A 128,208-nucleotide genomic window follows, 5' to 3' on the forward strand; every position below is an offset into this window, starting at 1 on the left:
GATTGTGTCCAGTGCCCTTGGCTATTACCAAAATCATATTTTCAAATCAAACCTCATTGAACTCAAGAAATTATTCATGTGTGCCAATCAATTAAATTCATTTTTTATCCATGAAGATACATGTCTAGATCAGAAATGGGTGAAGAGTTAATGTATAGTGTCAAAACTTCAACAAGCACCATAATGTGTTAAGGACATCTCCGGGAGTCATGGACCATCACACAAACTTGTCTAACTATTTTGTACCAATCTTTCTTTTCACTGTCTTGTTTCCTTTTATTCTTTGATTTGATGATAAACATGAAGACGGAATTTCTTTTTCCCATCCTCAATCTCTCATTGTTTCCTTTTCGCTGCAATTGAAAATCTGTGTATTAATTAATTTGATTTGATTATGGCTATGCTAATTAATCGGAATACGTGTATAATTATTAACAGTGAGAATTATCCCTTTGTTTACCACTTTCTCTCAATAAATCTTATGCGTGTGATTCAATCTTGAAATACTATGGCCCCTTTATACATAATTGTCCATTTGAATATTAATTATGTTGCTGAGATAATTACTATAAATATGCCACAATCTAACCTAATCATTGTAGCTCATTACTGGATTTGAGATATGAATTTGAAAACGCTTTGAAGTTTGTCTGCTTTGATGTCCCATGTAAGGTAGTTTCAAAAAAATATGATTTTGTACGTATACAGAGGAATTAAAAGGGGGGAAAAAGAAGATGAAACCTATCATTTCAGACCCAATATTGAATTGGATGCTGAGTTTCAAATTCTTTTGAGTAAAGTTAACCCTTCAGGGCTAATCGAAATGTAATATATGTATCACTTTTGTTAAAAGGTAACTGCTGGTATATTTGGGGGGTCAGGCATGATTATAACCATTTGTCAATTCATGCATGGACATGTACTCTCAAACCTGACATTGTTTTGAGCTGAAAATTTGTAAACAGGGGTCAAAGGTATCTCTGCTGCTGCTTACATTTTATACTAATTCAAGCAAACTTTCAGAACTGTCTCAAATTAATTAACAATTACTTTTTCTACCAAATTGTGGTGCCCACGAATTCTATATCTCACTAACAATAATTACAAGCAGTTTATACTGCAGCAGCCACTTACAACAGATAACACTAAAAAATAGCCCATTATAAATTATCTAAACAGTTATACCTCATTAAAATATCAAAGCATATACTGTGGGTCATTATTACTTTGTATCCTTCCTGTTAATTGATTTATTAATTTATTCATATTATTTTGAGTTCTCGAATAAGATATAAACAATTTCCTGTTTCAAACAGTACTGTGGATAACCAAGTTGATCAGATTAATCTTAGTGATAGAGATTAATCTTATTACATCTATTTTTTTATCAGCAAAGTGAAACATTTACATGAGACACTTGGAGTGCCTCGATCCGTGTACATAGATAGCATATGGTTACATAGAGCTTCTCATACCCAGTACATCACCCTCAAAAAACACCATACTCTTCAACTATATATGTATGTACAAAAAGATTCTATAAGCATACACATTCAATTTAGTTACCAAATCCATGAACACACACACCCTATCATACTACAAAGGAGAATCCCCTCAGCTACAGTCCATGCCTAGTGTTCCTTCACCAATTGTGTGTCATTTGACAGTCTTTGTTGTTTGCTATTTAAATGCAGACTACAGTTCGTTGTTTGCATAAAATTTCAAATTCTTATCAAAAACACCAAAAGCAACTACACCAGACTTTTGAGTCCATAATATATAAAGAAAAGTCCTAAAAATCAAGCAATATTTGGACTATGAGCACCAAGTCGCCGACTAATGAGTAAGCCATTTCTTATCGGCTCCCACTGGATTAGACAAAATCAAGAAAAGAGGGTCCAACACAAACCATTACCAAGTAACAATAATGCCTATTGTGAAAAATGATGATTGGTGTGATTGTATTATTGATGATTCCATACCCAATATAATTGCACAAGCATCTTTTTCCTATCTAGAGAAACATGTACGTATAGTACAAAGTAGAAATACAAATACAAGAGAAATGGGGGAGAAGAAAAGCACCTTCAAAGGGCCCACGCTATGTCCTCTCAAAAGACCACAAGACGTGATTTTCATCTTTCTCCACTGCACCAATACATTCTTTTACCTCATTCCTTCTCTCCCTCACTCACTCACCCTCTTATTTCTTCCGTAAACTCCATCTCCATCCATCTACAGCCATCACTATCTTTCCCTAGTAGCATACATAGTTTACCAATCAACCATGTCTACCCAAATTCAAAACGGTTCTTCTCACCATGGCTCCTCCTCCTCATCATCACAACACCCTCCTTCCAATCAGCAACCACTGAGCCGTTATGAGTCACAAAAACGGCGAGACTGGAACACCTTCGGGCAGTACCTGAAGAATCAGAGTCCCCCAGTGGCTCTCTCTCAGTGCAACTTCAACCATGTGCTGGATTTCCTTCGGTACCTTGATCAATTTGGGAAGACCAAGGTCCACTTGCACGGTTGCATCTTCTTCGGCCAACCTACTCCTCCTGCACCCTGTGCCTGCCCACTCAGACAGGCATGGGGCAGCCTCGATGCCCTCATCGGCCGCCTTCGTGCGGCCTATGAAGAGCATGGCGGCTCGCCGGAGACTAATCCCTTTGGAGGCGGATCTATTCGGGTGTACCTCCGTGAGGTGAAGGAGTGTCAAGCAAAGGCTAGAGGGATCCCATATAAGAAAAAGAAGAAGAAGAGGAACACAATTATTAAGGGGACTCAAAGGCCAAAAGATATTGAGCAACAACCTTCTTGAGCCGATATATCTATATATACATATATGGACGGTAAATTTTTCATATTATATATCATGCACATAATTGTTGCTTTATATATGTTTAATTTTGATTCATGAAACCCCTAACCCTTTGGAATACTTGAATTCAAACTAACTCGCGGCTTGTTCATATATTAGAGTAACATTTCATTAATATATATAACAGGTTATTATGGGGAAATTGGAAGCCTTTACAAAACAGGCTAAAAAACTTCAAGTGTGTGTAGATGCTATTTGTAGCTTACAAAACCCTAGAAGCAGAATAAAAACCCTAATATTCCATTGTCGATCGGAAAGGGCTTGGCTCAAGCATATTTTACTAGCTAAGACAGAAAGAGTAATGATTATACTAGAAAGAATAGTGTTTCTCTCCCCCTCCTCTCTTTCTTTCTCTCTCCTATCATTCAAAACACTGTTATTGCAGTTTCCTAATTAAATACTCTCAGGTGTTTGCTTTATGCTAAATTTAGCACTTTTGTGATTCTGGGAGATTTCTTGTGCTCCCCATGGATGTGTGAGCTTGATCTATATATCATACGTTGCATGTGATTACATACACAATCTGACGTAGTTAAAGACTAGAACAGATTTGAAGTCTGTCACCTGTTAATGAAATACATATACATATTTTGATTCTCCTTCAACAATTTGTACGTGCATATTTTGTGTGTGGTCCACAGAATTTTTTTTAACCTTCAATCCGTGGTTTAACAGCAAGAACTTAATTACTTTTCCACACATATTTAGTCAATGTTGGTCATTCTTTTATTAATGCTTATTTGTTTGTGCATGTGAAGAGACAAGTGGCCTTGGACATACCCTTTTTGTTTGTCTTGTGACTTTCTCTAGATTGTTATATACTTATTGTCTCTTATTAGTGGAAGCTGACTCCAGTACTTCATCGTAGTTATCTAATAATGTCTGTATTTCTTATCCTCGTGACATAATAGAGCTCAAAAAATGAAAAGAATTATTTTCTAAAGAAGAAAATAATGAGTTTAGAAAATAATGAGAGAGAAAGTGAAATGATACATTTGTTTTTATTAAATTAATAAAAGGGAAACAAAATAACTCGATAAAATCACTTAAACTTACCTGAGGTTTGTGGTGAGAAGCATTAATATTGAGTCTGGTGTTAATGTTCAAGCTTTAGTGCCTATATATGTGTAGATGGATATACCAACAAAGGCTTCAATAATTTGTCGGCCCTACCAGAAAAGTCTTTTTGTCCCTAAAATAACTCTAACAAAAGATCATGTTTGTCACAGGGAAGGTAAGTAATTATGGATTGTGTTAGAAAAAGAGAAAGTAATATTTCATTTTAGGACTCATTATCTAGAAACAAGAATTACATTTTATTATATATTAAAAGTATAGGATTAATGACTCTCCCTATATGTGTTAGTTTTTTTTTTCAAGATAAAGAAACAGACGTTCATTTACACATGGACATCGATTAATTGAGTCTAACCGAATTAATTATAAGATGAACTGATTAAAAGTTTATGAATGTAAATATTCAATGCCAAGTGCAAATGCTAGTTTTATTTGATGGAGAAGCAATAGAACTTAATACTTCCAATGAGAAAACGTTAAGAAATTAAGAGCAACGAATTATATCATTTGGGATACTTTTTGTGCTCTAACTTGTCTTTTTTTATCAATAATACTATCTTTGTGCTTCTAAAAGAAATTAATAGAGACAGGCCAGAAATAAAGACTTGAATAAGAAATCCAACAAAATGAGACAGAGGCAGATATCAAATAGTTGTGCAATAGTGTCTCTGAACCATGCTTTCTTACACGATATCACCAAGCTTTTGAATTCATTTTTCTCATACTCTCCCTTTTCATTTTTTTCTTTCAAATTTTACCATAATTTGTCTCTACATTTTTCCTCAATGGCTATGTGGCTTTCAAGAAGTAGTATATAAAGCCATAACTCAAGAAAACATATATAGCATATGGTAAGATATAATTTTTTTTTCTGATAAAAAAAGCTGTAAATTTATAGCTAGAAGATATTATAACAGAGAAGTTTAGAGTAAAAAATTTATAAATAAAAGAATGGAGCATTTGTGATAAAAAAAATTGTAGAATATGTACAAAGGGGATGTAATTACTACATGAAAATAGAGATCTAAATTTCCTAACAAAATCAAGTAACAAAAAATTATAAAGCTATCCTCATTAATAAGTTGCAATCCTCCAAAATAACTTTCCGGAAGATATCTTCTGTCTACAACAAAGACTTTGGCTGAGTCTTTCACTCTATGTCATGATTTCTGCCTTTTGGTAAATCTTGTGATTCAACAAAGACTTTATATTTTTTTTTATTGAACACTATTGTATGTACACAATTGCTCTAGTAGATATAGGTTGGAGAGGTTTTGATAGTTTGTATATCTATATGTATGAGGGTTGGATATCTCCAAATTACTTTATTTATTTATTTTTATAAAAAAATATTTTCCAAGTAAGGTTTGTCTCGACACCAAACATATTCTTTTTAGCTTAGTCCAACTCCAGCTTAGTCCAACAAGTATCCTTCTTCCATATGAATATCTAGAAAAGTGAAAAAAAAATACTAGTAGGTAGAAAAATGCTGCTTTTACCACCTTTAGATGTTAATGACATTATAAAAAAAAAATGTAATAAAACTTTTATCATTCTTGTACAAGTGTATAGATTCTATTTTAGAAACAGTTGGATTTAAAAAGCTGTAACTAATTTTTTTTATATTAATAAATATGAAATATTTTAGGAGTATTTTGTAGCATATAAATATTAAGATATTATTAATCAATTCTATAGTTGTTTCTTGGGTTTCTTTTATTATTGATTAAGATAGGATAGAGATTAGGAGGTCTTTTGGTTGATATGTAGATGAAAGACTCTTTGAAAAAATCTGTTTTGTTGTATAAGGGTTAGACCACCTCTGAAGTGGTCTCATTTAATTTCATTGCTATTTGCTGATAAAAAAAAATCAATTCTATGAGAAAACAAATCTAACCTGAGCAATTGGAAAGACAGGTCTTATGTATATAGGCTAACTAACCACCATACCATATGCTTCTAATCACTTTCTTACTTACATTTGGTGTGTCTGAATACATGGTTCATCCTTAAGATATTCCAAACTACCTTCATGTTTGTGTTTTGAGTTTCAGACTGATAATACTTATGTTAAAGTATATCATGCTTAAAAATTATTTCACAATAGACTAAATGCATGATTTTGGACATATATACACCAGTAAAAGTATTAGAAATTTATTTTTGATATTTTATTTGTGATCCGAGTCCAAAGTTTTAAATGTGCCATCTTAAAAATGTTCTCACTGCCCATTGTACCATTTCTAAAGAAAATTGTGTTTCTCTAATCAAATATAGTCCTCATCAATGCTACCTCTACATTATCTTCCATATCATATTACTTTGGTATTCAATTTGTGCATACATAACAGATCAAGATGTTGTTTCGATTGGTTAAGTTGGGTTGTTATTAATTATCCATTCATAAAATAAATGTTGAGCTAATTCTTCTTGATGCACACATAACCCATAAGTTGCAAGATATTTGCATTTCCTTCATATTTTAAATTATCTTTCGTGATCACAGAATTCAATCACACTCGCCATACAAAGTGTAAGGTACTTGAAAAACTACTTGTTAAACATTCGCCAACACATTAGTCGTTTATTGTAGCTACCTTCGTTCTGCTTATGGTCAAGCTCTTCGTGACCATGCTCATTAGATACAAGTTTGATGTTGCTCCACCATAATTTGTTCTTTAGTCCATACCAAGAATCAATAATCCAATGTCCTATAACCTCCATTCCACGGTTTAGTAGATACTGCTGCTAGTCCCTTAAGCATGTGATCATGGATTCAAATCCTAAAAGTATTTGCTGGGAAATGTTAACCCCTTAAATGGATCTTGGAACCTAGACATTCGTTCTTGGCTCTTGGTCGATGGATATTTCGATTTGCCGAATAAAGAAAACCTCCAATATTCACTTCACACTCTCTTTGTTATGTCTTCCGTAAACAACATTTCGTTGTTTCTAGGATGCAGAAAATAAACAATCATGTCAATGTGGTGCTATATCTTATGATCTCCCAGAGGGCGCCCATTTCTGACTTTGTTCCTTTATTTCTTCAAGTTTTTCTTCTGGAACTTGCATCTACTCACAGTTGCATTTCTTGGCCAAAAGATTCCTCGAGAGAAAAGTTAGATTATTTCAAGAATAAATAGAAGTGAGAATTGTTTTCGTTAGTGTTGACAATTTAGATCAATTTAAATGGATTAAATTAATTTAATAAAATTTAAATTTGGATTCAAATTAGATTAAATTTATATCCATTTAATTTGAATAAAATTGAGGTTATTATATATGATAATTTAAATTAAATTTTATTTAGATTAATTTAGTTGTTTTTACTAGATAATTAAGATATTTCTAAGATTAAATTATATTTATGAGAGAGTAATTATTATATAATAGCTACCAATTACATTACCGAGGTGGCTTTAGTTATATACCAGGTCAAACCCCTCTTTTTTGTAATACTGGCTATCTCATAAGTGATTAGTGGAACATTTTGAATGTAGGGGTAGACTAAATATTTTTTATATTTGGGTTGGACCTAAATATTTTTTATATTCGGTTGGACCATCCAAAATGCTTCATTTAGTTTAATTTTTTTTATAAAAAAGTTAATACAATGATTTAATTAGATATTAATGTTTAATAATTCTAATTGGATTTTTTTTTCTTTTATATATCACCTTTTCTCATTACTTAATTATTTTTTGATGTAAAACCTCTTTTTTCATATTTTTTGGCATCATTTGTCTATTTTTAAATGTGTTGTTACTAGCTAATTTTCTTTTTATTTCCTTTAATTTTTAGGAAAAAAAAATATTATGGATAAAACTCATTTTTAATAAAATCATCGATATTATTCCAGTCGAGATCGACCTAATTTTTTTATATATATTATATTCATCAGTGGGCTCACAGGATACCTAATGACCCTTATATACGAAATTTTTTTAAAGACTATACAATAGATTTTGGTTATTAAATTTGATGGAAAGACCAGGTAGGCAATCTATTAAAATGTTGGAGTCTCTATAAATAATTTTGGCACTTTTTGTATTCAACCTGATGTTTTTTCCTGATGTTTTTTTTCTGGATTACTAGGTGTTTTTTTTTAAGGACTGAACATCCTTAAAGTGTTTATTTTTTAATTTAATTTATTTTTTTAATATTTTTTTTAAGATATTGTTATATCACTAAAAAAATCATTAAATAGAATTTTTTTTAAAAATTATTATATTAACTAGATTAAATGTTATTTTAGAGAATAAAAAAATTATTGGTATTTAAAGTAGTTTTATGATAAATAGTTTCTAAATTGGTACCAACTTTAGATTATACTTTAATAGTTTGGTAACTAATTAGATACCAATTTAGAAATTATTTATCAATAATATAAATTATTTTAGATACCAATAATTTTTTAATCTAAAAAATTATCTAATTTAATCAATATAGTAGTTAATTATCTTTTATTTTTAAAATTAGTTTTTATTTAATAATTTTTTTAAGTATTGTGAAGGTGGATGGATACATTTAAAATAAAACTAAAATAATTTGGATAATTATGATTATGTATTGAATTTGAATATTTAGATTTTTATACATTCTAATTGTCGTCAAAATGTATGAGTAACATTGGATTTAGGGTTTGGAGAAAATATTACAATTTCAAAATACACAAAATTGTTAAATAAAAATCAATTTTAGAAAAAAAAATAATTAGTTATTATAGTGACTAAATTAGAAAGACAACTAAAAAAATTATTGGTTTCTAAATTAGTTTATAATATTAATAAATAGTTTTTAAATTGGTATCTAATTATCGATCAATATTTTAACTACCAATTATTTAGATTATAAATTTGATAACAAAAACTTTGATAGTTAATTAGATATTAATTTAGAAACTATTTATCAAGAAACTAATCTAGAAATCAATAATTTTTTTAGTTTTTAAAATGATGTCTAATTTAGTCATTATAACAACTAATTATTTTTAGTTTTTAAAATTAATTTTTATTTAATAATTTTCTTGTGATAGTGATTATCTATATGGATGTAACAACTCATATCTCATGTTATTTTATATTTTTTTTTATCATAAAAGATATTTATATACATTTATAAACAAAGTACTTGAAGTATAGTCGAACCTATATATAGACACTAAAGAGTTAGAGTCATACATTTCTTTTTCTTACGAGATTTCTCTTACTTTCTCATTAATGTCTTTGTCTATAGATCTAACATTTTATTCTCAAGATCATAATAAAAAAACGGGGCTAAGATACAAAACTCTAAAATCAAAATTAGTGTTCAAGAATTTCAATCCTTTATTATCATCTCAACATGTTTGATTTTCTATTTTAATCTTCTTTCAAGATTTTTCTCTTCCTTGTCTCATTATTGCCTCTCTCCACATCACAAAAGTAAAATTTTGTAGTACTCGAAACTAAGGTCTAGAAATCTAAAATCAATAAATAAAATCCACATCAAAATAAAGATCCAAAACTCTTAAAATAAATCCATGTTCTATGATTCAAGAATGTCAACCTTTTACTTATCTCAGTATGTGTTGTTAAAAATAGTAACCTCTACTTTGTTTGTGTGTGTCTGACCATGAATTCTGAAGCACCTTTTTGTCATTCTAGTATTGTCGGAATAGATTTTGGTATTATTAACATGAATTCTGACGCCACTTTCTTCTGTCAGAAATGGAGAATTTTCACATTTGTCTCATTACAATATTGAATATTATGTTTTGATTCGTAAGCCACAAAAATTCCATAGCGAAATTTTATTTTGGAACTTGGAACAGCAGTTAGCATTATGCATGCATGTTCATCAGCAGCCTTTGTGACCTTTCCAAGCTTCTTTTGTTAAAAAGTGGATTTTAAGTCTAATTTAACTCCATAAAACTGGTTCATAAGGTTAAGGTTTGCACCCACTGTAGGATCTCCAACACACCCCTCACGCTGAGAGTAACAGCAGCTCGTGCGTAGGATAACATATTATGGGTGGTGGCCTGATAAATCCAACAAATACTCGTTAGGATATGCTAAAAAATGACTATGATACCATGTTAAAAAATGGACTTTAAGTCTAACTCAATCCCATGAGGTTGAGGTTTGCAATCCATGTGATGTTAGAAAGGTTTGATGTTGATGGAACTTGAAACTTGAAACTCCAGTTAGAATTATGCATGAAAAAATTACTCATGCTTCGTGTGCATGAATCATGATACATCTCAGAGACTGTTGGAAATCGCTACGATTATCAGAAACATGTGGATAAAAATAATATTTAAAAATTTATTTTTATTGCTTTAACGATTTCACTTTGTTCTGAATATTGTTTGCATGCAGGGTCATACGAAGGAGTTAATTGGATAGAGCAGATTTGGAACTTTGAAAAGAACACGTCCTGAAAAGTAAGATCTCTGATGGTCCAAAAATTATTACAGAAAATCGCAGTGATATTAACAGAATAATCATTTTAGGTCCATTACTCTCAGTAATGTATGTTAGAGATGTACAACCTTGTAACTTTTCTAACATATGAGATCTCTTTTCCAAAATAGAAACAAAGACAATGGCTACCTTTCACAGTGTTGCTTTAGTTTTTCCTTATTCAGCAACTACGCAAATATTTAGGCATTATATTGAAATAGCTGGAATTTGAACATTAGGATTAGTAGTGTTACCATGTTGTCTCTTTATCGTACAATGAACTTTCTTGGATTTCAACTACTGAAAACGTGAAATGTAACCTTAACGTGAATTATTAAGACCATTTTTATTGGTATACCATTTTTTTTATAAAAATTAAAGTGAAAAAAAAATATAATAGAGATTTAAGTCCATATTAATAATATATGCTACTTTTTATAATAATAATGTAATGTACCAATATATTATACTGATGTGTATTAATTTTTATATCGATACTAATATTTATTAGTATGATACATCATATTAATGTTAGTGTAAACTTGCTTGCAATATTAATATTGACATTTTAATTTTGCTAGTAATAGCATGCCGACTAAGGCAACCCAATGCAAAATTATTTTGCAGGGGAAATGGATGCTTAATATCCTTTGTAATATTTTTTGGCTAATGACTCTTCTAGCAGTGCATGTGACATTTTCCAAATCTCAAGTTTTGAGATAAGTTTTGTTAAACCTGTTCAAATTGAAATTTCTTGCAAATTAATTACGTTTATAAATTTTTATTACTGAAATTTCTTATATGAAAGGAACTATCACTTGAAGTGTTATTTTTATTGGGATATCATGAGTATATATATTTTTTTCTATTTTACTCTTTTTATTATTATAGTTTTAAAATAATATTAAAAAATATAATAAATAAATTATATTTATTTTCAGTCATTCTTTTCAATAATTTAATACCTTCCTCAGCAGCAAAAATCATAAACTCGCATCTCGCCTTCAAATCATTAGACTTCACTTTCAAATTATTAGTGTTAATCATCGTATTTAAAGTATTATCCGGTTTTAAACCTGAAATTTCATCACAATTTTGTTCTTAAAGAGTATTTCGGTGAATTAAGTGAGAAAAAATATAAAAATTATTTTTAATCTCAATTTCTAAGTGATGTAAAATTATATTAAACATATGAAAAAAATTTCAAATTTTATGTGATTAAAGAAAATAAAGTTGAAAAAAACTATATAAACCAAGAGATAAATAAAGATTATATAAAATTAATAATTAAAGTGACCAACACTATGGCTTCAGGAACTACAAAGTCAAGAAAATAAATAAAATTCATTAATATCACAGAATCGCAAAAATTAACATATATATCATGTTATTTTGATAGGAAAATAAATATTATTCAAAGCAATAGAAAGATTATGCAATTTATATACAATATACAAAAAGGTAAAGTTATTAGACGCCCTTTAAATTAATCAAAACATTCAATCAGATTTGTACGGCAAACATATAGAAGAGTTAACTATTCCTACATTTTTGTATCAGGAATATAGAGAGGATGGTACCAAATCATTGGACATCAAAGCAAATTAGAAAAACAAAACTAAGAAATAAAAAAAAAAACTCAACCGAAAAACTAATTAGCAATTATGATCTCTTTTTGAAACTCTTCAACTCATTTTTCTCCATTTGTATGGAGAACTAAAGCCCTGATCTCTTCCCCTATATATTTCTCAAATAATCTTAGTGTCATTTGTGAGTAGTGTCACAAACCCTAAGAAATCTCCCAAACCATTTGCGTTGGTGAGTATGAAGCCTTAATAACTCCTAATGTTAGTTCTTCTAAATTAGGTCCCTATGCAAAGCAAATCTTTAAGTGGAAGCACATTGAAAAGCTCAAACTCGGTAGTGAGCAGTTCGAACAACTAGTACGTGATGGCGTTAAGGCTTCAATCGTGGAGCTCAAAATCGTCGTTGTGATTGTCCTAAACATGATATTTGTAAGTTCGTACATTATAAAATTGTAAGGCATTTGTTTACTTTCATTTTTGTGTTTAAATCGTTATTGGTTTAGGGTTTGAGATTTTGAATAATAATATCATTTGGTCTTGTAGTTCTATTTGTGATTCTGCCTTTATTGATAGTGAAGTTGATAACTTGTAAGTTTCGCTTTTCCTATATGATTATGTGAGTTCATAATTTGTAAAAAGAGGGTTATTAATTCTGATTTGTTGGCTATATGTAAATAATTGTGTTTCTTGTTTGTCATGTGTTTTGATATTGCTTTCTTCCATGATGCATATGTGCTATTTTTTTGTAAAATTTAGTTGTTCTGTGATACTTATCTCTGCTTTTGAAGAAGGGAGCTTTTGTGAAATTTTTCACTTAAAAAATACTTTTGATTGGAGGAGTTGTGAGAGTTGTAGAAAAGTGAGTCAAATCTTTTTTATGGTTGTTTGAAATGCTTCATTAATATTACTATTATGTTTATGTTTGATGCAAAGGATGTCACGTAAGTTTCCAAAGTTGATTTTGAATTGTGCAGTCTTAATTGCTTGAAATTCATTCATGTTACTATGTTTGATGTCAAGGGATTTGGGTCTATTTATGTTGATGTAAAGATATAGAAAATTGATTGTCTGGAATCAGAAAAACAGAGGAGAGATAAAAGAAGTGGATTTCTTTTGTGGATAGTATATGATTAATTCTATGCTTTTTTATATAAGGAAAAGACAAATACTATGAAGATTAGTTGTGATTATTTAGTTTGTAATCAATCCCTGGAACATACATATCATCTTTCGATTATCCATTAGTATGAAAGCACAACCTTGATCCATAGTGGATAGAGACTTGTGTTTATTTGCATTTACAGATAATTGAGAAGTTGAAAGTTGATCCGTGCATTGAGTTATCTATAATTAGTCTGTTGTTGTAAATATGTTTTTTATTATTCAAGTGATAGAAATATTGTAGAATGTTAGGCTTTCTTTGTCCAACATCCAATTTGGATGCACTTAGAAAAGTTGTGTGTTTTTTTATTTGATTCATGCAAATGGTTAATGTTAAATGTTGGTATCGATTTTCTTAGGCTTCTTTATGTGATTTTATGTTTGATAGATTCTTCATGTGAGAGTATTTTAGTTATATAGGGTCACTGAGTCTTTTATTTGATCTAATTTCTGTGTCTTTCAGGCACATTTAAGTTAACACTTTCGGTTCACAAAGGAATATCCTAATAAATCACCTATGTTGCGCTTTGTTTCTCAAATGTTTCATCCAAACAGTAAGTAGGAAACTAGAACTTGTTTTTCTTTTTTAGACAACCTGTATTAAACCCTGCAGTAACAATGGAATTGAAATGATAATCACTTGGACTATTTGTATATTCATCATCCAAGGGTTACTATCACAAAACTGAAAATCATACTTTAAATCTACCAATGGATTTGATTTTGTTAGACACAGGAGAAACATCTTTTGAACTTTGCTCGAGTTAACTTTTATCTTCCTGCCACCTATCTTAATACATTTATTTAGCACCTATATTCTTAAGTATAGGCAGTGTATACTTTTTAGCACCTAATCAAAATCTTGTTCAGAATTCACGACTTTTCTTTGCAAAACTTCATACATGAAAATCATTTTTGTGGTACACAACTTCTTTGACAAAAAAAAATTCATGAACTTAATTTTTTGGTTAATTGTATACATTAATCTCATGGCAATATTTCCCCATGATTTCTAAGACTTTCTGTTGACTCTACACCCTAGTCTAACTCAGTGGAGTCTTTACAAAAATCATGGGTTAAGATAGTGATTATGGTTGTTGTTTAGAATTAATTAGTTAGGGGCACTCGGTGGTAATATATTATATAGTTGAGTTTCAATAGCACTAACTGTCTAAACATATCAGGTCTTTATTATGCAACAATCATATTATTTAAATACTCAAAGTCAAAACAGAATTTTATTGAGTAAATCCGCGCAGAATTTTTAGTGCGAAATTGGAAAAGTGTTTTATTTTAACTCTATAAAAGCTCAATTGAGATTATTTTTTAATGGAACTATAAATCTTTCTACATGATAAATCCATCTAGACCTAGAATTTGTAAATAATACTTGCAATATAACTTAACAAAATAGAACAACTACGAAATTACAAAATAAAATTCAACAAATTAAGGCTTGGAGTCAATTTTTATTTCATATTAAAATTTCACATACTATGTTACATGTGCAATTGAACTACAATTTTCAATTCGGTTTCATAGTTAGTTGACATTAATCATTACTTAAGTTCTTTTAATTTGTATTATTTTCTAATTTAATATTGTAATTGCAATGAATTTGTTCCATTTCAATTTATATGATTTGCTAAATGAAATCAATTTGTTAATTTCATTCTCAGGTAATCATGTGTTAAATAGATGACTTTACTTTTATTTTTGTTTTTATGTTTTTGTAAAATGGTCTAACAGTAATATTATTAATTATTTGTAGTGTTGGTCTCTATAATCAATAATATTTAATATTTTGATATTTTGTTCCTCATGTGTCGTATAGGTTGATACTGCCACTTAATAAATATTTAATTTGTATTGTTATTGTATTCGCTAAGTCGATGTCACATGTCACATATTAAATAATATTAAATTATCAATATCACATCTTGTGATGATTTAGTTGACATTAATAATGTAAATTGGATGAAGCTGACACTAATAACATCAATTGTTGAACCGACGCATATATCATAACTTCTACTTCTAGATAGTTTATTTTTTAACTGATGCAAAACCAATTATAATTCATATTTAAGGATCAGCATATGAGAGAATTTTTTACTAACATTAACTACACACTTTTTTTTAATATTTGAGAAAAAAAAAAGTAGTGTAAAATTGCACTACTTCTATATTAATAAACAAAATGATAGTCATATGTAAATATCATTTATTCTTAATAAAAAAATGTTAAAATTGTATTTTAAAACACAATTTTTTTAAAAATCCTCACAACTTATCCGAATAATATTTTTAAAATTTATCCATATTAATAAATTTATGAAAAGTTACACCATTTACATGAAAAAATCTTCAAAATACCTAAAGTGTTACAACAATAGTTATAACTATGTTTCTCACTAAATAATAAGTCATCTTAGTTATATAAAGTTCATACTATGAATTGGTTTCAATTCTTACTTCATTTTTTCACTAATTATCTTGGACGTTAGTTAGAATTATTGTAACAAAAATTGCTGCTAACCTCCTAGAATATTCACTCAACCATAGTTTATGATCAACCTTTTTCTTTCTTTTATTTCACCCTCACTCAGAGCATAAAATCATTCCCCGAAGCTTTTCAAAGCACAAATCTATAAAATGTTAAAATATTATTAATTTATTTATTTTCATATATATATATATATATATATATATATATATGTATGTATGTATAAACCAAAGTGAAAGAGACCGAGAACTTTTAGGTTCCATCTTACTAATCATCAATACAAAAGTGTGAGGCGCCGCTTGCTTCTATGATTGCATTTTTTATATGTTTTCGGATTCCTTTCCTTCATTAGGAACCACAAAAAAGAGGAGGAATTTTTTTTTTCAACTTTTCATGTTTATTTTAATTATAAGAATCCACTCAATCTTAATTAGTAGTCCCCCTCATAGAAAAAGCTGCCAAATAGTTGAGAGATCTTTATTTGAAATATCTTGATCTTGATTTTTGTCCTTATTTGGATGGTGAATTGATATAAAACGTTATTATATGAAAAAATGAATGTTTTAGTAATTAAATTTTGCATGATAAGTTTAAGCAAATTTGAATTACGAAGAAAGAAACTTCATGCATGGTATAATATTCTTAGTTGTTGCTACATATTTGATATTACTTTATTAAAGTGTTTTAAAAATTGATTTTTTATTATTAGTGGCACGATGCTGCTAATTGTTTTATATATGAACATGTTCTATTTATTCATTACTCACAAAATATGCGACAAGATTAGAAATATGTTTTTACATTATGTATGATCAAAATGTTCCATGTTATTTCTTGTAGGGCAATTGTTATGTATTAATGATGTGCCTTAAGCTAAATTATAAAAACAAAACAAAAAACAGTACACATTCTTTCATTCCTTAGCTCAAAAATCATTTTAATTTTTAATTATAGCATTCTTCGTATAAGACTACAACTCTTTGTTGTTCTTCAAATATTTTTTTCTAAATTACATTCCTTTTTCTTGTATTTCATTTTCATTCTAAAATTTGTTATGCTTTTTTACATCACTATTCGAGAAAGACATTAATATTTCTTTCAATAAACTCTTCAATTAATAATGAATTTGAGTCTAAATCAAACATATTCATTGTGAGTGTTTATTTTTCTAATGTTCTTAATTTTATTTTACATTTTATATAAAAGTAATATATTAATTATTTTTATTTAATTTAACTTTTAGTCTCTCTAATTTGATACGCGACAAATTAATTTTGTCCTCGTTGAAGATCCTACATCAACTAGAGATAGAGATATAATATATAGGTGAGTACAAACTTTACATCATAAATTGATTTTAACAGGTTGAGAAACTTAAATTCCACTTCTTACTATGATGTCAGATTTTTTAAAGTCTATCATAACAAAGTTTGTTGGACTCATCACAGATTCCTTGCTATCGAGTCACTATCAGACCAATCATAAAAATATGCTAATACATTAATTTAGGAAAAATAATAACAAATGTTTTTTTTATTATTTTGATTAATGATGCCAAATGCGTCTATAATAAAAGATTAACATGTCATTTAAGTGTCATAATAATTAAGAAGACTAAAGTGAGAAGTTAAGTTTAGTGTTGGGTTGGAGGTGGAGAAGTGATTTATTCGAGTGTGGGGGTGGAATTATGAAGGAATGGTTGGTGGAGGGTTGAATTTTGGATGGGAAAACTTCCAAATACAAAATTGGCATGTTTTTGGCATGTTTACAAAATTTATTTGTTTCTATAATTAAGACCAAAAATAAATTTATATTTACCTATATTGTTTGAATCTCTCCAAATATTAACTAAGAATATATAAATTAATAAGACATATATATAAGTATATATAATATTAAAAATTAAATTAGGTATAAAAATGGTAATATGTATATTTGTCTTATATTTATTTTCTTATTCATTTTTATTTTAAATTATTAATTACTTTTTATTTGAAATTATATTTTAAAATTATTTAACTATAATTTTTTATTGTTATTTTATATTAAAAATACGAACATATGTTTTTTGTTTATATTTCTAATAATTTTTTTTTTTTTTACTTTTATGAAAATGTTATTTACTAAATATTTAAATATATGGAGACATATGAATCATTCTTGGATAAAGAGCATAAATTTTTTACTTTGAAAATATGTGTAATATTTTATTTGATGGTTCTTAGAAAAGAATCAGAATAAGAAAACTGAACCTTAAAAGAAAATATATCTGGATAAAGTGAGTATCTATTTATTTATAGATTGATAAATTCTATTTGCAAAATTTTTAGAATAGATTTGATAAAACTAATATGTTAGGTATTGAAAAATAGTTTATTTGATTAATTTATTTAATTTAATTAATATTAATTATTTAGTAGATATTTTGAAGGAATTTATAATAAAAGTGTAACTGTTACCTTATTTTATAACTTATAAATTATATTTTAATTATTATTTCTTATTTCTTATTTTTTTTATTGTTATTATATATTTTAATTTTATACACACAATTAATTTTTAGTATTTATTGGTTTCTTTTTTACATGTACTTCAAGTTAAATAATAGTTAACATTAATTAATATTTTATTTACACATTAAAAATTGTAAAAAAAATAATGTAAAAGTCATTTACATTAAGAAATAAATAAATAAATTTATATATAATAAATAATAAATAAATTTGATTAATGTTTATTAAATCATTTTATTTAAATAAAATGATTTATTAAAAAATTATATAAATTTTTGAAAAATAAATAGAAATATTTGAAAATTTTATAAAATTTAATTATTTTACATACTAGTGTATTTTTATTTACAAACATAAACTTTTTTATATAATAAAAATGTAGTTATATTTTTTATATTATTTTATATTTATCAGATAATTTATTAAATATTTTTAATTCAATTCGTTTATTTATCAACTTAAAAGTTATAAATTATGAAATTATCAAGTAAAAACTAACTTATATATAAATACTATATTACCTATCTTTTCTCGCCTCCATTTTCTTTCTCTCGGTCCCTCCCCATATATATTATATATACTAGCGGGCCTTTTTATTTGTATTTTTTATATTTTTATAAATGTGTGTATTTTTTATTAATATTATGTATTTTTTTTAACTGCGTTTTTTTTATTTTTATTATTAATGTGTATCTTTATTTATTATTATTAATTATTATTATTTATCTAATTTTTTTATTTATATTATTATTATGTATCTTAATTTTTCTTTTTATTATTATTATATACATATTTGTATTTACTAAAATAACTATAAATTTATTTAAACATTTTAATTTATCATAAATTTATGTATATGTATTTTTTAAATATCAAACTGTATATCTGCACTTTTTAATTTTATCATTAATATATGTATTTGTATTTATTAAAATGAACTATAAATTCATATTATAATATTTTAATTTATTGTAAACTTATGTGTATTTATATTTTTTAAATATTAACATGTGTATTCACATTTTTTTATTTTTATCATTATTGTATATCCATATTTTTTTTACTTTTATCACAACCATATGTGTATTTCTGTTTATTAAAAAGAATTATAATATATAAATTATAATTTATTTTTATCATTTTTTTAATTCTATTTCGAATTTGTTTTTTCCAAACGTATCTTTTTAATGAAATGAATGGTAATTTTAAAAAAATGAAGGTGTAAGAATTTACTTAATAATATAAGAAGAATGAATACAAGAGTATATTGTGAGTGATTTATTTTAGTTAATTAACAATCAAATTGATTATAGAAGAGTGGAGAAAGATAAAGGGATTAAGAAGGAGAGTGAGAAGTTTTGAATGAAGTTACATTTGGTTAGATAATAGAATTAAAATAATAAAAGTGAATATCAAAAATAGAAAAAGGTAGAAGTGTCCAAGATAACAATAAAATAATAAAATAATCAAAATAAATTAATAAAATAAAATATTGATAAGGATAAAATAGGAACAAGTTTATAATGAAAAATCTTGTTTATATATAGGTAGAGATAGTATGCAACTTAGAATTAATTTTAAAATATTATATTAGAAGATTACATTTTTGTATTTTTTATCTGTTAATTTTATTTCATCCATTATTTTAAAAGTTTCTATATTTAATAAAAAAAATATTTTTTGTCCATCTAAATTTTAAAGTAACACATTTTTCTCTTATACTTTTAATATAATTAAATGAAAAGAGAGAAAATGGTTATTGTAAGAAAAAATATATAATGACACACACACACATATATATATATATATATATATATATATATATATATTTTGAAATAAAAAAAAACTACAAAGGGTATAATAAATAACTCATTTAAAGTTACATTAAAAATAAAATAAAAGAAAATAATTTATTTGATTTAGGAGATAAAATCTTAAACTACAACGAATATATAAATATTCGACAAGCATAAGATTATACTTTTTAATACTTTGTTTCAATACTTTCTTACATTAGGTTGGAGAATTAATAATAAAATTTTAATTTATTTTTAGTATTTAGTTTCTAAATAAACAAAATGAGTTTGATGAAAAATTAAAAAAAATGATTATAAAATAATAATAGTTGTAGAGATAATTTATTTATTTTCATATAATTCACCATCCAAATGAACTTAAAACATAATCTAAGTCAAGTTGAAATATAACCCACAATCTAAATAAATTTGAAACATAATTCAAGATTCAAAACTTACAGGTAAAATATCAAAGTAAAATTCAAATAAAGTAGAAACTTATTTTAAATGAAGTTTAATTTTTAAAGTTCTAAATAATCTACATAATTAACATCTTGATCTCTAGACATTGGTCATGCTCATATTCTGATTGGTTGAACGATTCTTTATGCTTATTTTTCTTGTTAGTTGAGGGATTGTTATTACTCCTGCACTTGTTCACATGAAGAAGCAAAAGGAAAGGAAAGACGACATTAATTAATTGTCAACTAAGTTTCTCATTGTTTTTCCTATGATTATGGATTTATTCTTTTAACTGCAAAATGTCTTGAGAGGATATTTGTGAGACTATCACCAAATCTAAAATTATGAGAAATTTCTTTAATTTCATAGATTTGACTTTTCTTCTTGTCACTTGCATTAAGAAGTTAACCTTCAATTCTTATTATGTATTCTTCTACTAAATTTAAGAAATTATGTAATACAAGATACAATCTCCTCTAATATAGTATTTGAGAGATAAATTTCTACAAATTATAAAAATTTCAGTACTAAATAACTATTAAATGAATAAATCATACATGAAATTTACTAAACTATTAAATGTAGTATACATTTAGTACATTTATCTTTGGCCTTCGTCCTAATTACTATTTACCTCTGTAGAGTTTATAAGAAAAACATATTATACTTAAATATATGGATAATGTGAAATAGTTGTATAGTTTTTCCCTCTACCAAACAAAAATTGACTTCAAACTGAAAACAAATAACAATATAAGCATCCTCTTAAAAAAATATATAAAAATTGCAATTTTAAAGTCTTTTGTTATCTCACCTTCCTTCTTTTTTTTCCTTACCAAAAGAAAGATTCTTTTTAATGAGACCCTTTGCTTTTTCTCTTTCTCTTTCTATCCTTAATCAAATCACATTAAAAAGAAATACTTTTTCTCTCAAATTCTTTTTCTCATCAGAATAAAAAAAATGCTAATCAATGAGTCTCAACATGGTCACCAGTTATTTGTTCCCATGTCAATTCATTTCCATATAAGCAAAAGCACGATAACTGTCCCCATAAAAATCTGATATAAAATTTTAGTAATACACTCTCGGGTTAGGAAAACAGGAAAATGCTTAATTTTCACCCCTAAACTACTGATGACACTGACGTATCACAAGATGAACAGCAAAATTCTGTTAGTTCATAAAGGTTTAGTTGTCGAACACCGTTTTCCGATGAATAACAAAACAATTTAGCAACTTTATATATTAGTCTACACATAAACTTACTCTGCATAATTTTTGTAAAATAGATCTCTACTGGTTCCACTTGATGAATTTAGCCATATCACATTGCAATGGTTCATTCATTTAATAGACTTTACTCTATCAAGAAAATCAGAAGCAGAAACAACCTAGAATTGAGATTTGCTCAAGGCTCATTTCATCCAGACAATCCAATCCTAGAGGTCAAACTCTACTGTGCTAATCACCTTTGCAGGATGCCACTGCCACTAACCAAACCAGTTCCCAATCATTTCCATACCCAAAAGAACAAAATGCTTAAACTAAAGCCCTAGCCCCCTCATTATGCAACTTAGCATAACATTGCATTATTAGAATATAATGGGAAAGCAGTGTGGGGACTTTCAATTCCTTTTACCACAAATTTATCCCTTTGGACTTTTCTTGATCCAACCACACTTTTCCCTTTACTTCTTTCCCCCCCCTAACTAGTAGTGGGGTGAAGTACAACATGGCTTTGCACTGCATAACTGATGATGAATGAATCTGTCCTCCCCATTTGAGGGTCCAAAAGAATTTCTTCTTTTTTCCCACTTCAGAAAAAAAAAAAAAAAAAGCTATCAACATGAATTTAATTCTGTCATGACAACAACTTAAAACTGTATAGAAAGTGATTGCATTTGCAGCATCATGTCACTGTCTCTCCCTAAAGGGTGACTGACACCGACGAACTACTGTGTCATTTTCCCTTGTGAAACAATAAGAATAGTGGTAAATAAAATACTCCACTGCTACTAGCAAAAGCATAATATCTATCGTGTCGCAATCACCTTCCATTGTGATCCACTAAGAATTACAAATGACAGTGTAACACAGTGGAAGCAGGAATGTAGCTCTGGTCATTCTGTACCTCAATCATAGTTTATCTTTGTTCCCTGCACTAGATTCTAAATTCCAAGCTTCAACAATTAAAAGCAAAATAGTTGAAACCCATATAAAGTTCTACGCTTGCTTCACCTCTTTCCAGAAAATTACAAAATTATAACTCTGTTTCATCAATTATCTGCCCCCACCAACTGAAACACAACCATGAAAAACTCAAAATTATGCTGTCAAAACTAAGATTCTAAATTATAGTCGCAGTTACATGGTATCCTCAAATATTGCCAGAAAACTACAGATGAATACGGTCCACATAGGTGTAGAACCCTTTATATCGGAAATCTTGAAAACCTTGATGTTGTGACTCAAGTCATGGTCACAAATGATTTCTTAAAACCTTGTACAAAACATACCCAATTATGGTCTAAACTCTCCAACTCATTAACAAACCCCATAATAATATGGACAACCTATGTACACAACGGGCTTTGCAGAAGCAAAGTAACAGAAAAAAAAAAAAAGATGAAGAAGAAGAAAATTATATTTTTTTAAGAAATGGGGTTGGCAGCCTGTAATATGAGGATTATAACCATATAGACATGACAGACAAGAAGTGTTACAGATGAGAAGGTGACTCAGAAATGCTCTCCAAGTGAGGCCTCCACACTGCAACACGCCCTCTTCTTCTCTCTCTTTGCGTTGACACTTTCTCTGAGAGTATATCAGTCAAGTAGCGATCAGAGACAAGCAAGCTAGTCATCGTCAGGGACACGTTGGTGTTGTTCCTACTTCTCTCTCTCTGTTCCTTCTTCTTCCTCCTTCTCTGCTGGTTCTTCTCCAGCGGAGGAGGAGGAGAGGGAGGGAGTGGCATGAGGAAGTAAATCTTCCCACGTTGGAGCTCTGCATCGGGTGGCACCACCACGATCTTGTGGACAGCAGTGGCGTCGGCGGCTGCGGAGCATGGCTTCTTGAGAACGTGTTTGGGGTGTGCCTTCATGACATCCCTGGCCTTGATGGTGCCTGTGAATTCCTCAACTCGGCCATTGGAGTGCACTATGCGAATGACGTCGAGAGCCCCACATGGGAGGATGCAAGAGATGCAACACCTTATGCAGTTTATCATGGCTTTCTCCCTCCCTTTTTTAGCATTGATGTCTTCTCGAGCGAGGATAATGGACAAAGGTGGAGCTGATGTTAGAAACCGTAAATAATATACTGTGGGGATCAAAACTATTTCTCTATTTCAGAATTCAGATTATCTTTCCTCCTTTCTCATTTTACCACATCTTTAATAATTAGAGAAGGGGAATCAGTACTATACACTAATCAATGTATAGTTTACATATACACACACTCGTATATATGGTGAACTTATAATTGGATCATGCTCTCACACTACGATCTGATTATACTTTATCGTTAAATTTATCAGTGGAACTCAAGTTCATGTAATTTGTGTACATATATGTTTTTAGATAATAATACGGTTTAATACAATACCAAGTCGCGTAGAATTGAAAATATTCTAATCTAATAAATAAGAATGGTGTATGTATATTAAAGATTTCCTCCCTGTTTTTCAAATTTGTTAGTTTTTGTTTGGCTGTATTGAATTGGTGAGAGGAAATTCACGGGATGAATAATTGGATAACACCCTGTAGTTTGGCTTTTGACACATTATTTAGGGACCCTACCCTAATCCCTCTAGCTAACACTCTCTTCCTTTTATTGAGTTCAATAATATTAGGTCGGGGCTAAAAGACTGGGATACTAATGATATATTGAAGGATGGGAGTTCTTAGCAATAAAAAAAACTTAGGACCTTTTGAATGTGTGATGAAAGAAAAGACATATGTGTCTGAATAAAAGGTTGGCACATGTAGACTCTTGAATGAATATTATTAATTAATTATTTGAGAGTAAAGTTTGGTTGAGAAGGGTGGTGGAGTAGGGCCAGTGAATGAGAGAAAGAGAATGTGTTTTGTTTGGAGTGAAAAGAGGTATGAGAGCTGGGAAATGGGGTACAGCAGAGAGGAGATTTTGTAATAGGAGGAGTTTGATCGTTCAATATCCCCAAGCAAAACCATGTGGATTGTGGTTTTCATTGGAAAGTGAAGTGAAATGGCTTTTGGGTTTGTGAAGTGCTTTGACTATGGCCAATGTGTTTGTCTACTAGCCACAACTCCAAGAGCAACCCTTCCAGATGCATTATCCGTTTCCTTTTCTTTCTTTTCATACATGGAATTTCACCATTTTGCTCATCTTTCATACGTTATACATTGAATTAATGTCAAGTACATCCACTTTTTTATTCTGTCCATTAGTACCATTACCATATTCATATTGATGAGGTAATCATAGCAAGACATGAACATTATTAGCACAGTACAAAACTCACTTAGCGCCCCAACCTTCACTTGTAATTAATCACCACTTTCTTAGAGGTAATGGGAAAATAATTGGTGCAATTTAAAAAAAAAAATTGTCGATATGGATAGATTTTGAAAATTTTATTCACATGAACAAGTCGTCCTACCATGATATGAATGTTAAAAAATCCTACATAAATAACAGAGTTTGAATTTGTAAAAATGAGGTCATATACATAAATTCAGAATGAGAAGATGAGAGAAGAAGTTGTGTTTGGACCAATGACTATAATAATAATTGAGATTTTATATATATATATATATATATATATATTATTTTATTTTATTTCAAATGAAGTTAGAACGATTTCAATTGCTTTTATATTAAATTAAAGTCATGTACCAGTACACGTTTTCTGCGTGAAATTTGTACAACGTAATGTATTATTTATAAAGAAAGTGTTTGATATTTTAGTATAAATTATTTTACATGAAAATATTAATTGTGAAATTAAAAAATAATATTGTGTAATTGGGAAATAAATAAGAGTAGGTAATTTTAAGAAATTATAACAAAAAATATATATTAAAAATATTGAAATTAATAATTAAATGTAGGAAAATTGGAAAAAAAAATGAAGTTATAAATTTCACCGCAAAATGAAAAAAAGAGGAAAAATTAATAAAGAAAATTGTAATTAGATTACAATATGAATATTGTTACATTACATTAAGTAATTTATCTATTAGAGGAAGTGTCACAATGTGGTATTCTTGTTTGTCTTCTAAGCCTTCATGGAGGGTAATGGTTGAAATAGGTGAAGTTGGAGGTGGATCACCATTATTGTCTTTCTTATTATCATTGTCACCTTCATTATTGAGTCTTTATGAGGGCATTATGAGCCAATAACAATACACAGATGATGTCAAATTGTATGCAAATGGAGCGGTGAATGTCGAAGTTCCAAACAATATTGCCTACACCATATTGTTTCCAATTTTAACAATAGGTTCAAAAATCCAAAGTTGAAGATGTTCAAGCTCTTCAACTACTTTGTCTTCATGTCATTGTTATTTGTTCATTTTTGTCATTTACAGCTAACGACATTTGTTGCTTGTGTACCGTCTTCACAATATTTACTAAGCTTAAAAGGTCCAATTTCATCCAATTTAAAGTGATGATTATTGGTCTACTTACACATGATGCAATGACACAAATCAGAAAGACTAAATACTCATAATATCCATAAAAGAATGAATGAATCAATTCCAAATAAGACAAAAAAATGTTCTTTATTTGAGAGTGAAAGACATAATAGAAGTAATTGTTCATATAGACAAGATTGATAGTAAAATTTACTTCCAATTTTCATTATTAATTTTATTTTTATTTTGTACTATCGATTTATAGCTCCACTTTCTCCCACTATACACAAAATAATCAAATAAATATTAATATATAACTATATAAAACTAATATGCTAATTTTCATGTTATCCCTAATACAATCCTTATAATAATTTCTATATGATTAACCTATTTTACTTTGTTATATTTTTTATAAAATTACCTATTGGTCTTATTTTTTTAATAATTGTATATATAATATTTTTTATATTTCATAAATAATATTTTTATTCAAACAATTAATATTAACATATTAATATTTTCTATATAAAATGAATATTAACATAAATAATAAAATAATAGTATAAATGTGTACAATTTCAATTTAATAATGAAATAACAGTTGTGTCAGTATTATATGAATTTAGTTCAAATCATAATGTACTAAAGTTGTGCTTGAACAAATCTAGATTAATATTAATCAAATTTGTGTATGTGAAACACGATTTCTCCTTTTCCACTCGAATTGTGTCAAACTAACATGATTTCACTTTCACAAATTCAAACTTATATCGTGTATAAAATCGTGTCATACTAATACAACTTATCCATGTAATTGTGTCATTAAGGTACTACTTACTCATATGAGTAAATTTTTTAAAATATGTCTATTTTGATTTTTTTTTTTAAATTAGACCAATTCAATTAAAAATGGAGATAATAATTGTTAGGTAATTTTTACACATAAATTGTCACTATACTGACTTATATGGGATCCATGCAAAATTTAATGAGACAGCTGAAACGAAACCAAAACGGTAGTACTACCTACGTACCTCAGAAAGACACCTAATACTATCTATAGGGATCATGTTACATTCATCTCTTATATTATAAGCTATAAAAATTTGCACTTGAAATGTTATACTTCTTTTTTTGGACTCAACTAACTGAATGACAGATACACAGTGACAAACACGTTATTTTGTCATGAATGGCACCAAAATGTCATTGGAGGGTGTAGTTTTATTCCTTGTTATGTAGCAGTTGCTACAAAGTTCAAAGAAGCTTTAAGTAAAAAACTAAAATTCAAAAGTAAGATAATGACATGGAAGAAAGTGATTTGTCCTAATCTCTTAGGGAGGTAGAAAGTTTTGGGTGATTGAAATGATTTAGAATATTGTGTGTTGTGGAACTTTTAATTTAATAGGGAAGGTAGGTTGTGGGATTTGGGAAAAAGAAGAGATGCAGTTGAAAGTAGTATTTAATTAGAGGTTAATTTGAGTTATGTCACATCCATAATGTGGGTCCAGTATTTAATAGGTGGAGATGTATGTGTTAGTGGGAATCATGTGATGTGAATTTCCTCTGTTTGGATGCCAACTTAACTTCAACACTCACTTCACAAATTTACATCTCATTGCAAAGTTATATTCCCCACCCGCCACTCGCATTCTTTTTAATATATAAATAGGTTGCAATTTAGTTGGTGAACAAACAAAAATTATAATTTCATTTCTCAATGTGTAACAAAATCACATATTGCTTTATCATACAATTATATTTTCAACGATATATTCATCTTAAACTCAATATAAAATATTCAAAATCAATCTTTTTAGTTAATATATTATTTACTTTTCAAAAGAGACAATTTTGCAAGTAAAAATTGAAATTGATGACCTTGTCACCCTATATCCAAAACTTTTAACCTAGAGAATTTAAAAAAATAAAACCAGCTTCTCTTACCTGAATTTGAGCAGATGCTCCTTAAGAGCTCCAAACTATTAAAAGCTCAATGGTAGCCTAACCTGCACCACATAGTCTTGATAAAAAAATTTAATTATACCACTAGAACCTTGAGCTAACTGAGTCTATTTCTGAAGATAAAAGCATCACACACAAGCTTAAAATAAAGACAAACCTAACTATATCAAAACCAACTCAAAGGAAAAGGAGTCAAAATTGAACTTACTCTATCAGAGATTCTAATCGGACAGTTTTGTAGTCTTCGCTACCAGGAGTTTAATGACGTACTTCAATCGTCAAACTGATGAGCGAGGTTGTCAGAATCGTAGAGAAAAGGCAGAGGAAAAGAAAATGGAGTTTTTAGAAAGATAATGGTTCTTTTAAAATGAAACATGAATAACTGAATTTCTATTTATATGCTCTTTTAAATTTAATAGTAAAATATTCAGGTGTCATTTTAATTATATCACTTCTACTCTAAAACTATTTTTCTCGATCCTTACAATCTCTATCTCCATACCTTTGCACCTCCATATTAATTGTACAAAATGGATTTTAACCATTTTTAAATTTTTAAATAATTCTAAATAAACCATAATCTCACCTTCCTAAATCATTTTAGCTGCCCCCACATTTTCATCCATATCTATTTCAGTCGTATATTTTTCTTCCAACCACAACCCTTCTATTATTCTTTAATCACAGTATTTGAGAGAGCAGCTCCATCATTTGAGTGTATGTGAGATGTGGTTGACAAGAAGATTAATTATATTCAACAATTTCAATGTGAAGATAATTTTTTTTTAATTTTATACTTCATTTTTTTGTACCTGGCTAAGTTTCTCTTTTTCTAAATTTTGTGGCTTCCAAAATTTGAAAAAAATAACAAATAAAATCACAGTTAACACTACTAAAAACACTATAAAATTTATATCAACCATTAATTTTCACTATTAGTCACCATCAAACACTACAAACAACTACAATTACTTAAAAATGAAGAAGAATATACCACACTCTCTATCATATTCAAAAAAAATATTATTAAAATTAAAATAAATATTCAAGAAGATATTATTGAAATTAAAAACTATATATACAAGAGTAAGATATGAAGTTGCAGGAAAATTTTGATCGAAAACAAATATGAAGGTTCATGACCCCTCCAAGGATACAAGAAAAATGCATAAAATGGGCACGTTTTCCAATGTGTATGCTGGATTTCGTTTCAGTTTCCTGTAGATTTGGTCTGGGCTTTTTGGAGTTTGCTTTAAGGCTAATTCTTCCAACACCGCAAAGAAAATATATGTTTTACTTTTATTTTTCCAGATATTTATATCTATAATACGAATAAAACAATTTTAGATATATAAATTTAGAACTGAAATATGTTTTTTATATAAAAATCTGCAGCATAATAATATTTTCTAGAAGTCTTTTTTTATTCCTAAACGAAAATCTAGAAAAGTTAACAAGAATAATTTGGGATTTAAAAATAAATGATGGTTCATATCAAAATTGATCTCATGCAAAAAAAAAATAATTAACCTTGCTTTAATTAGATGTTCGTTTATGTTGATAAAATGAGATCAAGGAAAGATGTATACAAAATGACGTAGATGTCCGTTATAAAAAAATGTACGTGAATAAAAATATTTTGTGATTATTTTATTTTATTATTTTATTTAAGGATGTCAAGTGAGTCAACCTAGCTCTTCTAGATGACTCATCACAAATTAAATTAAAATTATGTCAATTCGATCTGACTTATTTTTTATGAGTTAATTTTTTTTATAATTAAACTAGACTCACCGTTAGATTAGATAAGTTAATTTATTTAAATATATTTTGTTTCCTAACTTAGTTAACAATATCATGAAAATGAGTTGACCCCATCTCTTATTGATTATAATTAAAAAAATATTATTAAGTAAATGAATTAAAATTCATAAAAAATTAAGTTAGGTGTAATCTCAACTCACCGAATCCATTTAACATGGTGGTTAACCTTTAATTCTGTTGTATACCAAATGAGAAAAAAACTTATCGACAAATGGACATCTTTTTTTTTTCATGGTGTTTTGCTATGTGAAAATAGAAAATGTAATCAACAAAATGGTAAAGCAAAAGAATATCCCTTTTAACTTTGGAATGCACCTTTAAAATGTGTGTATAAAAAAAGTCAATTTTCATTTTGTTTGATAACAATCCATCATAGACAAAAAAATATTTAGCTTTGGGGTGAAATTCACATAAAAGCATTTCTTCACTTAAATTTAAATAAATGCATAAAAATATTTCAATCAAAATGGTCTCCCTTTCTACAAGTCATTTTTGAAGAAAAATAGGATAAGGTTTTATGTCAGTAATTACTAACTACTAATATTTCCCTTTTGGTACTTTACTTCTTTGATAACACTTTCTTTTCTTTAAGGGATGGTAAAGTGGGATGGACAGAAGGACTCGTCCCCGGTCCAATACAAAAAATGTGGGATAAATTGTTTATTTCAACTTGTTGATCCACTTAAGTTTGTCTTGCAAAATCCACAATTTGTATGGATCAAGTGTGGGGTGGGGTAGGCTGACCCACATAACTCGTATATTTTCGTCTTGCAGTTTAATATTATAAAAAAATCTTAAATTATCAATTCCAAATTTTATAATTTGGAATAGAAATTTGTATTCTAGATTGTGTAATACAGGTTGAGAGGTCCAAACAGTTGGAATAATCATCCATGTTCCTTCTTCGATAGTTGGAATAGTGAATGTACCTGTATAGGCTAAGGGGGCCAAATAGTACCTGTGACTGGATGTACAATTACTGACGTGTCAGTGATCTCTTGGTTACTTCAAGTCTCCTTCTTCCTATGCTGATGTATGAAGAGTGAAAGTAAGTTGAAAGACTCGACACTCGGAGCACACATCGTAAACTCTATAGCAGCAAAGAAAGTGTAAACCCTACTTCATTCAAATGTTGCCCTATTTATAGGAAAGTAGAGGAGAGAGGTTATTGTGTCATCTGTTTGGAGTCGTTAGATCCATATCCATCTAATGGTTCACATCATTCTGCATACGAAACGACACAAAATCTCAACCGTTAGATATATCTGATTGAACAATGTTCATCAAAACGACGTCTTTATTTTAAAAAAGCAAATGTCACACCTCTGCCAAACATTTAATGCTCCCAACGATCATATCTCACCTCGAAAACTCCAACGATCATCTCCAAATCTTCAAAAATTAGTTTCTTCGAGCTTGGGGACAAGTGTACTGGTCGGTATCGGATGAATCAGTCTCGGTCTCAGTGACCAACCGCCCGAGTCAAAGAACATAAGAAATGCAATAAGTAACAACAGTTACAAGTAGCGTTGAATGAGTCAAGGTGCATCCCGAAATATACGGGAATATCTCTGACAAACCAGCTAAAACAGATTAACTAAAAGATGCAGATCCCTGATAATAGGGGACCACGATGCATGTCAAATAATGACTGATATACGACCCATCAAAGTCAGGGCCCATAAACCAATATTATAAATAGAACCCTCTGTGAAGGAGTAATGTACGTTTTAACCATTTTACTATAATACACTCTTAAATCAGAACACTCACTTGAGCGTCAGAGTACCTTTTGCAGGTAATTCCTCAGCAGACCGAGCATCATCATAGGAGGAAGGAGACTTGAAGTAACCAAGAGATCACTGACACGTCAAGAATTATATTTATATATCCAATAAGAGGTAGTGTGCGTGAAAACAATTCTTCCTATTGAGTTGGAGAGGTTTTTATGCTATTGAATTGCAGCATTATGCCCATAGCGCTTAAATACTTTGGCCTATGGATAGGAGAAAACTAAAGAAAAGCTAGTTTCTAAGAGGTACTCGTTAGTAAATTCAAGAAAAAACTAGCAGGAAAATATTTGTCGTTTTGGAGTTAGGGTTTGTTTAATCAATACTCTTTTAGGGGTATATGGCCCCTATATTATCTTTCGTTCTTCAAGATGTCATTAATGATGGACAAGTGGATTAAAAAGATTTAATTGAAATTTATATGGAGGTGGCCACGAAATTAGAAAGATATATCATGGGATCACATATAAAAAAAAGGAAAGATTTGGGGGATTAGAAGTAAAAGATTTAAAAAGGTTGAGTATAGAATTGTTAGATAAATGAAAAAAAAATAATACTTTCAAAACCCTGGTATATAACTCTTATTGATAAAATGAATTAATATATATATATATAAAGAGTAAATTTATAATTAAATAATATAAAAAATATTAAAATAATATTATTGAGAGTTGTAATTTGGTTGTAGGAAAATGATTCTAAATGAAAATGGAGTCAGAGTAGTGGGGGAGGAATGAGCAATGATAATTTGACACCTTTTGCTTCAAACTATACCTCTTCAAATAACAAAAATATCTTTTTACATTTCATAATCTCTATCATTTGAAAAGTGTAATTTAGAGCAATGCAAAAAGTGGGTGTCAAAATAATATTTTTTTGGGAAGAATATGGGGAAAAAAATTGTAATAAAGAGTATAGATGATGAAATTATATCAATTACATATGCTATACTCGGAATGAAAATTGATTGAAGTAGTGAGAAATGGGGAAGATATATTTTCCTGGAAAGATAAATGATTAGGGAAAAAGTCAATGAAGTAAAATATGTCTAAATGTAAGGGTGTGGCAGTTGCATGCAGAAAAGGAATGCACGAAAACGATTCAACACAATTTTATTCACTGTACGATACTACTACACTAGTTTTAGGTTGAATCCAATTCTATTAATTCAAAAGAGTGCTTTAGAAAAGAAAAGGACCACTGAAATCAAATACTAAGTTTTCATGTAATCCAACAAAGAATCTTTAGTTTCCTCTTTATGTAAAATCTAAAAATTAGAATCGTCCACCTATAAAGAAAGGAAAAGACAAAAAGAAAGAAAAAAAAGTATGAAGATGGCTTGGTACTATTTCGAAAAATAGTTCTCCAAATCTTTTGATTTCAGGCTCTGCTGAGTCCAATCAAGTATAATTCATTTCCTAAAATATTTATATCTTTATTTAAATAAATAAAATCTCACTCCTTTGAAATACGTCAAACACCTTTTAGATTATGTATTCTAGTTAGGTTCCAAAACCATTTATCTAAGAATACATTATATATTTGTTATTTCCGGAAGTTTATAACTATTGTTTTAATAGTAATTTATAAATTAGGTATTTCATACTATTATTTTAATAGTGATTTACGGATTAAATATATTCAATTACATAATCTAAAATCTAGTTTCATATTTTAGAATTTATACTATATTTTAAATTATACAATTTGAAATATAATTTAAAAATTAGTTATAAAATATTATAAAAAAATACATATTATTCATATTATACCCAATTGACTAAAGGAAGAAAAGTATGACTTTGTATAAACAAAGTGTCCTCTTCTCTTCTTGTACCCTATGAGGTGGGCCTTTTAGTAGGTTAAAAATGTTAGAAAAAAATTGGATCAATGAACTGGGCCTTGAAAATTGGACCAGGCCACAATCCTAAGTGTCTCAATAGGTTTCTTCCTCCATCCTAACAAATGTCTACTTTCATGCCATCATTTTAAAAAAAAAAAACTGTTTTACCTCTTTTAAAAATGACTTTTGGATTGAAATTTCCAAAATATTTTATTAATTCTCGATTCATCAATTTAGAAATCAAAATAATATATTCTAGAAAGGATAATTTGGAATAATTTTTTTCTTATGAATTTCTTATTCCGGAAACACTCTTTAGTTACAGAAATCTTATTGTAAAAAACATATTTTGCTTACGGAATCCCTATTCTAAAATCACATAAAACTTTGAAAGGGTAATTTCGATATTTCAAATAGTGTGAGGGTACAGGAAAAAAATTAGGGGTGTAGAAAGAAACTCTTTATTCCCGTGTGTATCCTTTTGATCACCAGAATATGCCATTTGAGAATAAATGTGAACTTGGAAGAGACTGACTCACGTGTGGTGCCAATTAATCCCTTTTTTACACTCAAATGTTTTATATTTTTCAATTTTAATATTTTCTTGTGCATTTCAGATGTTTCATTCTTTTATATAAGAGTCTAAATATAGTTAAGATAAAAAATAAAATATTTTAAAATTTTATATATATGAAGAAGTTAAAAACTCTAATACGGTATTATAACTATATTAACTTCATATTTATTATTATTATTAGTTCTGATTAACTTTTATACTTAACTCATTTCCCATTAGCGAATCAGAATTTTAGTAATTATAATACCTCACTGTTGTTTTCAGCATACTAATCATTATTACTTGTCATTAAGTTTTTTTAATACTTTATTATTTAAATATTTTTTTTCCAATATATAAAACCGTTTATTCAGTATATTTAATAGTCTTATTATAGACTATATATGTCATAACAACCAGACAACACACCTTTACACCATTAGATTGGCGGTTGGCGGTGACGTTTAAACTCATTCAGAAAAAACAAAGGACAACTAAATCTAGGGTAAATACTCATTTAATCCTATAAATAAATATATAGTACTGTTACATTCATTTTAAAATAAAAAAAAATTATAAAAGGTTTTTAAAATATACTTTCTCAATTATTTTACCTCACTTTAAAAAAATATTATATACGAAAATATAATGAATAATTCAATTTTAAAAAAGTAAACCGTATTTTTTTTCTTTCTACAATATCCTTAGTTTTAGGTTTTAAAATATTTATCTATTTTTAGATATTTTAAATGTATTGTTTTAGGATATGTGTGGATGAGTTTCTTCAAAAGAACTCTAGGAAAGAAGAAAAAAAATGAAATTAATTTTCTTCTAACTTATGCATTCAAAGTAAAAGTTTAGAAAAATTAATTAAATAATTTCTATATATTCGTTTATTGAGACTCACATTTTTAACATTTATTGAAAACATATTTTGAACTTTTCGACATTTATAGTCTAAAACTAAATTTAAAATAAATACACATCTTGTTCCCTTCTTAATAAATTGACTCTCATACATTCACCTTCCTCATATTTTTAACAAGTAATACTTATCTACATTATATTATTAAATTAAAACCTACTTTATTTTATCTAAAAATAGCATATTTACTAACATTTAAATAAAAAGTCATGAAAATTAAGAATTAAAGTTTTAAAATATAAAAAAATAATAAGCTAATAAATTTAATCATACAATTTTATACTTATTATTTTATTTACATTAAAATAATATTTCATAATAAATTTATAAGATAATTTATCATGTAGTGATTATAAATTTTTAAATATTTTAATATATAATAATTAAATTATTCATTTTTTTTATAAAAAATATATATTTTTCAATTTAAATTTTAATATCTAATTTTCACAATTTTTTTATTTAAAATTTAATCAGTAGTTTTAAAAAAAAAAATAAAGTAAGGAAGAATAATATTATTCCATTAAAACATAGAAAGATAAATATCATTTATTAAAAATACAAAACAAAGACAAATGTCTATTTAAGTTAAAAGTTAAAGGAAATGCGACTATTATTATATTAAAAAATAAATAAAAGAAGTGAATATTTATTTTAAAAATTGACAAGTGTGAGAATAAGTAAGTGTATTTTTTTTTATTCTTTTTATATTTATACTATTTATGCTATTCCTCGATCTTTATTATTTATTACGAACTTAATTAATACGAAAACATCATTCCGTACCTGGATTTGAAATATTAATTTTATTTGTAAACTTGAAATACTTGCCAACAATTACAAATAAGTATGAGTTGTTCTGAAGGCTAACATCCATTTATATACTTTTGTCCATGAATTTAAGACATTTGTTTTATTTTAACTAATTTTACCTTATAGAAAATAAATTTTAACTTTGTACTCCTAAAAAGAGCTTAAGAGGTTAAAATAAAAGTTTATGAAAAGGAAGAAAATGATTTACATAAAATTTTGAAGACTAAAACTAGAGCATATTTGAAAGGAATAAAACATGTATTATTATTCTTTTTGAAGAAACTAAAATTGAATTTTATAATTAGTATTAGTTGTGTCCTAATAGCATTTTATATCTCTTAATCAAATAAAATTTGTTGTAAACATTACTTTGTGTTTAAATAAGGAATAAAGTATGTAGGAAGGGATTATAAAAAGTGTATTTTAGGGTTGAGGTACTAAAATGATATTTCACCTTCTTAAGAATTTGACCTACCTATCACTTATCTAGGAAGAAACATAAGCTGGAACCGTGGTGTTGGTTGGCAGGGTCAATGATTAAGAAACTACGTCACACACAAATCAAAACTCCACCAAAAATATCAATTACTAAAATATATTGAAAAGACATTATTTATTTACTTTAATTTTCGTACACACAACACAACACAAAATTACCAAGAAATGCAAGAATTTAATAATAAAGAGAAGAACCAAGACTCCACAACAGCTTCAATGGAGGTCCATCACTAGAGAACACTTTCTGTTGTTTTAGCGATAGGATGAACGCCATGGCAGAGCTCAGTCCCAAGAAGGAAAATCCGAACCTTCTGCTGGGCCGGTTCGAGCTGGGAAAACTCCTGGGGCACGGAACCTTCGCGAAGGTTCACCACGCCAGGAACATCAAAACCGGAGAAGGAGTGGCCATCAAGATCATAAACAAGGAAAAGATCCTCAAGGGCGGTTTGGTGTCCCACATCAAGCGCGAGATCTCCATCCTCCGCCGCGTCCGCCACCCCAACATCGTCCAACTCTTCGAAGTTATGGCCACCAAAACCAAGATCTACTTCGTCATGGAGTTCGTACGCGGCGGCGAGCTCTTCAACAAGGTCGCCAAGGGAAGGTTGAAGGAAGAAGTTGCCAGAAAGTACTTCCAGCAGTTGGTTTCCGCGGTGGAGTTCTGCCACGCACGCGGGGTGTTCCACAGGGACATCAAGCCCGAGAATTTGTTGCTGGATGAGGATGGAAACCTTAAAGTCTCCGACTTCGGACTCAGTGCTGTGTCGGATCAGATTAGGCAGGACGGGCTGTTCCACACGTTTTGTGGGACACCTGCGTATGTTGCTCCTGAGGTTTTGGCGCGGAAAGGGTACGATGGTGCCAAGGTTGATATTTGGTCTTGTGGGGTTGTTTTGTTTGTTTTGATGGCGGGTTATTTGCCTTTCCATGACCATAATGTTATGGCCATGTACAAGAAGATTTACAGGGGTGAGTTTCGGTGTCCCAGGTGGTTCTCTCCTGAACTTGCTAGACTTCTCTCTAGGCTTCTTGATACCAACCCCCAGACCAGGATTTCTATTCCTGAAATCATGGAGAATCGCTGGTTCAAGAAGGGTTTCAAGCAAATAAAGTTCTATGTGGAGGATGATAGAGTTTGTAGCTTTGATGATAAGTTGCAGTTGCATCCCCATGATGGCGGTGGGGATGATGATTTGGCAACATCGGATTCCGAGGTTGAAATTAGGAGGAAGAATAGTCATCATGCTTCCTTGCCAAGGCCTGCTAGTTTGAATGCATTTGACATCATATCGTTTTCTCAGGGCTTTGATCTCTCTGGGTTGTTTGAGGAAAAGGGGGATGAGGCCAGGTTTGTGTCTTCTGCTCCAGTGTCTAAGATTATATCCAAATTGGAGGAGGTTGCTCAGTTGGTTAGCTTCACGGTGAGGAAGAAAGATTACAGGGTGAGCTTGGAGGGCTCTAGAGAAGGCGTGAAGGGGCCTTTGACCATTGCTGCTGAGATTTTTGAGTTGACACCTTCCTTGGTGGTGGTGGAGGTGAAGAAAAAAGGAGGGGATAAGGCAGAGTATGACAAGTTTTGTAACTCTGAGTTGAGACCCGCGTTGGAGAATTTGGTAATGGAGGAATCTGCTTCTTCGTCCTACCAATCTACACATCTTGAATCTGAACTGCATCAACGAACACTCTCTGACTCTGCCCTTAACATTCATTCAGATAGTGAAAGCCTGTACCAACAAAACTTGGCTGAAATAGAAAAAACTACTATCCGAAAACATGGTGAATCAATATTCGAAATCTCATAGAAAAGGGTACTAACATTTAGTATCTGACCCGTGTTTGGGACGAGATTGTTTTTTAAGATTGAAACATGAGAGGAAAAAAAATGTATGTTTGTATTTGTTAATGTACCAGAAGAATGACAGAGGATAATAGTATACTACTTCTTTCTTGTAATTTTAGGTTGTGTGCATGCTTTATTTCTCTTTTTTTTTTTGCCTCAAGAATTGTCCAGCTTTTATTAGGTCTGCTCCTTGACTGGAGTATTAGATGCTACTGTATTTGTATGTCCAAATGTTTTATTGCAAGGCTAATTTAATTTATAACATATAGTGAATGAAGAAGTGTACATGTTCACATGTCTTGTTACATTGCTCTGTAAATAAGAATGCAGATTTAATGTGAACCCCTGAAGTGTTGCACTGTATTTGAGTATCTAGTGTTTCACATTAGCTCGCCTTATTTAGTATCAGCTTAATTTGGAATTGGAAATTGGGGGAAGCCATTCCAAGAGAATAAGATTCCAAGCATTAAACAGAATGTCAAAACAGGTCAATAACAACATGATAGTCTGTGTTTTTGGCGTTCTGTCACATTGAACATATGAGAGGATGATTGAGTCAGCATGTATTGGAAAGTGGGATTTTGTTAAACTAAACATAAACTAAAGACATGAAACTTAATCAGTTTGAGATTTCATATCCTTTCTCCCACCATTTACAGATGTTGAGGGAAATGAAAACATAATAAAGTTTTTATTGTTTGCAGTGCTTCTCGTTGAAAATAAGTGGCCTATTTCCCCTGAATCATGCTGATTTCCAGGGCACTTCATGTTGATATTACATTTTAAGCAAGGGGACTGATTAAAAAGCAAATAAACTTGTCCCAGAGAAGAGAAAAATGGGAGAAATTATGCCACGACTAATAATGCTATGGATGAGATTCACTCAAATCTGAAAGTTTTTCAGATCATTGATAAAATGATAAATGCCGTGAAAATCCTATATACAAAAATAAGCTTGTTACTTTCACACTGGCCCTACACACATACAAGTTGTGCCTATTATTTGACCCAAAATGCTTCAGCAAAACAGAGACCATAAGTTGCTTGTATGTATCGGTCCTACACACTCAAAAGTGATGTCTAAGAAACTGGAGTATTCAGTGAACGTAGGACCTTTGTGTTTACAGATTAAAAAGTTCTAACAAAAACCTTTGTGTTTATGTTCATTTTGAGTTGAACTATCGTGGATAGAGTTTTTAGGTGTAAATTGACTAATTAGAAAATGTACACTTGCATAATATGAGTCACCTGTCAACATCTATGGTTTCTGGATCATTTGGTACTTTATGCTGATGCAATGAAGCGTGGTATTGAACTAGAATAAGCGGTTGTCTACTTATGGTTTCAATGCTTGTTCCTTTCTGTGGTTCAGAACAAACGAGAAACAGTGGTTCTAAATAATTCAAATTGAAGGGGACCCTGGTGGTTAATGGTAACTACTGTTTGGAACTATTTCAATGTTCAAAAGCTTTTTCATGTCTCTTTTTCTGATATGGCTTGTTTGTATATATTCAAAACCAACCTGATAAGTATAAGGCTGAAAAAGATGCTTCATTCGGGAATTTTGTATTTTTATTTATTTCCCTCTGTATTAGGAAATCATCTCAACACAAATTTTTTCCTTATTGGTGGGGATTTGAATAAAAAAAAAATTATGCCTAAATTAAAATGATGTATATCTTTTTATCTTTATTCAATTTATCTTTTATCTTTTAAAAAGTTCAAATTATTATTTTTGCTTGAACAGAAAAACCATCTTTTATATTTTTTATTTTACATATTCTTATTAATTAATTGAGGTAAAAGTACCTTATACGACATTTTATTATATGTGTTACAACTATTAATAATTTAAACTTTATAATAACGCCCCATCATTGCATTTTCACTATTCCTATTAAACTCTTTAGTACAAGTTCTATGTCAACTAAGAATATATCTAAAGTAACTCATGTAAGACTTATGCTAACTTTTTTTTACTAACCAAAGTTTATGGTATTGCAGAATAAATAAATAAAAAGAGTACGGTATTAGAATTTATTTAATCTTTACGATCGAACAATTTATAAATGTAAAATGTTCAGTAATAGATTATTTTTTTTTTATAGATTTTTCTTATAAGTTTTTTTGTAAAACTTTACAAAATTTACAAAAAAAAATTGTAAGATTTTTTTTTTTTATAGAAAATTGCACAAAACTATAAAAACTTTTAGTAATATTCTACTAACGAAGGCAAGTTGAACATAAAAAATACCTGCTCTCACTCATTTTGGAATTATTATTATTATTATTATTATTATTATTATTATTATTATTATTATAATGATAATGGTTGTTGTTGTTTTCATCTTAAGTCGAATGGAAAAAGTCGAATGAAAAAATTTACTAAATAAGCTATATTATTTTATACATAATTTACCTGAATTGCCTCTGTAAATAAGCTAAATTTACTAAAAATTTACTAAACTCCACTTATTATTAAGTTGTCATTTAAGCTAGATTTAACTAAATAAATTTACCTGAATTGCCTCTGTACAAGATGCAGATTAAGTCGAATGGAAAAAAAATATATAACTATTTTGGATCCCTAAGGAAACCTCTGCCTAATTTTTTCAAAATTGTTTTGCAAATTAAACCTATGTTAAGTTATGATTAATAAGTTAAATAACCATAATTTAAGAAAAATTAAAAAACCATACTTCTAAAAAATATTAAAAATCATATTTAGTTTATCTTCAACCTACCCTCTCTAATTTGCGTCTTTTTTATATTTTACTTTTTTTTCATTTTTTTTTATATTTTTAAATCGTTAGAGATCACTATAGACTAAGATATTTTATATAGATTAAGATATTTTATAATTTATAAGTGAAGAAATTAAAATATTTTATAATTTATAAATAAATACAAATTTTTTTATAAGATATAATGGATGTATAATAATGAAGATAGTGGAATTTTTTATTATTCAACCAATGCGGACTTGTTTTTGCTTTTATAGCAAGAAACTTATCAATTTTGACAGAAATAAAGTTCTAATCCAACTTGTATAATTATATTATCAAGTCGGTTCTATTTAAAAACTTACCTAATTTAAAATACAACATTAGTTAGTTTTATTTTTCATCGGTTCTAACACAACAACCACACAATTAATTATTTATACATAACTCTTTGGACGGACACAAACTTATTCTTCTAGATTTTGACGTGTAATATAAATAAAAAATATCTAATTTAAACTGTAAAATATTTTGGGTGCAGATTGATATATTTTTAAATAATTTTTCATATAAATACGTTCTTAATAATCTATAGTCTTGTATATAAATATTTTCAAAAGTTCACATAAAAAATTAAATGTAATAGCAAATTTTATTTACATGTGATTTGTGTGGCTGAATCTTAAAATCAATATTTAATTTAGTTCTTACAAGATGGACACGTTGATAGATAGATTTTAATAAAATTTTCACTTAAATAAGTTTGTTTGATTTAATAATATTATTTTTGAGATATTCACGTAATATTTATAATTTGAGTAACTTAAATATAGATAATAGATCTAGTTGTAATGGAAAACGTTTAATAACTAATTTATTTCAACTACTTATCTTATACATTTCATGGGTATTTTCAAATTTATACTAATTAAATTAATTAATTAAAAATAAATGTCTATCTATAACTAATAATGAAACTTTTATTTTATTAGAAATGAAAAAAAATAAAAGATGAGATCTGTATTTAAATCTTATACGTTGGATATTAATCACATAACCTTATATTTTTAAGATAAGAAAATAAATAAACAAAATTACTGGGTAAGATGATCAAATTAACATCATCCATATATGAAAAAAATCACCAAAAACATGTAATTAATTTTAAAGATATAAAAATTGAGTACACAACAATTTTTATTAATTAAAAATGTTTAAATTTATGGGATATTTCAAACTTATTAAGTCTAAATATAAATCTAAAAAAGGTTTACCCCAAATCCTAACCAATGTTTAATATAAACTGCGTAATAAGAAATAGCTAATACATACAATCCTAAATTTTGTATACGCTTATTTAGTTGTTTATTATATTAATGAGTTTGAATACATTACTTTGGTTGTAATTTTTTATTACATGAGACTATGCTTATTTGATAAATTGGTAGTTATGTTTGACTATATATATATATATATATATTACTATTTTTGGCTATTTTGATTTGGTGTTATTTGATAATGAAGGGGATTGTTGTTTGAATTGTTCAAACTTTTTCCATCAAGTGAGTCAATGAGTTATTGAAAGCATCTTCACTATTTTTGTGCATTTCCTATTTAGAAGCCATAAAATGATAATACCCTAATCTTGCGTATGTTCGTACATATTTTTCCACTTTTTTTAATTAATTGTGGTTCTTGAAAGTACACAGATTTTCAGTATGACATAAATGTGAAAAAGGCTTACAAAAGTTAAAAATGAAATGTGTCAAATTAAGAAATAAAGTTTCAAAATCAAAGTGACCATCCATTATAAACAAAGTGACAAGACAACACTGAAATCTTAACTTGAGTGTGCAGAATATCTCTTCAACCCACCTATATATTTGGAAATAAACCAAATTGCACTAAAGAGTCAAACTCTTCCAAATATAGTTCAACAACCAAACTGTTTATTATATATTATAAGTGATTTTTGTTAACAGTTAAATAATTTAGTCAGGACCAGGTAAAAAATACCCAACAATAAACTGATTTTTTTTTATAAAAAATTAATTAAACAATACTATTTTTAGCAAATAATACTAAGTATATAGATACATATAAGTTAGTGCTAAAATAGTTTGTTATAATTTTAAAAAGTCATTTACGAAAAAAAAATCCAATATCATAATTTAATCATGATGTAAGTTTATTGTTTATCCACACTTATGTGGTCGAGAATTCAAGCACAACTTGTTATATAGAAGAGTTGCACAATTTGAAAAATACTAACATCAAACTAGAGGAATTTAAAATTGAAGATGAAATTTTTTCAAGCATACTATTACATTAGTGCAAGTGCAAGTGCAATTCAACTAAGTTTTAATTAAATATGCCTAAAAACAGTATATTCTTATAAATTTTGAGCTTAGTAGGAAACACAACCTAAAAAAAGAAAAACCTTTACTAATTAACTAACCTCGATTATTAATATAGAAGTATTTATGTCAGATAAGTCACTCATCATCAACTTAATTTAAACTAGCAAAAAGGATTCAATTGTTGTTAATCTAAAAATGCCTAATATAATTGGTGGAATCATACTTTTCTTTTAAGTTCAGTTAATATTTATATTAAAACTTGTTCCTAGTATATTATCCAATCATGTATTCTTTGAAAGTCTATCTTTTTAATAATTTACATGATGGAGAAATAGAGTTACAAAGATTATACCATGCTTACATGGAGTGAGACAATAAAAGCAAGTTGTAGGATAGGACAAATTCGGTCTTTGAGTAAACTTTGTAAGATAAGAATCATACTATTCTTTTTTTTTACTCCCTTAAGGGAATTTGGAATCCAAAGGCATACGTGCTAACACATGTAAGGGTCTGGCTAACCCTACCCGCTTTTATGTATTCAGAGTAAAGGTTGAGAAGAACTACATTAATGTTATATCTAGTTAGGATTTAACTTCTGCAAGGCTAATTACGTTTTTTTGTTGTTTGATGTGGAATAAAATAAAGTTCAGTTGTCACTGGTTATGTAGTGTATTTTCAACTCTTTTTTGTCTTCCTTCTGGAAAATGTGTAGATAGCTGTGTTTGGCAATTGGTAGACTTTCTAAATCGAGGAACAGTTACAAGTTAGATTTATAATTAAATATTTGTATAGAACTTGCATGTTCATTGGAACTTATATGTTAATATTGTCAACACTTTACATCCCAATCTCCATCAACAAAAGTACAATCTACAACACCCCACCTTCAACATGACAACACCCTTCCATTGGGACATGACTTGCTATGGTATTGATCATAAGAACTTATAAAAGAACAAATAGAATTAAAGAATTTGAGCAGCAAATACCACATAGCATTATCCGAAATATTTACTCTCTTAGCAGGATGGTAAAGGTTGGCGAGAGACACTTGACATACAACACAGAGAAGAGAATCAAGTAGAACTTTAAGAGGTCTCTAATGATAAGATCTCCAGTTCAGCCCACCAGAGAGGAGAGAGTCTTGGAACAGCTTGCTCAGGTGATACATGAAGCACTTCCCTCAATCTAGGGGCTAAGTCCTTCATTGTTGGTCTTAGCCTTGCATCAGATTGAAGACAATCTTTGACCACCTCACAAATGACATCAAGTTCTTCTTCTTTGAAGGACTCCAACGAGGGATCGATCAGATTGCTGATGCTTTGCTTATCATTCAAGTGCTGAACAGCCTGAAAAGTTTATCAGGATTTATCTTTTAAGGGACATACAGGAGCAATGGAGTTGCACTTGAAAAGTACTAGGAAGAGTGGTACTTCGAAAGGAAAGCAAAACAAAGTAAGCCGGGGTGCAGTATTGGGAGGGGGCACAAATTTCAAACTTACCCAGTTGGCAAGGTGGCCATGTTCTTCAGAGTATGGTAGTTTTCCGGAAATGATTTCAAGCAACAACACTCCAAAGTTATATACATCGGTTTCAGGATCAGCCTGGGGTGGCAAGTCAGATTTCTGTGACTCATGTCCAGGTGTGTTGGCTTGTGAAAGTACACTCTTGCCAAAAGCGATTTCTGATATCTGATAGAAATGGAATGGAGATATGTTACTTGAAACCTAACACATTAAAAGCAAAGGAGAAATAGAAATATTTATACTTTAGCAGCAAAGTCATCAGTCAATAATATAGCAACTGAATTGAGGTTGGAATGAGCTACTGGGGGATTCAGATCATGGTGCATATACTGAAGACAATATGCCGTGCCCATAATTACTCTCATTCTTGCGCTCCAGTCAAGATGTTCAACTTCCTTCACTGAAAAGAAAACAAATACACGAAACTAATCAGATTGGCTATGTGCAGGGTAATAGCTTGAGCCTTTAAGGAGTGTTATTACCGTGCAGATGCTCAAATAAGCTTCCATTCGGAGCATACTCAAATACCATCATTCTGGTGAATGGTTGTTCTTCATCACAGTACCCAATAAGATTGGTAAAGTTCTTATGGTTAACACGGGATAATGTAGCAATCTGAAGAATACAAGGAACAAAATTAGCAACAGGTAATTAAGAATTGAAAGTCCCTCTCTCAATTGAGTTAGGACTCCCAATTCAACTGTTTCCTCTCCATTGGCTTAAGAAAGAGAACCTTTTTGCGATAGGCTGTCTCCATGTTCTTTGACCAATCACGGGCTGAAGAAACAATAGTTGAATCAACAGCAATCTCGACTCCACTGGAGAGTGTTCCCTTATATATGGTGCATTCGTCAAAACTATTAATAATATTACTGAAGTCTTCACAGGCTGTCTCCAGCTCTGCCTGGTTCAACTTGGGGACCCCTACATTACATACAAGGACGAAACACTGTCAACATAATATGTTAACATTAATTTCTATTCTTTTTATCTATGGAGCACATTGGGAACATTTTACCATTTTGTTGGCTATAACCTCTACTGGAGTCCCTAACCCTGGTAATAAATCTAAGCCCAGATAGCACTTAGCAGGAATTTTGAATTGAGCTAATAACTTATGGAAGAGCTAAGAGAATCGATTCATAGTTTGGCACTTCAGATGGTATAGATATTGCACAACAAGAAGACAGAATCCATTTTCTAGCAATTGGCTGACCATAAAATAACAAAAGATTTCATAAAATTGTTGCTATTCAAATTAGAAAGATGATGCTTCAACAAGTTAAACAGGAGAACCTCCAAACCTTTAATAAAAATGGTTATGGACCTGTTGTAACTTCTATGAAGAAATGAAAATAATCAATCACATTATTACATACTAAAGAAGATATACGAGGGAAACATGAGGCATTTAAAATTTGGTAAGCTGAAATTAACCAAGTTAAAAATTTCAAATCAATAATTTATTACCGTCAAGTTCTTTGAGGAATCTCAAATTCTTTGGTGAAAACTAATAGTGCTGTTTTAAGTTATGTTGTGGTCAAAATATTAAATATGCCCTAGCTTCCCTTGAACAGGCTTGAAGAGTGAAGTGAAACCAAGATTGCAAAATATAATCTCCAAATACTAAGTTAGCATAAACAAATTTCAATAAAAGTAAATTGGGTTTACAAACACTGCCTCGTTTTAAAGTTTTAACAGAATTCCTCAACAGGTGATTAGCTCAAGAAACAGGACATAGCTGCTCATTTGCAGGTTTCATTTTGTTAGATCTAATTTACAGTTCAATCACAAAGGCGAAAGTTTTATTCATTTACTGAAATAATACCTGTTATAAATGCTTTCTGCAGCTGTCCACTTATTCCTGTCTTCCATGGCTTTATTACTTTTGCTGCTCGTTTTCGCCAAATGCAAAGCATGATCAAAACAATAATGACCAAGAAAGATACACCTGCTATTATAATAATATACTCCCATAATTTTCCAGAAGCAACATTAGCTGAATTTTGTTGACTTGATTGATCAATAGATGGAAAATTAGAAGGTGAAGGTAATTGTGCAGGCGACAGATTTTGCTTCGTATTGGTGTCTGGAAAAGCTGGAAAAGCTCCACTGCTCTGGGTAATTGGAATAGAACTCATCTGTATAGTAGGCCCACCACTGAAAGGTACAGCTGCAAGGTTACTGGACTGATCAAGCAGCCTGCGCCGTGCTGAATTGACTAGATTTGCTACATTCTGGCCAATCTCTGAATCATCAGAGCCTACATGATGGAAGGTATGCCTTGAAAGTCAGTTAAAAGCACAGAAATCAATTTCTCACAGGCCATAAATCAATCAAGGTTCTCCACTCACTAGTCTGAATGTCACACCATTTCTCTGCATGGGCATGAGGGGTGGCCTTTCCTAGCTTGAACCTTCAATTAAAAGCAGACTACTTTAGTAAGGTAAACATGATGCAAGAACAAAATATAAGTAAATCTTCAGATAGAGATGGTAGAAAGTTATCTACACACAATGGCAGTGTGACAGCAATGACAGCAGTGACGCCTTTTTTTAGCGCTCCTTTAAGTGGAATAGAAGACGAATCTGCCTCATTCAATTGCTTGAAATTTCTGTACCACAAACTTTGCACATCATGTTGTTGTATACTTTTCAGATCAAGCATTAAAAGGTCAAAACCAGAAACTCAACCTTCTTGTTAACCATAAAGGATGAAGCAAATTAAGAATATAATCCCATAGGATGTACTGTTAAAGTTTGATACTGCAAAATCTAATCTTACCACCTTTAAACAGAGCCATAAGACAACACTAAAATTTCACTTCCTCATATAACAACAAATAACTAAGTGATCAAATTTAAGAAAATCAAATGGAAAAAAGAAACACAGAGCACATGTAATTCTGCAAGTCTCTCTTGAATTGATATGCTAAGTACACCAAGAATTTCCAATGGACAACAAAATGATCGACAGTTTGGTTTTCACCAACCATAAGGCTATCAAATGACAAATGATAAACAAGTTGCTTTTATTGTTAGATGAATTTTAATCTTTGCAGCACATATGCAATTTCACAAGAGCCAAAACAATAAATTAGGAGTTAAAACAATAAATTAAAAACTGAAAAAAGAAACACATTTCAATTTGTCTTTACCTACATAGACCTCCATTCAAGAAAGAACACATTGTCATTCTGTTGATGCATAAAAGGTTAAACAGATCAAAGAGATGCACCATCAGAAGTTCAGAATGAATATTTGTATCTACTGAAGACAATATACAGAAACTCTATGTAAACAGAAATTATTTCAACTATGACAATTGAGATCTCATATATTTATCAAGGATGCCTTGAATAAGGTTAGGCACATGAAGAATTTGGTTAACCACGTGGAATCTATTTCACATAATGCCTGACCTTGTGGAAATAATTTTCCAGTGATTGTCAAAAAGGATTCATTGTTTGCAAAAGAATAAAATTTGTAACACAGATTTTTATGATTCAATAACTTGCCCTGCCTTTAAGTGAAGCGAAGGGAATGAAAGCATGCCATGAAACTACTAGGGTCACTAGATCAGGGAGAAAACTGAAGATACACTTACCTGGGTGCAACCTTTCTGTTGTTGCCACGTGATACAGTTGTCAAAGGAGTTGAACGATTGATATTACAGGGCAATCTGATATTTCCAATCTCTTCACATTTCTTGTCACAAGTTAACCTAGGGAGAAATTAAATTTCATTGTAGGTAACCCAGAAATGTAACCGAATAGAAAAAAAAAAAAAAGTTAACTTACAATTGTTCTGACAACAACGTCTGGCCAATTTTTGTTGGGACACATCCATTCAAGTTATTCCCCCTTAGATCCAATAACTCCAGCTTGTCTAGATCACCAAGTTCGTTGGGAATAGTACCAGAAAAACTGTTCTTGTATAATACACTATTTCAAAGAAACAACAGTTTATCTGAATTGTAAATATATTTTAATATAAATTACAATATTAACTCAAAATGAACTGTTGGATTTCTAAATTCTAGAAGAAATGGCCCGTAATTTAGTCTTTCATTAAGACATACATTAACAAACAAAATAAAATTAAGTTACAGTATAACAAGAACTAAAATAACCAAACAGAAGGGAGGCAAAGAATCACGATAGACACTAACATGGCCTAATAATCCAGCTGAGAGCAAACTAACTGTAAATACTTGAGAATATAGCCACTTTCAGAGTTTTTGACGGGAAGAGAACTGCTATATTGCAGGCAAACTTACAAAATGAACATAGAATAGAAGATGGGAGAAGAAAAGAAAAGAGTGATAAAAATCATACACACACAGACAGACAACCTTTATTGCTACCAGTTATTGGCTGCATCCTAGACAATAACAACATACAAGTATCACCATTTCATTTTTCAAGCATATCCTGAAATTTAAGAAAGACCTCTACATGACAAATACAGACTCTTAGATTAAGATACATTATTATAAGATAAAGTTCAATCAGCGCTTTCACCAGTATAACGTGTTTTACTTTTGACATAATGGTAACATGGCAAGAACCCTTACAGGGATTTTAAATGACTAAGTTTCCCAAGCTCAGGAGCCAATGTGCCTTCCAAAGAGAGTGCAGGTAGGATCCTACAAGAAACATTGGACGTACAAAATCATAAAAGCATCCAAAATTCTGCAGTCACGTCTATCAAAATGGCGGTTTTCTTTAGGCGTCAAGAACAGTTATATCATTATATGTATTATAGTTTGCCTTGGCAAAATAAATATAAAAATAAAAATAAAAATAAAAATAATACAGTCTCGATGGAAGATTAGAAAGAGGAAATCAAAAGGAACTTACAGCATTCGCACTTTACCATCTACACAACTAACACCAAACCACTTGCAAGGGTTACAATCATTTGGATTCCAATTTGCCAGAGCATGAAAAGGATCAGAAGTTATTCTTCCCCGAAATTCCAACAAGGATAATCCTGTAATGTCCATTCCAAATGCATCAACAAAAATCAAACATCAAGATAAAAGGAATGAATTAAACATTTCTCGGCAAATTAGAGAGACTAAAAGGACAATCCATGCAAATCACCTTCATCATTTAGAGACAAACACTGTTGAGTTCCCCATAGAGAAATCAATCCAACATAAATTTTGAGCCATAATCCATATGGGTCCCATATGTTTTCCATTGCTATATGAAGGCAATGTCGCTTTGGTAGAGACAATACCTATATTTCTTTATGAGCAGCAGGTATCATATGTACAAAATAGGAAGATTGTTTCTGTACATAGAAACCCTTCCACCTATGTGGATGAAGCAGAGGAAATTTCACTAACCAGACAAAATTTGTATATTACAATCAAAAGCTCTTGGGTCCAAAGATCACTTCAGGGTCTCTCATTTTGCATTCAATCTTTTCCTGACAACCTTTTGCTCAACAACAGCATACCCGGCTCAGGATCTTCCTCTCAAATGATTTCCCAGCAATGTGGGCCGGGGCTGTAAGAAATTACAACCACGGAAACATAAAAAAAGTTTTTATTCCAACAATTAAAGAATCAAAGAAAAATGACAAAGTTGACAGACAATCAAAACCATAAGAAAGAAGAAACAAGGAATAACCCCATCAGCAAGCAATCTTTGTGGGTGTGTGTCATCTCACCAATGTTAAAAAAATAGAAGGTCAAAAGGGCATTGAATTACCATGCAGATGGGAGACAAGGGTGCAGGAAAAGATGTCCTTGGTTGGATGTAAGCGAAGGATCAAGAATTGTTGATGATGATATCCAATGCAAATTGATGGTGATGGGTGGGGGGGTAAACTGAGAGAGGGGATCAGATAAAGGCAGCAAAAGATTAAGCAATGATTTGATATAAGAAATATTGAACGCTCAATTGCTACCTTGGAGAGGAGGATCACAGATGAACCTCTCTCCGACCACCTTCATCCTCTTACAATGTTGAGGTTGTTTTGTCTCTTATCTCAATTTCTCTCTCATCACCCCCCACCACCCACACACAATTCCCCCCTCTCATATTTTCCTTTTTCCTAAAATTCGCTGTAGGCCCCATTGGCCACCACTTCCGAATTACTCGCACGCGCTTTTTGTTTCTGCTGGTTCACTATTAATATAAATCAATTTGTTTTCCATTTTCTTTTAACAAAGTTATATTTTTTACAATATCATCAAAATTATCTTGGAATAGATTGTCTTCTTAATATGTGCAATGTAGCCGATAAAAAAAAAAGTATTCTATTATTAAAAAATTGATACTACTATGAAGCAAAATCATAACATATTCGGATCCAAAGACTGTTTCAAATTAAAATATGGTTGAGGAATTGCTTGTCACGATCTGTAGTAGAGACAAATCAACAAAAACATAATATACTTCAGGGTCTCACTATGTAAAATTGGCCACTAACCAACGAGAAAGATATAATAAATAATGTGCAAATCTTGCAACTTAACCATCAATCCCACATTTCTCAAATCATAACATGTCATTCCTTTTAAGGCAGTGTCCAAACTTCAAAGAAAATTTATATTTAAAGTTTATTTAACATAATTTGTTAATTATGATTCTCTATAAGAAAAATAGTTAATGTACTATGTATATAAAATAATAAATACGAAAAGAAAGTTTACTTGACTGTGTAATCTTATTGCTAACATTTTTTTATAAAATATTTTATCATATATTTATTTATAAAACTTAAGTTTTATACTAATTTTGACATATTTGTTTTCGATGGGGAGATAAAGTTTCAAATATACATAAACTATTTTCATATATTTTTAAAATAAATAATAATAGTATACTTAATGATTTACTGTAAAATATTTGTGAAGTCTTAACTAATAATAGGAACATAGGTAACAACTTGGACCACATAAGTTATATATGGTTATTACCACCCCCATGTTCTTTCTGTTGACAGTGAAGTGAAGGTTTTTTGGGAATCTTTAGCGTGAGCTAGAGAAACACGACAAGGATCTTAAATGGAATAATAGATCCTGTTTTCCTTTAACATCTTACAGAAAAACAACCAAAAACTCTCTTTATTAAGCTCTATAAACGAATATACTTTGCCCTGAAAAAAAGATGATTTTTTTTATGACTAATGTCATATCTTAAAGGTGAAATATAAGTGTTATTTATTAATTCATATAACAGTTTGTAAAACAGCACTTATTGTATTTATTTATATATTTTATATTATTAATTGCATTTGTCATTACATATGATCATACGAACCATTAAACAAACTGTTGGTGTCAAATGATTGGTTGTAATGCTATTAATATGTATAATATGAAAAGACAAAGTCATATTTTTTTTTCTATAGAAATCTATGAACGTGCATCACATTTTGCACTGGAGTGGATAATCAAGAATGAAAATAAATAAAAAGAAGAAGAAGAAGAAGAATAATATAATTTTGGAAAGCTATGTAATGAAATAAAATAAAAAATAAAGGTGCAACATATTCTTTTGAAAATATTTTATCATTCCAGAATACAAAATAGAGTAAATGATAATTTTTTCAAATAATACTTAAACCTTTTGTTTTCAACATTCTATTAAAATATCTATCTATTTTAAAATATTACACTGTCATTAATTTTTATATTACACATAGATCTCGTTAAATTTTAAAATCATTATATTTTTAATACTTAAAAAATATTAAATGGTTAGTTAATTACATAGTACAATATTGTAAATTAATATATATATATACATATAAAAATAAATTTTAACTGATGCATGATTATACGGGCTTAATTTAAATTTATTCTGACAAAAAAAATACGGGCTTAGCTTGAAACTTATTGTTTCATGAGTTATTTTAGTTTTTTTTTCTTATAAATATCATGGGTATCATTCAGCTCGCACCAGACATGGAAACAATTAATACATAACGTTGTGGTGTGTTGAGGTATATATTATAATTTATATATATATATATATATATATATATTAAATTAGTATATATAAAAATTAAAATTAATGTTTATTGATAGTAATTTAATTTTAAAAATATTTTTTTTTAATTTCTAGATTTAAATTTGTTTTAAAATAAATAAAAGTATCATTAACTTAACATACGATTAAATTAAATTTAAAAATCCTAGTTTGTTTATATTATGGATTGGACTATCCATCACATGTTTACTCCTCAAAACTATCATAATAAACTATATATATTTTCATATATCTAATCACTTAAATATTCACCTTTATCATTTAAAATAATCAAAGCTTCATCTTCTTATAATATAAATTTCTCTTTCTTTAAAAGGACAGAATAGTGATCACCAAATCCAACTTAATTGATTAAACAACGTACCTTGGTTTTATAAACTCGTTACTACGCAAATTTGATTCCTCCATTTCAATAAAATTTGATAAATTATTATAAATAAATTCAAAATGTTAAATGTAATATATATATATATAATTAAGTATTTAATTTTATGTTTATTGTTTAAATTTTTTCAAACACTTTCAATTCAATTTACTTATAAATTTTGGGCTTTACAACTAAGTTTCAAATTTATAAAAAAAAATTAACTAGTTTATCAACTAAGCATACATGAAATAAATTAGCGACATTGCAGTATATTTCAATTCGAATTATCACCGGCTAACTTGTTATTGTCTAACTCTAATAGATTAATTATTATATTTTAATGTACTGTTGACTTATATTAAGGTTAAATGATATATTGATTTAGAAAGTTGAGAGAATTGGTCAAACTATTTAATAACGGATTAAGTTATATATAATTGGTTAACATATAAAATTGTATTATTTACTTAAGTTGTTTGCAATATGTGGTGAGAGAATTTATAAGAATTTTTTAAAAAATATGAGGGAATCTAGCGCAACATCCAAGAAGGATAACAAAGGAGATTCTTCTAAATTACATTAAACCATGAAGATTATGAATTATTTGTTCAGTAAAGTGTTGACAAAAACTAACAAAGCGTGGAAGAATTGCAATGGGAGAATAAGGAATTAAGATAATGTATGGAAGACACATCCAAAGCATAAAAATATCCTAACTAGTTAAATGAAGAGCTCCAAATCATCACACTCTAGATGACAAAGATCAAATCTTAATGGAACAATACGACTTTCAATCCTTCTCCACGGAAGTCATGAATAAACCAATTTCACCCTATTAAATGATATAAAAAAACACTCATAATTTGCACTATCTTCTAAAGACATTTTCGTGATCAAATGTTAATTAGTGGTATCTCTAATATATGGTGCAAAAATCTCTTAAGTGGTGTTCAATTACTCAAACGACATCTAAATGATTATTATTTAAATGATAAGTATTATGATTTTAAGGAAAGTTTTGAACTTCAGAGAAAGGTGAAGAAAAATATCTCTCCTATAAAGTATTATGTTCAAACGACAAAATGTTGCTTAAGAAACAAAATGTCACTTAAGAACGAGTTTTTGAACTAATTAAATTGTGCAACCACTGTAATTGATTGCCTAAGCAAATTGAACCACTGTAATTGATTTTTTATTAGAAGATGAAACCTAATTATATAACTCAAGCACCAAGGAAAGAGATGTTTGATAAGGAAGTAACAAAATCAGATTTTCTCTTTAAAATTCTTAAGATTTAATTTATTGTTACAAGAATATAAGATTATCAAATTTTTGAAATTGATGTTTTCGTTTTAATATATGTGAATAGAAATAATAGTAAAATTTATAATAATATTTATAAATTTACATTATATATTAATTTTTTAATAAAAACATAACTATTATAAATTTATAATATATTATTTATAACAAAGAGAACAAAACCAACTTTTTTAAAAAAATATTTAGAAAATGTTACAGAAAGAAAAAATGTCATCTCCTGCTTGATACGGTTTATTATACAGAGTATACAGTGACAAATTGGAATCCATAAACTATTAAACTTTGTGATTGATGAACAACATAAAGAGTGGCCATAATTATTCATCCAGTTGCGATCCTTAGAAGGTGAAATTGAATTTGCTATTTATCCTATAAATGTAATTTATCTTTTTTTTAAGGGGTGTATTAAAATTTCATTTTACCTAAAAAAAATAGTGTGTGATTCAAATATGTACTAACATACTTGCTCTAATTAGGTTAACAGGCACCCACTAAAAATGTTCAGAAATGTTGTCAGATAACTGACTTTTTTTTAAAGAATATTGATTAGGATTTAAAAGAAAACTTCTCCAAACTTAAATGATTTTTGTACTAAAATAATAATTTCTAATTATTCGTTTGAAAATATAACTAATGCTGAGAGACAATACACATATATATATATATATATATAAAGTATTAAATGACTTTTTAATGATTAATTTATATTAAATGCTTAATAATTACTCTTTTTAATCTTATCTTTCAGTCATTTTTTTTCATTTGTTGTCAAAGTTGAATTTATTTAAAATATCAGTCTCCAACCAACATAGTCCATACTAATAAAATTAAATAGAAATGTTTATTCTAGTATCAAATATAAAAAATATCATTTTGATATTTGTTTCAAATGTAAATGAATATAAAATATTTTTTAATCTCATTTAATGAGATTATATGTACTCACAGTAAAAAATGAGATTATAACCTTATTGACTTTTGGTTGTAGAAATACAAGTATAAACTACTCCTGTATTTGGTTTTTTCTTTTTTTTTTCTTCAGAAATTTGCTTCTATTTTTTCTTTAGTGGATCCCTACTCTTTTTTTTTTTCTGTGAAAACCAACATAGGAATTTTATATTGAAAATAATGTTAAATTCAAATTCCTTCCCTTAAAAACATATTTAAGCATTCTCTATAAGATTGCATACAACATAATTCTATATTCTTCCCTCTAGCAAAGATGTCTCTTAAGAAAGTAAATGTTTAGAAATGGGCAATTTCTTCCTGCAACATATAATTTTAACCAACACCCTATTATTTTTATAAATTTTCAAAATTACTCTTATTTTGGATTTAAAAATAGGAAATAGTAAATATAATTAAAATAAAAAAAATAAATTTCAATAAAAAAGCCCAAAACACAAAATTAAAAATACATTTTGGATAAAAAAAGTTAGAATTTAAAAATGTGTTTCGGATATCTAAATCCGAAATATTTTCAAATAAAAGGTTGTGGAAGTAATTTTTATTTACACCCTCATTTTATTTAAGGTTGCTTTCATCACTTTAAATGAATATTTTTGTTATTTTCAATAACATGTTAGGTTAGGTCCATGTTAGAATTGATATGTTGCCGGAAGAATTTGGCCTGTGGTCTTATAATGTTTAATGGCCCATGCGTATATAACATAATTGGCACACAAAGTAAGTTTTAAAAGAAGAAAACAAGACATGTTTGAGATATTCAAGTTTCATATCACATAAAGAGCACTTGATTTCATTATAATGCATTATCACCTTCCTTTTCCAAAGATTAATTCAAATGGGTAATCAATATCTGTTTCTCATTTCTCTATCTAACATTATTTTCACTTTTATTTCCTCGTCTAGTACCATTTTGTTTTTATTTCCCTATTTAGTATTCTTTTGTTTTTATTTTCCTATCTAGCACCCTTTTATTTTTTATTTCTCTATCTAACACCATTTCAAAAATAAATAAATAAATAATAAATTATTATTTTTTTGATAATTTTAATTTTGAATGCATTAAAAAATAAATATTTTTAATGTTTAAAATAGTCATAAATATAATTAATGAATAAAAAAAACAAGTTTTTACAAAATAAAAATAAATAAGTAATAAATTAAAAATGTTTAGTTTAAACTTTTTTTTAATAATGAAGAAAATAAAAAATTAAACTCTACAACAACATAAAAGTTGAATCTATAAACATAATTTAGTATTTATTTTTATTATTATTGATGATGTAATCATGTTAATTTCAAGTAAAAATACATGACATAATTATAAAAAATCAAAGTCAATTAGTATTAATTAATATTGGACACAAAAATAATATTGAAGTGTCTACCCTAAATGCAAAATCCTAAAAAAAAGCTAATGCAATTGCTACACTTAATGCTTAAAAATGAGAAGAAGAAAAAATGTAAAAATAAATAAATATAGAAAATAAAAACAGTAACATTGCAACAGGTCTTTCATGTTACGAAAGACTATTTGATGGAACTCATAAATGAAGAGTATTGGCTTGCATACACTGGTCAAATACTAGACTCAAGTTCCGACATGAAAATAACCTCAAAGGGGAAGACTAAGTCAAGTCAAATAAGGACTGATATTGACATAAGAGAACAACATGATCGAACAATTTTTTTTTTTCATATTGTCAAAGACTAGGACACACAAAAAGAACTTGTCCCAATATTACTGGATTGTGCACTTCTCGTCATTAATTATGTTTCATTCAATGTACCATTGAAGAAAAATAAATGAAAGTTGATAATTCATTTTTAAACTAAACATTTTTAATATACTTTTTTTATATATTTAAAGTTTTTAATATATAAATGAAAGATGATCATTCATTTAATGTTTTCTAAATTTTTAATATTTTTCTAAATGAAAGATGATCATTTATTTTTAAACTAAACTTTTTAATATATTTATTTATATATGTTGATCATAAAATGAAAAAGTTTAAACTAAACATTTTTAATTTATTACTTACTTATTTTTATTTTGTAAAAACTCATTTCTTTATTTATTAATTATATTTCTGATTATTTTAAACATTACAAATATTTATTTTTTAATGCATTTAAAATTAAAATTATAAAAAAAATTATTATTTATTTATTTTTAAAATGGTGCTAGATAGGGAAATAAAAAATAAAAAGGTGCTAGATAGAGAAATAAAAATAAAATGGTGCTAAATAGGAAAATAAAAACAAAAGGGTGCTAGATGGGGAAATAAAAGTGTAAATGGTGCTAAATAGGGAATTGAGCCTATCTAAACACTTTTATTTATTTATTTTATATAAGCTAAAACATGTTGATTTGACGGCATAACTACTACTTAAACTCCTTCCAAACTCATTTATCCTCTTCATTATTTTTCCAGATTTAAGTAGAGATTGTGCAACAAATTCTTCACTCACTTAAATAATTTTCTTCTCCAAATTAGCCTCCAAATCCAAGATTTACCCACCATTCAACTACTTTCTTCACCTACTCATCTTTCTCCTCATAACCTTAGTTCAAAGTTTTTACAAACAAAATTTTTCAAACCAACTAAATTGATTTTCTCTCTTGCACACCATTCTCAAATCTCTCCACAATGGTTATTGAAGAGATTCAAATAATAAATTATTTTAATGTTTTATGAATAAATCTTATTATGAATCCTAAGATACATTACTTTAATAATCCAAAAGATATTAATAAACAAAAATTTTAAACAATCATTATTTTTATGAAAAATTAAAATAAAGAATATAATAATTTTTTTATATTAATTCAAAACTTATTTTCTTTTCAAAAAAATTAAAGAAAAATAATCCTTAATAACAAATAATTTTATATAAAAATAAAAAATATAAGAATAAATATATAGTAATTTAAATAATATTGTGAAACTTCTACAATAGAAATAAAATAAAAATTATTAAATAATAACTAATTTTATACATAAAAAATAAGAAATATAATAACACTTATATATTAGTTTAAATAATTTTTTTTTTCAATTAGATCGTATTAATGTTTTATAAAAAAAAGATAAAAAATATTATTGTTACGTAAGTTGGTATCATTAAAACAAGTTAATAAGATTAAAACTCTTAGGTGGAAAAAAATGAATAAGTTATTCACGAGTCTCTCTCTCAATATTCATCTTCTCCTACTCTCTTTTTACTGTTTGTCTTCTATGTTACTATTCTCTGATGTTTGTCTTTTTCATTGTTCATCTTCTTTGCATTTTGTCTTTTCTGTTGAACTTCATCTTCTACACTGAATTTCCTCTTCACTGAGTTTCTTCTCCACCCTGTTTCTTTATGATTTTTCACTTTTTTTTCTTCTCACAAATCGTCCATGACGGAACTGAATCCCGAATGACACGATTCACATTCGATTCACCCATTTCAAGTTAGGATTAGAACTACAAAACTATTCACAAAAATGTATCAAGTTAGGATTCGAACCACAAAACGATTGACAAAACGATATGTATCGCGGATGAAGGATTTTATAATTCCTGGTTTTTATTGTCAATTAGAGACTGAAAAGCCAAGTAAATTACAACTGAACGAGATGAGGATCAAGTCACTAACACAACACTTTTGACTTCTCAAACATACCTGTTGGGTTATGAGCTTTGGGCCAATCCTTGGTCATTAATATACTAATATTAAGATTATTCTATCCAATATGAATATATATGTTCGGATATAAATTTAAAAATTATTTTTATTTTTTAGGAATAGTCTTAGTAATGATATAGATTTGATCCTAAATATTCTGAATATTATTAGTATCTGTAGGAATATTAGGGCTATACGGACTCGAACCGTAGACCTTCTCGGTAAAACAGCTAAAACTCATTATTATCTCAATGATTTCAATTGTTTTCAAAACCCAACGTGCATTTTTTTTGCATTGAGCTTTTTCATTAACTGATCAAAATATTAGTTAGTCCACCATCTTTTTTCTTGACAGTAAAGAATAAAGAGATGATTCCCTATGCTCTTCTTTTTTATTTGTATAACAATCAAAGAGCACTACCAAAGTGTAGGAGGCCGATGTAAATGAATAATAGCATAGAACGGGGATTTGGATTAATTAGCATTAATCAGACATTAAAGAGAAAATCATAACGGTAGACGCAGGGTTAAGACTGACTCCATATATACTAGGTAAAATCTCACAGATAAAAAGATCACAAATTAGGTTAAAGCACACTTGTTATTGACTATTTTGAATGTTCTCCAATTGGCATGTCTATAACAATACCTTAGAGAAGCATAAGCTTTTCTTCTTAACCATGTGTTGCTTTAATAGTTCCATTTTTTTTTAGAAAAGACATACTAATAAATCCAAAAGTGTAAGAGATTAAATAGAACATATATGGATATCTTAATTATATATATCTTTTTTTTATACGAGTTAGAAAATCCAGTATTCTATTATTTATATAGTTTTTTTATTAAAAAAACTGGTTAGCTTTATTTATATTAGTCTTTTTATTGAAAATTTTAGTGAAGGAGTTGGTTGAACACTCGTCAGTAAAAAAGTTAAAATTCATGCATGGTATTCAATTATTGTTGGCAGCAGCAATCTCTGTTTAATAAGCGTATCAATGTAAATTCTCACTAGATCCATTCCTCTCGAGGAGTTATATACTTTTAGTCTTATGCTTATGATGTTTTAAAAACCAATACGATATATAGATCATGAAATTTCAAGTTATGGTCTTTTCAATCTCATTTTTAAAACAATCACGGATTTTGGTTATTAAAATGGATCTTTATGGTGTTTTCCTAGTTAAAATTGGGTTCCTTTTTTATAAATTTCTTTATAAATATTTCTAGATATAAAATAAAAAATAAAATAATTTTCTTTATAATTTAAAATATCAAGTTTAGAGAAGCTAATTTATCAATATATATATATATATATATTATTTTAGGAACATTTAATTTTAAAAAGAGGATAAATATATATTAATAATATTACTTATTGGTTATTTATGTTATTTTCTTTAACAAAATAAATAAATATATATAGATGAGTTGATCAATGGTTTTGGGCCTTGTGTTAAGAAGCCTACTTTTTTCATAACATAAGCTGGGATTTTGCTTCCTATACTCCATGCTTTCTAACTATCTCACTATGAGTTGTCGAAAATATCAAAAATACCCTTTTATACATATAAAAACTTAACATATTTTCATTCCTCGCTGCACCTCTTTACTGGCAAATCATTCCTTTATCGTCTCTAGTTATCGCAAGAGGATTGTATCATTGTTTTCCTTTATCATCTTCCTTTAAGACAAGTTTTTGTCATTGCATTTCATAGTTTTTGTGTTTATGATCTTGTTGGGGAGATTCCAAATTGAATTGTATGTTAAGTTTTTAGATTATGTAACTCTAAAATACATTACAGATAAACCAGTTAAAAAATAAAAAATAGATTTGATGTTTTTGGATAGAAGAATCTCAAAAGTACGTAGAGATTATATAATCCAATAGTATTATCATTAAAAGAAAATCATGAAATAAAAATCAATTTATAGAAACCAAAATAATTAGTTGCAATAGTAACTAAGTTAGAAACCATTCTAGAAATTAAAAAAAAAAATTGGTTTTTAAATTAGTTTCTATTATTTTCTATTATTGTTAAATAGTTTTTAAATTGGTATCTAATTAGCAACCAATGTTTTTGCTACCAAATTTAGAAACTAAATAATTGGTAGTTAAAACCTTAGTTGCTAATTAGATACCAATTTAAAAACTATTTAACAATAATATAAAATAATGTAGAAACTAATTTCTTTTTAGTTTTTAAAATAGTCTTTATTTTAGTTCTTATTGTAACTAATTATTTTGGTCTCTAAAAATTGCTTTCTATTCTATGATTTTCTAGTAATGTATAGATGAAACAATATGATTTGTATGTTGTTTTTTTAATCTTTGTGACATATACGACTTATAAATATTTTATATACCCCAATTTAAAATATTTATCTTAAAAGTCTCTTACTTTATTATAAGAAATTTCAAAATTATCTACAAATAAATTATTATATACAAACGTAAATTAGCATTACATACCAACATTATTTATGAATCTTTATCCATTGATATTACATGTGTATATTATTTATTAATCTTTATTCATGAGTAAAATCACAATTATATAAGGATTATTACCTACTAATACTGATCTATAGGTAAATTATCAAAATATATATATATATATATATTTTAGGTAAAATTTAACATTATATACATATTATTACCCATAGATTAATTATAATAGTAATATTAACAATTTTATTTTATATTAATATATCTTAAAATAAAAATATTAATTTAATAATTTGATATAATAATAATAATAATTACGATAGTAATAATAATAAAAATATTAATTGTAATAGTAATATTAATAATTTATTATTATTAATAATAATAATCTATTCCTATAAATAAAGAGGATTTTTTTAAATGATCGTTTTTTGGTGTACACAAATTGTTTCTGATTCTACCCTTATTTAATATATCTTATTTTATTAGTATAAGGGAGTATTTTGTCATTTCATGTGAATTACTTAAAAAAAAAAGTTATATTAATATTATAATTGACACTTTTTATATGCATTCTAATTTCTTCTACTTTTTCCTTAATTCCTTATTTTAAGACAACAAAAAAGAAATAGGATATCCTCGTCCTCTTTTCACACAAAATCTCACATATCAAATAAAATAACCTTTATTTCCAATAATTCTCTCTACAAAATCCTAACCTTAATGTGAATATCATCATATTCTCAAATATCAAAACTACAAATGAAAGAATAGAAAAAGCTTGAAAAAGAAGAAAAACTCAAACTAGAGAAGAAAAAAAAAAGTTGATTAATCAATTCATCATTTTTCTTTTATATGTTATATATTTTTTTTCAATTTCGACTCTTTCAAAATTATTTATTTATATATTTTAAATTTCTATCATAATGAAAATTGAGTAGAAGAGAGAAAAATACGGATACACAGGCGCAACAACATTGTGTTTTCACTAATTTATGATAATAATAATATTAATAACCTTATTTATATTAGTATATAGGAAAATAATAATATTAATTTAATATTCTTTTTGCAATAATAATGAAGATAATAATAATAGTAATAATAATAATAATTTTATTTTTTATTAATATATTAAAATAAAAATATTAATTAAATAATTTGATTAATAAAATTATTATTATTAATATTATTGATTATTATTAATTATTATTTTTAATGTATTAGAAATATGTTTTTTATTATTAATATTATTAACAACATTATTATTATTTTAAAAAATTATTATGAGGTAAGTTTTGTTTTTCTACTATTAGTTTTTTTATTAATATGATGGTCCATCTTATAAATGTTATTAATATGAAATATAAGGACTAAATATGATCTTCCATGTGATATGTTTAATCACACTGAGTATTTTTATGTTTATAATGTATCATTAGCATATCTTAAATATTTATATAAGAAAATTATTCAATAAAAATCAATTTTAAAAATAAAATATAATTAATCATTATATTAACTAAATTATATATAATTTTAAAAATTAAATTAATTATTAATATTTAAAATAATTTTTATTATTTATAAACAATTTTAAATTAATATTTAATTGACTACCAAAAATTTAATTACCAATTTTATAATTATACGAGAAAATCTAATAAAAATGAGTTTTTTTTATCACTGTGACTACCAGGACAAGTTGGAATTTGATAGCAGAGGAATAATTATCCCACCATTTTCATCCGAAGTCTTGCTTATTTTGCTTAGTTGCTTATACATAATTTGTTAAATTTATGACTGTTTTTTTATGGCCTTTTTAAGATAGAGTACGCGTCTTTTTGGGTACTTTATTAGGTTCATGTGGTTCCCGTGGATTGTTTCTATTGTTGGAACATGTTTCTGAAGGACATGGTTTTCAAGAACTATATACAGAAGTACTTTTTCTTTTATAAGAGTTGGAAATATTTTTTAAATATTTTAATTTATTTATTTTTTTATTATTGATAAAAAAAATGTCCATTAGCATGATATAATGTGTTTTTGAAAGTTTTTTTTTTAATGTTTGATGTTTTTTTTATGTTTTTATCTATTTTGGATTTTGATGTGTTTTTATATTCTGTCGGTTGTCAAAGATGAACTTTTTTATTGGTATTGGGTAAAAAATAGTTGGTAGCTTTCGTTGGAAGTTTAAGATAAGTTGAGATATGAGATCTTATAATTTTTTTCTTCTTGTTAAAAAAATTGTGTCACCGCTTAAATGATTTATATTTATTTATTGTTTCTGGTTAATAAAGAAACTATTAAAAAAAATCATACAAGCTAGATTTAAAGTCTTTAAATTCAATCTGAATTTCACTGTATGAAGGCTTTAAAAGTTTGCATCTAGTCCAATTTAAAATTGGTAATTTTCTCCACGTTGTCTCTATTCATTTTGCTTAACTCTACATCAAGTCCAATTTACTCCACAGAAACTAAATGATTATTTAAATTTTCGGAAACCAAAATTTACTTTAAATTTTAAGAATTAAAATCCTATTAAACATTGAAAAATGATTGCCCCTGCTGGAACTCCTGTGAACTATTCTCCCCCATTTTATTTTTATAAGATGTTTTGCGTCATGATTTTTTTTTTAAAAGATATTAAAACCAAAAATAATCTTAAAGGCGTATTTTTTTATGGATCTTTTGAATCCAAAGGGTTTTTTTCAGTGGATAAGGGGAGGACTAATCAAAGGATTAAATCTAACTATTTTTTGGTTAAAAATAACACACGTTTCTTTATAAAACAATACCGTAGAGGTTGCGTGACTTAGAAAATTCACAGTTTGAACTGTTAAACTCACTTTTCGACGGTCTCTTTTAAATATTGATTATTCAGATAAAAAAAAAAGAAAAAAAAAGAGATAAGATGAAAAGTATACTCTAAAAATCAAATGTATATAACATTGAGTTTTTTTTTTACGCAATATAGCGTTGATTAAAGTGTTTAAATTTCTTTGTATATAGATTTTCAATCTCCTTAATTAACATGTGCTTGAAACTACCAAGGGACCGTCATAATTGTAGTTACTTGCCATACTTACAAGTTTCAACAACTCTATGGTTGAATTTATTGAAACACAATGCTTTAAGATCTTTCTTCGCCAATATAAATTAATGTAAACTAAGTATATTTTTTCTATATTTTTCTAACATGTACTCTTAACAACTCACTTAATGATTTAAAATACTTACTTAATGATTAATAAATAAAATACCTTCTTCTTTTACGTGTCTATAAATACTATTAGAAACACCAATTTAATGATTTGGCTTAGATTACACAGGATTTTCTGACAAGTTTTTTTTTTCATGCATATTGTAAAAAAAATATAAAAAATTGAAGGAGTTAATATATTTTAAAAATCTTTTTAATTAAGTATTTGTCAAATGATACTTACTAAAAAATTATGAAGAATGAGACTTTAATGTTAACAAACTCTCCATAAATTCTAAATGCATATAATATTATATTAAAAAGTTAATTTTAAATATAATTTAATTTTATAAAACTCAAGATTTGTACATATTTTTATATTAAAAAATGTTTTTATCTTTAATTCACGTGGGACTAAAAAAACTTCGAGTGAAAATACTTATTGTTATTTAATGTGTATTGTGAGTGACGTGTTTTTACCATCGCTTCCAAATTGATGATGAGTATTAGTAAAGTATAGGTGTTTGGAAATTAGCAGTAGAATAATGAAATTATTTTGACTATGCATTAATTTCCCAGTCATGGATTGTCAACTTCAATGCACAGCAGCAGCATGCAACATCCTGCATGATTCCATACCAAAGGGGGATAAAAGCTTGGCACATAATTGATATATAAAAGTGTTTTGCTGTGGCTGTTATAGGACATGATTCTCCTTTATGGGTGAATCAAGAAATGCTTAATATGATGAAGTATTTTATAGATGTAGATGGTGAGGGATGTCAGTGTATATAATAATGTAATGCTAGGTTGGACGTCTTCATCCATGAAATGGTATAAAAATTGGCCTAATTCTTTGAAAGATTCTTATGATGTTTAATATATCATCAAATGTCAACTCTCATGCAAACGTCAGGACAAAACCAACCCAATGCTTTTAAATTTCTTAAGCTTTTCCTATTTCTCTTCTTTCCACGTAATTTTGTCACTGCCAAACTCTTTACTTTAATTCTTCGAATATCTGTCATCACTGTTTCTCTCTCTCTCTCTATATATAACACTCTCACTGTGAGCACTGGGCTCAGAGATTATATATTATATATCTATGCACATGCCACGCAAAACGAGCTTTGGACGGTATCTAGCTAAACCTAATTTCCCAGCTGATTCCAACGTTGTCCCAATCTGCAGGCCCTCTTTGTCCTTTTGGGACACAAACAACCCAAAGAGGGGAAACTGATCAAAATTTGTGCCCTTATAATCAGCACATCTTATGGGAGAAACATATTTTCTTTGTTTGCTTTCTGACTTCAGACTCTGCCATTCCGCATTTTTTTCATCTACCAAACTTCAAATTTGACTCTTCTTTATCTCAACTGTTAACCCAGGATTATTGATCCTTTTTTAATGGTACAGGTTATAGAAATAATATTTTTCATTGATTAAATTACTCATCCTTATTATAATGAAATAGAAATTAATTTTTAGTAACAAAAAATAATTAGTTGTTATAGTGATTAAATTAGAAACTATTTTAGAAATTAAGAAATTTTTGGTTTCTAAATTAGTTTCTGTTATTGTTTAGTGGTTTCTAAATTGATATCTAATTAGCAACTAAAATTTTTGTTACCAAATTTAGAAACTAAATAATTAATAGTTAAAACATTGGTTGTTAATTAGATTTAAAATCATTTAATAATAATATAAACTAATTTAGAAACCAAATTTTTGTTTAGTTTCTAAAATGGTTTCTAATTTAGTTCTTATTTCATGTTTTTCTTGTAGTAGTGTTAGTTAAATTGAGTAATTCATTCTTATACATTATACGGAAGAAAATAAATAAAAGATGAAAGTAAAAAGTTGGTCTCTTAACATTACTCTTAAAATAGTTTAATTCCTTTTCATTTTTTATATATGAATATTACGGAAAATCAAATCTTTATCAATTAATTTTTTGCCAAAAAAAAACTAAAAAAACCTTTAATTCATTAATTTATGGAACGCATTTATCAATCATTTATGTTAGACTTCGTTGTCATAAAAAATATAACTAAAGTTTTTAAGTACATTTTTTATTATTGGTTAAAGTTTACAGAAAAATCTGAAATTATAGTGAATTTCACTCTAATAGATTTTATTTATGATTTTTATACTGTTTACTAAACCTAAATGAATAATATATAGTCTGTCAAACAAAAAATATTGCAATGGTATTACATAATGTATGTATAAAAATGGAGCACGTGATATGTATAATAATCACAATCAATATACAACATTGAAACAGTTACTTTGATAGCATCCAACTGACTGATTGTATTTGAACAATTTTTTTTTCAAGAATTTATTGCAGCAAAAGTAATGGGAAAGATAGAATGATTACACAAATAACGTAGTATGCAAATTTATTATTTATTTTTATCAAAAAAGAATAAATGAAATAGATTTGACTAACATAAAAAAAAAAATATAATCCTGATGTGGCCAAACGAGGCATCAATACACAGCACAAAAAGTCACTTCCCACCCACCAGTGAAAAACAAATACTTCACATCCCAGTAAAACAAAAACAGCATAGGAACATATGAAAACTGAAAGGACATATAGTATGAAAATTTATAACACTCGAGTGATATATATATTAGTAATTAGTTGTGAGAGGATAGATAAACCAGAATTGGCAATGTCACTTTTTGAGTTGTGATGTCCTGGAATTTAACAAAAACCTGGAGTAGGAAAATTGGTGTTACTAGTACTAATAATAGTAATGGTATATGGGATTGATAAAGACATCACGAAGTTAAACCACATATGGTTGCGGTATTCAACAAATTAAAAGAGTTGGGTGCATCAGAAGTCAATAAAGTTGATATAAATTTCAACTTCCCCTTCCAGCTTCTAGATTTCCTTTAGAAGAAAGCTCAATTGTCAAATATTTTGCTAACAAATCCTCTTTTTCCTACAGATTCTCTGAACAACAATAAATTACTATGTTGGTTAAAAAGTGGGATCTTAATGGTTAAATTACCTCGGCTATTGCTATGCTGAGTTGAACTGTTAGTTTATTTTGATAACAATATAATGCTTGGACTTTGGACTTTCCTTATTCAATATTGAGTAAATTGAGAAATGCCTATTGTCTTTTTCATTTCCTTTCCCGTGCATGGAAGTATTCAAAGTTGGAGTCAAGATTCCAGTCATATAGTTCATCATGCACTTAGAAAAGTAAATAACAATTGGTCAAATATTGCAATATAATGAAATGAATATTTTTCCATCAGTTACTCTTGAAAAGGCCTAAAAAATAAACTATAGTACATGTCATTGTAATATTTTCGCACACTCCCCACCAAATTTGACTGTTTATAAAACCACAAACCCATTACAACATTACTGCATTATATTAATTAAGGTTGTCCGATGTCTAATACTCTACATGATACCAAAAATTAGACGTCACATTTACACATACAAAGCAAAGAAGTCTGTGGAAACATATGTCATTTTTCAAAAAAAAAATAAGAGACATTTTAAAAATAATATATGAAGGAAGGGATTGAGAAAATGCACATTATTGAGACAGAAAAATTGTGGTATATTGAAATGGGAAAAAAGTCTTAGTTTAGGTGGGAAGAAAACGAAAGGTGGATTAAAAATGGGGTCCACAACATACATGCACCTATATTAAGAATATGGAGCTATAGCTAGCATGTTCAATTAAGCTGACAGTAATATTATTCATATATCACTCATATTTTATATTTTTGTAAGGAAGAAGGACAGAGAAAAAAAAACATATTCTTCCTTTCTATTTTCTCTGTCATGAACCTGAGGTTTAAAATAAATTTTTTTAAAAATAAAGTGTATAAAAGAACATTATTGTGTGTGTTAATTAGCATAAAAGTGAGAAGTCCCTAGCACAGGTCAAACAGTTAAGATAATCACGAGCTAGCTAGTTAGAGACAGACAGAGAGGTAGATTGATTTTTACAACTGTCAAGGGAGGGAGAGAAAAGGGTAGAGGGGAAAAAGGTAGGAATTGTCACATGATTTGCAACAGTGGAAAAGGGACCAGCAACATCTGTATCCATTATGTAGGTTTATTACAATTTAAGGAGAACAAGTAGCCTGTCCGAATATTGTTGATTCTAAATTTTCTTTTTTTCTTTCCTTTTCTTTGGTACCATAAAAGCCTATCTAATATCTTCAACTTATGACTCTAATTCTGCTGCTGAATTATATGACAACACAGCCCAAAACAAAGACCAGTTATCAAGTAATATCCTCTCTCTCCCTCTTTCCCCATCCAAACATATAGCATGATCCAATACCAAGACTAAATTCAGTTCAATCTTTCCATCAGTTGTTGGCCACACAGCTTTTCCACAGGTGGCTCAGTGAAGATATGTTTGGAATTTGGATATAAGAGCAGCTTCATATATGATCAACAGGTTTCGGAAAAGAAAGAATAGAGGGCACATCAGCATCGTGAATGGTGGTGCTTTAGGGAAAAAGGTGAAACACTCAAAATCAAAGTATTGTTTCTTTCTTTTCTTCTGTTAATTTCTTGGGCAAACCATCAAGGAATACCAGTTTATATATCCACCGTTTTCTTGGGTTTCTTTCTCCCTCTTCTTTTGTCTGGACTTAGGATCATGAATACCATTCCTTTCTCTTTGTTTCTTATGATTGTATATGAATACTATTTCTTTCTCTTTGTTTCTAGTTAATGATTATATATATAAAACCACCCCTCTAATATTACTTCCCGAAAACTATAATTTTTCATTATCTTGAAACATCTTGAAATTTATTCATACACAATCTGTTGAGGATTTCTAAATCAATCATAAGTTTTCTATTTCAAAGAAGATTTTTAAGCACACGATACTTCCTTCTGAACCGCATTTCCCTAACTAAGATGTGCTTTGTTCCTGGTGATTAGCAGTGGTTTTGAATTTATCATTCACAAGGGGCAAAACAATAACCCTTTCTCTTGATATCGTACATCTTTTCTTAATACGTCTAGAATAAGAACCTTGATTGTTATTTAAAGATACAAGTGTTGCACCTTGTCTTGTCCTAAACACCATTTTTCACATATCCTAAAACGTTTGTATAGATAAAATGTTAATTAACTCCGAATAAACAATTTCTCTCTCTGCCGCTATATCCAGGTTTTCTTTATTCACTAATATTTTTTAGTTCGTGGACATAATCATGAGTGTGTTTTCTAAATCTCCTGAACTCGTAATATATAGGAACCTTTTGAAATTTATTGTTTCAGTGATTAAATTAGAACAATATATTTCTCGGTATATTTCCTGAGTAGGAAATGACATGACCTAAAGTAAACTAAAGCGTCTGTTCATACAAATTACATATTTTTAGTAGCACTAAATTTCTTCGTCTACCCCTTCAGTTAATTCCTTTCAACTTAAATATGCAGATCTGAACTTGACACATCCTCATAAATTTTATTCACAGCTTCACGGTAGACAAGTTGGTTGCACTTTTACACTAAAATTCATGAATTTTGACCTACTACAGCTCTTTGTGCCATAACTTCTCACTGTTCACTACTTTGTGACTTTCTTTGGTACAGCTTCTTGTAATATAATAATATTATGAGTTTTAAAGCTTCGTAATTGTTGTATAGAAACTACGTACGTGTCATGTTATTGTTTATTTTGCCAACTTTGATCTGTACATTTAAATATATATTAATTTTGTGTTTATTTCAGAATGTCATTCATAATTTGTACACAATAAAGAATTGAAGTGGGAGGTGATCCTGATTCCTGAGCGACAACAAACGAATATGTCAGATGAATATGATATGAGTGATGAACAGGTTGATGACAGTTCAATGGGATCATCCCAAAAGTGCTCATCCTTTGATTTGAATGAAGAAGCTAGTAGTGAAAATAATAGCAATGCTAATGATAAGATATATGAGGAAGCTAAGGATGAAGGTACTTCAACAAATAAAAGTAGCAGCATAACAAGGGAAGGAAATAATGAACGAAGAGGTGGTGTGAGACAATATGTTAGATCAAAGATGCCTAGACTTCGTTGGACACCTGAACTTCATCTTTCTTTTGTGCATGCTGTTGAAAGGCTTGGAGGTCAAGAGAGTAAGTCATGTATATATCTATAGATATTGATAGATATATAGATATAGAGGCCAGGAAAAGCCTTATATATATATGTTATTGATAAAGATTAGATAGTTAACATGATTTAGTTAAGGTCAAGAGTGTAGTTTATATTTATTCTTCTATTTTATTCTATGTAGCTTGTCTTTGTTTACTCTTTTAATTAATGTGACATTGTTAAGATTTTTGTAAACGGGTTAGAGTAGTATTTGAATTCTTCATTAACATATTTTTACAATTAAAAAAATGATTTGACCTAAAATGTTTGGCTATCTTTGCATCAATTGGCGCAGGAGCAACACCCAAATTGGTGCTTCAGCTAATGAATGTAAGAGGACTCAGCATTGCTCATGTCAAGAGTCATTTGCAGGTAGCAACAAAATTGGGGGTTTGATAAGATTGCACTTTTTCCCTGGAAAATTATTTGATGTTTAATTGCCATAGATTATTCACAGTTATGCAATTTTCATTTTAGATGTATCGGAGCAAGAAACTAGATGAGGCCGGGCAAGGTGAGATCTATTCTAAATCTTACAAGCGTGCTAATGCAATTTAATCCTTTTTTTTTATTTATAATTTTGGGATGTGATTCATTGGCTTATACCACTTTTTTTAGTTGATATTAATATATTTATTTTTCTTATTTAAACTTTTTTACAATTTAAAGAGTGTGCGCTTTTGTATATATATCTCTCATATTTTGTTTGATACCGTATTCAAAATTCACAACTCAGACTGAAAATGCTAATCACACTTGTTCATATTAAGTTAAATAGAGGCTAGATATAGTATTTAAATTTTAAGACTAATCTTTAACTAAATAATCAATAAATATGTTGGATTAAAATATTTTTATAGTTAAATTTAAATAACTATTTTTTATCAATAAAAAAATAATATAAATAGAAAACATAAGGGAGTGCTTATAACCGTATACATAATATAACTAGTATAATTATAAAACTTAGCCTGCCTTCTTTATCTCACTCAAAATGAGGCCACCTAATTGTCTAAGGATCACAATTTTAATACAATAACAACCATTTCTCCATACAATACAGATTCTTCAAGGAATCAATAATATATCATACACTGATGTCAGAAAACACGTTGCATCCAATGTTAAGAGTTTTGTTCTTACTTCTCTTCACAACATTTTGATATTGGACTTCATAGGGACCATAAACTGCTTTTATCATTGGACTTGTTTAATGATTCATTACCCATGTCACTGCTATTCAGTAATGAGATTTCTAGAGTGATAGATTTGATGCTTCCCGTCCATATTGCATTGATGTACAACATAATTACATTGACAGGCAACACCAGGTGTAATATAGGGTGTGTGAATTCTCCTTGATATAGGAACCACCTAATTTGTATGTGAAATCATTAGATCCTCCTCGTTTATAGTAAGCTTGTGCACAATAGTTCCTCATTCAGGTATCATCAATTTACTTCCATGTCTGCACTGGAGAAAGATATGACCCATTCTAGACTATAAACCTTAAACTGATAAGCTGAAAAACGTCACTGGATTTTAGTATTGCCCTTGATACATTTTTGCTGCACACATGAATCTTCTTTCATAGACCCTCTGATCTAAATCCTATTTATAATGTTCCTTAACAATGACATCTCGGCTCATGTTGCAACCGGCTATTTAGACCACATCCATTAAGTTACTACTCGCTTTCCCCCTATCCCCCCTAATTTCTAGCTTAAGCAACCTATTTTACTGACCTGAAAGATTGAAGAGGGCAATTATACCGATCCAAGTAAGTGAAGTTCATGCAAGAATTTTGTGTTTCATCTGTATCCACGCTTGTAATTGTGTCTAAGTAAAGATTTTCTTTGAAAATTTTATACCCTACTTATTCTATTTCTGTGGCACCATATATTCTAAACAACAGAGATCCATACACTTCTCTAAAGCTAATTGCATTTTTTATTAAATTCAGGACCTGTAAAATTTTGGAGAAGAATTATAGGCTGGTTATGGTGTACATAGCTTAGACCTTTGTCACACAAATACCATTGCACATTATCTTAAAAGTAAAAAAAAAATGAGAGACATTTTCCTCCTTCAAACTACATAGAACACATAGGTCAATTGGACTAAGCTAGGATCTGATCGACACAGGTCAATTGGACTAAGCTAGCATTGGAGACTTTGCTAGGGCCTAAGAGAGGACTAGGCAGATACATGTGGAAGAAGCCCGGGCTTGGCCCTTGCTACTTAAGTTATGTAGTGCCACTGCATCCCTTTTCTGCATGTCATTTCTTTTCACTTTATCATTTGTGTTTGAAATCCGAAATCTCTAACTCTTATTTTCACTTTACCATTTTCACTTAAACCTGTTTTTTTTTTTTTAAATAATTAATTAAATTAAAAATAAAACGGATACTTCACTTCCAACCCTTATATAACCTATACATAAATTATTGATGACTCAATAGAGATTACATTAAAAAAAATTTGCTTCCCTTTTCATGAATGTTGAGCCACCTCGCAAGGCTAACAACAAAACTGCAGAATTTGTTGCATCATACCCAGCAAACATCTCATGGTCCCTCAGCTTAAATCTACTTCACCGGGGTCACAGATTGGACTTGTAGCCTCATCTTTCTCTTCATATACATTTTGTATTTCCCTTCCACCACTTCCATAAGATATGTTGTTATAAATGGGTACCATGTTTGTCCGCTTGTGGCTCCATTCGTGGTTCAAAGGTTGCCTCCATTGATCTTGGTGTGTGTATTTGTTGTAGTTTTCATTGGTTCCTATTGCATTTGGTGGTTTCCATTTCTTGCTTCTCACTATGGTCATTTTCGCTTCCCCTCTCGTTTTGCTCTCCCTCTCCTTTCGCTTGGTTCTTGGCTCATGGTTCATGGCTATTTCTCGGCTCAAATGTTGCCTCTATTGTTCTTGGTGGCTGGATTTGTTGTTGGTTGATTCGTTCTCATTTTTTTTATTAGTAAGAAAAATAAATAAATAAATAAATATGAATCATTTTAGGGGTATTCAAACTCTTTTACATTTTGGAGAGAAACTCACATCAATCCAAAACTTAACAACTGTCCAGACACAAAACTACAAAAGGAAAACCAACCCAACCAACTATTAATCCCTTATTTGGTTCTCGTGGTGTTGGTTCTTGTAGTGGTTGAGGTGCGTTAGTTCATTTTGATTCATTTTGTGTTGTTTTTTTTTGTTTCGGGTTTAAGTTGGTTATTAACTTCATGGAGCGAAAAATTTTGTGCCAACCATTAAGTTAGGGCTTAACCCTCCCTATTTACTTCTCCAACCATTAAGCTAAAGCTTTCCCTTCATTATTTGCTTCTTTGTTTAGGTTAAAAAGGGCTTGAACTTCTCTAAGTTTGACTCAGCTAGTTTCCATTTCACTTAATAGCTTCCACATCTCAGTTAACTAGCTAGGGCTTAGTCATAGAGTTTGATATATAGTAGTTTGAAAGATTTTGTGATATCTGATAATTATAATTTCTTTGTATAAGGGTTTGACCACCTTAGCCTACAACAATAATTCTAAGCTTATGCAAAAAAAAAAAAAAAATTCAGCTTTCCAATGTTCATTTTCATGAGATGCTATGTTCACCTTATTTTTCACTTAGCGTCCTTGAGGTTTTTACATATGTGTTTAACCCATACTATTTTTTACTTTTTCTTAATAGTGTGTATATCTCAATATTTCCTATTCAAACAAAATTATATTAATTTAACTCAGCATAATGTTTATATTAAGAATTCAATATTTGTTTGAAAAATATTATACTTAGAAAGACAAGTAAATATCTTAGTGAACTTAAGAAAAGTTCGTCCGATTTATTTTGGGTCTCTCTTTTCTCTCAAAAGGAGAAGTTGAATCAAACAAAGTTTTAAGGTAAATATCTTAAATAACTATTTTTAACGAAAAAATTATAATTTTATAAAAGTCAATTTTAAAATTTAATAAAAAATTATTAAATTACAATTAATTTTAGAGATAATAAATAATTAATTATTATATTATTTAAATTTAATATTATTTTATAAATAAAAAATTATTAATATTTAAAATAGTTTTTATCATTATAAAAATTAATTTAAAATCTAAAATATTCGGTAACCTGGTAGTTAATATTATATACCAATTTAAAAAATAATTTATAATTTTTTATTAATAATAAAAATTATTTTAAATATTAATTTTATTGGCCGTGTTTTTTCTCAAGCATGTTCGAGATTGTACTGTTAGTGACATTGTATTGTTATTTTAACTTTTTTACTATATATTCATCCGCATTCACTTTTCAGTATTAAGCGAAACATACAAATCAACCCATGAACTTGGTCGTATTTCTCATATGACCCATCCTCGTCAACATTTTAAGATGGGAAATGGTGGAATTATTCTAGCAAGTGATTACAGCGAGCACAGTTATTTCCATGGTCTCTTGCATCCTTCGACCCTATCACATCCACATTCAAAAGCCATCGACTCAAGGTAATTAACCATGCAAACATTTTAAGTCATTTTATTCCAGATTTTTTCCATGCTTCTGCAATTTAATCCAATCTGCAATCTTACACCAGGCACCAAAAATGGTACTTCAATAATCATCAACCTTTTAGAAAACCAAGTTACTCTAGCAACGAAGTTGCCTCAGCAGCCTTACAACCGCAAGCAAGATCAATGTCTTCAAACCAAATGGATGCTACCAGCATTGTACCCATGAGACCAAGCCAGTTTCTTGAAGGGAAAAGATGGCCTCCATTAGAAATTATGAACAATCACCCCTGGAAGAAAAGGTTACCTTCTAATACTGAGTCACAATCTGTGTTACTTCATCAATTTGGCACCACTACTCCAGCATCTCTTAGACCAAGTGACTTGAACTTCGCAAACAAAACAAGAATCAGGGAACATATATCTAACTCTGATGAGCATCGCAGCTATTCGAACAGTTCCAAGCTAGAATTTGAACCTCCATTTCGGATTAAGGTAAGGCTTAAGAAAATAAGATTGTTGTTATTTTCTTGGATTAGATATATTTTATTCCTTGAAAAAAAATTATTTAAATTTTTAATCTTTATATTTAATACTATTAGTGATTTTTTAATTTTTTCAAGGATAAAAACTTGTTTTTATCATTTTTTTAAAATTTATGAACTAAAAATAGTAAGATAAAATTTAACTATAAAATTTAAAAAAATCTGTCACTAAAATTTAGTAAAAGGATATTTTTCGTTACTAAATTTGTTTTCTAATTCATTAAATTTTTAGTAATTAGATATAAGAAAAAAAATTGCGTACTTTCATGAACTATATACAAAACTATTATTTTTACCTTTTTCCACCTTTGATAGAACTTGTTTACATCAAATGCAGTCGAATCAAGAAAAAATGCAGAAAGAGAAGCAGTGGATGCCTGATTTGCGACTGAGTTTAAGTCAGAGAGATGGCAACAATGATGAGAAGACGGATCATTGCAGAGAAACCCAAGAAATCAACACGAAACTTTCACTTTCCTAGAATCTATAGCCATGTCAATGTATAATGCAAATACCACAGCCTAGCCATTCATATATATAGTCTGAGTGAAGATATATATATCGATACTAAAACAAAATTACACAATTATATATCGCTACAACACTAAATTGTGGGCTGGCCAGTACATAGGGTTTCTCCTCACACCCAAAAAAAACAATAAAAAATGGGATTTGAGTGTAAAATGAATATGGTGGTCGTGATTATGAGTGAGTTTGCAAGAGAGAATTTTCTTGTGCAAGAGTGAAGAAAATAACAAATATTGCAACATGTTCTTGCTTAACCTTTAGTGAGTACATGCATTGGATAAGTTTAGTTCAACAAGAATATGGCGATCAGGTGTTATGGCAAGAGCTAGCTACACCTACAGAGAAGAAGATTTAAGTAGGAAAATGCATGGATTTAAGTTTTGAAATTGAGTTTCACACAGGCTGAGTTTTATGATGAGAGTGGAATTTTTTTCTTGTGCATTTGTGTTTTTGGTTTGTTGAACACTGTGTAGTATTCTTTTGAGGGTGAATATTACTGTGCAGTTGAAATTAAGTTTTAAGAAGATTTTTGTATTTTCAATAGTCAACCACACTCATATATTCATTTTCCACGAGCATACTCAAACCTACGGTCAAGTAATGCAATTCAGTGCAACGAAACATGTCTAAAGAGTACATTTATATTTACATTTAAAGTGATTAATCTTGACTTTGTTACACCACTATAATTTAGAATAAATTTACTCTTTTGAATGAGATTTATCCAATTAGAATTAATTGAATATTAATTGAGATTGTTGGCTAAAGTTACATTTTAAACATATTTTTTCATTTTTTTTTCTAATTATCTAGAGAGATATGACCTTTCAATTAAAGTATTTTGAAGTTTAGAAATTTATGCTCAAAGGATAGCCACTTTCGCTAGACAAAACGATGTTGAGACCTTGAACGATCTAGATAGTTTGCTAAGTTCCTAAACATATTTTTGACCAACTAGACGGTCTGGTAAGCATTTATGCATTTTTCTTTTGTTTTTAACCTCCTTACAAGTCTTCAAAAGATAAAAATCATTATTGTATTTACCTTAGAGGATAAAGGAGCTTTGGAATCCTTTTAGGAATAGATTCTTGAACAAGTGTGAGCAAACAAATCTTTACTGAAAAAGAAAATAAAGACGGAAAAGTATGCCAAAGAAAAGAATGAAAAAAATGAAAGAAAAACACATATAAGAATGCTTTTTATGACTAAGATGTTATGAGTTTTTTCTCACACAAAAATAATTAATGTAAATTGTAACATGTTAACCTCTATTTCCTTACTCTCCACCTTCACTCGTCAAATAGTTTTCTTTTGATTGTCTATCTCATTTTTTTATTAGCAACTAATTAATGAATTAAAAAGGGGACACTTTAAGAGTATCTTAACTCTTATACAAGAATTAAGATAACCTCTGCATCTCGCCTCCTAACTTACAATTTCTATGAAATCATTACAACATCAATATGATTAGCAGGAGGCAAACAAAACTAGAAGTAAAGAAGATCTCTTTTAAGTACTATCATTTAATGGTTATTCTAGATAAAAGTCTCTAGAAAAACACATATAAGAATGCTTTTTATGACTAAGATGTTATGAGTTTTTTCTCACACAAAAATAATTAATGTAATTGTAACATGTTAACCTCTATTTCCTTACTCTCCACCTTCACTCATCAAATAGTTTTCTTTTGATTGTCTATCTCATTTTTTTATTAGCAACTAATTAATGAATTAAAAGGGACACTTTAAGAGTATCTTAATTCTTATACAAGAATATAAGAATTAAGATAACCTCTGCATCTCGCCTCCTAACTTACAATTTCTATGAAATCATTACAACATCAATATGATTAGGAGAGGCAAACAAAACTAGAAGTAAAGAAGATTTCTTTTAAGTACTATCATTTAATGGTTATTCTAGATAAAAATCAATAAAGGCGCTTTAGATTATTCCAAAACGCCTGCCAAAACCTTTACTTACTTTTGCTCCCAAAGAATTCATTTGGCTCCCACCTTCTTCTACCACTACTAATCCTTCTATCATAATAAGAAACAAGAATGGAGTTACGAATCTCCTTATCTTAAACATTTTTATGTTGGAATTCCTGTATTAAACTCTCATTTATTTAGACCGTGAGATTGTAGATGATTCTAGATACCTTTTAATCTCATTCATTACAAAAAAAAACCTAGTTTTTATATAATGGAATATAAAAAAAACCCTTTCCTTATTTATCGTTTCCCTTGTATATTTTCTCTTCTCAGATCGTCCTAGACCATCTAACGTTTATACAAAGTATTATCATTGTTGACCCTCTTTTCTCCCTTTCTATTGCCTCTTTTTTGTTGCACAAACCCTTTCTTTCAAATTTTCTATAATCTTAATTATCTTCCCCGCATTCCTATATACATAATGCCTATGGCTCTTGCTAGGTTCCAAATTCTAAGGCTTCATCATACTCATTTCTTAGCCAAAACAGTTTATTACAAAAAAAATTATAGTTGAATCAGTTATATAGGGAATGCAATTTTTTACCTTGGCTTTCTCCTTTCCAACGTGTTTGTCGTTAAGACCGTGTTAAGGCTTTTCGGATGATTACATGATTCCCCTCCCCTGCTACTGCTTTGTTGTGTTCCCATTTCCATAACCTTCATGTTCTTCCCATCTACTTGTTGGGAATCTTCTTTGTGATTTCCATTATGTCGTCGTTTCATTGTTTGCCCTAGGTTTTCCGGTCTCTAACTTACGATTGGAATAATGCTCCCCGAGGCCACTACACTCACTGGAGTAATCTAGAAGGGCTCCCATCATCATTCGAAATTGAGCTTGAATAAAGATTTGTACATTGACCTAATCCCTTCACCCTTGTAATTCACTTGAATCTTTTGCAACTGAACCTTGTCCTTGACCCATTCTGTGATACCAATACAATTTTGAAAAGTCTGAGCAACCTCAGATAGAGAAACTACCGTTTGGGTTTTCTTCTGTATCTCTCCCATACAATCTTATTCGTCGGTGTTGATGTTTGCGACCATGGAATTATGGATTCGAAAATGCTTAAAACCAGCCTCATTGTCTCCATTTAAGAGAACTTCTTATCCCCTATATACCTTATCCTAATGAAACTAAGCCCGCCTAATATAAAATGCTCCTTTATCATGTCCAAATTGTTAGCATTGTGCAATTTTCCCACCATACTTTCCTTCTTCCATTTCTTGATCTCTTCCTCCACCTTAAACTCCAAATCATTCCATCTAAGCTCAGTTGAGTCATGGCAGTGCATTTCATTGTGACTTCTGCAATGTTGCTCCCGTCTCACCCACTTCATAGTTTTCTTTTAGCTCTGTTACTATCTTCCATCTTTTTGGTATACTCCTTTTGAACTTCGTTCCTATTGCATCTTCCTATTCTCAATCCTTACATAGTTTAAACCTTTTTTTTCTAAAGTAATCTAATTTTCAACCTCCGTGACAAAACCAAGTCGTTGACCCCTGCCATTGAGTTTCATAACCATGAAAATGTCCACTACTTTTTCTCACTTATGAAAAATCCTCCCTAGATCTAGTCCGCCAAAATTCACAGGAAAATGAGTGTAGAAAAATGGCGTTTCCTGGTATCGGTTAGCTCCCTAACTCCATTCCCTACCATATTCCCAGCGATTCCAAAATCGTTTCCTTGAAAACATTCCATTAGTTCACCGATGAACCTAATGTGCTCTTTATGAAACTATAGTGCCCGGTCATTGATTAAACATTTTCAAGTCATTAGATTATAAATAAAATTATTTTCTCACATCTTATCACTACAAGAAAAACAACATTTAGCTGCAAAGAAAAGTGACGGCCCACTTGTGGACACTAAATAGTGTCCGCTTAACCTTCACAATTAAAGAAAAAAATAATAATAATAAAATTGAAGGTTTGGCTGACGCTATGCCTACTTAAATTTGAAGGCTTAACCCACACTATCTCTACACTATCTTATTTTAAATTTTTGAAGGTTTAGCCCCCGCTATAATTTTAAATTTAAATTTAAATTGAAAGTCAAAATACCCAACCATGGTTTCATTTTTGGGGGCTTAAACTCATTCAAAAGCTTAAGCATTTGAGCAACTTAGTAGTGGAGCATTTGAGCATTTGGAACGTGATTGAGCAGTGGAGCATTTGAGCATTTGGTACGTGATTGAACGTGACCGTGAACGTGATTGAGCAGTGGATCGTGAGCATTTGAGCGAGTGCGATTGAGCGATGGAGTGAGAACGACGGAGCGAGAGCGATGTGTTGAAGATGGTTGCTGCCCCTTCAAGATTGTGTTTGATGAAGACCTATATGTAGTGTTTGATGAAGTCTTATATGTACTTTTCATGTAATTTTGCTTTGCTTTAAGTATGTCTTAGTTAGTGCTTAGAGGTAGTCTAAGAGTGGCTTTTTGCTGAGTAACTCACCTCATAACCACTGGCCATGTGATAAGAACAAGCATAAGTTTTCTTAAACGGTTTTTCACATGTTTTACACAAAAACACGTTTACTGCATAAAAATAAATCTGTTCTTTTCTAAATAAACAGATTCATTTTTTCACTGATGCCTTGGCTAAAGTCTTGTAAAAATTAGATTTTGTGCATCAGGTATTTTGACTAAGTCTTCTTCTTTTCAAAACGACTGAGTTTCAAATAGTTAAACTTTCTCTGTTTTCGTTTTGAAAAATAAATCTGTTCATCTGTAAATGAATAGATTCTTTTTGCCTCTGGTGCCATATCAAGCTTAAACGTTTTTCAGTTTTATCTCAGCACCAGAATGGTTGACTAAGTCTCCTCACTTAACAAATTCTCTAACTGCTTTTGAAAATAAATCAGTTCATTTTATTTTCAATCTGTTCATTTTATAACAACTTTAACTGTTTTTCAAAATTCTGTTATAAGCTGGCTTTCTATAAAATGCAAACTTGTTTTCTGAGTTTAACAACGATTAAAACAGTTCATACATTTGCAAAAAACAAGTTTTGACAGCAGAGAGTTAAGTGTTTTCAAGGATTAGCATTTGTTCTTCAAAGATTTCAAAAATCACAAAGTGCTTGTTCTTGGTTTGGTTCCAAAAGCTTGGTGTGAGGTGCAGCTACTGTTCTAGCAATCTTGCCTACTGGTTTAAGGCAAATCTGTGTATCCTCAATCAGGTGTAGTCGTTTCACATCTCTTTCTTGTAATAGTTTGGTTGAACACTCTTCTTGATAGGTGTTCTTGAAGAGTGGGTGTGTGTATGCTGAAATAGGTTTTTTCAGCAAGAGTACCTAAGTTCTTGTAGGTTTCAAGAACAGTGGGAATTGTACTTGGTTGTACTGTGTGTTAGTGATTTCCACCTGTTGTTGGTGAAGACTGGATGTAGCTCAGGTTGAGTGAACCAGTATAATTGCTTGTGTTCATTCTCTCTCTCTCTCTCTGCAATTTCGTTTCTGCACAATTGATAAAACAGCAAAGAAATAAATTTGTTCAATTGAAAATAAATCTGTTCTTTCTGGGCACTGAGCAAACTGTTCTTGATTTCTGAAAAAGGTGTTTGAATCTGATAAGAACATATATAATCTGCTAAAAACCATTGGAACAGATTGACTGTGATAAGTTGTTCAAGAAACTGTCAAAGCTATTAATTGAACCTTAAACAATTGCTCAAAGTTGAAGCTTGCTGTTCTGTGATTCATTGTTCTTAATTTCTGGAAATTGCTTGACATCAAGAAGAACACTCATAGTCTGTTAAAAGCAACTGGAACAGCTTGTTTGCAAAGGTCACTCAATTAATTAGCTTGCTATCAATTGAACCTTAATCACGTGCTTGAAATTGAAGCTTGCTGTTTTGTGTTTCACTGTTTTTCAAATCTGATATCTGTGTGTGTGCTGCTGGAAATTCTCACTGCATAACCTTGTGATTAACCTTGCTGAATTAAAAGCGTTTCAAACAAAAACAGTGCTGAAATAAATCTGTTCATTTTCACATAAATCGATTTATTTTCTGTAAAACTGTGTTAAACACTGTTTCTGCGAGAAAGTTTTAAAAGGTCAATTCACCCCCCCTCTTGAACTTTGGCACTATTAAACCCAACACGATGGAGCGAGAGCAATGGAGCGAGAGTGATTGAGCGAGCGAGAGCGATTGAGCGATTGTACTCACAGTGAGTTTCCCTTCTCCTTTCTTAATCTTTCGCAGTAACCCTAACTTCTCGATTTCAGATTGTGTTTGCTGATAATATCCGATGATTGTTGCTAGAAGTCTCGGGGCAACGCTTGTGATACCTGACATCAGAGGAAACCAACCTGGTGATAGAATTTTATTTTGTGTTTGATGTTGCATCCTGTGTTTGAAGTTGAATAAGATTAGGCTAGGTTTCACAAATGTCCATAGCTTCCAACCCATATCCACTAGGATACTAAGGAGCCACTTGCTTCTCATTCTCATAACCCTGCTCTCCACTGTATCCTTCACCAAACCCACTTCCAACACCAAACTCAACATAGAAATCATCTTCATGGTCACTTTCCTCGGTCACTTCCAAAAAATAAAAGAACCTTGGCTTCTCCAAAAGCGCATTCTTCATGATGGAAAATAAAATAGAAGAAAGAGTAGAAAAAAAAAGGAACAGAAAGTACAACTGCATTGTTCTGTAGTTTTCATTTTGTGAGCCTTTTATCTGCTCTTTAGTGCTCAAGAACCTAAGGTATTTTGTAATAGTGACAACACTAGAGTTTTCTTTTTCAAATTTCTAATAGCATCTAACTTGTTGTTTTGGGTATTTTTTACCATTAATTTCAAAGTTATTGTTATTAATATTGTTATTAATTTCAAAGTTATTGTTATTAACTTGTTGATTACAATACAAACATCAATGGTTTACTAACTAAGCTATAGTGCAGAAGCAGTGTTAGCAAAAAAACCAGTATGTCCACTTCAATAATGGTTATCCTTGATGAATTGGGAAAGTTGTTTGAACTTTGAAACAAATATTGTGTATATACCTACTAATATGCCTTCTGAAGTTCTATTATGCACCCTAAGACAGGTATTAGGAGATTTGTTATGTCTAATAGCTGCTTAGTTTTTCATTTCCATGCTGTTTTTTCAAGGTGACAAAACCTGTTGGAGTCGTGGAAGCTGATTTAAAATCAAAGACCGAGCAAAGGATAAAGAATGTCAACAAGTCAGAAATAGAATTATGCAAGGATAAAAACAAAATTGAGGTAAGCCAATCTATTTCTTTTGACAACGAATAGTATATATATTTGTTTTTTCTTTTAAATTTTCTATAGGAAGAGTACTAGATAAGACATGACAGTTATGTTGGGACAAGTCTGGTTATATTGCTGATCTGTGATTAGTATTTAACTGCTTGGAAGAAGTTTTTCTTTGATAATTTATATTTGTTTATGCAGTGAACTATATTTACAGGACATCCGAGGAAATGATGTGAGTCTGAATGATTTCACTGGGAAGGTTATACTGATTGTGAATGTTGTCTCACAATGGTAACCTACTGTGTGTGTTCAGAAAGCTTAGGACTTGTGATGTTACCTCCATTGCATATATGCCACATCTTTAGGACTTCCAACATAAACTTTTTGCTTAATCATCATTCAAATTAACAAAGTGAAGTGAATTTTCCAACAACTCCCAGTCTTTGCTCACTTTCCTTTCGATAAGAAAAGTTTGGTGTGCAGAAAGCTTCTTTGTCAAAGTTAAGTTTATTTAAATAAAATAGTTCATTCATATCTTCCAACTTCTTCTATTTAAGTATGTGATCACAGACTCAATCTTTAGTTCTTGACTTGAAGTCAAGAATATCAGAATCCACACAAAAAGAAAGTTCAAAAACAAAAAGCACTTTATTTTATTTATTCTTATTCTAAAAACTGACAAACGTATTAAGAAATGTCTAGAAAAATACTAGTTACAGAATATTTAATATATTTTCTCATGATCATAAGCGCATTCAATATTTTTTAATAAATTTTAGTTATTTGAAGGTTATTTGTTAATGAATATTTTAAACACATTACTAAATAAGAAATATTTAATATATTAAATACTTTTAATTGTTTTAATAATTTGTGTTAAACGTTATTTCATGCAGAGATATCTACAAGAGGACAAGTAGTGTTGCTGGGAATGATCCTTCACTTGCGGAGTCTCCAAATGAGGACAAGTAGTGTTTTGATGGTATATAAACTAACCAATGGCTAATTCTTTCACTTTTTATTTATGCAAAACCATGAGTATATATAGTGGGTTTTATTTTTGCGTTGATAAATACACATTATATACTTTGGGATACACATTGCTGGAAAGGTCATGTTTGAGATACAAATTGTTATTGTGTTACTCTAACCCAAAAGTATTTCAATTTCCTATGGATACGTGCATTCTACCAAATATAACAAATCAAAAGGTGCTCTTTGTTTCCACGATTAAGCCACTCAACATTTTTCTTTTTTTTTGGATTTTCTCAATACTATGCATGTAATTCAAATTATACCTTCACTAATGTTTGAGGGAAAATCATATTTTAACCAGGATATGTTTCTAGGATGTCAACTCATTTTTAGTTTTTTTCTACTTGAATAGTTCGTTTCACTTTATTGATAGTTTTTGAAATGTTAACTTCTAATTTTTAAAATGGTTTAATAAAAAATAAATAAAAGGAATTACTGATAATTTTTTATAAAGAAAATAGTAAGCAACTAGTTTTACATTAAAAAAAATATAATAACACTTATATGTTATTTAAACAATAATTAATTTTTCCTAAGAGAAAATATTATTTTTTATAAAAAACAAAATAAAAGTTAGTGTGATTAAAGTTGTCAGATGAAAAAGAATTTTATATTTTAAAATATTACTCTAAAGTCCAAAAACCTGTGTAGGCTAAGTTGTTTCAAAATTGTGTGGTTGCTACGTATACTTCAAAATTGTGTGGGTTAAGTGTAGGCTAAGCCCCCGCTTTTATAATTTTTGTGTGACCATGCGAAGGCTTGTGTGTAGGCTAAACCCCGCTTTTATAATTTTTGTGTAACCAATGTGAAGGTTTGTGTGTAGGCTAAGCCCCGCTTAGACTATAAATATATTTTTTACGTGACCAATGCTAAGGCTAAGCTCACGGTTGGATAAAAATTGTGTGGCCCATGAGTAAGCTTAGCCCACGCTTTTTTTAATAAATAATATAAAATGTGGGCAAAATGTAGGTTAGGCCTATGCAAAAATGTGTCCAACCCAACCCCCACTATTTTACGTCGAACATATTAACTGCCACATTTAAGTTGATGTTAAGCCTACGCTAATTACACTTTTCGTCCGTTTACTGCACCTATTGTCCGTTTTTTGCCCATGCTAAAAAGGATATTTCTTGTAGTGTATTATGTACCAAATATAAAGAAAAAACATGTGTTTGTGTATTAAATATTAAATACTTATAAAGGATTTATATATAAATAGTTGAACTTTTTAAATAACCATTTACATAAACATTTTTATTAGGAATTATCAACGGACACTTTTTTTAATCATTTTTATTAGGTATTTAATCATTTCTTTAAAAATAAAACATACACATACATACTTTTTTACAACCTTCTACTTTCATATTTTTTTAAATGTAAAAAGATTTCGGAAAACAAACACCCATTTAAAAAGAGTCTCTAAAAACTCCAAAACGAAAATTTATACCTCGCATGACCTCGCAACACCTATGAGTATGTTTTATACTGGCATGGCCTCTCTTGACTTCAAAATTTATGTATACTGACGACATTCCAACATACATATGTGTGCTTTTATGTGATGTTTTTATGCTGACCATTCATGTTAATTGGGGAAGTTGCTTAGACAAAAAAGTCAACAAAGTTTAATGTTTTTCTAGAAATATTATTATGAAAGTCAAAGAAATGACTTCCTGTTTTCAAAAGCTAAATAATGTGTCTTATCTCAATGACCAATGAAACATTTTGATTTATATGTTTATTGTAGCATTATACCGTTCAAATTTCGTCCACCACTATAAGTTTATGTAATAATCAGTAAATTATCTGTCTTGCATCTAATGGTGTCTATCATCATAAACATTAACCATCATTAAAAAATATGTTAGAAATGATCTGTAATTGACTAGTTGAGTGCCATTTCTTTTCTGTATAAAAATATCCTTGTAGTAATCTTTTCAATGAATGAATTAGTTTTGCCTTTTAACAATTTAATAGAACTTGAATTGCGTCCTTCAATTTACGTAACATTGAAGTAATCCAGGGCCAATATATTAGATAATAAATGAAGACAGCGATTATAAAGAGATGTGATTTGCCTTGTTGAAGTGATAGGCTACTATAGCAGCATCATGAAGAGCCTATTATGAAGCTTTATATTTTGACCCTAGAAAAGTTGCTTGTGACATTTGTATAAACCCACCCTAAATCAGAATTACTTTGATTTTCATACTTGGACATAAGTTTATGAAATTGAAAGAAAAGACAGATTAAATGTTAGAAAATTTTGCATGAAATATTGTATGTAAAGAAGAAACAATATAATATGAATAACAGCAATTACTAATATAGTTTATATATATACATTCCCATATATAAAGTACCGATACTTTAAGATTAGCTGCAGATAAAAAAAGCAAAGGTTCGTTGGTCTGAGCAAGCTGTCGGGAAGTACCACAAGGAAGACACTATATAGCTGTGAGACTGCACCTCTGGAGGTAGTTTATCAAATTTTGGATCCACCTAAAGTACCACTAGTCCAAAGAAGCTTTGTTTGCTTTTATTGATCACCAAAAATTATATTCATTTCTCTATGTAAAATACTGATATCAAGAAAATGGAAAAGGTGTGAGGAATCAAGTTTAAGAAGTCAACAAATATAAACAAAATTCAATAGAAAATGAAAAGTAAGATATGAAAGTTTACAAGAGGCCAAAATCTAACCTATGCTGTCATGACAACAAGGAATAGGAGGAGGAGAACTATATCCCACGAGGCTGAAAAAATAAAGATCATAAAAAGCTTTGGATCATAACATGGTATAAACGCTAGCGTTCCATGTCTAAGATTTCGAATGCCGAGACCTATACACGACTAGTTCCTGTATAGAAAAGTTAAATGTGAGTTTTCATCCTTTGTGTAACTTAACCATCGATTAATGCCAAAGAACAAGGCTATAGGGATTAATGAGGTTACCTTAGAACAGCTTACTTGATCATGATTCACGTTCGAAGATTTCACTATTGTTTCCCACTTAGTATAGCTTGATGCTCTACTAAAACCCTGTCTTTTAGCCTTGGATAGTGTACCTTGATTCGAATGTGGGAATGAATTCTTAGAAGGAACTAGAGGCAGGGCACGACAAAGCCAGGACTCAGAAGGTGACTTTGGCAATGGTGGGGCAAGAGGAAGCAGAACATATTCCGTGCCAACTTTTCCTTGATCATCAACTACGACAATCTTCTGGTTGTTGATCTCTGCATCTTTGTCAAATGAACTTGGCACAATTTGCAAAGACGCGGATTCTTGATTAATTTCTTGATCAGTTGTCATTTTTTCAGCTTTATCTTCTTTGGACATGAGATATAGCATGCCAGGTAAAGTTGAAGAATCGGCATCCGAAGAATTCAACTTTTGAGAACCCAAATTCTCGTCCAAAGCTTGTAGGTGTTTCATATCCCGAAAAGAATCTAGTAAGGAATTTCTTTCTTTTCCTACCACTGTTCCGCTTCCTAATGAACGTGAACTAGAGCATGATGATTTTACAGTACTCGCAGTGTCTATGTACAGTGTCTTTTCAACAGTAAGGCTCCCAGAACTTGAGCTTCTTTTGGCTCCTTGTGATAGCATCTCTTGAATACGTGCAGATCCTCTGCTAGGGAATTTCAATTTGCCAGAAAGATTATTGTCAGCTTGTTTGGAATCCCCAAGCGACTTTGCTCCAGGAAAGAGAGGTTGAGGTTTACTTGGAAAAGGAGATATGCCAGCAGCAGCAGCTCTTGAACGACGAAAGGGAGAGAGCCTACCCAGCTGCTTCATTTCACCAGAGTAAGTATATCTGCTTGATTCACTAGTCCATTTTTTCCTTAGATCCTTCTTGTCTGGTGATGCAGCTCTAGAGCTTGATTTCCTCATATTAATAGCATCCCAAGCCTGTTGAAAAAGTTAATGATTCATAAATGACTTGAAGTCATGATTGGTGTAATTGTGTTGAAGTCATCGTTGACAAAACCCGATTTACAGAAGGAGGGTAAAGGGGGGGAATGGATCTTCTAATATTGAATTTTCATGAACCTGTCTTGTGACGTAGTGTCAATCTCTCTTCATAGGAATTAAACAGATGGAATCTTATCGATATTTGTGAATATTTATGGGGAGAAATAGACACAGATTTCACATGGTTTCGTCATGATAGAATTCATTCCTGGGTACAATGGACTACAGAAGGGTGCAATGCAATGCATGAATAGAATATAAGTGTTATATAGTTCATACCTTCTTTATAACTGGAGCTGGTCCGTGAGAGCGAATATGAGAACTTTTATCAGGTTTTCCAACCTCATAGGCAGAATACAATGACAACTGATTCCCTATTTTTGTTTCAGTCACTGGATTTAGTATGCACAATGAATTTCTAACACATAAGCGAGGAAGCAATCCGCAACCTTTAGCTGAAATATTTGCATAATCATTAGTTTCATCTCCACTTTCCTCTTCTTCATCTTCTTGACATTGACCATTATATGGTACAATGTCAGTGATATGTCTATTAACAAATGATTTCTTTTGCTCAGGAACCAATTTGATGAATTCCCTAGGTTGTTCTGCAAGAACAGATTGTTTTCTAGAAGAAATATATTGAGGAGGCTGGATAGTCATAGCCTTTGCTGCATGTAAAAACCGGCTCATCATGAAATCTTGAGCTTGTTTATCAGTAGAAGAGGCTCCACACATATTTGCATCCGAATTATTTAAGCCGCTAACACCACTTACACTACAATTCATGGACAATGGTTCTGTAGGTGACAGTGTTTCAAGGGCATCAGAAAAAACATCACCATCATAATCATACTCGTCGTTCTCTTCCACCTTTTCTATTTTCTCATCTTTGTGTTCTCCGTCATAGTCTATTTTCTCACTAAAAGAATTTGATGTGGTTGGGGATCTAAAGCTACTTGCAACATTAGCGTCCTTTTCCAGTAGCTGTTTGGCATGATTTGTGGACTTTCCAGGGGGAAGAGTTGGGGTTGGGGTAACTGAAGCCTGTACACGAGGTTGAGGTTCAGATCCATCATAATCCTTCGGCCTTCCAGGGATATGCTCCCAATTGAAAGGCACTGCAACAGGGTCTGTTACCTGATCCAAAGTGGTGTCTGAATTACAGTGTGGAAGTGTTTGTGGCTTCTCTAGTATCCTTCTTGTTTCAGTTAAGGATGGAGGTGGACCAAAAGAGCGTCTCACCGACATAAGAGGAGCATCAATGTTCAACTTCCTTTCATCCATCATGTTCCACACCAACATCAACTGAATGAACTCTTTCTTTTATGCAGTCACTCTCATTAGTAAGTTCAAGAATCAAGGGAATATCAAATGCTACTAATTTCAGCATAAAAAGGATAGGATATCAAAATCCTTCTATTCAATCAAGAAACTCTGAAAAATAGAAGATGGAAGAACCAGATCATTACATTTTAAATTACAATTTAAACAGTAAATTCTCTGCTTCAAATTCCAATTCAACAGGAGTTAAATCGAGACCAGAGGAGCACAGTGATGCAACCAGTAAGAAAAATTTAAACCAAAATGAACTCACGACAACAGCTACAGATAACTCAAATAACTTTCCATCTTCTCAGCCTTTAACCATAGAGAAAAATTATTGAGCGAGTGAGACGGGAAAAGCAAACATTCGGCTGATTCTAGTTATATAAGTTTTTATATTTGTTGCTTAGGAAACCAAAGACTCAAGCATACGACAGTAAAATTCCTATAAAAGCCAGACTTTCCTCTTCTCAATAAGCCAAATATACAAATATTTAACAATTGCAAGTCTTCAAAAACAACAGAGGCAACTAAATATGGTAAATAAGCTAAAAAGACAAAGCAAGAGAAGCTTCATGGATCATCATATCATAACAAGCTTAGCTTAAGGTCCCACTAGAGTAATAATTGAAGTGCAATAGAAAAGAAGAGAAAAAGCAATGAAGAAAAGATGATACCTATTTAATAACAGCATGAAACATGGGATATGGTCATCCCTGGAATTTGCAGTGGAAGCCAAATTGAAGAAAGTGTCTGTAGTGTGTGTTTTTTGTCATGGTCATGTGGCATTATGCATCTGAATTGGCCATATAAAACTCAAGAAATGGATAGCAGGGAATCGTCAAATAAGTAGTGAGTGAACATCACTTGGTGAGAGAGTTCAGTCCAGGAAAGATGAAATGAGTGAGTGAGTGAGAAAGTGGGGGGAATGAGTAAGCACAAAGGAAAGCAGAGATAAAGACAGAAAGATTGGGTATTTGTTGTTCTTTTGCTTTCTGCGTAATTTCGGATTTTACAATGTGTCTGCAAGATAACGTTACAGAATGGACTAAATATTCCACTTCAATGCTATTACACTTTTTTTTCACTGTGATGGACTGCTGCTCAAACCACGCGCTTCCTTTTTCTACTACATTCTTTCTGTTTCCTCATTTGCAATTTCATTTTTATTTTCTGTAAACAAGTTTTTCCATATCGCTTTCATGCAACACACTACTCATGGCTTCAACGTTAAGCTGAAGAATCCCCTAAAGTATATTTATTTTAAAAATCAATGATTAGGCATTGTATAATTTCAAATATATCATAATTTTATTAGAAAAAATATATATTTCCCTTTTATCCTACCACTTTAAGTATTCCATCATACTTGCTATCTATATTTGGCAATTTGAATCATAGAAATTTGGTAAAGACGGTAAGGATAAATCACACCTTAATTGTAAAAATAATAAATTTTCATCATGTAATTGTGCTTATTCTCTTTTCTGCTAATTTAAGTAACTAATTAGCGGTTTTTTTAATATTATGTTCGTTTATTAATAATTTTGAAGTGGTCTGCTTCTTACTACTAATTAATATGTACTTGGTGAATATTGTCAAAACTAATTAATTATTGAATAAAGATCTTATCAATTATATTCCTTCCATTTAAAAATAAGCTATATATTTAAATGCACAAAATAAAATATTATATTTTTTGTGAAGTAAGGAGGGTTTGGTTTAATGGATGACACTAATTCCTATATGTAACGTATAAATTAAGAAGCAGAACTATTAATTTATTAATGTATAAGTTACTTGTCCTTAATAACTCTCCCGGCCTTTGTTTAGATGATAGAGAAAAGAGGAGAAAAGAATAGAAGAGAAAGAGAGAGAAAGACACTCAAGAGTGAGATTATTTGAATTAAGAAGAAGAAAATAAAAAGTAAAAAAAGAAATTAATGAAAAATTATTGTTGTTTTGATTGATATAATAGAAAAAAATTGCATATATATAAAAATTATTTTTTGAAATAATTTGATAAGAAAATAATTTTAAAAATATAAATCTAAATTAAAATAAAAGACTACTCTAAAATTTTACTAAATAACAAATTATATTTCAAAAATATTAAAATAAATTAATTTATAAAATATCAACATTTAAATTAATAAATTTATTTTAACATTTTATTTATTTATTTATTTTATTATAATAATATTCTAAATATAATTATCTTAAAAAATAATATATTGTATTAAAATATAATCGAAAAATTTAACTTATATACACACACTTTCTCTTCGGAATGAAACAACAATTTAAATAAATATATTACAGTTAAGTCTTTTTTTAGAAATCTACTTAGAGAAGTCAAAATCCAATGAGCAAAAAATTATTAATTTCTTTTTGTTGAGCGAAATTTGGCAAAAATAATTCTATCAACTCTGTTTCTATTCCATTGGCCACCTTTAAATAAGCTAAGTAGTTTATGAAGAAAAAAAAGTTGCTTTCCAAACTCAACATTTTCAGCTGCTACTTCCTGCACCCCCATGTGTTCTTCAGCTACCCCCATAATAAATTTAAAAATACTGTTTTGTCCTTCAGTAAAAAATTTAAAATAAAAAACTCTAAACACTTTTTACCTTTCTCTCTCTGACTCTCTTCTCTCACCCGCGGCACTCTTGCAACCTGGCGCACCACTAACCGAGAGCCCATTTGTGATGGTTCTTGTTAGATTTTCAAAGGTTTTGGTCTTATATCATAAACATACTCTGCATCTTTCATCCATTCAAGACCTTCTATTCCATACTTGTTTTTCATGGACCCAAAATGTATTTAATAACATAAAAAATCTTTTGAATTGGATAATCAGAAACTACTACTTGTCAAATAAATATTTTGGATTATATAATTTAAAAGTAATTAATCAATATTTTTGTTTTATTTTAAGTCTAATATTTTATAAGATTAAAAAGTTTATAATTTTGTATGGTTCCTTAATTAAGTAAATGGGGAGGCTTGCTCTCCATGCTAAAAGACATCTAGCACGTTTGTCTGATTTCAAGAAAATGAATAGATACTAGAAGCTAACTTTTCAATCATCACATGCAATTAGTTGCACTCTTCTAAAATTCTCTAGACTATTTATTAATTGTGTTATATTTCTCTCTATTTACTATAATAATATAATGAATAGGTGCTAAAAATATCAGAACTAACCTTAGAACTAAAAGAATACTTATATATACTCACAACACATCATCAACATAGTTTAAAATCACATTCTTGAGACAATAACTTGATAGTTACCAGTTGAAAGCTTTCATTGGTATTTATTTGATGCTGAGAATATCTAGTCTGACTTCTCATTCACGGGTTTGGCAGTAGTAATGTACTCTAGCAGAGAAACGTCACCCACTCTACCTTTCTCTTCTTTCTCTTTCTCTGCAGCAAAATTATCCTTTAAAAACCAAGTTTTCATATCTCACCATATGAAAAATTTACTTCAATAATGATATATTATTCTTCTTACAGAATATATGAAATAATTAACTTCATCTCCATTTAAATAAATTATATCATGACTGTATGAAACAGGTTGATTGTGGAAATATCATGTCTTTTTCTCTACAATTATTTGCAAAAGCACATATGATCCGCATAACTTTTTTTATTTATTATCTTCAACGTTTTTTATCACCGTAATATCATTTGGAACCTCGCTAGAATGAAAAGATAAGATGACATGAGATTTGTGGGAATAAAACTACATATATGACAATTTTGGAGGTATATGGAAAGAATGATTAATATGCGTACGTCTCCATTCACACAATTGGATTGGAGCCCCTAAAAAACAAACGAATTAAACGTGGGTATCAATAATTCACCTAGGTGGCACATGAAGCAACTTCATCACGGACACAATATATGTTACTCAGATACATAAGAACTGTATAACTCAACACTGGTTACTGATTTCTGCAGGTGATGAGTTCGAAGATGACCAAGTTGTTTCTTCTTTTCCTCGTCCTTGTTTCCTTCATATGTCTCTCCTTTGCTTTTCCGAGTGCCTACACCATTCATGGCCGTGACAAGTTGGACAAGTTTTCCTCGGAGGAAGAAGTGTTGCAACTGTTCCAAGTGTGGCAGAAGGAGCACGGGCGTGAATACGGCAACCCAGAGGAGAAGGCAAAGAGGTTCCACATTTTCCAAAGGAATTTGAGGTATATCAATGAGATGAATGCAAAGAGAAAGTCAGGGACGCAGCACCGTTTGGGTCTGAACAAGTTTGCTGATACGAGTCCCGAGGAGTTTGCGGAAACCTACTTGAAAGAAATAGATATGCCCTCCAACTTGGGGAGTAGGAAGATGCAGAAGGATGATGATGATGACTGTGAAAACCTTCCTGATTCTGTAGATTGGAGGGAGAAGGGTGCTGTGACCGAAGTTAGAGATCAAGGAGAATGCCGTAAGACTTCACTTATATTAATAAACTAATCCAAACACAAAATATTTTGCAAAAAAGAAATAAGCATATAGAACTATTGTACTTCCATAGACTTCTATCTCTTCTTCAATATTTTCATTTTGCAACATTAGCAACATGCATGATTTTGTACTGATTTAACATGTTATACTTGTTTTATTAGAGAGCCATTGGGCTTTCAGTGTGACAGGGGCCATTGAAGGAATAAACAAAATAGTTAGTGGGGATCTTGTTACCCTCTCTGCTCAAGAACTCGTGGACTGTGACCCTTCTAGCCATGGTTGTGCTGGAGGATTTTACTTCAATGCATTTGGTTACGTTATCAACAATGGTGGCATTGACACAGAAGCAAATTACCCTTACACAGCCAAAAACGGTTCTTGCAAGGTCTGGTTTACAGTTTATTTCTCCTAGCATCCATAGCCTACATTTTCAAAAAGAAAAAGAAAAAAGTGTGACAATATATTTTTCTAGACATTATCTTTGTCTGCTCATTTGAAGGTTTTTGTTTTTTTCTTTAAGGTAAATGCAAACAAGGCTGTTAGTATTGATAACCTAATAGTTGTGGATGGGACAGAAAAAGGTCTCTTGTGCCGTGTCAGTAAGCAGCCTGTTAGTGTGAGCATAGATGCAACCGGTCTTCAATTTTACACTGGTGTAAGAATATTGATTTCTCATAATGGTTGATTAATTGAACATATATGCTATATAATATTGTCTAGAAAGATTATGCAGATTTGAAACTTTTGGGTACGTACAGTGTTTTAGATGGTTGTGTGTGGTGGCTAATTGGTGAATTATTGTGTTGTGTTGATGACAGGGAGTGTATGGTGGTGATAACTGCTCGAAGGATTCAAGGTCTGTAACTCTTGTGTGTTTAATTGTGGGATATGGTTCAGTGGGTGGAGAAGATTATTGGATTGTGAAGAGCTCGTGGGGTAAAGATTGGGGAGAAGAAGGTTACCTCTTGATGAAAAGGAATGTTAGTGAGGAGTGGCCTTATGGTGTGTGTGCCATCAATGCTGCGGCTGGTTATCCCATCAAAAGGGTTTCATCATCTTCACCTCTCTTATCTGCAGCCATATAGTGGATTAGAGCGTAGTGGAGACTATCCATCCTTTTGAAACCACTTTGTATATGTTGCCTTGGGTATGGGCATTACTACTTAAGTATTTGCCCTTTCTCCCAAAATAATAACGTTTATCAACTACAACTCTGCTAATTTGGCTTAAGGTGCTTTAATAAAACAATGGATGGTAGTTCTATACGAGTTGTTTTGGTTTTTGTTCCTTCGATACCACCACTCCCACAAAGGCTGTTATATGCTTATAACTAAAATAGAGGGTAAAAGATTAAATATGGCATGAAGGTTTCCTATCCTCTTTTAATTAGAACTTCGATGACCTTTTATATAGTTAAATTGTTAATATTGTCATTTCTTTTTATATACTTTTATTTAAATTTCCTAAATGATATCATAGTAATTATTTCTTGGTAGGGTAGTAAAAGTGGATTGTGGTCCAAGTCAACCTGGCTCGCGTCATACTGAAGTAAAACTCATTAATATTTTTTAAAATTGTAGTGAATCCAATTTCACAACCTGACTCATCTGGGTTAAAGCCCATGGAACCGTCCACCAAAATCACACGTGTAACCTAACTTATTTGGTGGCAATTTCTTCCTGCAACATATATTTTTTATATACACCTCTCATAAGGTTTTAAATCAAACTTTGCTCTTGTCACATATTTGTGTATGGATGTCAATATCGGAAGTCAAATATTTGTCTACGGATATTCGCATCTAAAAGTCAACTTTGCCTATGGATATTAGTATTTGGAAGTGTCATATTTGTCTACGGATATTGTATCCATAATTGTACTCTTTGACTATAGATATACATATCTAGAAGTCAATCATCCTCAGTTTTTTTTTTTTTGTAATGTAATGATTTTGGTACAATCGGACATAAGCATCTGGTATAGCCCCGGATATGCACATCTGGAAAAGAAAAAACACTTCTGGATACAGATATCCAAAAGTCACAGAATTTGCGAAAACTTATTGCATTGCACTGCACTGCATATCAGTTCCCACAACCATATCTCTTCTCCAACTCCATGAATGACAACTCTTCTCCTCCTCTCTGCCGCCGTGCATTAGAAACTCACTAATATGTCGTGCCTTAGATAGTCAGTGAATGTTGGGTGCACAAGGTTGGGTGTAGAGGATGCATTACCGTAGTGGAAACCTATCTTTTATTTCATTAATGATACCATAAACATTTCATATAGTTCATTAAGGGTACACAGGACATTTCAGAGAGTGTTGTTGGGTGTATGTCAAAAATGATATAGTGCAAGGAGAATTTGTCTTTATTTGTTATATTCTAGGGATGACAATATGGGTTGGCTTGTCTCACATAGGTCCGCCTCTTGTTTGGCCCACGAAATGTGGTCGAGTTGGTCTGTCCCGTGTAAGGAGTGCAGACTCATTTCACTGACCCGCCTCGCATAAGAGGTAACCCGTGAGCATTTTTTTCAAAAATTAAAATTTCATTAATTATTAAAAAACTTATTCCTACAACTGAAAAAATTAAAATTTTATCTCTGTTTCAATTCATTCAATTGAGGTAAAAATATAAATTCAAGTATAAAGGTTGTTAGAAGACTTAAATAAAATAATTAAAGTTTTGCTTTGCATCTATTTTTCATATATATGTTTGTAAATATATAAGAATATCTTATCAAAGTTTTGCTACAAAATATTTTAACGAAGTTGACTAATTTTTTAACTATCCTATTGAAATATCCTCTTTATATTATTTTTTATTAACAAATTTTTAAAATAAAACTTTACTTAAAACTATATTCATTATCACTCTTCATACTAACTCCATGGTTCACCTAAAGGTCTGGTCTTGTGTAACCTCTAAAGTCTCTTTTACCTGTTTTTTTTCTTTTCTTACTGGTGTTTGGATCTCCTAATTTGTATATATTCGATTAAACATAAATGATTTACTTAGGTTGGTCAGACTGTATTTGCTAAAGTAGGAAGTTAGTGACAAACTTCTGGAATAAGGGACTGTTCGTTTTTGTGCAATTTTGTCCATGGTTAGATCACTCTAAAGTAATTTTTATTTATTTATATTTTATTGTTGATCAACAAGAAAACTTAACTCCATTAAATGATTAAAATAAAACATTATTTTTTGTACATTAAATTATTATTTTTAAATAAAATAAAATAAATATTACATTGTAATAATGAATTAATAGGATATGATTTTTTTAAAATACAGTCTAGCGGGCTAACTTGACGCAACACGATCGAAGTTGACTCCAAATTATGCAGAATGAGTTTTAAACAGATAAACAAGCCAAATTAAGCTAAATTAGGGCTGATGTTGCTAACCCTATTATTTTCTCTTGTTCCAAGAACACCTTATCCATCTAATTGTCCATCTTCATCTACATCTCCATGTATTAGACCTACTCTTTCTCAGTCCACCTGTCACTTCCATTCTCATCTTTTACCTATCTTGAGAGAAAATATGAATTTGACAGAAAAAAAAACTTTAGATTAAAGAAAAAAAATGAAAAATGAAAGAAAATAAAGAATTTTTTTTATAAATAATAGTTTGATATGTTTTTTAATTAATAAATTATAACATTACAAAATTATTTTTATAGTTAAAATTAATTTAAAATAAAATATTATTAATTATTTTGTGTGTAACTCGTTTGTGATATTAATACATACAAAATTGTAAAAAAAAAAGTAAAATTGTAAATTTTGTAAAATCAACTAAATTTGGTTTGAAAAGATTGCATCGAGTTAAGATTAAAGATAATAAAAGCATATAATACATAGAAAAAAAAATACTTAAAATAATTAAGAAAAAACAAACAATAATATATGAGAACAATCATACGATAAATAATAAAGTCTTTCATGGAAAATGGATAGGTTGGCCCATTTGACAAACTCCTCAATTTTGCATTAAATCTTGGCATCAAATTGGTGCACACAATTATTCCACATGGTTCAAACATATCTTTTATTTGCCAACAACTTGGAAGGTTATGTGAGAGACATTTGCTTAAATTGACTGTCACACATAGGACAACACATGTACGTCTCTTGCCATTTTATAATCCAGTATTAAATAAAATAAAGAATAAGAATTTTAACGTATAAATAATTTTCTATTTATAAATAACATAAATACAAAATATTATATATGAAGAGAGGTTTAATCATCTTTCCAAATTGAAATTTTATTATTTAATATTTGGATAAGTTAAAATTTAAATATTAAAACAGTTTTCAGTAACTTAAAAAGAAGAAATGGAATCATCATTACCAAATTTTTTTTTTCTCTCTCATATATATATATATAGAAATTATGTAAATTAGGAAGAATCGCTGCCCGAAACACCCTGGAGTAACAGCCCTGCATATGATGACACTCTAAAACATCATATCAATCAATCACTAGGTTTGCTGACTAAAATAAAAAATAAAATAGAAAACACAACTTACATAAAAAAAAATCAAAAACTTCATGCCATTCACAATGACTCAATTTTAAATAAATGTAATCTAGATATTTTGTTCACTTAACAGATAACTTTTTATCTCAAGGTTCTCAGTGGAAATAAAATTGTAAAATTCATCAGGTTAACTTCATCTTTAGTGGAAATAATTATCAGGTTAACAAATTTATATATGTTTTTTTAATAATTGATATATATTTTTATTTAATTTTGTATTTAAACTATATTTTTAATTGATATATTGAATATTTTAAACATTATATTTTTTTTACTTATGATAAATTATAGAGTAACTTATTATGAGCTACTTGTTCTCGATATGATTAATCATGTCTTTTTAATTTAAAATTGTACTACCTCTCATTGAAAAAGAAATATAGTATGTATAATGTTTAAAAAGTTTGAAAATAATACGATGAAGAAACATTTTCATAATTATAAAAGCTAACGTTTTTTTAAAGAATATTGTTGTGGTAAAATTAGTAATAATGATATTATTTGTTTAGAAGTAAAAAATAATAATTAAAAATATTCATAATTTTTATTTTGATAAATGGTATTGCATATACATAATATTTTTTTGTATTCACAATTTTAAGCATTATTATTTTTAGCAAGTTGTATTCTTCATCAATTATGTCACTACAAGAAAATCATGAAATAAAAATCAATTTTAGAGACAAAAAATAATTAGTTACTATAGTGACTAAATGAGTAAATTAGAGATATTTTAGGAACTAAATAAATTTTTGATTTCTATATTAATTTATATTATTGTGAAATAGTTTCTAAATTGAAATCTAATTAGCAACCAATGTTTTTGCTACCAAATTTAGAATCTAAATAATTGGCAGTTAAAACATTAGTAGCTAATTAGATACAATTTATAAACTATTTAACAATAATAGAAACTAATTTAGAAACTATTTTTTTTTAGTTTCTAAAATGTCTCTAATTTAATTACTATTGTGACTAATTATTTTAATTTCTAAAAATTAGTTTCTATTTGATGATTCTCTCCTAGTATGTTTACACCTTTACATATTATAAATCATAAATTGTAGAATGAATGGATTAAAATCAAACACTTTATATCTTGTTATGACATAATAGTAAATATTTAAAGGGTGTTGAAGTAACTAAATTTGTATTATTCTCAAAAATTATTATTATAATATCATTGTATTAGAATACATATGTTTATCCTAAGAGATTGGTGTTTTGTGAACACTTCTAGTATGCAGATGAAATATTAAATCATCAAAAGGAATAATAGAGCAAGTGATTGAATGTTGCACTAGTAGCCATTTTGTCAATCTAACGCATAATATTTATGTCTATACTCAAAATTTGGGAGTTGTATACTTTTATTTATTATGCTAATCTTTCTTTTCGACTACACTCAATACTGAAAAATTATGTACTAGTAGATATTTTATCAATCTTATTAACAATCTTTTCCACGAAACTTAAGATTGAGAGATGTGCATACTAGTAGGCATGTTGACTAACCTTTATCATGAGGTCATTAATTGGAATGAAAGCTAAAGACTCATTGTAGATGGCAATCATACAAAAATTCTTTGATCACTTTTGTAATATTTCCTATAATTAAGAAAAACAAACCCTTATATTCTATTAATTGTTATCTAAAGATGGAATCTGGATATTATCACAATTTACAAGAGTTGCCTTTAGTATGACCAAATCAATATAATAATTAAATTAATTAATTAATTAATAAAAAATAAAAATTATAAAATATAGGCCTCGATAAAATAAATCTAATTTTAACTTGAAGAAGATTAACCAAATATAAATGGAAGCTAAATTGAATTAGAAAAAAAACACTGGTATTAAATACTCTAATTTGATATGTACTCCTAAGATCTTAGTTAAAATATAAATAAATTCAAGACAAAAATGGATTAATTATGCCAACAATCCCTCCCTTTACAACTTTTTGTTGAACTAATCTTGCAAACAATTAATAAAAGTTTAAGCTTCAAAATAGTCCCCTCTTAAAAATATGTTAGCAAAAAGGGGATGTTAATAACAAGCCCGTGATATATTATTGTCCTTCTAAGCCCACTTTTCTCGGAGGACTACAGCCACACAACAATAGTCACATTTTTTCATCGAGTTATATGAATTTTTCTTTCCTTTCACATATGTAAAGATTAGAAGAGATGTTTATGTAGAATAAATGTGTTTTAGTTAATACACTTAACCATATAACTTTGTAACAATGCATATATAATATGCAAAATTAAATATTAGATAAATTTATTTAATAATTTTAAAAATATTTAATTATATTATTAATAACAATATATACTTATAAATAATAAAATAATAAAATAAAATTATAATATCAACAAAATCTATGTAGTTATATAAAATAACAAATGTATATAATAATAAATATTATTTTCAAAAATTTTAATATATTTAATAAATTTATTTCAATTCAATATAAAATTATTTTTTATTACAAAATAAGAGTATTTATTAATATTATATATTAGAAAAAATTAATTAACTCAAACCTAAAAAAAAAATATACCATAACTCTCGTTATTAAAATATTTTTTAATAATAAAGATAAATTTGTAAACTTATATTTTACACTTTTAAGATAATTTTTAAATTTTTTTATAACTATCACATCACTCACAAATTTTAATAAATCATCCTCACAAATTCATTATATTATTTCTCAATCTAAACAACAATAACTCATATATCCTCACACATCCTCTATAATCCACTCATTCTCCACCCAAAAATCTTTCCTTAATCTAAACATAGCATAAATGAATGGAGGCAGAGGATATATAGGTATTAGGTAGATTTATTAATTTTAATAATAACAGCGATAGTTTATAATTAAATGAGAATACAAGTGTACAATGATTATACTTGTTACATTATTTATATTAGTTTGAAGTATAAGTGTGCAAGTTTAGGGAATTTTGGATTGAGGGAGAGCGTTGGATGATAGCTGCATCCTCTTAACTTACCATCGAAAACGATTCCAAGTTATTAACAGAGAATCACTACATACGAAGGCAAAAGGAAGAAGCCAAGATCACGTGCCAGAGAGATGACATTTAGCACCTGGATCAATCTATACTTTTAAACCACTCTTTCTTTTCGCCTTAATTTTATTACTATACCATCGCGTTGCAATTTGTCATTTTCTCAAACAGGAATTTCCCTACCTGTTTCTTTCGTACACCTTATTCTATTTTCTTTTATTTATTTTAAAGGAAATTAAACAGGATGAATTAAATCATCTAGGAGTAGTTCCTAAAAACATTTTTCTTTTTTCTCATTTAAATTCTGTTTTAGTATTATAATGTATTTAATTGGTAAGAGAGGAATTTTGATTTTGATGGGGTGCTCTTGCTTATTGGTTAGTTGGAGATATCTTTCAAACCACATGTTCTAATTAACGTGTAGGAATAAATTACATGGGAGAAGCTTGGCAATTAAAATGACTAAAGAGGGACCAAAAACCTTTCGTAACTGATCGGAGGACTAATTTAGTGGAAGACCCAGAATTATTGAGTCAAGTATTTTGTAATCTAGTGTTTGCATGTGATTTGTTTTAGACAATAATTGCAATTGGTGTTTGACCCTTCTCCACACACAATCTATCATACTCACCCATATTAGTCAATACAGTTCTATTATTTTTTTGTGTCCAAACCAAACATATCACTCTTCTTGCTTTGTCGAAAAGACTAATCATTCTATCAAACTATAATTATTCTCTGCTGATTCCTCTGATTAATGGAGCCATTATCATCAAATAATTTGATTTTACGTAACATGGATGTGTGTTCCTCCTTATATTCATGTTGCAAAGTATTGTCAACTCTTGGTTTGGACATGTCATTTGTGACTTCTACTGTGGGCACTACGGTTTAGCTGAACAAGTCTCCCATTGCATCATATTCTATTTGGATCATTAATGCATCATAGACTCGAGTAATTGAACTGGGACCCCATTAGTTTCAAAGCAAGCCCAAGTCATCTTCAAAACTCTCTTTCCAGATTGAAGTTCATAATTTGAGTTTTACATTCTATCTCAATTCCCACACTTCCCCTCAATTAAACCATACCCAACAAAAAAAACATCCCCATATTCCATACCAATTACGTCATGGCAGCAAATACTTTAAATGAAATCCAAAAGTCAAAAATAAAATAAAAAAATCGCAATCACCGCATCACTGAGAGCTAATCTTATTTTTTTTTTATTTCTTTTAAAAGACTATTCTTCCCTCTCTTTTTTCAATTTCCGTTAAATTAAATTATCTGTCAAGTTTCACCTTCCATGTCATGTTCAATCGCCGTTAACTCTCCCTTTAAAACATATGACGCCGTTGCCTCCTTCCCACTTCCTCTATATCCACTAGCCGCGAACCTAAGCAACATTAGAGAAAACAAACCAAGCTCTGTTTTTTTTCTTTTCTTTTCTTTCTAGCTAGGACAGGAAAACCAAAACAGTGGCGCACAATGAAGCCCTTTTGCAGATTCTTGATTCTCTTATCGCTATTTTCTCTGGTGGAATCTTCATGCAACAGTGATGAAGAGCACGTCTTGGTGTCGAAGGCTTTCAAATCAGTCTCTGGCTTCAACGCTTACTCCTGGTTCCAAACCAACTGTTCACAAGCTCAAATCACCAGAATAGTACTTCCATCCCAAAACCTCACTGGCACAATCTCCTGGGGTTACCTGAGGAACATGTCCAACCTACAGGTTCTCGATCTCTCAGGAAATTCCTTACAAGGCCACGTGCCAAGCTGGTTTTGGTCAACTTCATCCTTGTTGGAAATAAACCTCTCCAGAAACAGGTTCGGAGGGAGCATCATTGTTCACTCCTCCAAACCCACACCACAAAATACCTCGTTTTCGTTTTCATCCATTCAAACGCTCAATCTCTCCCACAACAGGTTCACCAATTCAATCCAACTTTCTGCCTTCCAGAACCTTAAAATCCTCGACCTTTCCAATAACAACCTGCGAACACTCCCCTCCGGACTCCAAAACCTCTTCAAGCTTGTACACCTCGATCTCTCAAACTGTAATCTCCAAACCAACGTAAAACCAGTTTCCTCTCTTCACTCTTTTCGCTACTTGGACTTATCAAACAACACCTTCGCGGGAAATTTCCCTTTGGATTTCCCTCCACTCTCCACCCTCGAGTTCCTGAACATCTCCTATAACAACTTCACCTCATCAACTAGCCTAACCAAATTCAACAGTTTCGGTAAATCAGCTTTTGTCCACGCTGGCAACAATTTCACCTACGACAACACCGCGTCGAAAACGACCAACAGCAGTAAAAACTCAGCGCAAGCCACCCACAAGAAACAAGGGAAGAGAAAATCCAAAGCGCTGATTGCTGCAGCCTCGTCAGCAGGATCAGCCCTTGTCCTAATTCTGTTGTCCATTTGGGTACTCCGCATTATTATTCGGAAGAGGAAGCAACGCGCCAAGAGGAGCAAGTGGGCGATTTCCATGCCGGTTCCACATGGAATGAACGTGGTGACTAGCAGGGTGGAGAAATCAGGGCCGTTCGCGTTCGAGACTGAATCGGGGTCAACGTGGGTGGCTGACCTGAAGGAACCGTCTTCTGCGCCGGTGGTGATGTTCGAGAAGCCGTTGATGAACCTTAGCTTCAAGGACCTCATTGTTGCCACCTCACACTTCGGTAAAGACTCGCTGCTCGCGGAGGGAAGGTGTGGGCCCGTTTACAGAGCCGTGCTGCCGGGGGACCTCCACGTGGCAATCAAGGTCCTGGAACACGCTAGAGACGTTGATCCTGATGACTCAGTCGCCACGTTCGTTGACCTCTCAAGACTCAAGCACCCCAACCTGTTGCCCCTCTCCGGTTACTGCATTGCTGGTAAGCGTGCCGTACTCCACACTCTGTTTCAAAATAAATGTTTTTTTTTAATTTTCGTTGCTCTGCGCTCATTAATGGCTTTCACGGGTTTTAATTTTCTAATGTCTTTGTCTGTTCTGTTCCATAACATGTTGCCTTCTGTTGTGTCATTCTTTCCTCTCGTTCTTCCCCTAATATAAAATCTATCGTCCCTGGTTATGATTGCGCGTGGTAATTCGTGCGCACTGTACTTTCCGCAGGTTTAATTTTTGAGTTCCCACAATTGCCAAAATCGTAATGTACTTACCATTAACTTCTTTTCATCCAAAATATATTATCGCGTTGTCTCAATGGACCCATTCAATTTTAACTTAATTTTAATTTTGAATCCACTGTCAATAGCTCGCAAATTTTAGTTTGTTTCTTATCCAGCTGAGAGAACATGACATAATTTACAAGGGAAAGGAAGATATCAAGTTACCCGTTGTAGTACTAGCACACATTAGTACCCATTCCTTTTCAATTTAGTATAATAGCTATTAGTATCATTTTTGTATGGTTATCAAAATTCTTTTTAAGTATTCTATACATAAAAGAAATATATAAAAGATGTTACACTTGTCTAATCAGAAAAAATATGTGTATATATATATATATATAATAGGCGTATTAATTTTTTGAACTGCATAGTTATATTTATTATTATTTTGGTGAAATTCTCAGGTAAGGAGAAACTGGTACTGTACGAGTACATGGCGAACGGCGACCTAGGAAGATGGCTACACGAGCTTCCAACTGGGGATACCAACGTGGAGGACTGGACAAGCGACACGTGGGAGATTCAAAACGGCGTCGTGGACGATGGATCCCCAGAAAAGATGGGGTGGCTGACACGACACCGTATCGCGGTTGGTATAGCGCGTGGTCTCGCTTACCTGCACCACGCGCGTTCGAAGCCCGTGGTGCACGGCCACTTCGTCACCTCCAACATTCTACTCGCCGACGATTTCGAGCCCCGGATCTCCGATTTCGGGTTGCGACCCGACCCGAACCCGAACGGCGGCATTGAGGCCGACGTGTACTGCTTCGGGGCAGCGCTGATGGAGCTCCTAACTGGGAAGGAAAGCACGGCGGAGACGGTGGCAGCGGCGAGGAAGGCGGTGAGGGAGGGGAACGGCGTTAGGGTTGTGGACGAGAGGCTCCTAGTCGGTGGTGACTCGGTAGTGAGTGAGATGGTGGAGAGTCTCCGAGTGGCGTTTTTGTGTACGGCGGAAGATCCTTGGAAGAGGCCAACAATGCAACAGGTTTTGGGTTTGCTGAAAGACATTCGTCCTCATGAACAGCAACTCGTGACGAGTTGACTCGTCAAACCCTGAATTTATTTTATTTAAATTTTTGGGGGAAAAGAAAAAGTGGAAAAGGACAAAAGAATGGGCAAGAAGAAGGGGAAGCGGAGAGAGTAGTTTAGTCTTTTTTGGGGAGGGAGCAAAGGAGCAGGGAATCCCACTCAGGAGTTTCCATAATTTTATTCCTTTTCTACTTTTTTATGTGCTCTCTTCACTTTTAAAATATACAAATTTTTTACTTTGTTCATTTTATTTTGTTTTACCCTCTTTAAGTTTCTTTCTTTTCTTTTTGCTTTATTCTCTTGTTCATTTATTTATCTTTAGCACACGGAAGCCAAAATGCATGTTAATTCGCAGTGACGTGTTTTGGTGCGCTAGTCTTTAACTCTTGAAGGGGACCATGGACGTAAACATTTGTAGAAACTTTATGAGGTGCTTTCATTCTTTATTTGTCAATACGTGGGCCTCATTTTCTGCTGCTGCTGCTCGTTATTGGTCCAACGAGTGACCTTAGGGACCTACTTGTTTACCATACCCCAATTTTTCTCTTTCAATGATTTTTCATGCAAAATTATATGAAAGACCACTCATTCCCGACATATATTATGGCCATTAATGACAATATTGCATTAACGTAGAAAACTCTGCCAAATTGATTGCAAAATATCATGTAAAGTCAGTCAATTACATATTATATCAATATTATTATTTTTAAGATAATCAGCATAAAAGTTAATAAATTTATCAATTATGCATGCTTATCATCGAATACCGTCATGGTAATCAGCATCAATTTGTAAACTACCAACTTGCTTCTTCTTTTTTGTTTAAATGGTAAGGCAAATAAAGCTTCAGATTGATTAATTACGCATAACAATTTATAGAAGATACATCTCCCAATTCCAAGTAATACACGTTTCATGGAAAATTATCCACAACTCAATTTTAATAACTCAAGAATGTCTCCATCTTTTAGACAATGAGTAAACACCCATTAATATCACAAATAACTATGTTCTATATAAAAAGTAACTGCAAAATGCATAATTGAACCATTATAATTAAGCTTGAAATGTTTTTAAGAGCACAAATATACTCAAAGCAGCTACCTTAATATTTAATTTACATTTAATTAAGTATTAAGCTTCTTATCAATTTTAATATTTTTAATTGAGTTTTTATTAAAAAAATCAATTGAGCACCTAATTTTTATATTTTTTTATTATATTTCAATAATTAAATTTTGGTGTTAATTAACACTTAAAAAATCAGATTTATTAGCGGATTTCTGAGTCCATAATCAAATTTAGCGTAATTTACTGAATTTATAAAAATTCAGCATTAATATTATTTACAATCTGATTTCATATATAAATTCAGCATTACATATAAATTATTACCTACGGATCTTTATTTATAGATAAATTTTACATTATACACAAATTTTACTAACGAATTTATATTCTAGGTAAATTAAATATTATTATTAATATAAATATTTTTATTAACATTATTAACAATATTAATATTTTTATTTATACCATTATTATAATATCAATAATACTAAAAACATATTAATACAATTAATGATATTAATAATACTGATAATATTAACAATATTAATAATATAAATAATCTTAATAATATTAATAACTATAATAATATGATATATTATAATATAAATAATATTCATAAATAATAATTATAAATTATAATTGTAAATAATAAGAAAAAAAAATAAAAAAAAATGATATCATTAAAGAAAGGTATGCTACATCACCTTCGGATGTACTCATAGATTATAGTGGGTAAGTATTACATATGGACTTAAGTTGGTAGGTATTAGATACGGACTGAAGTTAGTGAGTATTACCTACAAACTCAAGTTGGTGGGTATTACTTACAAACTCCAGTTGGTGGGTATAATACTTACGAACTGAAGTTGACGGGTATTACCTAGGAAGTAGAGTTAGTAGATATTACATATAGACTAAAGTGATGAGTATTATCTACATACTCTAGTGGATAAGTATTTATCCACAACTCTTGGGTTGTGTTTAGTTTTCCTTTAAAAAGTTTCTTAAAAAAGTTTCACTAATTATCTTTTTTTATATCTCTTTAAGATTAAAAACTTGCATATTCTTTTAACTATCACTCATAACTACAAACACACAAGACAAAGGTAACTCTCAAATAAAGGATATAGCAAGAATTCTCAACAAAGGTAAGTATTTTCACAAAAAAAAAATACAAAAGTTTCATAACAAACAATTCACAATCAAGCTTAGAACTTTATGTTTCTTCTTTGTGTGTTTTTTTTTTTATTTAGTAATTTTAAATAATGAACTCTTCAAACTTTTGTAAATGTATAAGTTTCATTAATATGATTGTTATTTGGTGTAATATTCAATATTGGTATCTTTTTATGCTTAATATCATGATCACAATTTTTTTTTATTGATATAACTTGATATTGGCTCATCTTAGCATTTAAAGTTAAAAATGGAATGCCTGGATTTTATTTTGAATGTTTCATATAGAAACAAGGATATTGCACAAATATTTGCAAAGTAAAAAATAATTTTGTCTTTGCTTATAATAATTTGTTTTTAGATATGAATATTTTCTAAACATTATTAAAATATTTAATTTCTTCATATATGTCAAAGTAGTAGATTGAATTATAACTTTATATATTTTTTATGTAGAAATAATATTTTGTGATTATAATTTTTCAACATATTCAATAATCAATAATTTTTTAACACAAAGGATCACGTCATTGTTAAATAGTAGCAAAAATCTTGATAACTAATTAGATATCAATTTATAAACTATTTATCAATAATAAAAATTAATTTAGAAACTAAAAATTTTTTTAGTCTTTAAAATGGTTTCTAATTTAAACACTATAACAATTAATTATTTTTTATCTTTAAAATTGATTTTTATTTAATAATTCTTTTTAGTGAAAATTTAATTCTTAAGATTCATCTTTCTAAATCCCAAAATCACCAATCCTCTTTGGCTTGCAAATAGACTCCCAATTTTTAGTCCATGAAACTTTCTACAACTAGAAGTGTCTCTCCACATAAAGTTACAACACTTTCACGAACAGATATTGAAAGCAAATTTGTTTACTTTGCATAATTAAAACCACGACTTTAGTTACACACCAATAATTGGTTTTGGAGGAGGATTTGGGGATCTTTATATATATAAGATGACAAACGTAATTATATGCAATCACTAGCGCAGATATGTAAAACAAATGCGGCTATTTTAAATTTACAAATGCGGTCATAAATCACATTTACAAATGCGGTTACCTAAAATAACCGCATTTGTATATTATTCTGAATTAGGAAGTGGGTTTGGGATTTAGGATTTATGAATGCGGTCTTGGTAAAAACCACATTCATAAATCACTATTTACAAATGCGGTCATTTAAGAAGACCGCATTTGTAAATGCGAATTCACTATTTACAAATGCGGTCTTGATAAATGACCGCATTTGTAAATAGTGCTTTTTTTTTTAAAGTTCACTCTGTTTTGTGTAGAAACCATATATTTAAATAACCTGCATAATGATCAAACCCAGTCAGACAAATACAGAAATGTAGTAATCAATTGAAATCATCAAAATGTACATTTACAAGTGATCAAATTACATATAATAAAACCACTATTGTTTACCTATGCTAGAGTTATAAAAATTAATGAAATATGTGGACCAAGAATCTCTAACATATGAAATGCCTTCCTCACTCATTGGTGTTTCTTCTGTGAATAACTGCATTGCAAAGTTGACATAAATTAGTTTCTAGATATATATATGTTCAAGAATTATAAAAATGATTTAACATATACCTTTTTCCAACCAGTTTTAACACCTAGTCTTATAATGGTAATCATCCATTGCATAATGCAATAGCCACACTCATAGCTTCCTAGTTGTTTATTACACTATAATTCAATAAAAAGTAATATGTTAGTATATTGATAAACAATGATAATAGAGAAAGAAAAAAATTACAAACCTTTACTCTTATGTAGTTCAAATTATTTGAACTGGATCGACCTTTTAGGATGTTATATCCACGCCATGAACTGGTTAATACAAAAAACCTCGTTAGTAGATGGTTAATTAGTAACATACAAAGTTAAGTTTATACTATATTTACGTATCAATGATATCCTTAAATTTTGTGGGCATCTTCTTGTGTAGGGAACAGAACCACACAACAGTCTTATCAACCATTGATAAGACAAGTAACTGCCAATGATGCTTATATGATCAATGAAAAGAGTTAGTAAATATTTAAAACATGAAATAATAATAATTGATGACATATAATTAAACTTACTCATTAATATAAGGGCATAAATAAATTTGTTTTCCCTCTTTTTCCAGGATGTTAGTGATGTATGCTTGAGTCTCAGTTGAGTTTGGTCCAACGGGATTAGTATATGCAGGATCTAAGAATCCATACATATTTTCCTTCCCCTCAGTGATACAGACTCTATGCAAAAACCTACAAGTTTTTAGTTAAAGCATAATCAATAATAATTTAACATAAAGTAAATTGAATAATAGGTAAAGATACTTACATCATAAAAAATTGAATTATACTTATATTGAGCTCCTGTTTCCCAGATATAAATTCTGATAAATCAGTGTTGTAAATCATCAGTGGCAGTTCAGTGTTTATTTGAAAAAATGTATTATCCCACGGAACTGGAAAAGGATCATTGCCAATCTGACTAGCAATGAGACGTAGGGAAGCCATAGGATCGTCAACTGGAACCTCACGCTTCTTTTTTGGACTTGGTGGCTGAAAAGGTTTCTACAAGATAAACAACATTTGTATTAAATTATATGTAATATATAAATATAAATAAAAAATAATATAATGAAACGAAATTATTACATGAGGTTCGGGCATAGATCGAATGAGCTCTCTGGGCCAGGCAACGAATGTCTGAAATGCATCGGCTACAGTGGTTACCTCATCTGAAGGTAGTGGGACACGAGCATCAGGAAATCGTACTTTTTCAACTGTTATCTTCGCCACATCAGGGGAGAGAGGAACGTTATGTAAGGTGGTGGCGTTTTTATAGACTTTTCCAAGTGCCACCACCCGAGGAAGTTTGCCGCACACTACCAGTAGCTCACAATCCTCTGTCTGCCCATTGATATCATCCCCTGATGTTGGAGGACCCGCACAACTCCCCTTTGTGCTCTTGGGAGTGGGACTAACAAGGGGTTCAATCGGCTCAGCACAAACTTGTTGCGATAGAAACTCTTGTCGCATTCGATCATTCTCCTTTTTCATCTCCAGCCACATCAAATCAGTCTCCTTTCTCATCTCCTCCATTATTTCTTCACGTAACTTACTCTTCTTGGAGGAGGAGGATGGCTGTCGTTCTGAAACTCCAAAATAAAGTTTAATTCCGACCCCTTGTCCAGCGGCACGAACACGACCAGAGTGTTCAGGTCGTCCAATTGCTTCAACCAGGATATCGTGACGACCTTCAGCAACAAATTTACCGTCGGATTCCAAGGAATCCTGCAAGAGTACACAAAAATCATATTTTCAATCATTAATATAATTAATGCTTTAAAAAAATTGAAAATAACAAAAATAACTTACAATTTTTTCGATTATAACCCCGGATTGCTCAGAACTTGGTGCACCCGACTTTTTAATTCGGGCCCTCTTCCATTTTACATGGCGAAAAGGTGGTGATGGAGGAGAAGTGACCCCTGTTTCCACATTCTCAGACAACGTCCCCTGTTGAGATTTCTCCTTTTCCACCATAAGTGTTTGCTCAAGTTTTCTATACCCCGAACGAGACATAACGTGCGGGGTAAGATTCTTCAAAGCTATCTCTTGAGCTTTCTTCCGACGATCCTGTCATAATTGAAATAAACAAACTGAAGTAAATAAGATAAACTTATTAATGTTATATAAACAAAAAAGTTACTTCACTTACCATCCAAGCCTCATTTTCACGGCTTTCTCTAAAAAGACGCCATGTCTCTTCATCAATATGTTGGTACTTTAAACATGGATTTTCGTCTTTAAGGTCGCCAAAAATGTATCTCGAAGTCAGTCTTGACTTAAAGGTACGAAATTTAAGTGCGATATTGGATAATATCTTTGATCAAAGCGGTTCCACATCAGGAATGTCAAAGATTGCCTGGAAAATAACATCATCAAATTAAAATTAATTAATCAATATTAAAAAGCATTATATGATAACAATAATAATGTAAAGCTTACCAGAACATCCTCCCATAGCATGTTCCGATCAACCTCTGAAACCTCATCCCATGAATTAATCAAAATGGAGAGCCTCTCACGAGAAACAACTCCAAGATAGCTCATAAACTCATCTGCCTTAGGACCAAAAGCCACTCCAGTGTTGACGTCAATGTCAACATGTGTCTTCTCACCAGTAGCACGTCTCAATGCAAGACGCTTCAATCTAGTAGGTCCTTTACTGCCTCGTCCAGATTGAGGTCTGTTTGGAGTCTGGTCGTCATCCATGTCTCTGTTAAAAAAATTAGGTAACAAACATTAGTTAATGTGCATCGAATTAAAATCATATAAAAATAATACAAAAAATTCTAAATGTTTATTTACATGTTGCATGTGGGTTGAATGTTTATATGTAAATTCCTTCATTGTGGTCTTTACGGGTTGCATGTACATCATCAAGTACATCGTCATCTTTATTAGTTATCATTGGTGTGAATGAACGAGTTTCGCCATTTTCAATATCATCTATGGCTTCCCCTTGTTTTTTCCCGTGTAAAACGACATACCAATGTTCTAACGTAGGATCTTTCACATAGAAAACCTGAGATGCTTGTTGAACCATTATAAATGGCTCATCTCGATACCCTATCTTTCGAAAGTCCACTAGTGTGAATCTTGATTCATCAATTTTAACCCCACTTTTATTGTCAACCCATTTACACTTGAAAACTGGAACAGAAAACTTAGTGTAGTCAATCTCCCATATCTCTTCTATAAACCCATAGTATGCCATTGATCCAAGTACTGGATTTGTATCTTTCGAAGTCGAAAACTGCATTGACTCGGCTTCAAGAGTAACACCAAAATTTTGAATTGTACTCTTTTCATCCATGGACTTTGTGTAAAATATACAATTATTCACTTCGTACGTTGTACATGAGATGACATCAAACTTCAATCCAGCAGCCAACCAAGTCAAGGTCTCTGATGCCGTTGAATCCTTGAACACCTCATCTTTAAACCAAGGCATGAAAGTTCTATTATGTTCCATCAAGACTCATTTCTCTACTTGTCTTGGGTTATTTGCCTTCACAATGGCTTTATGAGCTTCTATGTAAGGTACAACTTCATCTGTGTTATTCAATATGTACAAATGTGCTTGCAAGACTTCTGATCGAGATTTGCTTACAATATTCACACCACGTAAACATTTAGTTGTAGAACGCCTGTGGTGCCATGAATTAGCTGGAACACCTATTGGATTTGCTTTTGTCATGTACTCTGAACAAAATTCAATACTTTCTTCAGCTATGTACCTTTCAATCATTGAAGCCTCTGGACGATAATGATTTTTCACATAACCTTTCAAAATTTTCATATACCGCTCAACAGGATACATCCATCTTAAGTACACTGGTCCACACAATCTAACCTCTCTTACCAGATGCACCACTAGATGAACCATAATGTCAAAAAAAGACGGAGGAAAAAACATTTCCAATTCACACAAGATAACAACAATTTCATTTTGAAGTTCATCTAGTTTTGAGGGATCAATGACTTTACAACAGATGGAAGAGAAGAATGAGCACAAACGAGTTATGGTGTGTCTAACATTTTTTGGTAAGATCCCACGGATAGCTACCGGCAACAACTGTTGCATCAAGATGTGACAATCATGAGACTTCAACCCAATTAACTTCAAATCTTGCATTGACACTAGGCTCTTCACCTTTGAGGAATGTGTTTGTGGCACTTTCACACCCTTTAGACATTGACAAAAACTAGTTTTTTCATCTTTTGACATTGTGTAACAGGCTGGGGGCAAATATGTACGCTTACCCATTTCTATGGGTGCTAACTCGCCGCGTATGTTCATCTCAATCAAATCTAAACGAGCATTTAGACCATCCTTCGTCTTCCCGTTAATGTTAAGAAGTGTACCAATTAAGCTATCACACACATTCTTCTCAACATGCATTACATCTATACAATGTCTGACTTCTAACCTCGACCAGTACGGAAGATCAAAGAAGATTGATTTCTTCTTCCAAATATTTGTCACAGATGACTTTTTTTTGGGCTTACCGAAGGTGTGGTCTATGTTATTTACCTTTTCGTAAACCTCAACACCGGTTAATGGAGTTGGTGGATCACTACCCTCTTGGTGTCCATTAAAGGCTTTTTTCAACCTCCGGTAAGGATGATGACTTCTAAGAAACCTCCGATGCCGAAGATATACTGTTTTCCTTCCATGTTTCAATTGTTGAGAAGCAGTGTCTTCTTCGCATATTGGACACGCTTTGTGACCCTTAACACTATAACCTGATAAGTTACCATATGCCGAAAAGTCATTGATGGTGCAAAATAACATGACATGAAGCTTGAAAGTTTCATTAGCAAATCCGTCAAATACTTCGACACCCTGGTCCCACATTAACTTCAAATCTTCAATTAGGGGACTTAGATAAACATCAATATCATTCCCTGGTTGTTTCGGATCGGATATCATCATAGACAACATCATGTATTTTCGCTTCATGCACAATCCAAGAGGTAAGTTGTAAATAACTAGTAATACAGGCAATGAACTGTGATTTGTACTCATATTACCAAATGGATTCATTCCGTCTGTAGCTAAACCAAGTCGGATATTTCTTGATTCTTTACCAAATTCTGGAAAGTCATCATCAAATTTCTTCCATTGAATAAAATCAGTTGGATGTCGGTACATGCCATCGCATTTCCTCTCATCTGCATGCCATCTAAGATTCTTAGCATCGTCTAGGTTTGCAAACAAACGCTTCATCCTTGGAATGATGGGAAGATACCACATAACCTTCATTGGGGTCCATGCTTTTCCATGTCATCAATAGAATCATCATCTTTTTGTTTCAACTTATAACGTGATAACCCACACCTCGGACAACTTTTCAACAATTCAAAATCTTTCCGGTATAATATACAATCATTAGGACATGCATGTATCTTTTTGTACTCCATACCCATTGGACAAAGAATCTTTTTGGCCTCGTAATTACGATTAGGTAGACTATTTCCCTCTGGAAGCATATCCTTCAACAGCTGGAGCAATTCCGTGAAGCTTTTATCAGTCTATCCGTTTATTGCCTTCAAATTCATCAATCTTAACACCGCCGACAACCGTGTGAAGTTAGTTGATCCAGGATACAAAGGAGTCTCTGCATCTTTTGACATACTTTCATATCCATGCGCTTTTGCAAAACACTCAGCTCCCACATCACGAATCATGTCCTCCAATCGATCATCATCTCCATCATCGTGTACTGCTTCATCCATGGTAGAACCCACATATTCTTCAGTTACGGAAACACGTGGTAAATTTAATAATTCACCATGCCATGTCCAAGTTGTATAAGATCGAAGAAACCCATCACATAGCAGGTGTTTCCTCATGATATTCACATCCAGTATCCTTCCATTCAAACAGTTAACGCACGGACACCTGATCTTTGCTCCATCATGACCACTAATAATCGCGTTACGTTGCGCAAATTGTATAAATTCCTCTACTCCCCTTTCGTACTCATCACTTATACGAACAACATTAATCCAACTTCGATCCATTATATATTCTGGAATATAGTTAGGATTTTCTAATAATTAGTATTCTATTCAATCTCACACATTTGCCGAGGGTCGAACACCCCCGGACTCAATCCAAACACGATATTTCTTTTCTAAAAGTAACAATAACTAACATAACATAAAACTTTTATTAAAATGTAATTAACAACTAACTAAATATATAATATAAATTTAAGAAAATAGAAATTATATAATACAAAAATTCAAAATACACACAAATATATAAATTATTAGTTATTAGTTATAAATTCCAAGTTGTATTAGTTATTAATTAAATATATATTATAATACAGAAAAATAAAATTCAAAATATTAAATAAAAATTCAAAATATTAAATATAAATTCAAAATATTAAATATAAATTCAAAATATTAAATAAATATTAAATACAACACCAACCTTTAGGTTGATGGTGATCGGAGTGGCAGAGGCACAAGACGAAGGCAAAGGCGGTGGCGGAAGTTGTGGCAGTGGCGGAGCAGAAAAAACCAACGAAACCAATAGAACAGTAACCTATATGCCAAAAACGAGTTAGGAAACGAAAATGACAATGCCAAGGAAGTGAATAATGAATGATGCAAAAACGAAAACGAAAACAAACGAGTGAAACGAAGAGCGGAGAGAGCTGAAACTTACAATGCAGAGGGAACTGAAACTGAGAACGTTGAAACGAAGAGCGGAGAAGACGAAAGTGAAAGTGAAAACTAGTGGCGCGCTTCAATTTTTAGGGTAAAATTGATTTACAAATGCGGTTCTAGGGTAAGACCGCATTTGTAAATCAATTTAATTACAAAAATGCCACCGCATTTTTTACAAATACGTTTAAACGCAAAGCCGCACTAAATAAAGGGTCGTTATTTTCATATTTTGTACTAGTGATTTAATGATCATTGTTTAATCATATTACTTAAATGGCATAATTTTAATTTTGGTAACTTTACAAAATCCATAATTTTGGTTGTTAAATTCTTTCTCTGCAATTTTAGTCCCTTAATCTCTAATTATTTGGTATTTTTTACGTGATTTTTTATCCCTTAGTTTATAATTATCTGTAACATTGTCTAATTCTCAGAATCAAAATGGGAAAAAACGTATGATATTCGCGACTTTTTTTTACAGGATTGAAAAGGGTAGAAGCTGTAGATAGTTGATACCAAATATAATTTCCCTCTTTCTTTTATTATCTACCATTGTGTTCTACCATCATTATTATGTTCTTTTTGTGATCAAAGTTAGAGGTGTCATCATTGTCATACTCTTCTCTTTGTTCATGTTCATTATAGCGGAAGGTGGTAACACTTTGTTTGTCACACTCTTCTTCTTCCTTTATTTTGTAATTTGAACTACAGTTGTTGTCATTTGTACTATTACCGTTCACAACATGTAACAAATAGTAAATAAAGAATATAAAATAGGAGTACACAGTGAGATAAAATTCAAAAAAGGAAGATATATAGTGTGAAATAAGACGAGAGATTAGGAAAGGAAGAAAGTGTGTGAAATATGAAAAAGTAGGAAAGAAGGATTTTGAAGAAGAAGTGCATGAGGCCAAGTCAATGGTGATTTTTATTTTTTATTTTATGTTCAAAATGGTTGATTATAAAAGAATATTTTAAAAGTTATTATTAGTGTGAGTCAAGTCTCTTGCTATTTTTTTTTAAAAAAAATAGTGATTGAATTCAACATTGACGTTTGTGTTGTTTTTTTAACGGAACATTGGTAAGGTCAATGTTATTTAATTTAATAATAAAAAGTAAAAAATAATTTTGAAAATTTTAGTTTGATTGACAGTATAACATTGCTATTGTGGTAGATGGTAGCCCTTTGACTCTAATATGTGCGTTTCTTTTAGTTATATAATGGAAAAATATCCCTTTTGTTGTTCATTAGTGTCCCAAATTTGGTTTTCATGATAATCAAATAAACATATAATTAGTGAAGAATATTTGAGCTTGATTTCTGGAAATTCTAAAGATTAAAATATTTTATAATATATAAATAAGTATAAATTTTATCAAATAAACTAATTTTATAAAATTGAATTATAATTTTATAATTTTATCCAAATTTCCAAAAACGTGAATGATTGAATAATCTAGTAGTTAAATTCTAATTATGTATATTACTCACAACATTTACTTATATATTGAAAGGGTGTATTATATAATAAACTAAACTTATTTAATGAATGATCAAATATTGTTAAAATTTTATAAAACTTTGTGTACATGATCAATAATGAGAACTTTTGATATGACCCTTGGATCTATAATGTATAAAAACAATAATAAAGTATCTCTAGTAAAAGTAATAGTAAAGTGACATTGTTCCTCTCTATCTATATATAAATTATTTTTCTTCTATCATCAACCATTAAGGAGAGAGAAAAAAAATCGTACATGGACCCAAAAATTTCTACCTCTTCAGTGAAGATAAATGTAAGGAAGAAAAATATAAATTTCATCCATCTATCTATCTGTTAATTATATTCGTTAAAGTATATAAAATTAATTTAAAATATTATATATATATATACATGTTTTATTTTTTTACCAAGCAAAATAAGATTAATTATTTTCTTCCTTTTATTTGTATACTCTCTTCTCTAGGTTTTTTTCCTCAAATTTTTTCCCATTTATTTTTCAAGAAATCAAACAAAACATAAAAGGAATTGACATGCAAGTTTGAAAAGGTAGGATTTGCTTCATTTATAGAAAACAATTAGTTACAGTACGATGCTGTGTCGTGAACTCGTTTTACTTTTCTACATTTTAGCTTTGTTGCCTTTGTATTGTTCTTTCCCTTGTCAAGTCTGGAAGTGGTATTCAGGAGTTCTCATTGATGTTTTAGACCAATACAGTTCATAAGAGAAACATATTATCAATTTATGTACCACTATACCGACACAGCACATGATATCACACTCACATATCAGCACTTTAACATGTAATCTCGAGAATAGTGATTTTTATATTATATTATTATAAATATAAAAATTGATAATCAAAACTTACCTCTTACTCAAATATAACAAAAATAATCTAATTTATCTATTTAATTTTAAAAAAAATCATTTAAGATATTTTATTCTTATCTTGATCATCATCTTTGAAAAAAATATTTTAGTTAAAACTTATTTAAATGTAAATTAACAACTGAAATTTCAAAATAGATATGATAATAGTTTAAATAAAAGCATTCATAATATATATATATAAATAATCTTAATATTTTTAATTATATAAAATCATTTTTACTTTTATAATCATAATAGGAAAATAGATAATATATTTTAGTTTTTAGAAAATTATTATATTTAATTTTTTTAAAAGTAACTTTGAATGTGATAAAATTGTGAAAAACTAAAAAATTATCTTTTGAATTGAAGATTTCATCATTACATATCATACCAATATGAATATTGGATATTTATTGGGAATGAATTTTCCTTCTTCTTTATTGTAACTACAACATCGACACTCGTAGAAATAATATGCAAATAATAAAAAATATAGCATAAATATAATAATGCGACAAATCATTTTTAACATGGTAAAATCTTTTCAACTTGAGAAATAAAAATCCACGGGACTTATTTTGTAAGGATAACATTCAATCTCACCTAACAAGAATGGAATACAATGTCTTTCTAATCTCTTACTAGTATTTGGTGGATATCTCTTCTCTCTTTTTCTTTCTATGTTGCTTCCTTGTTTCTGTTTTTTTTTTCTCCCTCAAAAGTTTCTTTTATACAGAAAATGAGAGGAAGACTTATTCATAAAGAGATTAATGTTCATTATATTTTTAGAGAGAATTACAATTTAAAAAAAAATTAATGGTCATTATTAAATATATTCAATGAATCGATTACCAATATTAATTAGTCATAATCTTCCATTAAATTAATTAGAGATTCTCAACAATTTTTTCCCTTAATTAACTTAATTAAAAATATCAATAATTCAACTCACCATAACAATGTTATCAATATTCATTAGTTATAATCTCCTTAATCCTTAATTAAGGAGGATTCCAAAATATTTACCGGACACAGAAAGAAATTATTTAATAGGACAGTATTTAAGAGGCACTTCCTATATTAACAATTTCATGAAGGTTTGATGAGTTTCTACCCAGTGTTCTAAATGCGATAATGAGAGAGTACAATCCAACAATACATGACTGGTTCAAAAAGAAAAAGTAACAGCAAGTATAATATTGGAGAATTCTTTAACTGATGTGTTTCTGCAACTGTTTTAAAGAATCACAAAAACAAGATTCCATCTTTTGAAAAGATATACCAATGTCTGAGTTATTTTTACGAAAGATACACCATTGGCTGACACATTAAAGTGAACTTCAGTTATAGATTTCTTTTGCCTTTTTCTTTATATAAACACATCTACATGTTTCCAAATAGCTACACAATCTGACTCATCCTCAGAATTTTACATTACCTTCATGAATCATAGGACAGAGTTGCTTTTCTATAAGCTTATCAAATTGGTAACTCTGGTCCCCGAATAAAGTACTTCCACAAAGATCACATTTGCTTTGCTCATCTCTCATCATCATTTTAAGTGCCAATTCCATCACCTCAACGATCGGATCAAAGTTAAATTATACGTCTTATGATTCTCATGTTTAAGTTAAAACTATTTTAAACAATTTTACTTTTTACATTCAAAACATTAATTTAAAACTCTAACGTCAAATCATACATGCATTCATCTTTTAAGTTGGAAGGACACTGCAATGACTCTGAACAAAGGTTACATAACACTAACACAAATTAATCTGAATTATATAACTGGAAGGCATACGTAGGAAAACCAACTGTATTAATTTTTTTTCACATTAAAGTTTGAGCCACTGAACATGTTTGATGACTCAGGGTTTTATCTGTGAAACCAGGTTATTGAATATGGTAAACAGTAGACGCAAACAATTTGAGTGTGGATTTTTTTTATGGGACGTATTACACTTACTAGGATTACTAGGATAAGTTCGAAATGGCTCTGATACCATATTATAAAGTGAACTTTTAGTCTAACTCAACCTCATAAAATCGACTCATAGGATTGGGGTTTGTATCCACTTATATACAATGAAAGACTCTAATTTCTAGTTGATGTGGGATTTCCAACAGTACGTTTAGTATAATAATTTATTTATTTTTCATTTTCAAGTATCATGACTTATAGGAATTATAGTTTTTTTGAATTAATTTTTAAAAATGACTAAATTTTATTTGATTGGTGAAAAAATATTGATTATAATAGTTACGTACTTTTTTAAACAATCCAAGCGAATGCGATTTTTTTCTACTAAAATAAATACGTAATTAAGTTATTACCGCGTTGAATAATTTAATACGAATAATATGATATTTATGCAGTAAGAAGATATTTTAATTTAGAAAAATTGAAATAATTTTTTATTACCGCGTTGAATAATTTAATACGAATAATATCATATTTTAATTTTAAAAAAATTAAAAATATTATAAGTTTCCTTTTAGGGGAAGAGATGTAATGTTGCTAGTTTTTTGTGTGGATATTCCAGCTTTGTTATTAACAGTTTCAATATTTTTTCTTTGTATAAGATTTGGAGTAAATGTTTCATTTTATTTAATTTATTTTTACTTATAAAATTTAAAAATCTATCCAAAATTTATTTCTAGAAATCATATTTTTTTTTAAATTAACTATTAAGATGTAGGATAACATATTATGGGTGGTCAGTGGCATGATAAACCCAACAAATAGACTTTAAATAGTTCTGATTTTATTTTTTTATTTTTTTATCGGCAATAAAAAATAAATAAATGGGAACCACTTTAGGGGTGGTTCAACCCTTATACATATAAAGAGCAAAACACCTTACCATACTCCTACCACGAAACACCTACCTGATTATAGGAACAACCAAACTAACTATAGGAAAACATTAAATTATCATCCTCATACAATCCACTGGGTTCAAAACCCAATTAGGGTACCTGAAGGAAGCACAATGAGACTTTGCGTAAATCCACGACCAAACCTTTACTTATACCAAGGCGAATACTTCGAGCGCATCTACCACCCCCTTAAATAGTTCTGATATCATATTACAAAGTGAACTTTAAGCCTAACTCAATCCCATAAAACTGACTCATGGAGTTGAGGTTTGCACTCACTTATATACAATGAAATATCCTAATCTCTAGTCGATGTGAGATCTTTAACATTAACCTACAAGAGATATATATTTTCTCAACTTCTCATGTTCTAAAAAAATAAAAAGAGATAATTTTCTTCGACCAAATTCCAGATGTGTAGAGATAGAACACGAAATTAGCCTGCGTAAGATAAACTGATAATTTATTTATTGGAATAAGATTATGACATAAATTAAACTCTTTAACTATAACTGCAACCCAAAATCAACACTATCCATGAAACAGAAAAATGAAAAAGAAATTGGAGCATAAGAAATCAGTTGGCCCTTGAGAAAAAAAGGCTTTCTAGTTTTGATTTTTGTTTTCTGCTTTCAAAAGCTTGAATTTATTATAATTTTAAGAAATTGGAATAATGTGTTTTATTATAAAATATTTTAAATTTTAAATTTTAAAAAATTACCATCTTAAATTTTCTTAACCAAACACAAAATTTTACAAAAATATTCAAAATATGCATAGCAATAAAAGAAACATTTTTTGAAATGTCATTCAATATCGGTTTTCTGAAAATTAATGGAGTATATATGTGAGACTAAAGTTGTTTTGCAACGCTGACAATAAGTGGAAACCAATCTAAAAATATTTTTTTATATGAATTATATGAGAACATATTCACAAAGTTTTTCAATAGCGGTTTCTTAGGTATCATTGCTATAATGGATATGTTTGTAAATGATATTTAGAATAATATATTAAAAACAAGAATTTAAAAAAATAATAAGAGATTATAGAAAAAAAATTGTTTTACTATTTTTAAAATTGTTTATAAAAATAATTGTTCAAATATATGTAATGTAGAGGTTATTTTTTAATATTTTAAACTCCAAATTCAATATTTTAGATAAACTTTGTATTAGTAGTTTTTTTTTTCTTATTCACAACCGAATCCAAATGTGGATTCTAAATTATATTTAAGTTGAATATAAATTAGAGTAAGCTTCTAGAATTATTTTTTTTCATGAAAAAAAAGCTTCTAGAATTATTTTTTTTCATGAAAAAAAAGCTTCTAGAATTTAGGGGTGTATTTTAAATTCAGAAGTCACTTCCTAACTACAAAATCCATAAGTCATGGTTGATGATTGGAAGTTATGAGAGATACAAAATGTAGGATTAAAAGAAGACACAACCTGATAAATGAAAGAAGAAAGATCAGTAGTAACGACATAGAAGGAGATAACAAAGATTAAGGGTGTTTTCATATTTTACACACTCTTGGAGGTGCAAGGAGAAACTATGGGCATGAAATAGAAATCTCCCTACTTTAATAATTCCTCCAAGCGATCCATTAAGATAGTGTCTTCATTTAAATTTGGGCTTCACTCAAGTATTTAGGATGGGCTGCTATGATGGTCTTAAGGCAATTTTTTCCTACACCATGTCATTTTTTATATGCACCCAACATAACATTTTAAACCCAATTTTGCCTTTGTCCTCTTTGTTATGAAAAAAGTTACATAGGATTAAGTGTTTGGTGAACGTTTAGCTATAGAGGAATTGGTGCTGGTGCAGTGGTTGTTGTGATGGTGGAGGGAAGCTTTCATTTTTTACTCCTGCTACTCTCACTGTAAATTGTTCTGAGATAAGACAAAAAAAAAAAGAGTACAGTGACTTCTTTATGGATTTCAACATTCGGAACCATCCATAACCCTTGCACTTACAGATTTTTACATCTAGAAAATCTACGATATCCATATCAGAGACAAAAAATTAACTATAACTTTCATGAACGTTCATAGGAAAAACACTTCTGGATATAGATATCCAAAAGTCACTAAATTTGAGAAAACTTACTCCACTCGCAATTTCCGCAACAACAACTCTTCTCTTCTTCCGTGAACGACAACTCTTCTCCTTCTCTCCGTCGTCGTCGTGCCTTACAAACGTGTATTGGGTGCCGCCGTGCCTTAGGTAGTTGGGTGCATATGGTTAGTGTAGGGAATGCATTGCTGTAGAAGGAACCTAGGTTTTATTTCATTAAGAATACAATAGACATTTCAGATAACTTATTAAGGGTACACAAGACATTTCACATAGTACTGTTGGGTGTAGGTAAAAAATTATATGGTGCAGGGAGATTCTGCCTGGTTTTAATTATTTGGCCCATGTTTGTCATATCATGCAGGCTATTTCTATTTACACAACCCTTTTGCTCTTATATTAACTTACTTAAATAGCCTTTTTATTCCCCTTTTCTAAAACATTCTTACGTGCCTCCCTTGTTGTTCATTACAACATCCCCCTTATTCTAAAAAAAACACTCTTCCACTTATAAGTTGGAATATCCATCTTGTCATGCATCTTACTAACGCTATATTTATTGTTCACCTGTAAATAAAAATGTAACAAATAGAAAACAGATTAAAAAAAATCTTTAGCAAAGTACTTTTTTGAAATAATCCCAGATACTACTCATGGAACTATCCTGCAAAGTTTTTTTTTTTTTTTTAAAAAAAAAATTCGGAATGACAAAAACAATGAAATCAAATTTATCTCTGAACATAAAAAATGAAGAATATGATAAAAGTAGTTATCGAAATGACTAAATTCAATTAAACTGCAACAAAACAAAATCATGGTATTTCTCTTTACCTTCAATAGAGAGAAGATGAAATTGGTAAGAATTAAGAGAACAATAATAATGGACGATAAGTAATAGAGTTTAACATTTATACATTTTTTTATTAAGGGAATATTAATAAAGGGAAGGGAAGTGAAAATAAAAATTAGGAAAGGGTAAATAGCAATAATGTATCCTATATAGTCAACAATATTGGGCTTTTTGTCGTAATCATTTTGAAATATATTTTGTTGGTTGCTAATCACAACATATTTTTGTTGGGGATGTAAGGAGTCAAATTATTGGTTAATTCTTAAATCTTTATTCATTAAATGTCTATTCAAAGTTACTAGTTTAGTTAATTATATACGTTTAAGTTCATAATCAGATTCGATTACTTAAGTTAGTTTACCTATAGTTTTATAAACCTGCATTAACAACTTGTAAATAAACTATATATATAAATAAATAAATAACATTCATTAAAAGTAAGAATGGAAGGTAAAAAAATCCCCGCAATAAAAAAACACATACTTCATTCAATCTTTTTCTTTCCTTCTGTGTATATTATTAATCTTAATTACATTGTTAGTTTTTTAAGATTCACATACTTGTAGATCTTTTACATTAATTATATGGAAGGAATTAGTTTTTTATACCTTCCATTTCTTGAATAAACTTATAACTCATCAGTAGTCTATGTAGAATGTTATGTGAATTTTTTCATAAATTTTTTTAAGAAAATTAGTTTGTGTAACTACTAGATTTTTTTTAGTATCAAATTTTTATCAATAAAAATTAAAAAATAATACGACAGTTAATATATTTTTTTTTATGAATTTATAATTTGTAGGATATTTTCTACCAATTTTTTAAATATGCAAGACAATTTCTTGTGTATTTTTTAGGTCAAGAAATTTATTTACAATATGTGGGAAAATTGTAAGTAAATTTCTTGTCAAATGTAACATTCATAATTTATTACTTATCTATACTACCTATATAAAAATGTACACAATAAACCTTTATTTACACAAATATATGTAATTTAAGAGTCATATTTTAAATAAGTAAAAAATTATTTTTTTACTGAAGGTAAAAAATATACTTTTTACATCATCAAATATTTTTTCTCATAATATAACCTTTTAAGAATATAAAATTATATTTTATTTATCAATAATATAAAATATAAAATATTCTTACAATTTTGAGTTGTGTTTTAAATTTTTTTGAAAACTTTTATCCAATAAACGTGAACAGAACTGACAAATTCTTTGTCAAATAATTTTCTTTAAGAAATTATGACTAATGAGAAATGTTAGGTGAACACAACTTCAAGTTTAATATTCAGACTATCTAAAAATGTTTTCTAAAACTTATTTTTTACATTGTGAGATTAGTAGATAAAATATTTACTCTATATATTTTTATATTGGTTTATCTATATACAATAGATTAGGTCTAGTTTTCAATCAACTAAATAAGTTTCTTCAACTATATTAACACTATAAAAATACAAGCTAGTATTATTTATACCACAACCACTTCTAACTAAACATAGAGTATTATTTTGAATACAATTCTTTCTAGTTAAGACTGATATTCTTTGGAGCATGACTACCCTTACTTAAACATAAAGTAATATTTGAAATGAAACCACTATTGACTAAAATTGAATATTCTTTGGTACATAGTCATTCTTGGCTAAGATTGAGTAATGTTTGGACAACGGTCAATCCTAACTTGAGTCATATTGCTTACTAAAATAAAGGTTACTAAAATAGAGGTTCGTCTTATAAAAAAAAGAAAGTGATATAAAAAAACATCATATTGCTTACTAAAATAGAGGTTCGTCTTATAAAAGATACAAGATTGATTTACTCATTTAGGTTGCTCTCGAACACAAATAATGTTCTTCCTCACAACTACAAAGTCTAAGAATAACTTTAGATCTTACACTTGTTCTTATTACAATACTTTTGTCTATCTTCATTCTTCATATATTTTCTTTATATAGAGCTTGAGAAGAAAAAAGTCATTTCAAATTCTTTATAGTTGTCATGTCTTATTCTTCTTGAGTCTGCTCATGCTCAAGCTTAAAGGAACATTAAATGCAAGACATGCATATTTATATGTGATTCTCTTCTTCAAGCAACATTCAAAAGCTAGAGAGAGGCTAAAAAGAGCTTTTTCCAAAATGGTCTAAAGCATGAGATTGAATAAGGGAGAGAGTATTTTATCTTAACGAAATTCCTCCTTTAATATTACACATGTCACTTTAATTTTCAATAAAATATTTTTTTTTAATAGAAGTGCAAAAATTAATTAAAAAAAACATGTTATAATTACTTAAAAAACATTTTTCTACAAAACAAATGTACATGACGACATTTACTTTTATTAACTAGATCAATATAGTTTAATTTATTTAATATTACTAATTCAACAAACAAAACAAAGCTTAATTAATAACTTGTACTATAAAATTTAACAAACTTAAACACAAGTATCTCAATTAAAAAAATATATTTAATAAAAGCATATTTTATTAGGAACTGCTAGTTTTTTTCATAAAAAAGCTAGTCAAACTATAATTAAATAGTGAAATTTATATAATTATATTTTTAAATAGAAAAACACATTACGTTTTGAATATTTATGTAGTGGTAAGCTTTTAGCCAATTATTAAAGTGTTTCTTAATATATAATTTGATAGTACACAAATAAAGTAGGTTGAAAATTGAATCTAGTTAAAATAAAATTAGCAGTGACACCGTTTCATTAACAGTATGTGCTTAGTCGATTAGTAATAACATATTTGGTCAGCATTTACATGCAACTCCATGGAAATAACTCACCTCTGCTTTTCTTCATCCAAAAAGAGAAAAACCTAAAGTATGTTCGTGTAATCTTAAATGACTAGATCATTCTTTGTTGTCGATTGGAATATACGTAGGATTGTGCCTTTACACTTTAGAGGTAACTTGAGCCACTTTTTTTTAATAACGCAAAATACAAAACCATGTTCACCTATCAATTTTCTGTAACTTATGTCTTCAACATAGTATTAAAATGCATTATTTAAGTAAATAAAAGGAATGTGTTGTGCACTTTTTTCCCGTCACTTTTCTTTTTGACATGGAAACGCATTATAGTTACGAGCAGATGGTTGCTTATCTTCGTAATCTTCATCTCAAACTTTGTTTTTTCTTTACTTTTAAGAAACACATAAGTTGTACTTTCACATTAAAT

At 29.8% G+C, this 128,208-nt stretch overlaps 8 protein-coding genes and 1 long non-coding RNA gene across 13 annotated transcripts; 5 read left to right on the plus strand and 4 right to left on the minus strand.

Annotated features, from left to right (window-relative positions):
* Positions 1 to 1,934: 1,934 nt before the first annotated feature.
* On the plus strand, positions 1,935 to 10,704 carry LOC137812138 (protein LIGHT-DEPENDENT SHORT HYPOCOTYLS 10-like). Its single transcript, XM_068614048.1, has 2 exons — positions 1,935 to 2,858; positions 10,324 to 10,704. Exon 1 carries the CDS (start codon positions 2,288 to 2,290, stop codon positions 2,825 to 2,827), a length of 540 nt encoding a protein of 179 aa, XP_068470149.1. The 5' UTR covers positions 1,935 to 2,287; the 3' UTR covers positions 2,828 to 2,858; positions 10,324 to 10,704.
* Positions 10,705 to 22,756: 12,052 nt separating this feature from the next.
* On the minus strand, positions 22,757 to 23,911 carry LOC137812139 (uncharacterized). Its single transcript, XM_068614049.1, has one exon. It carries the CDS (start codon positions 23,655 to 23,657, stop codon positions 23,151 to 23,153), a length of 507 nt encoding a protein of 168 aa, XP_068470150.1. The 5' UTR covers positions 23,658 to 23,911; the 3' UTR covers positions 22,757 to 23,150.
* Positions 23,912 to 36,371: 12,460 nt separating this feature from the next.
* Positions 36,372 to 38,399, plus strand: LOC137812141 (CBL-interacting serine/threonine-protein kinase 12-like). Its single transcript, XM_068614052.1, has one exon. The coding sequence runs from the start codon at positions 36,530 to 36,532 to the stop codon at positions 38,066 to 38,068; it is 1,539 nt and encodes a 512-aa protein (XP_068470153.1). The 5' UTR covers positions 36,372 to 36,529; the 3' UTR covers positions 38,069 to 38,399.
* Positions 38,400 to 43,953: 5,554 nt separating this feature from the next.
* Positions 43,954 to 50,835, minus strand: LOC137812140 (protein MALE DISCOVERER 2-like). 2 transcript variants are annotated; one of them, XM_068614050.1, is made up of 15 exons: positions 50,438 to 50,835; positions 49,823 to 50,233; positions 49,577 to 49,709; positions 49,291 to 49,362; positions 48,515 to 48,658; positions 48,322 to 48,438; positions 47,873 to 47,911; positions 47,231 to 47,329; positions 47,070 to 47,131; positions 46,544 to 46,978; positions 45,449 to 45,639; positions 45,198 to 45,330; positions 44,958 to 45,115; positions 44,692 to 44,880; positions 43,954 to 44,538 (listed from the first exon to the last, which is right to left on the minus strand). In XM_068614050.1, exons 2-15 carry the CDS (start codon positions 49,920 to 49,922, stop codon positions 44,278 to 44,280), a joined length of 2,133 nt encoding a protein of 710 aa, XP_068470151.1. In that variant the 5' UTR covers positions 49,923 to 50,233; positions 50,438 to 50,835; the 3' UTR covers positions 43,954 to 44,277. The 2 variants fall into 2 exon arrangements, with proteins under 2 accessions (XP_068470151.1, XP_068470152.1); XM_068614051.1 differs by lacking the exon at positions 47,873 to 47,911.
* A 17,839-nt stretch (positions 50,836 to 68,674) lies between these two features.
* Positions 68,675 to 76,968, plus strand: LOC137812143 (uncharacterized). Of its 3 annotated transcripts, XM_068614055.1 has the most exons (8): positions 68,863 to 68,981; positions 69,069 to 69,220; positions 70,450 to 70,842; positions 71,157 to 71,233; positions 71,339 to 71,375; positions 75,179 to 75,368; positions 75,458 to 75,866; positions 76,254 to 76,968. In XM_068614055.1, the coding sequence occupies exons 3-8, from the start codon at positions 70,527 to 70,529 to the stop codon at positions 76,395 to 76,397; spliced, it is 1,173 nt and encodes a 390-aa protein (XP_068470156.1). In that variant the 5' UTR covers positions 68,863 to 68,981; positions 69,069 to 69,220; positions 70,450 to 70,526; the 3' UTR covers positions 76,398 to 76,968. The 3 variants fall into 3 exon arrangements, with proteins under 3 accessions (XP_068470154.1, XP_068470155.1, XP_068470156.1); XM_068614053.1 differs by having other exon boundaries at positions 68,675 to 69,220; XM_068614054.1 differs by having other exon boundaries at positions 68,847 to 69,240.
* A 9,990-nt stretch (positions 76,969 to 86,958) lies between these two features.
* Positions 86,959 to 91,094, minus strand: LOC137812144 (uncharacterized). 2 transcript variants are annotated; one of them, XR_011081236.1, is made up of 5 exons: positions 90,678 to 91,094; positions 88,954 to 90,111; positions 87,655 to 88,611; positions 87,403 to 87,559; positions 86,959 to 87,281 (listed from the first exon to the last, which is right to left on the minus strand). XR_011081236.1 is itself a non-coding variant. In XM_068614056.1 (4 exons), the coding sequence occupies exons 2-4, from the start codon at positions 89,977 to 89,979 to the stop codon at positions 87,521 to 87,523; spliced, it is 2,022 nt and encodes a 673-aa protein (XP_068470157.1). In that variant the 5' UTR covers positions 89,980 to 90,111; positions 90,678 to 91,027; the 3' UTR covers positions 87,335 to 87,520. The 2 variants fall into 2 exon arrangements, 1 of the variants encoding a protein (XP_068470157.1); XM_068614056.1 differs by lacking the exon at positions 86,959 to 87,281 and having other exon boundaries at positions 87,335 to 87,559; positions 90,678 to 91,027.
* A 2,728-nt stretch (positions 91,095 to 93,822) lies between these two features.
* On the plus strand, positions 93,823 to 95,741 carry LOC137812145 (P34 probable thiol protease-like). The gene is made up of 4 exons (XM_068614057.1): positions 93,823 to 94,456; positions 94,638 to 94,861; positions 94,997 to 95,131; positions 95,295 to 95,741. The coding sequence occupies exons 1-4, from the start codon at positions 93,976 to 93,978 to the stop codon at positions 95,559 to 95,561; spliced, it is 1,107 nt and encodes a 368-aa protein (XP_068470158.1). The 5' UTR covers positions 93,823 to 93,975; the 3' UTR covers positions 95,562 to 95,741.
* A 7,243-nt stretch (positions 95,742 to 102,984) lies between these two features.
* Positions 102,985 to 106,525, plus strand: LOC137812146 (calmodulin-binding receptor kinase CaMRLK-like). The gene is made up of 2 exons (XM_068614058.1): positions 102,985 to 104,953; positions 105,656 to 106,525. Exons 1-2 carry the CDS (start codon positions 103,561 to 103,563, stop codon positions 106,291 to 106,293), a joined length of 2,031 nt encoding a protein of 676 aa, XP_068470159.1. The 5' UTR covers positions 102,985 to 103,560; the 3' UTR covers positions 106,294 to 106,525.
* Positions 106,526 to 110,238: 3,713 nt separating this feature from the next.
* On the minus strand, positions 110,239 to 110,943 carry LOC137809774 (uncharacterized). The gene is made up of 4 exons (XR_011080807.1): positions 110,891 to 110,943; positions 110,647 to 110,814; positions 110,464 to 110,567; positions 110,239 to 110,389 (listed from the first exon to the last, which is right to left on the minus strand). It is a non-coding gene; the product is annotated as an uncharacterized lncRNA (long non-coding RNA).
* Between the last annotated feature and the right edge of the window lie 17,265 nt (positions 110,944 to 128,208).

The sequence above is a fragment of the Phaseolus vulgaris genome, chromosome 2, assembly GCF_000499845.2.
Source record: "Phaseolus vulgaris cultivar G19833 chromosome 2, P. vulgaris v2.0, whole genome shotgun sequence".
NCBI lineage: Eukaryota > Viridiplantae > Streptophyta > Magnoliopsida > Fabales > Fabaceae > Phaseolus > Phaseolus vulgaris.

Excerpts from the sequence above, each read along its gene's own strand:
- LOC137812143 (XM_068614053.1), top strand. The coding sequence starts at position 70,527 with ATGTCAGATGAATATGATATGAGTGATGAACAGGTTGATGACAGTTCA. Across the intron at positions 70,843-71,156 it reads AAGGCTTGGAGGTCAAGAGA|GAGCAACACCCAAATTGGTG; the intron begins GTAAGTCATGTA and ends CAATTGGCGCAG. Across the intron at positions 75,369-75,457 it reads TCAAAAGCCATCGACTCAAG|GCACCAAAAATGGTACTTCA; the intron begins GTAATTAACCAT and ends ATCTTACACCAG.
- LOC137812145 (XM_068614057.1), top strand. The coding sequence starts at position 93,976 with ATGAGTTCGAAGATGACCAAGTTGTTTCTTCTTTTCCTCGTCCTTGTT. Across the intron at positions 94,457-94,637 it reads TAGAGATCAAGGAGAATGCC|AGAGCCATTGGGCTTTCAGT; the intron begins GTAAGACTTCAC and ends TTGTTTTATTAG. Across the intron at positions 95,132-95,294 it reads GTCTTCAATTTTACACTGGT|GGAGTGTATGGTGGTGATAA; the intron begins GTAAGAATATTG and ends TGTTGATGACAG.
- LOC137812139 (XM_068614049.1), bottom strand. The coding sequence starts at position 23,657 with ATGATAAACTGCATAAGGTGTTGCATCTCTTGCATCCTCCCATGTGGG.
- LOC137812140 (XM_068614050.1), bottom strand. The coding sequence starts at position 49,922 with ATGGAAAACATATGGGACCCATATGGATTATGGCTCAAAATTTATGTT. Across the intron at positions 48,439-48,514 it reads ACGTTGTTGTCAGAACAATT|GTTAACTTGTGACAAGAAAT; the intron begins GTAAGTTAACTT and ends ATTTCTCCCTAG. Across the intron at positions 47,132-47,230 it reads ATTGCTGTCACACTGCCATT|GTTCAAGCTAGGAAAGGCCA; the intron begins GTGTGTAGATAA and ends TTTTAATTGAAG.
- LOC137812138 (XM_068614048.1), top strand. The coding sequence starts at position 2,288 with ATGTCTACCCAAATTCAAAACGGTTCTTCTCACCATGGCTCCTCCTCC.
- LOC137812144 (XM_068614056.1), bottom strand. The coding sequence starts at position 89,979 with ATGTTGGTGTGGAACATGATGGATGAAAGGAAGTTGAACATTGATGCT. Across the intron at positions 88,612-88,953 it reads CAGCTCCAGTTATAAAGAAG|GCTTGGGATGCTATTAATAT; the intron begins GTATGAACTATA and ends CTTTTTCAACAG. Across the intron at positions 87,560-87,654 it reads ATCAAGTAAGCTGTTCTAAG|GAACTAGTCGTGTATAGGTC; the intron begins GTAACCTCATTA and ends TTTTCTATACAG.
- LOC137812141 (XM_068614052.1), top strand. The coding sequence starts at position 36,530 with ATGAACGCCATGGCAGAGCTCAGTCCCAAGAAGGAAAATCCGAACCTT.
- LOC137812146 (XM_068614058.1), top strand. The coding sequence starts at position 103,561 with ATGAAGCCCTTTTGCAGATTCTTGATTCTCTTATCGCTATTTTCTCTG. Across the intron at positions 104,954-105,655 it reads CTCCGGTTACTGCATTGCTG|GTAAGGAGAAACTGGTACTG; the intron begins GTAAGCGTGCCG and ends TGAAATTCTCAG.